The sequence below is a fragment of the Kryptolebias marmoratus genome, linkage group LG21 (assembly GCF_001649575.2).
Source record: "Kryptolebias marmoratus isolate JLee-2015 linkage group LG21, ASM164957v2, whole genome shotgun sequence".
Taxonomy (NCBI): Eukaryota; Metazoa; Chordata; class Actinopteri; order Cyprinodontiformes; family Rivulidae; genus Kryptolebias; species Kryptolebias marmoratus.
In genome coordinates, this window is record NC_051450.1 from 17,411,988 (window position 1) to 17,555,669 (window position 143,682).

General features: G+C 39.7%; 8 protein-coding genes, 1 long non-coding RNA gene and 3 other non-coding genes across 13 annotated transcripts in view; 2 read left to right on the plus strand and 10 right to left on the minus strand.

The window, feature by feature from the left end:
• Positions 1-1,698, minus strand: part of LOC108230284 (somatomedin-B and thrombospondin type-1 domain-containing protein) — a 4,085-nt gene extending 2,387 nt beyond the window's left edge. Inside the window, exons 1-3 of the mRNA XM_017406351.3 lie at positions 1,006-1,698; positions 148-342; positions 1-2 (exon numbers count right to left, since the gene is read on the minus strand). The exon at positions 1-2 is cut by the window's left edge and continues 77 nt beyond it. Coding sequence (XP_017261840.1) covers positions 1-2; positions 148-342; positions 1,006-1,228 — 420 coding nt within the window. The 5' untranslated portion in view covers positions 1,229-1,698. The remainder of the gene's footprint in view (positions 3-147; positions 343-1,005) is intronic.
• Positions 1,699-7,833: 6,135 nt separating this feature from the next.
• si:ch211-171b20.3 lies at positions 7,834-11,533 on the minus strand. The gene is made up of 7 exons (XM_017406804.3): positions 10,534-11,533; positions 10,414-10,459; positions 9,574-9,668; positions 9,269-9,401; positions 8,968-9,069; positions 8,820-8,875; positions 7,834-8,533 (listed from the first exon to the last, which is right to left on the minus strand). Exons 1-7 carry the CDS (start codon positions 10,625-10,627, stop codon positions 8,379-8,381), a joined length of 681 nt encoding a protein of 226 aa, XP_017262293.1. The 5' UTR covers positions 10,628-11,533; the 3' UTR covers positions 7,834-8,378.
• Positions 11,534-11,685: 152 nt separating this feature from the next.
• rpl7 (ribosomal protein L7) lies at positions 11,686-15,998 on the minus strand. Its single transcript, XM_017406803.3, has 7 exons — positions 15,922-15,998; positions 15,359-15,458; positions 15,087-15,253; positions 14,128-14,265; positions 12,698-12,807; positions 11,994-12,209; positions 11,686-11,733 (listed from the first exon to the last, which is right to left on the minus strand). Exons 1-6 carry the CDS (start codon positions 15,933-15,935, stop codon positions 12,001-12,003), a joined length of 738 nt encoding a protein of 245 aa, XP_017262292.1. The 5' UTR covers positions 15,936-15,998; the 3' UTR covers positions 11,686-11,733; positions 11,994-12,000.
• LOC112450217 lies at positions 11,860-11,952 on the minus strand. The gene has a single exon (XR_003038760.1). It is a non-coding gene; the product is annotated as a small nucleolar SNORD12/SNORD106 (small nucleolar RNA).
• Positions 12,433-12,521, minus strand: LOC112450218. The gene has a single exon (XR_003038761.1). It is a non-coding gene; the product is annotated as a small nucleolar SNORD12/SNORD106 (small nucleolar RNA).
• On the minus strand, positions 13,983-14,074 carry LOC112450216. Its single transcript, XR_003038759.1, has one exon. It is a non-coding gene; the product is annotated as a small nucleolar SNORD12/SNORD106 (small nucleolar RNA).
• Positions 15,999-17,498: 1,500 nt separating the features above from the next.
• rdh10a (retinol dehydrogenase 10a) lies at positions 17,499-31,035 on the plus strand. The gene is made up of 6 exons (XM_017406788.3): positions 17,499-18,051; positions 19,191-19,426; positions 26,734-26,832; positions 27,850-27,995; positions 28,498-28,629; positions 29,670-31,035. The coding sequence occupies exons 1-6, from the start codon at positions 17,766-17,768 to the stop codon at positions 29,791-29,793; spliced, it is 1,023 nt and encodes a 340-aa protein (XP_017262277.1). The 5' UTR covers positions 17,499-17,765; the 3' UTR covers positions 29,794-31,035.
• A 5,482-nt stretch (positions 31,036-36,517) lies between these two features.
• On the minus strand, positions 36,518-107,434 carry stau2 (staufen double-stranded RNA binding protein 2). 2 transcript variants are annotated; one of them, XM_017406686.3, is made up of 15 exons: positions 107,360-107,434; positions 104,520-104,727; positions 104,170-104,300; positions 103,841-104,000; positions 102,456-102,591; positions 93,062-93,221; positions 88,886-88,993; positions 83,637-83,849; positions 82,683-82,820; positions 79,972-80,100; positions 77,959-78,016; positions 71,250-71,614; positions 61,488-61,601; positions 38,393-38,458; positions 36,518-37,395 (listed from the first exon to the last, which is right to left on the minus strand). In XM_017406686.3, exons 2-15 carry the CDS (start codon positions 104,716-104,718, stop codon positions 37,360-37,362), a joined length of 2,013 nt encoding a protein of 670 aa, XP_017262175.1. In that variant the 5' UTR covers positions 104,719-104,727; positions 107,360-107,434; the 3' UTR covers positions 36,518-37,359. The 2 variants fall into 2 exon arrangements, with proteins under 2 accessions (XP_017262175.1, XP_024859610.1); XM_025003842.2 differs by having other exon boundaries at positions 104,520-104,745; positions 107,360-107,410.
• Positions 107,435-108,812: 1,378 nt separating this feature from the next.
• On the minus strand, positions 108,813-117,483 carry flj11011l (ubiquitin conjugating enzyme E2 W). Its single transcript, XM_017406326.3, has 6 exons — positions 117,400-117,483; positions 115,859-115,950; positions 112,743-112,845; positions 111,178-111,333; positions 111,018-111,093; positions 108,813-110,917 (listed from the first exon to the last, which is right to left on the minus strand). Exons 1-6 carry the CDS (start codon positions 117,466-117,468, stop codon positions 110,904-110,906), a joined length of 510 nt encoding a protein of 169 aa, XP_017261815.1. The 5' UTR covers positions 117,469-117,483; the 3' UTR covers positions 108,813-110,903.
• Positions 117,045-118,280, plus strand: LOC112450210. Its single transcript, XR_003038752.2, has 3 exons — positions 117,045-117,307; positions 117,956-118,023; positions 118,166-118,280. It is a non-coding gene; the product is annotated as an uncharacterized LOC112450210 (long non-coding RNA).
• Positions 118,260-120,380, minus strand: eloca (elongin C paralog a). Its single transcript, XM_017406401.3, has 4 exons — positions 120,260-120,380; positions 119,728-119,755; positions 119,374-119,517; positions 118,260-118,679 (listed from the first exon to the last, which is right to left on the minus strand). The coding sequence occupies exons 2-4, from the start codon at positions 119,729-119,731 to the stop codon at positions 118,489-118,491; spliced, it is 339 nt and encodes a 112-aa protein (XP_017261890.1). The 5' UTR covers positions 119,732-119,755; positions 120,260-120,380; the 3' UTR covers positions 118,260-118,488.
• A 6,206-nt stretch (positions 120,381-126,586) lies between these two features.
• The window catches only part of jph1a (junctophilin 1a), a 31,100-nt gene continuing 14,004 nt past the window's right edge, over positions 126,587-143,682 (minus strand). Inside the window, exons 3-6 of the mRNA XM_017406618.3 lie at positions 138,867-138,985; positions 130,672-131,405; positions 129,336-129,432; positions 126,587-129,151 (exon numbers count right to left, since the gene is read on the minus strand). Of these exons, the coding sequence (XP_017262107.1) occupies positions 129,352-129,432; positions 130,672-131,405; positions 138,867-138,985 (934 nt within the window). The 3' untranslated portion in view covers positions 126,587-129,151; positions 129,336-129,351. The remainder of the gene's footprint in view (positions 129,152-129,335; positions 129,433-130,671; positions 131,406-138,866; positions 138,986-143,682) is intronic.

The following is a 143,682-nucleotide window of genomic DNA, read 5'->3' on the forward strand; positions in this document are numbered from 1 at the left end:
GCCTTAAAAGAGAAGCCAAATCACTATTTATCCAGTTTAACCCATTGATGGATTAGAAAAAGGATGAGCCTGGGAGTTAAGGTGCATGCAATCTAGCAAAAGCACCTAGAGATGTAGAAGCAGCAAAGTATTGATGTGTTTACATACCTGAATCGTGTTGGCAGTGGCTGCCTCGGTGGTCTCTGTACTCCCTGCACCCAGCTCTTTCCTCCAGTCTGGGGCAGGGTTCTCCACTGTTTCCGGGCTGCTGCTCTATGCGACGGACCCGGACTCTCTCTGAAGGCTGGCAGGGCTTGGCACAGCCGCTCCAAAAGCTCCAGTTGCTCACGGCGCAGTCCTGAGCTAAACGTTGGGGAAGAAACATTACCCTCTGAGGTAGCAAACCAACTTAAAACGTTAAATTTTGATCTTTTCTTCTAGACTGTATAATCATGTTAATGTGAAATAATTTAATGGCGCTAAATATCCAGGAAATAACTTCAGATCAGTCAAGCGTTAACTATAACTTGTGCAACTAATGTTTTCTGCTCTATTTCAAGTGATTTGAGAGTTTGCCAGCTGAGCACCCCTTCAGTAACCAAATTCTCTGATTTCTCTTTTTTCTTCACAGTTGCACTCTGTGCTTAATGGCTGAGCTTTGAAGTGTTAGATGTGCCGATTTGGAGGCTATAACACTTATTAAGTACGCTCAGCTTGTTTGACTGGAGCTGTAATTGCTACAACTGATTGACATTCACATTCTTCAAATTTTTTGGACTAATTCCATTATGTGGGCCAGTCCTCTGAAGCTGGTGGAGGTATTTGTTGTACACTCACAGATTAAGATCAGTTCTTATGTTCTGGAGAATGTAGAATATAATCAGCTCTGACTAAATATTGGTGATATTTGTTTTCCCTGACAGGTTCATAGGATAATCAGTGTTTTTATCTTGAGCTCAGGTTATCTCAGTGGTGTTGCAAAGTTAAGCTCTACTGTGATTCATTTATCGTCCCTTCACCGCTCACCTGGACACTCTGTGAAGTAGTCGAAGCAGCAGTCCTTGGTTTTGATGCAGTCCTCATCACAGTAGCACTTCCCGTACACGCGGTCCATCCTCCAGTCGGTGATTGAACAGCTTAAATCTCTGCCCCGGCAGCACCTACCTGAACAACCACCAGCCACCAGGTGATTCTGTCCAAGAGAGGCAAACAGCAGCAACCAACAAGCAACCTCAGCACGGGACGGCATCACGAGGAGGGGATCGGACCACCAGTCCAAACGGAGAACTGAACACTCTTCTTCAGTCCTGGTCTTCCTCACTCATGCTTGTGATGGTGATGGAGTACGAGCTCGGAAAGACTGAACTCCACCACAGGAGCCCCTTGTGACCTGGAATTCCTGTCTCCTGTGTCCAGCTTTTTCCCCCTGCAAAGGCAGCCTACAGTTCAACCGATCAAATCAGATCAGACTTCCATGTCTCGTGTTGTGTGTCTCGCAGGAGTTGCCAGCTGAATACCTCCCTCCCAGACAATCACACTCTGAAAGAGGCAGTAAGACATTAAGGGAGGGGTGATCTGCTGGATTTCCTTTCTCTCCCATCTCCGGTCATTCCCTCTTCCCTCCTTCTCACCTGCCTTCTTATTCACTTGCTTTTTTTCCTCCACAATACCTGTGATCCTGATGCCACCGTAGCCCAGCTGCCACCTCAGATCTCTCAGTCCTAAAAGAAAGGGAGGAATGTGAGTAGCTGGCAAGTCTCCAGACAATTGTGCTGCGGGGCAGTGGGAGAACACTAAAGCCACCCTTTATTCCTCACATCTCTGCCGTTTAGTACAGTAAAAAAATAAGCAGGTATCAAGTTTTAGTTTGTTTCTATCAAATTTTGACATTTTTAGGTCTTTCAAAGAGGGGTTCAGAATATGCTGTAGATAGTGCTTTGAACAACCTCAGTTTAGAAAAATAGGGTGTTCAAAGAGCTATTTGCAACAGATTAAATGTTCATAACTTTTCTACAGAACCCCACTTTAAATGATCTGAACTGTCTCTTTAAGTCTGACGAAGGTCCTAATAAATCGAGTTCTGCCCATCTGAACGTCAGAAGCCCAATAATTAAATCTGTATAACTTGTGTTTCATATTCAACTATTAAAAATAAAGAAATAGTTTTATTCTGACCATAATTCAAGGCCTAGCATTCTTTGAAGAATGCATATCGCTCTCTGACTTTTAGACTAAGATCATTTTATGACAATAAGTGATGGAGTTATACTTTAGTGCTTTAAGTCAAACCTTGTAAATGACCTCATGTACGATCATCTGCAACCAGTTAGCACTCAAAGCACAGTCTCTGTTCACACCTCACCAAACTTTAGCTCTATATCTGTAAAACTGACCGAATCAAAGAAATCCTCGTGTCAAGGCTACTTAGCTGTGGCTGCCATCTTGAATGGGGTTGACTTCGAAAGTTAATCAGCTGTAGATGTGCATCCAGCGATTACTTTCTGCAAGTTTCATTCAACTTCCTCCATTGCTTTATGGGAGATTTTGGTAACACACAAGCAAAATCAGATTGCTTTTCAGTGTTGGGCGATAATTGTGACCAAAATGTAACAAAGAAAACAAAGAAAATACAACACATTCAGAAGTTGGAGGGCTGATTTTGAGATCAGCTCTTTTGTTCTCATAGACTTAAAAAATAATCCTCTCATTAAAAAAAAGGAAAGAATCATATTTCTCTAAATACCTGACTTCTATAAATTAATAAACTAGAGGGATCAAAGGTGTTTCTGATACTCTGAAAAGAGCTCACGCTAGAAATAGTTTGGACATTTTTCTAACCTGAAAATGAAGTTTGCAGGGAGCAGGTCTCTGTGTCATGGCTGTGGATGGATTGGAGGTAGCGGGTACATGTGGTGTGGTACAACCCAGTAAGATTATTAACAAAAATAATCACAAAAACTAACAGGAACAAGGAACAAAGCAGGCACGAATACTGAAAGGTAATCTGACAGGCAACAGTGAGAAACTAACACATCACACACACAAGCAGGGCTGATTGTGGAGCAACAACAGGTGAGTTAACGAGCAGTTGACCTATAGGTGTGTGTGTCGGTGTATACAGGGGAAGTGAGGTAAAGGGCTGAGAACATGAAAGTCCAAACACCTCACTGCCTGATTTAACTGGTAACAGAAAACTCTGAAAAAACAAGGAACCGAGAGAATCAAAGAGAGGCAAAAAAAATGACATAACTTACAATAACACACCACAGAACTCCCCGAAACTGTGATGCTCTGTGGATCCTTTGATCCGTCTTCCTGTGGAGTGGCTCAGTGGAACCCAAACTGACTTCAGAGACCACATAACTCTGATTTGGACATTTGAAATCACAAGAACTGGGTAAAGTTCATCCACACACTACACAGGAAGAGTTCAGTTAAGCTGCGGAGCTGACTCGATCTGTCCACTGATGCAAAACTTCAGCATGTTGGACTTGCACATCAAAGCATGTGTGTTTCGCATGTGACACACTCCCAGCCCCGGACCTCCTGCCCTCAAGGTGCATCTGTCAGAGACAATCAGCCTAACCATTAAAACACACCCTGCTTGGCGTCTTCATAGTGTATCTGAGTGGGGAGGGGAAGAAATTAGAGCTGAATTCACGTCTCCCAAATAGCTGCAGATTGTTTTGAAGTTGTCAGAGAGCCGTAGTGATAACACACACACACACACACACACCTGAGTGTGTGAGAAGAAACAAGAAGAGACATTGATTGGATTTAGTTAGGAGCAGTTGTGCCTCCTCTCCTCAGGCAGGATGTCAGCGCAATGACCCTTTGCTCCATCACACCTATGAGGGGAATGCAAACACCACCGGTCCCCATGGCAACACCTGTCCCCGGTTACTATAGTTTCAAAACAGTTGTTTAGGAGTTCAGCCCTTCGTCTCGACCTGTGGCTGGAAAGTTAAGCCGAGGATGTCAGCCCTGACAGGCCAACACGAAAATCTCTGTGTTTAACCTTATAAAATATCAAATGAAACCCTTAACCAGAGTACTGTTTGAGTTTGTGACTTCCTGACTGATTGTTTATTTTACTTTAAATGTGCAGCTCTACCTCCTCAAAGAATGCACAGATGCTGTACGCACAAGGTTTAGACTTTTGTCATGATTCTCACAGCTACAACAGAGTCTATTATGATAAAACATCTAGTACATCCTCATAATGATGCTTCATTTATTACAAGACGTTGCTGCTTATGGGTGATAACAAACTCTTTCAGGACTCAGGAGGACCGATGACACTCTGGCAGCAGCTCTGCCTGCCGGCGGGCCTTGGACCGATGCCACCTCAGTGACAACGGAGACAGTGATATTGATGAAAGTTTTCTCCCTCGCTCGTGCCCGACATCGCCACTGATAATTGTCCAACCATCTGTCACCTCCCTTGGCATACAGGCTCCATATGTATGGAAATCATTGCGGCAGGTGGATGGGGCAAGATGTGTGGGCGTGGAGCCGGACTGACCCCTGCTTCGGATGAGAGGAAGATGAAACTTCAGGTGATGACGGCGACTACAGAAGACAGGGGGGCATCCATCAAAGCAGCTTAAATAAATCTTGACAAAGAGCAGTGAAAAGGTTAAACCTCCCCTTGACTACTGGGTGTCTATTGCTCTGCCCAAAGGAAAATGTAAAAATACCCCACAAGGCAATTTCAAACTTCAAGGAAAACTTTTTAATAACAAATTAATGGTTAAAATTTTCATCACATAGTAGCTGCCTTGTTAAAAGTTATTTTGCTCTTTTTAAATGGACAATATAATTATTATTTGTGGCCTAACTTTAGCCAAGCATGTTTTAGCATCATCCTCTTTGACATTCTTTACAGAAATTTACTTTTAAATGTAGCAGGTAATTCATTTAATTAATGATTTTATGGCAAGCCCAAATCATGATCGCTTCTCCTCTGTGCTTAACACTTGAACAAGATTTTATTCTACACATTTTTTTTCTTCAAATATATCCTAATTATGACCATAAAATATACGTTCACACCAGTCTTTATCAAAAGACATATGATTTGTTTGTATGTTTATTTCTTAATTTCTAACTTAACCCATTGATGGACATTTTTATTACATTTTAATTTGGTTCTGAAAAAGCATTTCACTCTTCATCAAGTATTTTTTCTTATTTTCAGGTTGTGAGGCAGTTTCTCCAAAGAGCTCTTGTTGATTGGATCAGGGTTTAAGTTTACAGTGTAAAGCGTTTAAATTTCTCTCTTCTTTCATTGCATTGGCTGTAAATAAACTAAACCTTTTACAACTTTAAAGTGGCCTGAGATTCAACGGGTTTGGAATACATACATTTAGTGATAATCTTTTCATTTAAACTTTGCCTTTCCAGATAAATAATAATCTTAAATGCACTTATCTAATAAAAGTAACACGTTTTTTCCTCTTTTATTCTGTCAATGAGACACATGGGGTACTTTTAAGCAAACTTTATCCCATTAATTCATTTTTATGTGTTATTTATGTCCATATAAAACTACATGTTAGTGAGTAACTTTGTTGGATTTTTTTTTCTTCTGTTTTGCTGGCAACTTCTCAGATTAGTTACTGGTTTTACACTTCAGGTTTTAAGTTTTGCAGTCACAAAAGGAATACATTGGGGGTAATTATGTACTTAAAAGTGCTGGTAGACAGATTTTGGCAGACAAGAATCACATTTCATCCTCCCTGCAAGAAAGCTAATAAAGGTGTTATCTAAAATCCTTTAAATGCGCTGCAACAATGGTCCTCTTATAACTGAATATTCAGCTGCAATTTATTGATGCAAGCCTCTCTGCCCTGGCTCATCGAACAACACCTTATTGATGTTTTAATGGACGGCGCTCTGATTTATTTTTTTCTTCCTTTATTTCTTTTTTTTATCCCAGGACCAAAGGGGGCTCTTTTGCTCTCATGCTGACCCAAACATATTTCGGGCGCGTTTGATTTGAGGCTTTGGCAAACTTATAATTTGGCATTCGGGTCCACATTCTTTCATCCCCGCTGATGGAAACGACTGGCATAATGTCAAGTGTGGTGAAACAGTCACACACTCCGGCTTTTTCTTTACAGCAGTGGCAGAAGGGGGCCGCTGCAAATCCTGCAGTAAAAAAAACAGGAAGATCTGGCCAGTTCTTCTGCCACAGAGACATGCAGCTGGAATGGATGCAGTCTGTGGTTCAGCATCGTCTTGCTGAAATATGCAAGACCTTCCCTGAAAAAGATGTCAACTGAATGGGACCAAAATCTGTATATACTTTGGACAGATTCAGCCTCTCTAAAATGTTTTTTTTTTTTTTTACCCAGTCCTTACTTACTGACCTGTTGCAAAATACTCCTCCAGCTGATTTTTTATTCATACTTTTTACCTTTACAATTTTATTCCCCCTTTCCAACTTTTTTCAATATGTTGCTACCATCAAATTCAAAATTAACTTATTATTTCATAAAAATGGCACAATTTATTAGTATAAATATCTGATATGTTTACTATGTTCCACTGTAAACCAAATATGGGTTTACAGAATCTGCAAATCATTGCCTCTGTTTTTTTATTTACGTTTTACACAATGTCCCAGCTTCTTTGGAATCAGAGTTGTAGTTTTTTTTCCGTAAAGCAGCTCTATATTCATATAAAACCTGTCCTTTTAGCGGCAGCGGCTAAAGATTCCCGTAAAGCTACAGTGAAACGATAAACAACTTGTGTGCAGGCCCCAGCACAGCTCTTATTAAAGACCTCATTGTTGACTGTTTGTTACAGGTCATTTTGTTTCGCCACACTTGAAAGAGACGGTTAAAAAAAAGAAAAAAAACCTGGAAGAAGAGAGAAGCCCGTCCTCCATTTGAGCCTGAATACAGCCCCTTCACGTACCATGAGCGAGGGGGACGGCTCTGCCTTTCTAGGTCACTGTGTGTCCCTGAAATGAACACCTCTCTGCTCAGAGGGAGGGATGCATGCAAACAGAGCCTGATGTTTGACAACATCTCATTTGTATTTAATAAGGAGCTTCAGGACACTCCTTGAAATTAAACACAGTTGACAGTTGAGTTTCAAGCAGACGCACGGAGATCATCCTGACTAGATCACCCCTCTTTGCTCAGCCTCCTCTAATTTTCTTAATCAAACAACAACTGGCAAATGAGAGATAAAAAAAATTACCTTTTGCATAAAAGTTTTACTGATTGTTGAAAGTCTACAAACCTTGGCTGTGTTTTGACATATCTGTGCAAAAGTGTGTGAACCTTTAGGATAAAAAGCTTAATTTTTAAGTTAAATTGGGTGGTTTTGGTAAGCAGCTAAAGCTTTCTTCAACATTCACCAGTGTCAGTACTCATAAGAGACAACCACAATGGTTTGCACATTAGCACTTCACTATTAAAAGCACAAGTTTTGTATTTCTGTCCTTGTCAATAGTCAGAGCTACTTTCTTGGGAAATGATATGTCTGCAAGACAGCGAAGTCTCAGTCATGGTTTCTTTACTGATACAATTTGAATCAGTAATCCTTGAATTTTTTTTTTACTTAAAATGATAACTGGTGCAGCTGTTTTGAGAATTTTATAATAAATAGGGTGAAGGTTTTCTCGAAGTGTTGAAATATTAGTCTATATACTTCTTAGGCCTTCTCTGGTGGTGAGAATGAATAACCATGCCAGTGTTTTGACAATTATACTGATAAACAGTGACTGTAAATGTTGCTTTTTTTGCATTCTGACTGTTCAGTATGTAGTCATGCAAGAGAAGGATTAGAAGTCTCGTGTCATAGGCTTGTGTTGAAATATTTCTTAAAAAGTGCAATTCCTTAAAAATAACAAAAATAAATTTATTTTGTTTCAGGAAGACATCTAACAAGGCACAATAAGAGTTTTGCTGAACTATGTACATAAATAAATATTTCACGTAAACAAAGTTAAAATGTGTGTTTAAAACTGTTGTGTTTTCAAACTCAACCTGGACAAAATCAACAGCATTCTGGGCACAAAAAGAGAAACATGACAGCAATTAGAAAAATAAATAAAGCTTTTTTTTTCATGCAGATGCTGACAGAAAACTACAGACAAATGTGTGTCAGACTACAAGATATTTACTTAATAGCGTTTATTGTCTTGGCTAAAGCTGCTTTTTTACCAGAGTCCATATTATGTCATGACTAAAGGAGAGTCAGGAATCCCAAAATGTAAGAACCAGCCATGTTAAGCAGCCAAATAATATCACCGAGGACAAACAAGCAGTCAGAACAAGAAACTGGAATGAATACCGATCCCTAAATGTTTTATTTTCTTCAGGTTTTGGCACAGATTCTGATGTTTTGATCCTGAAGCTGTGTGACTTGGAAGGAGGTGATTGTCAGGAAGGAGGTTTTCTAGACTTTCGCATTTTCTTCAGCTTCTCTTGTCTCACCGTCTCACCCTGCAGAGAAGAGAGCTCGGATATCCGGTGGATGAAAGAGCGGGGAGCTCCAACCACTGGGTCTGGATAGGAAGGGGCTGCATGAAGATAAGCTTATAGAGGAAGAAAAAAAAGAGGGAAAAAGTGCCCTGAGAACTCATTCTTCTGCACTTTTTTTTAAAATAACAAACAGTATACACTGAACTGACAGTAATGATGTATGGGGACACTGTTTTTAGGTTAAAAAAGGAAACTATGCCTTTAAATCAACATCCTAAACACTAAATACAGGAGAGGTTTGGACTTTCTACACAAACCGTGTTCTGGCCTGATGTGTTGACACTCAAATATCTTGAAAAAGTCAAAACATTGAGGAGTCAAATCATTAACTGAACTCACTTTTCTGATTGTCTTTAACAGTCATCGGGTAGAAGGTCGGATAAGTCGCCTTAGGCCTGCGAAACAAAGGGATGGTAAAGGTGGTAACAGGCAGAAAAAAACTGGGAAGCTTTTAACTGTTTGGGTTAAAAAAATAAATTAAAAATACCTGCTGAGCTTGCAGCTCTCTACTGAGAACGAGTTCTTGCCATTAAGAACTAAAAGGGAGGGTAAAACTGAACTGGGGTTCACCTCGTATCTTTTAGTATAACTGAAAAACAAAAGTAAAAACATTGTGAACGTACTATATACAGCACAATGCTGCGACATTGCCAGCTGGGATAAACCCTCTATTGGCACTTTTCCATGTCTACTTTAATGTTAATCAAGATTTTTAGCAACACTTCATTAATCAGTAAAGCTGGATCTAAAATTATGCAAGTACTCTGATGTTAATCCGCTGGCTTCACCTCAGGGTAAAAGGTCGCCCTGCGTGGCTGTGGGAAAGCCCCTTAGAAAGGCTGAAGGGATGCAGGTTAGCAGATCTGTAGTAGTCACTCGGCAGCGGAGGAATCAGAGTTCTGGTCCTCTCCAACGTGGTACCTAAATCAAAGCAACAGTCAGTGTGATTAAAATGGGACCGGCTCCTATTACCTGAGATGACAACTCCACCTGGTGGCAGTGAGTTTACATTCCAGCTATAAGCCTTAAATTCAACACTATCATAAAAAATAAAAAAATCTCCGGAACATAATAATTAAAAGCAAATACTTACATGTCTTATCAAACAGGAAGTGCCTTCCTGATATGTCATTCTCCTGGTCAACGCTCTCTGATTCCAGCTTGTCATCTTTATCCAGGTTTAGTGTCCTACAGATTGAGAATATTTGAGCACTGATGCTTTTTTCTTTAGCTGATCACCAAATCGTAACAGAGTTATAGTTTCATGATGGATGACTATGGGTTCAGTGTTAAGACTCTTGGTTTAAGATTGTTATATCTAAAGTTGAGAGTGGATTTAATTGCTAGTGTTAACATGTACACCTTTAAAATAACTCAACTGAATCATACGCATCAGTATCAGTCCTTTATTATTTCTTCCTTGGTGCCACACACACACAGCTTATATTTCTGTCCTAATTAGGACATTTATTGACTAATACAATAACCCAAACTTCAGTCCTAAACCTAACACCATAACCTAAGAATGATGTTCCACTGTATTAGGACCAGGTCTCTGTGAGGACTACTGGTCTCCACAAAGTAGGTGATTATACTGGGAAAAGGCCTAAACAGATTAAAAAAACCAAAATAAAAACAGCTGTACACACACACTTTGAGATGTTATCCCCGTCTAATTTAAGTGTGTTGCACTTTAAGGCCCAACATTTTTATAACTGTAGCATTGTTTTTCAAATATCCAAATAAAATTGTTTAATTTATTTTCAAAATTCTAGTTTCAGTAAACAGTTCTTAGGCTCTGTGTTAAGTAAAATATCAGTAAACATATTTCTTAGGTCTTCAGTAGGGTTGCAAATCAGATCGTAGTTCCGCTTGTTTTAAATTAAATAATTTGCAATAAAAATGTTTTGTAATTGATATTCGTTTATCTTACCCTTTATTTATGAAGCTGCTGAACGAAGCCCTGTCGCTCCTGGGCTCTACAACAGATATGTTGACAGTTAAGCTAGCTGTCTCCATCTGATTTATATTAGGTGGTGAATTCATGTCTTACTGTTCAGGGGTTGCATTAAAGGAAATTTCCTCATCTGATTGTGCCCGAAGGTTGCTCGTCCTCCACCTGCTCCCATCCCGAAGCTCAGGCTCATGTATGATGCAGGGAACCCAGCGGGAGCATCAGGGCCGCAGCTAAAGCTTCCCTTTGATATTGAAGCCACGACGGAAGGTTACCGATGGCTTTCACCTGCTGAGAGTTGACCTGGTCCCGTTGGAGCTGCCGCACAGAGCCACTGCGAACATTACCTTACAGTAAGTACATGTCACCTGCCACGGTGTGAGCTTACTACAGTAACTCGAGCTATCCCTGAGCGGCAGTGCTAAGCTGCAGCTCACTATAGTAAAACGCTCAACCCGTCACCATGGAAACAGTGGTTTCATTTCATTCAAGTAGGATGGAGGACCTTCGGGATGTCCACCAAGTGCCTGTTTTTAATTCTAAAATTAACCCCAAACAGTGTTTGTTTCAACTTCAAGTTTAGTTTATGATCCTTTCAACAATATGGAAACTTTTTAACTCTACAAATTTATTACATACAACAGTTTCTGCTTTTTCTATTGTCAAGTTTTAATAAATTTTTTAATTTTCACTCGTTTCTAGGCCTTTAAAATCCCATTAAAATGTATGCTGTATTTTATGGAATGTTTTGTCAAGTATTTTCAAAGATTGCGTTTCTAAATAATGCTCATCTTTTGTTTATTCATAACATCCAGGTAACTTGTAAAAAAAAAAAAAAAAAAAGTTCTCAATTTATTACCTGAAACAGTGGTTTGGCTTTATATCTCTTAATTGTGAAAAACACTTTCAGCAATTTATCTGTAGAAAATCACAACCAGTTATAAACCTGAACTGAAATAGTCTGCACCTATTTATACCTGGGAAAAAACAACATATTCTACAATTTTGAGACTTAACCATGGCATATTTCATTTGTCTGCAATTCTAAGTTGTAAGTTTTGAAAATGTATCACACAGCCTACTGTTGTAAACTTTCATAAACAATTATTTTCTCAGGAAAGACAAAATCCTGAAGAAAAACAATCATTTCAATGACTTGGTTTAAGTCAGAAGAGGCAAATTTCTTACACTTAAGAACACTAAGAAAAAAATTGACAATTTGGTGCAGTCACACACATATGGGACCAAGACAGTTTTTGTCCATATTTTTTATTGTACATTTTGAGTCCTTTGAAAAACCTGAAAAAATTGGAGAAGATAAAAAAAAACAACATTAGAAAGATTATACTTTTGTTTACAAAACATAAGCAACAAACTTGATGAATAAAATCATCTGTTAGCTTTGTAAGGATCTCATAAAACAAAGATGTGGTTTCAGACACATTTGGCTTATTAACAGCTGGTTTTCAGCATTGTCGATAAGATGGGGAAAAAAGAATATACATCATTAACCACATTTCAGAAGGTAAGTTTATTTCTGTGATGTTTGTCCAGCTCACCTTGGATTTAGTTCATCCGTCGGATCAGTCTGTTGATCTGGTCCTCCCTGTTGCCAGCATCACCTCCCTCCACGAAGTGTGTGGTCTTCTTGTTCATCCCACCGCGGGGAGATGACAGCTTGAAAGGCCACAGGAAGTTGTTGGCGGGCTTAAAGTTCTTGCCAACTGTGAAGATCTCATGGATGAGGTCCTCGATGCAGATGATGCCAAACTTCCCTGCAGATTACAAAGTTAATGTGATGAAGCAGCTCTGTTGACCCATTTGTACATTTGTCATCTCAGACATGAGAAAACTTAAATTTTGAATGTTGACAGGGACCTCAGATTATTATCTGATCTTTAAGCATGTTTAGAGTACTAGACGAGAACAGCTCATTAATGTTTCAATAGCTCTGAACAAAAATTCAGCAAGTTCCTAAAAATGAATAAATGTTAGTGAAGAGTGGTTTCAGACACAACTGGCTATGGTCAGCGTTTTTCACCAAAGTCGATAAGACGGGGAAAAAAGTGTGCATCATTAACCACCAGGCCTAAATGTGAAACTGAGGTTGTGATTTCTTGTAAATTCAAAGAACTGACATGTTCATGAATTAGTACTTCTTGATGAACAAGTCTGATGCTGATGTCGATCAGTTCCTTCTAAATGACGCAAAAGGAGCATTATAGCTAAGAAAAGAAACAAACAAACAAAAAAAACTTCATACCAAGGGCCTTCTCAATCAGAGCATTGTCTGTGAGGGCAATACGTCGTTTCCTCATCCTGCCATGGCCACGTTTGTAGACGAGCTCACGCACAGACTTCAGGTTGGGGTATCTGAGGAAATCATAAAATGAGTTATAACAATAGTCTCATTAGGAAAACTTCCAGCAATACAGGAAGCCCTGTATGCAGCTTATTAGAGCATTATAAAAGGTACAAATACTGCACCGAGAGGGTTCAGATATGCTAAGGAAGAGTCACTTCACCAATAATGAGAAATTCTGCCTCCTCACTTTTATCTTCTCTTATTTCTAACTTTGAATCACATTACATTTAGTGTACATAGTGTAAATTATTCCCTTAAAACAAAATTAATTCACTGTGAAGCCTACAGCTTATGAAGCCTTTGTGTGACAGAGAAATTAAATGTGACTTGAGTATTTATCATCAAACTGATCAGTCTTCATAATGGGAGTGCTGCGTTAAACAACCTGGACCAGTTCCACAAATTACTTGTAATAATTGTGCTAACCAGATGAATTGTCAATAATCCACAGCCAAACTACAAACAAGAGTAATGTAACAGATTTGTACTGGTCTGGGCTCAGTTTGATGTGATTGCAAATGTAAAATGTCAGGCTGGGTACTGTAGATTATTTTCAAATGTTAGTATAGTTTGGGTCAATACAACCAGCTTTAAAAAGATATATCTCAAAGGAGAGAAGGAATAGTGCATCACTATATCTTATTTAATAGACTGCAAAGAAAAAGGCTCGAAATAAAAGCTAAGCAACGTCAACTTTAAATAGCTCAGATTACAATGCTCACCCAAATAAAAGATAATTACAGTCTGCAGGCCTACAACGCAAACTGAACATGTGTGGGACGGGATAATCTAACTAGGTAACATAAATATGGATTATTAAATTCTAAGTAATTTACTTCCTGTTCCAGCACTGAATATTCAGGCCTTTTTAAGGCTCTCATATATATAAAACCTAATTATTATCAAAGTGTGACTTCAAAACTGGGTTGATTTTGATGCAAACACGATCAAATATCTGAAGCCGTCTTAACAGCAAAAACAAAATTAGCCTCATTCAATACAATTGTTCTGGCTACTGTGACGTAAACACACAAATGTTTCAAATCTACAATAACTCATTTTTTTCCACAACCAGTTCAAACTAGATGCAATCACATACAAACTACAACAGAGAAAACTGCTCGATGCGCAACGCGATCTGTAAAAACAGAGGACGGTAATTGGAAAAACATTTGCGTCATGAAATGTGGTTTCAGACAAAACTGGCTTAGTATCAGCTAGTTTTCACCATGGTCGATATGATGGGGAAAAAAGTTCAGCATCATTAACCACATTTCAGACCAAGCTATATTATAATTATGTAAATATTCAACAGTGAAACCCCTTACCCCCAAGCAATGTAAGGCTCTGCAATCCTGAGCATGTTGATTGAAGCCTTGTTCAGCTTGACAAACACGCCGTTGAAGATCTGGCGAAGACGGAGCAGCTGCAGGACTTTGCGGACTTTTGGGGGCACACCGTTAATACTGGAGTGGGGTAAAAGTATTAGAATTAGTCCTCAGCTAATTGAAACCTGAAAAACAATATTACTGACAGTGGTTTCAGAAAATGTTGGCTTATGATACAAATTCGTATCATCATAGTCGATAAGTCGGGGAAAGAGCAAACATCATCAACCACTCCGTGTTGGATTAGGCATGTTGACATGGATTGCAAGCTTAAAGCAAAGTGTTATTCCTTAAAAAATAAAATACAAATACTGCATTGCACTGACTTTAACTAGTTGCAAAAATATCCCAAAGCTGGTTTCAAAAATATCCAGGTAAGAAAAGCAAATCAATTTAGAAGCAATGTTTCCTTAAAAACCCTCTATCATTTTTAACTATTTTAATTATCTTCTTCAGGTATGGATTAATGAAATTAACTTTTCATCTACCGACCTGAAACTGTGAATATAGAACTGTAGTGTCAGGCATTAAGTTATAAAAGTAAGACATTACAGGTTGTGGACTTGATTTAGTTGATCAAACACGGAAAACACCAAATCGACATTTATATTTCTGGATCTTTAAAATATCACAATACTGACAAGACTGAGCAAAGCACAATAAAACAAAAGTTTAACTACTGAGAACTCCATCTGATCTGTACAGGATGTTAAAATTAATATTAAGGTTTAGTATGCAGAGTTTGGGACTGAAGTAGAATAAATCTAATGCTTCATCTTGTCTATTTAGTCAATAATCTGAGAAGGAAATGACCACTTATCCACAGTTTTACACTAGAACTGCAGCAATCCATGAAAATCACACACCGACTACATCTAGTCTAACTGGGCACAACTCACCCTCTGATCCTGATGACAAAGGCCAGTTTGGGCTCAGGTGGCACATAGTAGTTCCCCACTTTACGAGCCATCCGGGCCAGGCGGATCTCACGCCTGTACATCTGCCTGTACTCCTTATGGTACTTCTCTGCCCTCTTGTAGATCAGTTTCCTGGTCACCTTTCGGACCTGATGAGAGCAAACACATACTCAGGGAGGTCACACACTTACAGGCAACATAAATAACTCCGTGACTGTGTTAGATCAAAACGGGCAGCAGAAAACGTCATTTACCTTCTTCTCCGCCAGCACCTTCTTGATGCGGATGGCCTTCATAGCAGCGAAGGCCTTTCGCCTTTTAAGAAGGCTCTCAGGGACCGCCGGAACCTTTTTTCTGCACAGAAAAATGCAAGAAATCAGGACAAAGGCGAACCACGTTGCCTAAACTTGTCAATGAATCAACTAGATTCCTAAACTGAAGCGACATGCTGCTGCTAAGTGCCGGCTAGCTTGCTAGCCTCTTCGTTTGCCGGCGACTATTTAGATTGATACACCTAAAATATATGATTATAAACAGTCTTACAGTAGGAAATTAAAAGCATTCATTTTACATTATTTAGAGACGCTGAAAAATACATAAAGCTCACAGAACCTGAATAGACAGCCATGTTGTTCGATGCTGCTAAGATATCGCTTAAAGTGGCCATAAAAACAGTAAAATAACTCGAGATTTTCAACAATACTACGATTATTAACCTATATAAGACTTAACCAACACGTAGATGTACAAAAATGTGTAAGCACTGCTCTTTTATGACTGGATGTGCATAGATTTTAATACAGAGTAAAACACTCACTCTGCGTCCGCCATTGCGATCACCGAGAAAGAGAAATTCTATTTTGCGCATGTGCGGGTTAAAGGATTTTAGGACCTTCGAGTGATTGTCCTCTCGGGTGCCTGATATAAAATTACAAATCACTGGTGGCGAGAAAAAAAAAAGTGACGCGAAAAGTTACCAATGAGTGTGATTAACAAAATACACTGATCTTGTTTTTTTTTACTGCGAGGTCACTAACCTTGCATAAAAATCTAAGCCTGTAGTCATCACCATAAAATTACACAGCATTATTTTAAACATGTATTCTAGCACAGAAATTAAGTAAATTACTTTTACTAGAACATGTTAAAATGTCATCTAAACCACTTTTTAAATAAATAAAATAGTAATTATGTTAAAGTTAGAGAAGTCTCCCTATTACCCTTCAATTTATAAAATCACAAAATTAAAGGTATTTTTTGTAATTGTTTACATTTGCAAACAAATCTAAACGGCTACATGTGATGCGTTTGTGTTGCCGGCAGAGGGCGCAAACACCTCACTCTGCAGAAGAGGATTTAAGAAGGAAGGAAAACTGAGCTGTTGGGCTTCCTCCCCAAAACACCCACTGCGATAAGACACAGTGTCATATAAAACACTGGGCAGCGTTTGGAAGGCATTTCCAAATATAGGCTGATTGGAGATAAGTTTTGTCTGTTTTTTTACAGGGGTTTCCCCCCTTCTACATCACATTAGACTCTTTTCTTCTTTTGCAAAATTACATTTAAATATTTTTTTGGACACATTTTCTCTTCATGTTTTTACGAGGCTAAAATCTTTGATATTAAGCTTAATAAATATTATTTTGTATCTTTATGGGTCCAAAAACAAGCACGATTGCCACAACGCCATCAGTCCAACGATCCTTTCCATTAATAATTTGCCTGAAAGACGTAGGATTCAGGCTCATATTTGAATTTTTGCTCTTTTCTTTAAGGAAACCTCACAGTTTTCAGTCGGCTGGATGGTTTAAATAACAGATCCTTTCAAGCTGGCAAAGGTTGCACAACATCAAATTGTAGGAAAACGGTGGGAAAAAAAGAGATTACTGCCAGAAAAACGGTTTATTTAATAAAAATGCTTTGTTCATTCAGAGAAAATTTGTCTTCAGGTTATTCATTTTTCTGTGTCTAAAATTGGAAACACTACATGCTGTGTTTTTGCCCATCATATTTCATTTTTCTTTGTGCGAAAAGACCCTTACTATTTAGGCTTTCAGCCCGGACTGCCTGGGACGATCACGTGGTTAATTAAAGGTTTTGGGTTCTGTTTCATTGAAAAAAAAAGAGAGTATGATTAGGATTTATTTTGCTTATAGTTGCCATATAGATCCGATATTAACAGCCAAACCGAAGTTTACATTTCAGCTCCAAGGGACAAAGAGCCAAAGAGCAGCTTTTAAATGATGAGGCGGTTTGTAGGTGTTATAACGCCGCGATTACATCATCACCCGCTGAGCTCACGGAGCTGGCGCTCCACTCCGTCAACCGCGCGCTCCCATTGGGTCCGCCGTCGGATGGGTGGATTGCATAAATAGCGCGTGAGATGCGGCTCAGGGCGACACGAGTGAGTGGCGGAGCAGCAGCAGCAGCAGCAGCAGCAGCAGCAGCAGCAGCAGCAGCAGAGACGACCCTCTGAAGGCACCGCTGAAACACAGAGGCTACAGAAGCCAGTTCGTCCCCAGAAACCGCGTCTCCGCGTGCGCTTTCCCACCGCTTCCCTGCCGCCGCCGGCGCTCCGCTCCGCTCCAAGTTCAACGGAAGCCTCCTCCTCGCCCCTCCGCCACCTGCGCGTCTTAGATTCGTTCCGAGTCGACGGCCAAGATGATGATAATAGTCGCGGAGTTCTTCGTGGTCCTCCTCAAGGTGCTCTGGGCTTTCCTCACCGCCGGCGCCAAGTGGGTCGTGCGGCCCAAGGAGAAGAGCGTGGCGGGACAGGTGTGCGTGATCACCGGCGCCGGCAGCGGCCTCGGCCGGCTGTTCGCCAAGGAGTTCGCCCGGAGACGAGCAATCCTGGTCCTGTGGGACATAAACAGCCAAAGCAACGAGGAGACGGCGGAGATGGTGCGGCAGATATACCACGAGCTGGACGCTCCCATCAGCAAAGACGGTAAGTCCACCTTTGGAAGCACAACAGGCTTTACGCACGAGGACAAACACCTTAAAACTCATTTAAGTGAACCTGTCAAAGTCAGAATGAACATCCACTGCCTCCGTCTCAGATTCTCAGGATTATTTTCCCCAAACTGAGCTGGAAAATCTCAGAAAATATATTATTTGCCACCAGTGTTTTTTGTCTCAGGGTGCCAAAGGTGAGGTTCCAGCATGGGGGCAAAACTTCTTGTAGTTTTTATCTGGTAATGAAATAGATACACTTTATTTGTCACCTGCTGCTTCAACACTGGAGCAGCAGTATCCAGTACTGATGGTTGAGGGGTCTTGAAAGCATCACCGCTGGTGAAATTTACAGGTATGATCGGCAGGTGAACCATTTTGATTTGAAAATCATTGAGTTAGGATTGATATTTACTACAGATCTCCTTCACTTTGTACAAACTGTATGAAAAAATGCGCTGGCAAAATGACTAACAGGAGAAAATGTTTCAATATTTACTTACTGTTTTCAAATTCTACGTCTCAAAAGCTTCAAACTGATCCGTAGTTTGTTGAAATTTGGCAATTTATCACCTGGAAACAAGCTAGTTTTATTTACAACAGTTCTGGTTTGAAAACCAGATTTTTATTGGTCTGAAATGCTGTCGTTGGGAATTCCAGTCCCATTTTTAAAAAGGGAGATCCTCACGCTTCACAATGACATTATATGAAGGGATTTCCACGGCGCCACAGCAGCCAGCAGAGAAAAATGATCAATTTCAAATAAAATTCAAAGAATTAGAATTAAATGGATTATTTCTGAAGACCTGCATGTTAGAAAACTTTGATTTAAAGGTAGATTAAGAAGCTTTTTTTGGTATTTTAGTTACCGGGCTCGCTGGATGGTGTCTTTATGAACTAATTTTTACAAAAATCAATATTTTCACAGTTTTTGCTTGTGCTCATTCTGACTCATTTTGTCAGCGCAGGTTGCAAATATTAACTAGTTTAGAAATAGGGTGGCCACATATATTTTCCAGTGGCAGCTGCCACCCCGTGCCACCCCCCTAACACCACCCCTGTTTGCCGCTCAGCCTTATTAATCACATTCGTCCCGATGCAAACCATTAAACTCTCCTGTGTTTCCATTCGCAGGGCCTGTCGGAGGGGTGGAGGAGGTCCCCACCTTCCAGCCTCAGGTCTACACCTACGTGTGTGACGTGGGAAAGCGCGAGAGCGTGTATTCCACGGCGGAGAAGGTGCGCCGGGAGGTGGGGGAGGTGGACATACTGATCAACAACGCCGGCGTGGTCTCGGGTCATCACCTGCTGGAGTGTCCCGATGAGCTGATCGAGCGCACCATGGTGGTGAACTGCCATGCACACTTCTGGGTGAGCTGACGTCGGAGCTCCTGTAAGACCCAGAATGCTTTGGGTCCTAGTAGGATAGCAAAACCAGGCGTGTTTGCTTTAAAAGCTACTCATTGTAAAGTATGAAATCCAACAAAAAAGAGGTCATCCTGAACTTTATCAAACGGTGCAGTCTGAAAACGTACACGCCAGCAGCTTCCCAGACACGCAGTTCTGAAATGCGGGTATGCGCTCAATGTAAACAAAACACTGCATACTTTATTCAACAAATCTGAGCATAAATAATGCAACAAAAATGTTAGATTTCTCCATCCCGTGGTCATTGTTGACATCTTTTCTGTAGGTAAACAAACACACATGGTAGTTGGCAGCTGGTCACAAATTTAAAGACAAATTCGATATGAGAACAAAATTGTGTGCATTTGGTTTCTTACTTTATCATTTTTTGTTTTTTTGTTTCATTTGTCTTCCTGACATTTTCACATCTCTTAATCTTATCTCCAAGCCAAACTGAAGAATCAAAGCCTTTCTGTGTGCGAGAAAGTGAAAGAATGCCCATAAACAGTCGTCTTGAATGCTCCCATTTCATCTCTCCTTCATTCCGCCAGAGGAAAGTCACTGGTTTGTCCTTTCTGACTCGTCTCCCCACTAAGCTTTGAGGTGCAGAAGCTGCTCCTTATCCTTGTGTGACAGAAGCAGGGCTCCGTGTCTGCGGGTTGGATAAGCCTCGGCTCAGATCAGCACATTTTGTTGGCAGGTGGTGATTTTGATGTGCGTCTGGATCAGATTCTTCTTTTGGCTCCTTTTGCCTTTGACTTTCTCGTGCCAGCTTATCTCCAAAGGTACAGTATGTGGGCTCGGATGCCTCACTTCAAACAAACACTAGCGGCAGGAGTTCCATCCTCCCACAGAGATAAGAAATTCATTAAGATAATGTTTTTTTTATCTGTGCGAACTAGTGGACATATTTTAATGAAACGCTCAGGAAGCAATCATTGTCCTCTCTGAGGCTGCAGTCTGTTTTTATAGATTTGAAGCTCCCTAATTGAGCCTGAAAATCTCAGACAGGTTGTGTTTTTCCTCCCTTCGTGTGCCTCTCTGCTGGCTACCTTCATGTTCTTTTTTTTATATATATCCAGCATTTGAAGTCAGGATCCAGCGGTTGGGTGGCAGAATTGGGATTCTTAATAGAGGACTGTGTTTGTGTTCTCCCGTATTCTATGGAGAGCGTGGATTCTTTAGGGAAGGGGTGGAGACAGGAGGGCAGATGAAAGAAGGCTCTAATGAATGGCGACAGCCAGGATAGAGGATGTGGTTCATTAACGACACAAGCCAGAAGAATGGAGCTCAGGCTAACACAGACCTGTCCACTTTTCTCTTACAATCACGGTTACTCACCGCCTGCAGGTGCTACCTTTTCAGCGCAATTTTAACGTTTTCCCTTTTAAAGCTGCTTTTCAAAGGGTTAACTTGTGGTTTATGACTCATCAGAAATGTGTAGGAGGGGCTTACTGAAACACATGCTTCTAACATTTATGTTTTGGAAACAGATTGCTTATAAGAGCTTTTATAGAAAAGCATTCACCTTCAAAAATGAATTTTAAACCAGCCATTTTAACTTAGAGAAACAGATTGAAGTAATAGTTCAGGTCTTTTGAAGGGGGCTTCTGTGTAAAGGTTACAAACAATCAATATCTCACCTGTTGTAGAAAGCTCTCTGAAAGGCCTCAGTTTGAAGAAATAGTTTAATTCTGACAAGCTAATGGCTAGTTGTAGTTCAATTACGTGCCTGTTTACATTGAATTCTTTGGTTATTTGCAGATGCAGACAGTGGCAGCAGCAGTTTATTATTATTGTTGCCCAAAAAATGATGCAATGCATAATGGAAAGTAATGTAAAGGTTTATAAAATAGCTTGAGCTGCATTTACATTTCTGAGAATGAAGTTGTTTTAAGATGGCAGCCTTGGCTACACTCAGACTAGCCATTAGCTCATCAATCTGATTAGAATAAAACAATTTCTCCAAACTGAAGTCATTCAAAGAGCTATCTACAACAGGTAACATATTAACAGAACATCACTTCAATATATCTTAAAGCTCCCTTTAACAAGTTTGCTTGTTTATTTTTCCAGCTTTTTTGGATTTTGATGTCAGGAATGTGAGTAGTCTGGGATTTATTTGTTTTATTTGCTGACAAAACCAGCATAAAAACTTCTGCTGTTGTGAGAAATGACCTCCAAAGATGGTTTTTCCAATCAAAGACAGTAAAACATGTTTTTTTTTTCAAAAGCAACACAGTTAGATTCAAAACCTCCATATTTATTTGAATAACTGGGTGTAAATCAAACCAAGAGAGGATCAGATTTGTGTTTTACGTTAGTTCTCATTTGTGAACATTGTTTTGGGAATAAGGCAGCGTTGGAGACCGGAGCAGGAAACGGATGGTAATCGTATTGTGATTGTCTGCCAAAAGTGCCCAAGCTCAGACCCCACACTTCTTCTCTTCCTCCTTCCACGGGCCCCTCTGACTCGTCCCAACCTGATTTAGAGGCAGTGGGCGCAGCTGGACGGGAGTCACCGAGGCCGGCTGTGTTCTTCCGGCTCTGCCACACACATACACAAACCCATGACTCATCCCTCTTTTCCCCTTTAGGTTTTTAACGAGGCAGGGTGGGTTTGTCTTGATGCTTTGATTAGTCCAGCTGGTCATTTGTGACTCTCGAGTCATGTCGGCACATGGGACGCATTTCGCAAGTGACAGCAGAGTTTGTGTTTGAGGATGAGTGGGTATCTAATGGAATGACATGAAAGGAAATCATCCCCAGCATCTTGAGCTGGTTATCCAACAGGTGGCTTGTTAACAATAAACACTCGCTCCCCTCCCTGCTCCCACTTCTCTTGCATTTGAGTGGCCGACGTGGCGGGAAAAGAGGAAGGAAGCCGGTGCCATCCCATCCACAGGCGAGGCGAGAGGGTAATGGTAAGCTGCTGCTGACCCACTTTATCTGACAATTGGTTTCTTGTCTGTGGATCAGCTTGACAAGATGCCAGGCGACAGGAGCCAAGTTCCGCAGGCCACATTCCTTCTGTAGGCAGAGAAAGGAGGCAACCAGGCAGAAGGGTCCTACTTGACTGGTTCTATAAAGGCCCCTCCTCAGACCTAATGCACCTGTAGTCCGCCGTGAGACGAGTCATCGCCCCTCCCAGTCTTCCACGTTCATCTCCCTATAAGTGTAGGAGCTGCAGTAACGATCGTTTTTGGATGAACTCAGTCATAAAATGTCTGATAATATTGGAAAATACTCAAGCCCAGAGGTTTCACTACTTAGGTGTGACTAATATTCCTAAAATTTAAAGTTTTGTCTCATTTATTTTATGCACAAAGCAACCCAATGTCCTTTCTGTTAAGAACTTAAAACATTGAAAAATTGTTTTTATACACTTTAATACAGACAGATCCACACACACACAATCATATAAGTGTCATAAAAGAAACAAAAGCAATAAAAACTTAACCAAACGCTTTTACAAAAAGAAAAGTTTTAACTTTATGACTGACTTGGAAAACCACGAGGTACCACACTAAAAAGAACTTTATTTATAAAGCCCTAATAAAACCGCAGCAAGGGCGACCAAAGGCCTGTGCAATAAAACAAACACACGACAAATGATGAAATACAAAAATCTACAGAAGTGAAAATAAGAAACAGTTAAAACGAATAGATAAATAAAAGCACAATAAAGTCAAAGTCATTTCCCACTGGGTCAAAGGCCAGAGAGTAAAAGGGTGTTGTTAAAAACAGAAAGTGGTAAACAGTGGCAAACAAGTATTACTAAGTTACTGCAGACATTACTGGTGAATAACTAGTTAACACGTCTTATATATTGAGATGCCATTTAATTGTTTACATACAAGTAACAGGATTTCAAAATTGATTCTAAAATCGACCTAACAGATTAAAAAAAAATGGAGCTAAGATTGAAAAAGACAAGTAAAGCTATAAACGTTTAAAAGAAGGTTAAAGCTTTCATTATAATACACAGCATATTAAAATTCAGTTTTAAACTGAGGATTAGGAATATATCTAAAATGATGAAACGTGTCAGAAAAAATAATAACCTAATAAAGAGGTGAAATATTACCCAGTTAAAAAAAGGTTCTTGGTACAATTTTATGCAATAGGTTTACACACCCAACAAAAAAGCTGAGATAAAATTCAGGATATTGACGGCTTTTGTGTCAGTCGATGCAGCTAGATTGTCCAAATCCATTGGAACTTTGGGTGCTGAGGGTGCTACAGCACCCCCATGTGGATGAGAAATAACATGTTCAAAAAAAAGGACAAAAAATGAATGAACAAATAAATTAAAAAACATCTACTAGCGTTATATAAGTTTATTATATTCTTATGATAATGACTTCTTAATCAGGGAAATGAAGTTCCTGTTTTCTCACTTTTACACGCTCCCATGGCCAAGATCGAGACGTACACTGGATGTTGGAATCCATGTTGTGTTTTAAAACCACTTCCTCCTCATCAGTGGAGCTGCCTCGTAGGTTAATTGGATCCTGGTTGTCCAACCAGTCGCAGAGTAGAGTTTTAGGTAGCTATAGCAACACGAACAACCTTCATCAATCATCCCCGACCACAGCTAGAATCAAGCCAGCCCGCTCAAGTCCCCCATCCTGCTTCGGTATCCGTCAAGCTCTTGCGCTCGGACGGTTTTTCTCTCCCTCTCCTTCATTCCCTCATTCAGGGAGAAGTCAGCCCAATTAAATGGCCATCTGGTCCGACGCGAAGGCCAATATTTTGTTCATATTCCTGTTGGTCAGGCGCTAGCACTAATGCAGCCTGACACCCCAGCTGCGAAAAGCTTTGTGTGGCTTAAATGCTCCTGGGGGCACGCACCAATTAGGGGGTGAAGTGAGCAGGGCACCCCCACTTGGGCCAAGGAGGCCCGGCTGTGTCAGCGGGTAATTTAGCGGAACAAGGGGGCGTTGAGACCCAATTATGGCCGCTCTGATGTAAGACACAAGACCTAGGTTGCCTTCACACATTTTGTGTCTGAGAGGTCAGCGGGGGTCATACCCGCATGCCAGAGCTGCCATGAGAAGCGGGACATCGCGGCCGGGTGGGGGAGAGGCGGGACTGGTTGACCACGCTCTTGCCCCGTCCGTGATACGAGGGAACGATCTTTCCTCTGTCAGTTCCAGGTAGTAAACCCCCCCCAGTAAACCCGTCGAGTTGAATGTGATTCCTGACTCTAACTGTAAACCGTTGTGCCAGATCAAGTCATTCCCTGCTGTCTAAAACCTGCTTTGGAAGCAGGAAAGTTTGGCTCAAATCAGGTACGGGCATATCTTAAGATAATGCTCCATTTGCACGGAACTCTCTCTCTCCCCCCCCCCCCCCCCCGTTCTCTCCACTGCTATTCTGGCTCATACAGTCCTTCCTCAGCGTTTGCCCAGCCCTCATGTTCTCCCTCTTTGGGCCCCATCATTTGATGAGTTGAATATTGCGCTGACCTTAAAATTTATGTCCTGGAAAACTGCAGATGTTTGGATCGGAGTCAGATCAGTTATACCTGGCTGAAGAATAAGCTCAAACAATGAGGTCATAATTTTTCCTCACAACAGCCTCTTTTCTAGGGTCTGCCTTTTACTTTCACTTTTATTTACCTCCCTAAATAAGAAGAAAGACATTTATAGACAGAAGATGTGCCTTAACTTAGTAAACTATAAGTCAGTAGGTCCAATACAGTTGATCTGTGGGTGTAGTTTTAATGAGTTTTTCCTCTCTTAACAGTAATTCTGTGGCTGGTACTACCTGGTACCAGGCTGTTTCTGGCTCTGTGCTTCCATTCCTGTTAATCTTTATGAAGGAACCTGGATCATTTCTCTGGCAAGGCTTAGGAACCGTACCAAATCATCAAATTTAATTTTATCACACGATAACTGAAAACAGAGATTGTTGAGTGTCAGCAGAAAGAACCTAAAGAGGTTTTTTGTGTAAACGATTATTACCTTACCTGTTGTGTGTGGGTCTTTGAATGCTCTGTTTGGAGATATAGACCGATGAGCAAGTGGCTAGTCTGAGCAGAGCCAAAACCAAAGTAGACTGTTGTCTTAAAACAACCCCAGTTTAAAAAAATCTTGCAGTTGTTCCAGCAGTAATGTGAGGTTATTCTGTAGCATTCTCTGTAAATAACTGTGTAATGCAAAACTGGCTGTAATAAAATAGTGATTGCTTAAATTGCTATGAAAATTTTGAAATTGAATGATTTTTTTTTTAAAGAAGGCAGCAGTCCGCTTTGGACTTATGCTAGCTTGGATTAGCTGTTAGGTCGTCACTCTGGTCAGAATTAAACGTTTTTCCAAATTGACGTCATTCAAACAGCTATTTATTGTTCATAACCTTTCCACAGAACCCCACTTCTAAAGATCTAAACTATTGCCTTAATAGAGCTTTTTATTTTGCTAAATAATAAGTAGAATCTTGATAGTCTTGCATTTTCCGTTGTAGGATTTAAACTGCAAATGATGCAGAATAAAATCAGGTTTTTGCCACAAAGGTGCCCCTGGTGTTTAGTTTGTGACCTCATATCTGGGACCTAAATTATCCAACTGAGCTACGAACAAAAAGCCTGCTGGTTCTTTGCAGAGCTCTGTGTTGGAGAGTGATTAGTCTTGTCACACCTGACAAGTGACTCATGGGTGGGGACTGGATTCATGTGACAATCAGCTGTAACCTCTGGTGCACTTCTCACCACATCACTGACTCTCCATTTGGTGGAACCGGTCACGTTCTCATGTGGCATTGGGCGGCTGCAAACCCTTTTATCCCGCAGCTCGCCCGGCTCGGCCCACGGATTGCTCCGCCGACTGTTTCCCAGGCGGGGAGCGAGGCTGTGAAGGTGGACGAGGGGCTGAATTGAAGTTTTTTTAGAAGTGCTGAGTGAGCGCCGTTGTCACCGACGCTTTGGTGCGAGGCTCAACGACAGGCACCAGATCTGTGTGGGAAAAGCATCCCTCACAGCACATGCTTCTTTAAATACTTGAGGTTACGCCTCCTCCTCTTCAATATCCGATTTGCAAAGCATAAAAGTTATGTTTTTAAACCTCCACCATACTCTGTCCTCACTCCCTCAGTTATGAATTCTCATTCAGACGCGTCTTTCTGCATCACCATGGAGTTGAGAGAGAAACTGAGAGGGGGGAAGGCAGAGACGATCAAAGAGCTTTGGCACAGTCGAGCTGCACAAGTGAACTAACCTTCCTCTGTTTTCTCTTCCCCTTGCCCTTCTGTCTCCTCTGTCCTTCCCCCAGACCACCAAGGCGTTTCTCCCCAAGATGCTGGAGCTGAATCACGGCCACATTGTAACTGTTGCCAGCTCTCTGGGTTTATTCAGCACAGCTGGAGTGGAGGTTAGTATCATACACAGCGACGCATACACATCCCATCGTTCCCACCATCTGAAACCAGCGCCTTTTCTCGCCAGAGTGCCAGCTAGCACACTGAGACCGAGGAGGTCAGGCCCCCTTTCTCTGGTTGTCTCCCCACCCGTTAAATTAAGGAACACAGATGAGCATTGGGAGACTCGTATAGATTCTTCTATCTGCAGCAGCGGGGGTGTGGGGGCCCCCGGTGGGCGCTGGCCCTGAGGCCAGAATGAGCTGACAGCCCCCCAAGGGACAGAGACATCTTCATCACTGCTTTGTGAAAAACTTGGTCCTCACTCAGTATTCAGCTCATAGACGAGTTCAGTTGATATGGTTTTCCTTTTTAATTCTCTTTTTTCCCCCCATTCTAATGCATGATAAAATATTTAGTGGGAGGGTTATGTGTTCTCATAGCCTTCGAAGGAGTAAAACAGGAGCTCCCACTCCCCGGTGAAGGCTTTATTTTGTGTTTTAGTTCTTTTAATGTACGTAAAACAGTGCCTCATCTATTCCTTTAGCTGGAAGTAACAAATCTGACAGTCTGCACGGACAGCTATTCCACTGATCTGTCTTTAAGCTGCACATTTGCTTTTGTTTGAGCATTAACCTGTCACAATGTTGCCTTTCATAGACATGAAATTCAGTTTTCTGTGCCTCGCACGTCATGTGGGCACAGTCTCTGTTTGCATTTATTGACACGCATCTTTGTTTGCCTAAGCTTCCTCTTTTATTTAGTTTAGTTAGTTTTTTTTTAATAGTTCCACGGTGGACCACATCAAAACCTTCCCGCCTCGCGGAGCAGCCTCCTAATGCACTGGAGAAGAATGCTAATGAAACTGTAGAAAAGCTGTTAGGCTCCCTCAGGTTTTTGTGGCTGTATCATTAACAGCAAAGGAGAAACCCCTGAGCCCAGGGGCCATGTTTGATAATGTTTTCCTGGTCCCTGTAGGTACGGCCGAGGGTTTTACAGGGCTAATCTGTCCCTCTCTTTATTCCCTTTAGGATTACTGTGCCAGTAAGTTCGGTGCCATTGGGTTTCACGAGTCCCTGAGCCACGAGATTAAAGCTTCGGAGAAGGACGGCATCAACATGACTCTGGTGTGTCCTTACCTGGTCGACACGGGAATGTTCAAAGGTTGCAGGATAAGGTGAGCATCGACACAAACCAGCAAGTGGAACGGTTTCTACGTGTGTGTGTGTGTGTGTGTTTGCACCTGGGATGAGTTAGTTGTTTGTGATCTTCACTTAAGAAAATCGCCTCAAAAACACAACCTGAATTTCAAAGCGGCAGCACATGGATTGTTGTTACATTCCTATAAAGTGAGTTCTGTTCCATAAGTCAACACTCCGCCTAAACAAAGAGGGCTCCTTTTCTTTTCCAGGGGAAAACCTCAAGAACAGGTGCACCTGGTGTACACCCCCACCCCTTTTCTACAAGCTGCTGCTGTATTAGTCCTCACTTTGTTTGATAGTTGTATTCTGCAGGTGGCTTTACTGCCCACCCCCCCTCCAATTGGGAACAAAGGATTTGACAATATAATCTCACTCCAGTCCCTAAGAGACTCCAGTCATAGCTGGATTTTCTAACACATTTAACTCTATTGCTAATATGTTGGGGATTTGATGAGGATTGTTTCTCTTCCCATTCAGGAAGGAGATTGAGGCCTTTCTGCCTCCCCTAAAGCCAGAGTTCTGTGTGAAACAAGCCATGAGGGCCATCCTCACAGACCAGCCGATGGTCTGCACACCTCGCATCGTCTACATGGTGAACTTTATGAAAAGGTGAGCTAGCACCCATTCTTCCACCCACTGAAACAGAAATACACTGAAATGACAGCGACAGGCAAGATTCTTGGCCACCATCTTGCTAGGTGCTACACCTATCACTTCGCTGTTTACACATCGAAGCCACACACTGTTAACCCTCTGGGGTCTAGGATCTATTTTAAATTTGCTTCATATTTCACACTAAAAGTGGTTAAACCTGCCGTGTTTGGAGTCATTTTTTTCAGCGCAACCTCCCAAGTGGGAATTTCAAGTAATATTTTACTTTTGACCTACTGTATTAACACAACAGACCTAAAATCACACAAAAAACATAAAATCCGAGTGGAAAATTCTTAGTTTTTTTTACTGTAAAAACCACAAACATACTTAATGAAATGTTTTTTACCACTTAGAATGCAAATATAATCAGTAGTATTCATAAACACATGAACAAATTGAGCAAACAACAAAGTTATATACACTTTCTCCATTAAAATGCCATAATCTGTAAAACGCGTAGAGATAGTCGGATTTTACATCATGCGTATTGTGAAAACAGGGGAAAAAGAGAACGCTGTAATGAGCCTCTCACTAAGCATGGTCAAGCGTTGCAAGCAGCAAAACGCCACCCACTGTGATAAAATCACCAGTGCTGTAATCATTGTGCTCAGACCAGTACATAACTGCACTTTAGGTAATTAAGTACTTTACATGTGTACTTTGTCTAACCAGAGCTCTGCACTTAGATTAGTAATTTAAACTTATATAATGTAGTGTTTTTCTCATAATTCTGGAAATATTTAGCCTTATATAGCAGGTACTTTATGTAGACATGGGTGCTAAGTCTTTGTCTAGCCTATACACTAATTCACTCATATTTAGCATATATATTGTACCCATAAAATCGATCAAACAGGACTTTACGTAGCACCAGCAAAGATGGCGGCACAGCTTCTCACCTTGTTAGCATACTCTGCGCTGTGGTTTGCCGTTCCAGTGTATTTTTATTCCAGTGCCCACACCCCACTAATTCTATCCCTGTCTTGTCTCTGCAGCATCCTGCCCTTCGAGGCCATCGTCTGCATGTATCGGTTCTTAGGCGCTGACAAGTGCATGTACCCTTTCCTAGCTCAGAGGAAGGAGGCGATGAACAACAACGAGGCGAAGAACGGGATCTAAGGCGGGGGGCGCTGTTTACAACAGGGGGGTGGGGGGCATTTAAAACTGCAAGCACGAGGAAACAACCACTGAGGATGGGAATGGGGAAAGGCGAACAGAAGAGAAAGACTGACTCTAGACTGGTGCACTTGCATTGAGCAAATGCAAAGGTTTACCATATTGTTCCTCTGGAACAAAAAAAGCTGCGTACTACACAAAGGATTTATTTTTGTTTGTTTGTTTTCAAGAAACCAACATCTATATAAGGTCACTAGTTTGTAAATCATACAGAAAAGGTATCCAGTAATTAACTATTTACATAATGTAGTCACCAGCCGTATTTAGTGTCATTGTGGAAATATACAGTATGTTACTGTACAAACAGTAATCTTTTTTCACTTATTTTTTATTTTTGTAGACATGCACTGTAATTTCTAATTTTTTTAATGTAAATTCTGTTTTTTTGTTTTTTTTTTCCAAACGCTGCCAGCGTTCTTTGCGTAGATTTAACACAAAGTTTCAAACTTCCCATCACCCCCCCCCCCAGCTCCAACTGAGGCTTGTGTGTCGTTTAAACAAATACTCCACAGGTTTACCATATTTTATTTTTGTTAAGTATGTGATTTAGAGACTTATAGCATAGTTTGATGTTGTTTATCCATTCCAAATGGGACGTTTAATGGCCAGACTCCGGTGCCCTGCTCTGTTTTGGTAAATTTCTCGTCCCGGGTTTAATTAACACATTGCTGAATGTATCACTTGAGAAGAAACGTTCGTGTTTTTCTCATTTGTGTCGTTTTGGTGTGTTGTTCAAATTGTAAATTTTATATTTTGTGGGCGAAACCGCTGCCATGACAGTGTGGTTGGAGAGAAAATAGTATAAAATTTGTGTTCAAACTCATTTTGGGACCCTGGAGTGTTAACATTTAAACACATACGTTTCACTTTTAACTGGTCAGAAAGAGTGTTCCCACCACATTTGATGTCTGAATCTTTTTATATGCATTTTATTTTGGAATAATAAGTTTGTTTTGAATTTTAACTACAGTACATTCCAGTAGGCATCATTTCCTCAGTCACAGTGATGAGCCTAAATTCTCTACCTCTTAATTTTTGCCTTCTCTTTCTTTTTTGTTTTTTTTGACAGTATAACATAAGTCTCTTTTTGTAATATCCTAAAGACTGCTACATCGCAGAGCAAATGTGGTTCTAATGTTTAGTGTCTCTCTCTAACTTAAATTAATAAAGTGATTTAGATTATTACCTGGTGTGTTGTAATGCTTTGTGCGACGGTAGGGACCGTTTCTTATCCGATGGTTTCACACCCACATGCTTTTGTTCAAGGGTGATCTAAAGAAATTAGTCATCATTATGCTGAAACGAAACAGTTATTCAGCAGAAAGCACGTTTGTTGCATGGCCACTGGCTATTCTGTGAATCAGCGGGCTGAGTGACAGGAAAGGGGATCTTCCTCCTCCACACTGAAACTGCTTTGGATAGTTTTCATTGTTAGGATGACATCCGCCCAGCCCTTTTCTTCTCCACTCTACAACTCCTGGCGAGCAGTATCAGTGTCCCTGTCCTCACACATTGTGCCGCACAGTGAGTCAGACACTCTTTAGATATGGGTGTTAGCTAAAAGGGACAGTTCAGATTTTATTGAAGTGGGATAATATGCAGGACCTGCAGCGAAGTGTTTGGAGAATCAGGGAGAAATCTGCTTCTAAGAAAAGGGCCCATTTAAGTGTAAACTTCTGCCTTTAAAATGTCTCTCCTAAAACCCTTTAAAATAATTAAAATGAAGGCGAAGTTGTGGGTTTTAAACAGATAGTTACATCAATTAGGCATGCTCAGGATGGTTTCACCCAAACATGTTGCAACAAACTGGACTGAGTCCAACACGGCCTGCTTTCAGACAAAATATCCATAGATGCAAAAGTGACAGCAAAGCATGTACTTAAAAATGTTAAGAAAATCTTGAATCAATTATACCCTTTTACAGTTTAATCAGAACATACAAATTACGTTTAAAGTAAGGTAAACAGATGTAGTAAATAAGCCTAATTTGTAAAATCACTTTTAGCAGCAACATAAAGTAATCATTTGTTGTGTGGTTATCTGCCGTCAGGTCTTTGTGGCTCTACTTTAGTACTGAGATTTGCAAACATTTGTTCATGGACAGCTCCATCCCGGTATCGCCACAAGATTTCAGTGATTTTTGGAGAGCCAATTTTAACTGGACCTGATTTTCATTGTTCTGCTGCATGATTACAAACTGGGCAAAAATGTCAAACAGGCGGCGCCACCTTCGACTGGAGAATATTTTGGTTTTCAGGAATTGCGCAAGCTCACATCATCAGCCCCCCACCACCGTGCTCCACATTTGTTATGAACTGTTTGTGCTGATAGGCTGTTTAGTTTTTGCCAAACATATCCATACCAGTATTTATTTTCTTTATTATTGCCTACTTTAACACAGCATCCTAAAATCGAAAAATAGCATACTTATCTTTTTTTCCTGTGACTGGAAAGTGGTATATTATGACATAAAAAGGCAAATAAAAGAAGCTGCTCTGTTGTGACTTACAAAGGGCTGGCCACAGTTAATAACTTGATACAGAAAATGAATGAGTGCTCTGGGTTTCCTAATAGCGAGCAAAAAACACCCATCGATGCCATTATGCCTGTGAGAATATGTCTCTGTTCGCCTTGATGAGCCATCTGGGAACAGAACAATAAAATTCCAACCATTTCTACCGCAGCTGTTATGTAGCTGACCTTTTACTTTCCCAGAGGAAAACAAGGAGAAAGACTAATTTCCTAATTGGTGTCAGCAAAGATGCCATGAGCTGGATTTTAACCCGCATGCTGTCTGTGCCGGGCTTGAGCTGCCTTTCATGTCACAATGTGCTTTGTTTTCCCTAAATTTTAGTGGCTAATATCATTTAAAAATAAAATCTGCTCCTGAAAGTCACACATGGTTGTTGTTATGCTTTGAAATAAATGTGTTAAACCTGAAAACAAGATCATTATTTATTCCCGTTCAGAATAAAAACAAGACGATTTGATTTCTTCCATCTGAACTGAACTTGGTTGCAGAGGATGTTTCTGGATCTTGTCTTTTACTTCTTTGCATTGTTGAGTTTTAACTTGTATTTATGGGTGCAGATCAAACTGTGATGACTGAAAAAATATTTGAAGATGTCCTTGAACCTACTGTGTTATTTTTTTTATACAGTTCTACCTGAAAGTTAAAGATCTGGGCTTTTTAATTATTTGGTCTAAATCTTCTCTGCAGGATTTCTTCAGCTCCTCATGTGCTTATGCCCTATAAATGTCAAAATTCAATACTCTTTTTGCAGTTTTGGGCTGTTGTGGTTGTCTTTTCTTTTTTTTTTATTACTATTAATTCATGCTGTCATTCACAAAGTCACAGACTACCTTTTGCTTAAGTCCTTGTTATGCTCAAAATCGTGTCACTGACATGTTCACGTTTTCAAACTTAGTACCAGAATCAGGTTCAAAGTGAGCGCATATAAACTGTATCTAAAAGGGTAAAATCACATTTTTTACTCTTTGAAATGCATTGAAATGGTTTGCAACTCATACCCTGTTTCTGTTAAAACTTTAGATGGTGTTAAACTTTTCTGAACACAAGGTTGTACTGATTTGTTCAAAAATGTCTTTCTGGGTGTGTAAGATCCTTAAAATTTGGTTGACTCAGCAAATTTCCCAAGCTTGATCTTTGGCCTGCAGGTGCATCTTTATAGTTTTAGACACATATCACGGCCTATCATATGTGTGTAAATGTATAAACTTGAAATTGAACTATGTTTTTAAAGTCTTAAACTGTATTTCCCTGCAGTGATTACCTTCTAGTCACAGAACAGGTGCTGCCACTATTGTTTATAGCTGCTAAAGCCACAAATTAATTTCTAAATACTGTGTTTTGAGTTGAACTAAAATATAAACTGTCTAAGAAGAATTAGGCTGTCAGATTAGAATAAGGAGAGCTGTTTTAACCATTCTGTGAACGAGACACTTCGAGCTACTGTTAGAGTCTAATGTAGCCTAAAAAGTAAGAATTCACTCATCTGATGAAAATCAAGATTTGGCTTGAATTATCTGGATATTCGTCAGCATTTATAGCAAAACCTTTTATCTTCCTCTAATTAAGAGGAGCTGAAGGGCACTTAATTCAGAAGGAAAAAATCAATGAAGCTGGCATTTGCTTTTGCATGGCACAGACGAGCTCCACCGCCCAATTGATTTTCTTCTATTTTGGGCACTAAGATCCACATTCCACATCGGCTGGTCAGAGACGAGCAATCCGTCTTGAGGTCTAACGAGGCCTCAAGCTGGTCCTCTACAACCTGAACAAGCTTCTGGAATAGAGATCTGCTGCTAATGCACGTGAACAGCTTTTGGTGCTTCTCAATGGCAAGCAGATGTAGCTGCCAACAGAGTCCATTAGTCAGCGCGGCTGAATTAGACCGCCGCTGTCCCATTCACTCATCCATCTCGCTAATGGGGGAGAGCGGAGAGGGTCCGGAGATGCACAGGCGGTTAGGGTTAGGGACGGCACATGTGGAGGAGCTGTGTGTGGGAACCATGTAGACAAGACGGAGAACGGTGATAAAAGGTTGCATTATGAAGTTACATGTCTTCACCTGCAGAACAGAGCCGAGTTCTCCTCAGGACAAGTTTTTTTAGCTGCCGATATTAACCAGATGTCATGACATTACACATGTTTTAGTCACGTATTTGTAAGGCTGGATCACCATGGAGCGCAAGTGAAGGAACACCAGGAAACATATGCTGACCATAAAAAAATAATCTCGAGTTCAAATTTTCTTTTTTTTAATTTTTGACCCGTTTTTGAATCAGTGCTCACCTGCCGTGGAGCGCCGTCCTCAACGTATCTGAGAAGTTTCGAACTTCAGGATTCCTTCAGCTGCTTCTGTCTTATAAACACTAGTAACCCTGTGTTGCCAAAAAGCCACACATGTCACACTACTTCGATAAATTTTAAACACCATCTTCTTGACATGAGCCTGACATAAAGTCTTGTTGAAACGTCTGCATTCGGTCTAACGGTCCTCTCTTTATGGTTGATTTGATAAAGATCCTATCTACCTTCTGCAGAGTGTTCTTGTTTTTCCTAAGATTGGAAAACGACACTGCTATCATCTCTTATTGGCATATCCTATGTTTCTGGAGTCTCCAGAACAGCCTATAGATGGCCTGTTTTAGGGTTCACAGCAACAAGTTCCAAATGGAAACGACATGGATTCAGAGTTTAACCTTTTAAAGAACTTAAAGTAGAAAAAAGGGAACAGAAGTCCACTGGAAGTGGAGCGTGAGTCAGCTGTCACAAGTTACATCTAAGCCTCTGATAAAGACAAAAGAGTTGAAGTTTCTACACAAAAGTAAGTAACATCTTTTGTTCCTAATATAATAGTAATATCATAATATTTTACTTAGTTAAATAATTTGAAGGGCCACTCATTGAACTGAAACATAAGTAATGTATAATACATAATATCACCTATCATACATGAAATCATATCTTTCAAGAATACAGTCTTGCTCTGTTTTGCTTATGACTTTTTGGTAAAAAAAACAAAACATTTAGAGTCATAGGTTTTGCCAGTACAACAAACCACCTTAGGTAGTAAACAAGAGTTCAGGGTTATTTTAGTCTAAAACATGGACACCAATCGTTTTTAGAAACAGCATAAAGTTAGTTTTCTTGCTCCAAGGTTATTAAAAAAGTCTTTCGGTTACATTGTTTTAGTTTTATCTAAAGAGCCAGATCAAGAATGTCCAACACCTGCTTTTGGCCTCCAGGCCAAGTTTTGCCCATCTGAGATTTAACATTTCCCAAACTGAACAAATTTAAAGTATTATTATTAATATTTCCAGGATTTAAGTGTAAAAGACGATGCATCTTGGAGATGTAATGTTAGCATTCTCTCCAACACTATCAGTAACAGCAAATCTGATTAACATTTCTCATTAGTTCTCTAAGACAGACGTGAAACACATGTTTGAAGTAAAAATCAATGTGCTGATCACAGCTGTGGTGAGATATTGTCTAAGCCTGTTAGAAGAAAGGAAGAAAAGACAAAAAACAGGCTTTTTCCACATGAACTGGGGTGATTTTACTGCATTTCAGTAACAAGCAGCCTTATTACACATTGCACTCACAGCGAAGAAGACGACACATCCTCAATGTCAGTGGACAAAGTGATCCAAAGTGGCGTTTTAGCGGCGGGAGTCTGCAGTTCGGTTACAGGCTCTCTCCAATCCAAAGGTGCACTTCAGAACTGCAGGCATTAAAAGCACCCAGTTGATGCCTTGGCAAGTCAATATAACAACACACAATGGGTGTAGATGTGATCGACAAAACTGCTGGAGGGGTAGAAAGGGGGGGGGGGATGATCCACTGACACAAAATCACCGGAATGATGAGAACATCTCTATCACTGGAGAACATGCAGTCTGTGCTTAACTCTCTGACTCTACAGAAAAACGCTTACTGGCATTAGGGGATGTGCACAAACGTCGAGTCGCTGTCAATTCGAAACTGGCCTCTTTGTAGGTAAAAAGAACAACTGTGGTGGCCCCCCTTTGCCTTCGCTGTTGTTCAGGCAATGCTCCAGTGATGATCTGCCAGTGTGAGGTCATGTTAAAATGGGACGGGTAGACCCCCGAATGAAGGAAAGGTTGGTCTAACCGTCCCTTCTGGGTGGGCAACACTTCTAATAATTAATGCTAACACCAGTTTTGTCCTTTTTGTTCACATAAAAAAATTTTAGTGTTTTTTTTTTTATATATATTCTTGCAAAGTTGTACACATCCATATAGATAGATGAACTGTTTTCTCTTTTTTTTGTCAGCATACAAGGTAAGCTGGGTGACTATATATGAAGACAACAACTACAACTTTCACAGCACTGGCATTGGTTAATTTTAAATACAGTACTCAAGCATTGTTAGATTAATAAAATAACAACAAAAAAAAGGTAACATAATACCTTGGGGGGGAAAAAAAAAAGCTACGGTACGTAAGTTGGTTTCTCCCCTTAAAGGTTTCTTTTGTAATTCAATGGCATGACGTACAGATTTGTTTTAACCATACCAACATTTTTCCAAAGGGAAAACTGTCTTACATAGTGAATCGCTTTGGACTTCCCTTGATTTCAAACATTACCATGCAATCATCTCCTGTGTTTGTATTTTGCGTATTCATTTTGTCTAAATTTTGACTGAAATGATCAATAAACGTGTTAAGATAGCGTTGTCTTCACATAGACTCAGGTAAGGGTGTTTTAGTCGGTCATTTCTTGGTGCACATCCACCCTATTGCATGTTTACAGGTTTTGCAGGATACAGTGGCAATCGTGGGGTAAGGGTAAGGTTGGGGATAGGAGGGGGGGAGGGTTTGGCTGGTTTGGGATATTTTGGGTTGTAGGATATGAGGGAGTTGGGTCAGTTTCGTTGAAGGGGTCTGGGGTTGTCAGCTCCTTGACGACAGCCTTTGAATCCTTGCAGACCTGAGTGGTGGTGCCTGAGTTAGTCTGTTTAATGTCCGTCCTCCCTCCCACATGGTTCAGCGGTCTGAAAAGACAAATAAAGCAGAGTAAGGTGTGGAGCGGGGGGGGTGAGCAATGTTGCAAATAATCCCTCCCTTGGTGGGTACGGTAATTTGTTTTGTGTTCCTTGAGAAGTTACTGGGATTCACTCAGGCTTCAGTGATTGATTCCTGCAAACGGAAAAACTTCCAGAGAAACTACAAGAGCTGAAACTATGACTCAAGACACTTAGCATGCTCTTGACCTTAATCTGCTTCACAGTAACTGATAAGTTGCTTTGTGTTTTATAAGAAACAACTGAAATGACAGAATCGTGTGAGATGGGATGAGAAGGAGAGTCTCTACGTTTGGAGTTTTATTTTATTCTAAAAATGGTCTGGTTTCTTGTCTGTTTGAATCTGAATTCAAACAATCAAGTATGATATGGGTAATTAATGGGCTTTAAGACTATAAAGAAAAGACCGGAGTGAAAAATCAATGATTCAAGTAAAAGTGGAATTGTCCCCTTGTTTTTGTTCAGAACATAAATGAAGCTTACAGTTTTCCTCTTTGAGGCATCTTTCTAGGCCACTTGACAACTTCCTCCCTGGTTTAACAGCCCTCAAACACACACACACATTAGTCAGACTTTCCTACTGTATTCATCACTGTCGTCTCTCCTACTTCCTTCCTGGGAGACAGGGGACCAGCTTATTAAGAAAACCCTTGTCTGCTAAGACTGAGCCTCAGCAGAGACAACAATCACGTAAATTGTGCACCACTGACAGGAGCACAGTGTTGAAGTGTATGTATGTGTATATGCCCACTGTTGCTTTCCCATTAAGAAAAACGTCAAGCGGAAGTGATGGATTTGCATGTGGGCGGGAAGGAAGTTGATGATAGACCGGCCTGAAACGCTGAGGATTTGCGCTCTGCTAGATTGACACAAACGCATATCTTTACTCCTCAGTCGCATCCATCCTCCCTCACTGGCTCAACTACGAGTGATCGTGGAGTTTGGCGCCGTCATCGTCTTACTGTACCTTAATGGGGCCATCTACTGGGTCCAGTCCCTGCTCCGACAGCTGTTTCAAGGCACTTAGAGCAGCCTGAAACAGAAAAAGAGCGAACAACAGATGGTCATGTGAGCGAGGAGGGAGGGAAAGTGCGAAACTGGGTGGGAGGAGAGTGAGTGTCACCCTTCAGCTGCTTTTCAAATAACACTTACTCTGGGAAACCTGATGCCAGCAGGACACTTTCCCTTCACTCTCTGTTGTCTTTGGCTTCACTCCTCCGACTGTTTATCTAGCGTTATTGGGTTAACATTTCCACTTTATGTTTTGGCTGCTCCACATTTTCCTGAGTGACATCTGTGTTCAGGGTGACCACAGCGAAACTCAAAGCAGCAGGCCTGAAATACTTTCAAACACACGACTTATACCCAACCACGCAGCCCCCCCCAAAAACCCCACGTTAAATAACTTTGAGGATAAACATGTGCGCATGTAACATTTGTGTTGTTAATTGTATAATGACTTAATTATGCTCAATTTGTGGTAAAAAAGGGGAAACTTTTAGCGTAAAATTACATTTCTCAACCTCACATATTGAAGGAAATTTAGCGTAGAATTTGTTACGTCTTACATATTTAGGACATAATTGCTACCAGCAACGCTCATTACTCCATTGTTTTGCCATTAAAACCTACAAGCTATATGTTCAAGCCATGATGTCATTTTCTTTCAACTTAGTCCCTGATTGTTTGTGCAAAACAGAGGAGCTGTTGGTGACATTAGAAGGGTCAATTCTGCTTTCATAATATAGTAAACCGAGACATGCGAAGGAAGTTTAGCGTAAACATAGGTAAATATTAAAGGGAATTCAGGAAGACAATAACAGTAACAAACTTGGCAAAAACAAGCCATTGCAAAAGTTCTTATTACCATTTGTACAGAGAGATTAAATCTTAGAAGAACTCAATGTTCCCGTGAACCACAGTGCAGAAAAAAATCACGAACAAACACTTAAAAGTGGAGTTTTAAGTTTGCCAAGCGGAGCTGTTCTGTTATCCTAATCTCTTTGCTTTTTCAATCATAACACACTTCCACTCCAAAGATTTTTTCCAGATGTATATGACGTCTGCGTAAATGTGGGCAGATGGCGTAACGGCGATCTTCAACCACTAGATCTTGCTCTGCGTAGATAACCTGTGCAGCGAGTTAAAACATGAAAGAAAAGCAGCGTTATCAGCTGCGTTTAACGCTGCTGATAGACCAACATACAGTCTCACAGGGTGTGTTTACTAAACACGAATTATCATGGAATTATCACAGTAGAAAACTTGGAGCTTTTGCATTATATTTTACTTGATATACTATTCAATCACAACTGTATTCCATAGGAATGCTGACATAAAAATTGTTTTTGTCTAAATGAGGATGTGCTGTCACTTTAAAAGACAATAAATATGTAAATGTAATGTTACCTACAAGGTCTGAAAAAGCTCAAAGGTAAATGGGTTTTAGTCTTCCAATCAATTAACTAACTAGTCTTCCAATCAATTAACTTCACTCACATGGTTAGAAGCCTGCTCAGAGGAAGTCCCCATTAGTATCCTGGTTAACAAATCTAGTTATTCAAAACAAAAACAACTGTTGTTGCTATTAGAGTCTTTTTAAAACGTAAAAAAAAACAACAAACCTGGTTGGTTTTCAGTAAGAAGTAATCGATGGGAATGAAAACAGCTTGTTTGTTTTTGTTAAAAACAACTACATTATGCAATAATCATTATGTGATCCACCAGTATGGTGTGAATTACAGTGAACTTGAATAGGATATTGATTTTAAAACAAACAAACAAACAAAATATTTGTTGTAATTAGTTATTTGCTGCATAAAAAAGCACCAGGTTTGTGTGAGGGAGTGGACAGGACTTTCAGCCTCACGTCCTGAGTGCGCAGACTTTGGCTCCAAAGTGAAAACATGGCAGCGCCCATAAACCGGACAGTTTGGCTTCAATTTCAAACAACAAAAAGGAGGCAGGGAAGTTCTATCCAGCTTTTTTTTAATCTTAAAGTGGTAAATATGACATTATTGTTGTTGAGAATTTTAAAGCACAAACAAAAAGTGAGCATGCACAGAGTAGGCTTTTATCCTATAACCGTTTATTTACTTAAATCTCCTTTTTAAAAATCTCGGCTTTTCTCACCAAAAACATCATAAGAATGTGGATAAGAGGTGTATATGTAGCAGAAAATGTTTGTTTTGCAAAATATCTGTGTTAGTGTGGACAGGGATGTAATCAACAAAATTTTAGACAAATATTTTTACTTACTGCTTGAACAAAAGCAGAACCCCCCCCCCCAGAAATTTAAAATTATATAGACATCTGGTGTAAATGATACTAGCCAGGATCCATTACATTTCATTACTGGTTAATTAGTTTTGAGATAAGCTACAAGTGGCTCTGCTCCGTCAGTAAGTGAGAAGTGACGACCGGACGAGTTGATTTCATTATAAAACTCACCAACAACCTTCTGTACTTTATTCTTGTTAGTTACACACTATAAGTTACCACGACCCAGATAAATGAACTGTATTCCTGACAAAGGTGTCAGACAGGGAGACGTTTTGTCTGACACACAGAGATGTCTCCATGAATACTTTTTATTATTTAAGCCACACACCTGCGTAAAGATATATTCCACTACACGCCGCGTTAATGTCTATATGGAATGCGATATGTGCCGGAGAATGTTAAAATCTATTATCAGGAAAAATAGAAACCAGGAATCAGAATATATGACCGACAGATGCAAGGGTCAAAACCTGGTTTGTATCCATCAAATGAAGAAAAAGTTAAAAAAAAAAGCTGATACTTAAAGGTACTGAAAACATCTACAACAATATTAGCTGGGCTGATCTGAAAAACTGATACTGTCAGGGTACTACTTAAGGCCTTTCTCCAGAGGCCAAGAAATCAAATGAAGCCCCACTAAGACTAACATACGATTTATGGTGCAATGTGTGAGTTTCTGTGAAGCTTTGACACTGCTGAGATTTACAGGCTGAATATACTAGAAGAGATTTAAGGCGACAACCCTGCAGAACATGACAGATGAAGGAATGTTTCCACAATTACATGTTAATAATCATAAATCAAATGCCTGGACTCTTGATGTAACAGCTGATTTTTTAAAACAATGTATGCTAAAGCAGGTCATGGTTGCTCATACATATGAAAGCAGTTTAAACTGCAGCATTTAATTAACATCACACTCAATAAACAACAAAGGCAGACTTACAGTTTTTTTCCCGTAACAAATACATTGAAGTCACAAACACCTTTCCCCATAAACTTTTTGTTTGTTGTATTTATTCAATCAGTTTGAAAGTTTTTTTCTCCCTGAGTAAATAGCCAGAGACCATCTGTTGGAGTTAGGGGGGGAAAGAGGTGGTGGGTTAGGGGCTGCAGATAAACAGCCATAAATCAGGGACTTGACAGTGGCAGCGCTGCTGATATACGACAGGCAGGCAGGTATAAGGGCCCAGCAGCTCTGTGAAGGATGCAGAACCTACACAAACACTGGGCCTATCTGTAGGAAATCTGTGAAATCCTTATTTTACTAACATGATATAGAGGTTACCACTACATTGATGCATCTATGCTGTTGTGAGCATTTAGGCAGCACGACGGCTTAGTGGTTAGCACTGTTGCCTCACAGCAAGAAGGTCCTGGGTTGGACCTGGGGTCTTTCTGTGTGGAGTTTGCATGTTCTCCTTGTGTTTGTGTGGGTTTTCTCCAAGCACTTAGATTTCCTCTTACAGTCTAAAAACATGCATGTTAGGCTTTTTTTGCCTGGTTAAATAAAGGATAATAGTTTGAGGGCAGGATCAGCAAGGTGGAGGTGCTCCATCTTTGCCATTGACACTGTTGGAATTTCAAACCTAAAACAGAAAAAGTGATTTTTTTCCCCATTAAATGGTTTTATTAACCTCTTAGGGATTAATTATTCTAGAGAATAATAAATGACAAAGGTGCTATAGAGGTAAGTCAAAATGTTCGTACCACATCTTGGTCAATAGTTGCTGGTAGTTTAGATGCTAAGTTGTTGCTTCACCTGTTATAATGCCAAAAAGTGCAGAATAGAGGGGATTTCTGAAGCTCTGCAGTCATCTGACCAGGATGTCTGATAGTGACACAACAATTTCTTGATCTTGAGGCCGGTGTGATGTCAGTTTTTTCTTATCTGCACCGAACTGGAATGATTCTCCAGGTCTCTTTGTGGCTGACGGCATACTGCCCAGAATTCTGTGACCAAGTGAACTGAGCGCACCACTTACACATGAAATGTGATAAAACTAACCTAAAAACAACCTAGATCGCTCAATGATGACAACGACACCCAAGTGCTGCATAGTTTCTGGTGAGATATCATGTAAAATTCTTGATTTTTGAAAGCACATCTGACAAACAGCTTGTCAGCATATTAGCTTCATTTATCGGACTGAAGTGTGAAGTTGTAGATTGATCACTCAAACGCTGACAAAGACAGGCTCAGCTCCTCTTCAGGTGTATTCACTCAAAGTTTTTTAACTGTCCTTCAAAAGTTTATGGCAATTGTCACTCTTCTTAGAAGTGGATCTTCTTGCAAAGTCACATTCAAGTCAGACCTTGAAACACTTAGAGAAAATACAAAAAACCCCAACGAGCTATAACTTAGCCTCTACAGGCTTCATTTCACATGCTTACTATTGAAGTTCACTGTTGTGTAATAAAAAAACACTGAAAAAGTATGGCTAGCTGCATCTAAAAAAACACAAGACTAAGACCAAAGTGCCAATATTTGTAGCCATAAACTCATTTGTATGATAAAGCACTCAAGAGTCAAATGCGATTCCATTTGTTCAACAGCTGTAGCTTGGACAGGACAAAAATCCCAAACACAACAGCAAATCTACTACAGAATGGAGAAGATAAAACATGGTGTTTGAAAAATGCTTTTACAGTTGCTTGAGGTGTTCATTTGTCTGCTGAGAGAGTGTATGCCAACTAACATTAAAGTTAAAAATGAAAAAAATTGTTGCAATGTACAAAATAATAACAGTATTAACAAGTGGTTTAGTTTGTCTTCTCATTTAGGTTTTGTTTCTGATTAGCTCCTTCTACACTGTCTTTGACTACTGATTCATTATGCAAGCACTGCCTCAGTCACAATAATTTTGTCCTCTTGTTGGCACCTCTGGTACCATACCCCAACCAGCAAAGCCCTAATTGCTTTTTGTTCACCTAACCCCTTTCAATGTCCCTACATCAGATAACAATTCAACACTTACCATTAATCTAAGGCTCATATCAAACCTCATACACGAGCTCTTCCATCTATCCATTTGGTTGTCCATAGTTCAAAGGCTTGGATAAACGGTGGTCAACTGTGACAGGTCTTAGAGTGATCTGCAACTAAGGCTGAGCTCCCATGTGGAGTGACAAGCTTGGCTCATTTTTCTGGGCCTGCTGTGCTCCTAATGGTTTCCTTGACAAAGGCTTCACTTCCATCAGCAGCAAATCCAAACAAAGACCCAGTCCCACAGGAGTCTGTAGCTTCGGCCTGACAGATATGATGGATCATTGGATCACATTGACCCTGACAAATCAGACCTCTCTATCAGCTCTCACTGCTGGACTACTGGGTTCTGGGGAAGCCAAGAGAACATGTTGGGGAACAATGCAAGAATGACACCATGCAAACATTTAGTCCTTCGATCTTTGATGCTTTATGTTCTGACTAGGAAAGTTTCAAGGAGATCACTACCATGTCACTTATTCTTTCTTACTTGAAACCAGCTCTTTTCATGTACTATGCAGGAAGGTTTATGTGTTTGTTTTTTTAATTTATCACCAAAGATCTTGAACCTGCACAGTTTGGAACCAGATCAAACTATTGATGGCTTTTTAGATCCCACCTATTGTATTCAATAAGACAAATACACAGTTGTAGTTTAGTCTTCATTGAGCAGCTCTAGATTGCTAGAGCCATTTTCTGGCTCTGAGCAGTCCAGGGAGAATTATCAAAACCTTTCCCAATCTTAAATCCAGGCCAAGAACATCAGTGGTAGCCTCCCATCTGTGCTTTGATCCTACGTCATAGTTTGAGTCATGTGTTTGGATGTCACATCATCCAAGGGAGTAAGACTTAAGTGAAAGGGAATACTTTGGTTCTTAAAGTTTATTCTAGTAATTTCTGGCAATTTGATTAGAACTCGAGAGCTGCACAGAGAATGCACTAATGCAATAAAGTGGGCACATGTGCAAAAATTAATAAAAAAGTTCAAGTTGTGTGTGGTGTTATGACTCAAGTTTCACTGTTGCTAAATTAACAGAGATATGGTATGGTCCATATTATAGCTGCCACATATACAAGTTCATATAAAACTTATTTTTTGTGTAAAATCCATCTTTAGTGTGGCTTTACAGTGGGGCACTCATCATTTCCATAAACAGAAACAGTTCACTAATTCCAATTACAACTTCAGTACTTAGAATACAAAATCTTTCAAAAACATTTCCAGTAAGAAGCTGAATGAACAAATACTCAAAATGCTTGCTTGTGATTGTTCAGTTGTATTTCTTGCCTAAAAACGCTCATCATCAGATTTTAGTGGTGTTAAAAAGATTTTGATTAATGTTGAGATGCCTGGTTCTGAACTGCTGGGAATCAGGAACATGAAGGGGATGCAGCACAGCTGCTGATGAGGATGATCTAAGGACATTCACCAGACTAAACAATGACCAGCGTGGATTTCAAACAGGGCGTTTATTGGGCTGAACTTGGGAAATTGGAAAAATGAGCACCTTGTTGTTGGAGAAGTTCTGAGGCTGGATATATTATTCTGGAAAGGGCTTGTCCTGTTATCAAAAGGCCACATGATCCCTTGACAGAACTCTCTCTTTAGTGCTTACTCCTCAAAGCTGAACGTAATATGAGATACCAGGGAAGAGAAAATCCCAGCCATTTTTTTGTGCAGTGTTAACCCTGTTACTACCATGCCATAAACTTTTTCTTTTATTTTCTTTTCAGAAATGTACTGCAGATTTTCCCTTCTTTTATACCATCTGCCAGTCAGTGATCTTTTCTCATCACTTGGCTTTCGTTTCCTCTAAATTCTTTCCTTTCCCCTCTGCCCACATCAAAACCCTGGACCGGGATCACTGGAACATTCCCGGACAGCTTGTGGAGAACACCTGTGTGTGCATGAGTACAGGCAGTGTATGCATCCATTTGTTAATGCGGTGTGATATGTACATGGATTCTTGGGTAACTACAGAGAAAATGTATTCAGATCCTCACACCAAATCGTTCTTCACTTTCTCTCAAGATTTCACATCCTCTTCCACATCAGAGGCATGGATAAAGAGGCAGTGTGTGCTTGGCAGAGGCCGAGCTGTAGCCTGACATGACGTTAATTCCTCTGAAGTAGCACTTGATCTTTGCCGGGATGTCTCTTGTGCAAGAGTGTGGCAGTTCCAAAAGTTATAGCAGCTAAATAAACCATGAGGAATTCAGTTAGATTCCTTTGTAAATCTCTGTCACGTGTGCATGACTTAGAACCATCCATCTATCCATCCATCCTCTTTACCCTACTTCTTTTCCGGGTTGCGGGGAACCTGGTGCCGATCTCCAGCAGTTATTGTGAAACAGGCGAGGTACAGCCTGGGCAGGTCTCAGGTCCATCTCAGGCCCACATAGGGACAAACAAGACAAACAACCATTTACACCTAGGGACAATTTAGACTGACCAGTTAATTTAATATGCGTGGACAGGGAGAACATGTAAACTCTCCACAGAAAGGTCAGCAAGCGAACCTGCATTGTTCTTGAAGTGAGGCGACAGAGCTAACCACTGCTCTGCCGTGCTGCCTGCCTCAACACTATGATGATCATAATTTCTACAATGTTAAGTGTCTTTTTGTTTGTGTGTCTCTAAGGCATGATTTGAGCACTGAAGACTTTAGTTAGAGGGGTAACGGCTGTGGGGCTCGCCCAAGGGAGCAAGTCTTTGTTGACATGGGAAGCCATAAATAAGGGCCCGGGGCGCAATGCCATGTCATGCGTCATTTGGACCGACGAGGAGTGTTTTATCCCCTCCCACCACTGAGCTGCTGAGCATGGCACCTCCTAGGGTGTAATACAAAACACATGGGCAGAGGGCGAGGGGCAAAAGCACCTCAGCGTACCATACTTCTGCCTTGTCAGCAATAGATCTCAGAGAATAAGCAGATACAGACAGCCTCTGTGGTAATATTGTACAGCACTTTGGCTCAATAGAACTTTGTTGGGAAACCCAGTAACTGGGCTTGGTTAGTTTTTATGTGATAACGTCACATCCTGATCACAGAAAATCAAATATAAAGTAAAGTATTGATCACTGGGCAGTTATAAGCAGTAATTAGCAATGAGTACACATTTACATTCCATTAATATCTGGCTTTAAGTTTAAATAAATCCATCAGAAGTGATAGTTAGTGCATTTGTTTGGAAATATAAATTTCCCTACATAAACTGTTCATGCTAAAAGGCATTAAATAACATTTTAAGAGTAGATTTGTTGCCTTAGGGTAGTATCTCACTGGGCTGTGACTGTTAGAGATTAGTTGGTGAGTTAAAATTACAATTTTGTGAGCCATGTGCTCAGATTGCAAAACTGTATCCTAGAGCTGCGCATATTATTTTGTTGCCAACCTCAGCCCACATACTCCAATGTAGATTTTGATCAGTATTTTAATTCTTTCTTTATTTTTTCTTATCATCATTGTGGCCTTTAAACCTAGACATTCAGGGCTGCAGTCTCAGATGTTTGCTGTCACAGAAGAGCTCCCATGAAGGTGTCAAAATACAGCTGTAGAGCTCTAAAACTTAAGGAAGCTGAAACGAGAAAGCTTCAACAGGGCTTAAAGACCCCTGCTGCAACTCTGTGACTATTTTGAGAGAAACTTTGCTGCTGTCATATAAGTACTTTCCCTTCACGCAATTAAGTAATCGAGGTCAAGAGTGACTCAACACTTAAGATGACACATTCTTTGACCAAGAAGAGAAAGTACACTTGCATTTTCCATCAAGGACAGAGGCAATGACTTCCTTTAAGATTATAAAAAATGCTTTTCTGGTTTTACTTAACCAGTTTGAATATGTGTGTGTGTACAGCACTTTAGTTGATTCTGGTTGTTTTAAATGTGCTTTACATTAAAAATAAAGGTAGACCAATTTTATTGAGGGGAAAAAAAACAGGAAGTAAGAGGGAGAAGTAGCTATGAGTAAGTAACTATTTTCCATATTGCCAACTTATTCCATGACAGATGACGAAAAAGTGCCTGAGATGAGATAAAGTGCATGAGGAATGCATTAGTGACGGGGCTAGAGCCTGAGATGATACCGGGTGAGAGGAGAACAGCTTCACTGTCAGTGAATCACCAACTTGACCAATATCTGAAGTGAAATACTTCCCAAAAATGACTGTTTGAATTTTCACGGACAAACCTCCCATCGTACAGACACAACATTTGAGACGAAATAGTCAGGGTGGAATACTTTGTTATGATTCATACCATTATCTAAAAAAAGACACAAGTAGCCAATAATGTTGTTTCACCGACTTCATCATTTCATCATCATAAGTGTTTCATGATTACCAAACTTTGAGAGGTTCTTTTCATGTTGCTGATGTAGATTCTCAGTCATCCAGGACATAAATCCAAAAAAGGTTAAAAACAAAATCAACTGGACTTCTATTCTGTAGCTGAAGACGTTTGGCTTCTCATCTGAGGAGCTTTCACACTTTATTCTGCATTATGCCCGTTTCCTCCAGGTTTCCCCAGTGGTTTCTACAGCAATGCCACCAAACCTCACACCCACCTGAAGAGACCAACCTTTCAATGCCAGGGGGAAGAAGCCTCTATAATCCTGAACAATTGGACTCAAATTGCCCTGGGGGAGGCAGAAAAAGCGGTGGAAAGAGAAGCCGGCCTTCAGGCACTCGCTCTCTTATCAGCACAGAGATATTGATCGGCCCCAGGGGGTGTCCCATTTCTCCTTTCTGCTCAACCAATCTCATTCTGATTTCTATTTTTCTGGTTTTGTCAAAGATCAAGCGCATGATTATTCTGCATGCTCTTTTCCCGACTATTTTTCCTGTGTTGAATTTATAATGACAAAGTCTGTCTGCTCAGTGCTAAAAGCGTGCAGCCTGCTTAAAGGACAGTGGTTTGTGGGGATGCAAATGTGAGGAATGAGTTTGTTGTCTACGACCAAATGAAAACAACTTTTTTCTGAGTGCAGCTTGGAAGCCAAGACCTAAATCTCTTCTGTTAATTTGCACAGATTAAAAACCTTGGAGGAGATTCTGCAGTGAAGCAAATCATTCTTGAATGAGAATGTCAATCTGACTGTCAAATATTGTTACTAGATTTTTCTTTATTGTTGGCCAAGTGAAATAAACTTTAATATGCATCAACAACATTTTGGATAAATGAACAGATATATCAGCTGAGCCATCAGTAGTAATTCTTCCTCACATGAATTATAAAACCATTTATTATAAGGATGACTGCTTGTTTCCTTCAGGTCAGATTTTTGGTGTAAATTCTCCCCCAAAAAGGTTTGAGATGATACTTGTCATGTGCTCAAAAGATTTTTTAAACTTTAGATTAAAAAAGCTAGATAAAAATGAGTAAATTTCACAAATAAAAAGATGAATTTTGGAATAAAAAGAAACATTTTGGCCTTGCATAAAAACATTACCTGATGTGACAAACATTGATGTGTAAATAATCAAGTCTTTTGGCTTTTAGGGAAGTGTGGTGTATATTCTCTGACATGAAAAAAAAAACCTCAAAACATGTCAACTGAAAACCAAAATCCTAATAATATTTGCTTAATTTTCTCTCACATATCACCAAGACAACTTCTTTCCTAAATGTTTTGTTTTTTTCTCAACTTTTACTTCTTCTACCCCATTTTTATTGCCACAATGTAGCCAAACTCGTAAAAGAATTTTGCATTTAGTTTATTTGCTCTGAAAACATTATTTGGAAAGAGCATTTGACAACCCTGTCAAATATTTTGAGAACCTATTTACAGCACTCTGACTCTTAAAGATTAACAATCTAGGGTGAGAAGGTTTGCAGAACTTACAGCTGTCAAAAGACAATTAAAAACAACTGAGGAAAGCTGAATTTGAAAGGGTTAAGAGCATTAAAGTGAGGCTAAGCTTACAGTGACAGCTACCAGCTGCATGCAATAATCTCATGACCCGTTCATATTTTTTGGTGTCAGACACATCCGCGTGCTCAAGACTGGGTGTCTGAAGGACGAGAACATCCGGTAAGAAAAGAGGAGGCCCAGTCAGACAGCATTTTACACCTTGTAGCTCCCTTAGCTCCTTTTTGCTATTTAATCACTTAGCACACACAAGGGACATGCCTGTAAAACATTTTGCGCTGTTATAATTTGCAATGAATTCTCACAAAACCAGCAAGTGTTTTTCATTAACCAGCATGCTCCTTGAGTCTATAAGATGTGGACAGACACAAATAGGCTTGCAACTCACTGTCAGATGGGAGACTGAAGTCCACCGACTTAGCCCCTGAAGTGTTATGAAAACCCAACATTGCTTCCTGATAGTGCAGAGACAGACTTTGTTTAAAATATGTTTACTGAAAACAATAAATTCCAGTATGCCTATATCAAAAAGATAATGTCGGTGGCTAAAACTCCTTAGAGCAGCCTTGTTTTTAATAATCAAATCTCAGATTGAGAAATACTAGAACATAAATCTTATTAGAGACAGAAAACGTCTTTCAAAAATCTTCGCATTATGCCACTTTCAAGTTGTCTTGAAGCAAACGGGCTTGTAACCAAGTGTTCAGAAACAACAGGAAACCTTTTCTGTGGAAGAAAAAGCCATATTATGGATTCTGTCAGCAAACACCGATGCGAGCCAAGGCCAGACAGAGAGTGGCTGACGTGATAAGAAAACACAGATCAACAGTGACTGGGTGAGCCTAAAACAGAGAATAAAAGCAGCATGACATGATCTACTTCTGGGGAAAGAGATGGTTTGGAAAGGGAATAAAGTAAGTTCTGCAAAATGACAAATAATGTGATTAAGAGCTCTTGAAATGAGATATTTAGATGTTAGAAAGTTTGCCTGTGTTTTAGCTTTCCTGCAGTTGCACAGCACCAAAGCTGTAATCCACTATTTGCCAGTGAAGCTTTTATCCTCTAACTGAGTGAGCAGTTAATTATCTATGGACAAGTCTTTACGAGCAACCTCACACATTTTTACAGCATTGCAAACAGAGAATAAACAGCAGGACAGCCCTGTGCTCTAACATGGGATTAAGGCCCGGCTAATTAGATAGCAGACAGTAAAACAGTGAGGAGAATTGTAAAAGTGGGAGCAGAGGCTGGCCCGAGTGAGGGATCAGGTACAACCAAACAGACGTTTGAGTCCAACACAGCATGTGACTGACAAATGACTGAGGGAGGGTTTCTCATTTCTGCTGCCTTTTTGTGGTGTAAATGCAAAAAACAGACTTTCAAAGACAAAAAGACCCCCTTACGTCCATCCATCCATCCATTCATTCCTCTCCCCGTCTACTCCGGCTGCACCTATGTTGTGGTTGGTTCCATGAAACAGGGGTCAAGGTACTAATGAAGGACCTTATGGCCTTGTTTGCCTCTAGAAACCACCCCCGCCACACACCACCACTCCCTGTTCTCTTATAAATCAAGCAGGCTTCTTTGAAAGCATTAGAGCCCTCTGATGTCCCGACCATGTCTCATTTCAAAGTCCTTCTGAAGCTCACATGGTTCCACGTTTACTCAGTGAACACAAGGAAGAGGTTTGTGTAGGGGGGAATGGACAACAAAAGCACAGAGAAAAGAGGATATGGGTTTTGCTTTTATGGGAAAAATGGAGGATAATTGGAAAATATAGACGATGTTTCTTTGGGGAAAAAATGGGGCCTCTACAACAAAATGTTTAGTCAGTTTCTATGCTGCAAAACCTTTTTATTGAAAGCATCTCCACTAAATCACATCACTTAACTAAAACACTTGAGTGCATTCAGTTTAGATTAAAACAAACTTTTCCTCTCTTCAGTCTTCATGATAAACTAAGTTTTAAAATCAACAAAAGTGTATAGATCCCACTCAACATTTTAGTGGAAAAGACAAGTAAATGATATTTAAGAAGTCCATAGACATCTGTCAAAACTGGAATGAATTTGGTATAAAAGAGAAACTTTAATACGCATCTAAGGTCACATTTAGATGTTGATTGATGGATAAAAGACTACAAACTTATGTTGTGCTGTTCAAATTAGAATTTTTAAATTCTGTTTTGAAATTAAAACGAGTTCAAATCGGTCTTTAACGACATCCCACAGGTATCTTTTTTTCAGCGCAGACTAAATTATGTTTGATGTAGAATTACTGTTGGGAAACCAATTCTGTGGTTTCTTATAGTAAAATTAGTTTTCAGAAGGTGAAGAAGAGAAGAGTTGCATGTGGCTTTAAAATGCTAATTTTCTCGACCCCAATCTGACATTACCTGGATTACCCATGCCAGTCGAGTTCAGCAAAATGTATCTGAAGAACATTTCCTATTTAGTGAGATTTCACAAGCTTAAGTGAACAGTGTCTTCAATATTTTTGTACAAAGTTTAACTAACAGGCTAAGATCAATAGTCAGTAATTAGTTACTAATTCACCTCTTTTCCTTGTTTTTATGACATCATACAGGAAATGTTTGTGTATCTCTAGACTGTGTTCAAGTAACTGAGTGTCCCTACTATTTTACTTTTCTGTCACATTTATGTTTGACAGTGTGGTTTGTTTTATCTACTCTTATCTTATTTAAATGCAAAGGACCAGGCTCAATTTGCGTATAAAACAGAAGGCAAGCTGCCACTTGTGACTTTCTTTAGAGGATTATGAAGATACTGTTTGACGCGGGCAGACAGAGTGTTAACTTTAACTGCAGGGGTATGTGACACTTTAGTCGTAACTCGTGTTAACCCACGACGTGACTGATGTTTTGAGGGTTTCAAACTGTCTGCCGTTTGAGGTCTGAGAATGCGTTCACGTCCAGATGAGAGGGAGATGCTTGTGGTTGTTGGGGCTGAGACAGACAGAAAAACATTCCCCGATCGCTACGGTCATTGTTTTAACTCCGTATGAAGCCTGGGAGGACGGGTCCTGATGTTTAACGACACACAACTTACCTGCTCCTGAATAGTTAGGGTCACTTAAGGCACAAATCACAAGAGGCTCGACAGAATGCTGTTTTTTCTGCCTGACAGTCGCAGATAAGTTTAAACCGATCACTTGCAGTATTTTTGTTTCAGCTAGGAGGAATCTGAATGTGAACAGAAATGGACCTGCAACCAGATTCCAAATTATTGTTTCTAATATGCTGCATATAATAGAAATCAAAAACAACTTTTACAAACAAACAATCCACGGATTCTAACCATCTTACCTCAGGAAAGCAATACAGGAGTGTATTTGAAATCTGTTCATTGTGCAGATTGGTAGTTGTATTTAACATACACCTGTGATTGATTTTATGCCCCTGAACTAAACACATTTTTCTGCAATTACTATCATAGAATAATTTGTTTTTGGAGCACTTTTGTGATGATTAGTTTTTATTAATTTTTAACTACAAGACATACATCACATATTAAGTTGATGGGTTTTTTTATTTTTGTTTAAAATCCAGGAAAAAATGCCAAGTTTGTAGAACAAAGTGGAACAAGACTGACAGAGTCAGCGTTGCTTTGTTGCAATCCAGTTTTTCTTCTTTGTTACAAACTGGCTTGAAGAGTAGGGTATTTGGCAGATTCACACAAATTTCTGCCAGATTTTGATACTAGACAGATTATTTTCAAGAGGCTCAAATTGTGGAATATTAATGGCTGCTGACTTTGGAGCCTTTGAAGTAAAAGTCAAAGCTCTAATGATATCAATGTAACATATTGCAGTGGAGTCGAACGGGACTATGAAACAAGAGACAGCAAAATAAGTTGCAAAATGAAACAAAGTCTGATTATTAACCTTTGCAGAGCAATAACCAAACCGGGCACCAGAAAAAGGGTTATCTTCACAGGTGACACATCTCACACATTTTCACCGGGAGACGGTAAGGCAGAGGGAAAGATCTCATTTAAATACGTGGTCCTTATCTCGGAGACCTTTTCAGCAAAGCGGACCATCCCTCAGTATCAAATGGCATTAAGTTAATGAGCCTGTGACACTACAAAGAGCGGTAAGTAGCAGGCTGGCTGGCCCATGCCTCCCACGGAGGTGATGAGTTAAGAAAGGTGTGATAACTTTATCCACACCAAATCTGTATGTGTGTGGGAAATCACACATGGAGCTTAATGGCACTGAGAGCTGCAAGGCCACTGCCAAACATCTTGTTCCTCTTAGCATGAATGTGATAATGAATCCATCACCTTCGGCGTCCTTTAAACAATCACAAAGGCCTGGCAGGCTTATAAACAAAAAGAAAAAGGAAGAATTCAGTGCGACAATTATAGACAAAAACTAGTTCAAATAAATCTCTGCCATCTGAACAACAGAAGATCATTTTATAAAATTAACATTACAAAGTGAAAGTGCTGAAAGAAAATTCCAAACTGCATGTTTTTGATCATATTTCTATCAAGAGGAACTACAAATATTGCACTTCAAAGTTCAAATTTTTTCCAAATATATATAAAAAAATGATTAAAAACTGTCCATATTTTTGTGGAGATTACCTTTCTTTAATAAATAATTTTTTAAATCATAGTTTTCACTGATTTTAGCTCAAAAAAACCCACACAAATTTAAATAAAACAATAAATCCAATACTGATTAAACAATACGGATTAAATAAAGAAGAAGGCTGAAATCAAAAATGAAGGTTGTCTCAAACTTTGACACAATTCTTTGTTTTGTGCAGCTACCTACTATAATGCTAAATGTGAAAAATAATTGCAGTTTTGTAACTTGTATGAATTATTCTTTCACTTCTATGCAGAAATAATTTTCTGTACTAATCTATCAGACGTAATTTGAATTTAATCAGGTTTATGATTATAGGTTAGGTGTGATCTTTGAGATAATTTGCAGGCTGCAGATACACGTCATGTTCTTCTTGTTTTTACCTTTCATAATATAATAAATATAGCTTGTCAAATACAACTGTATACATGTATGACCATGTCTGTGTATTAAGTTACACATAATGTCTGCCTTTTACAGACCTACTAATGTTCCAAGGGGCCACTTAAAGCAATCGACACGTCCTTTAATGGCCAAGTTCATGTTTATTTTCCCCCCATGGGTCATCTCTTCCTCTTGTGAGCAAAAAAAAATAAAAATAGCAAAAAAAGACAGTCATTTCTGTCTCCCATCTTCTCACTCCTTGTCCTCATCAATCTTTTGTGTGCCCACTTAATCAGTTTTGCCCCAGTCTCTCCCTTTCTCGTCATCCCTCTCCAGTCGTTTACCCCTTCTCTTTCCTCCTCCATCATTCTTTCAGTACTCCTCTCCTCTCCAGTCATACTCTAATCTCCTGGCCTGAAAGGTGTTTCCTGAGGAGGGCATGCGGGCAGACAGGCAGGAGTGATGGATCACTTTGTGGATGCTTCACTTTGTCCTCACTCCAGGGCGGGAACAGGGTGGTGATGGGACGATGAAGTCCAGGACTTGTTAAGCATTTATGGAAAGAAAAACCTCGAGACGAAACTGAAATTGACAATCTGCAGTGACTACTCGCAGTGATGTCTTGTAAACAGCATTTATGCCCGAGGAGTTCACAGACTAGCTCTGCAAATAGAAGCAACAGATGAGAACTCCTGCAAGTCAAATTCTTGGATCATTACACTCAGCTGCGGTTTGATAACAAGAAAATATGTAGCCTGTCTTTTCAAACTTTTGACATGTTCTGTTCTGGTTTATACTTCTGCACCATAATGGGATTCAAAAGCCTGGAGTGAGAAAATCACCTTTATGTGTTCTAATTTTTTTTACAGCTGTGTACATGTCTATAATACTTACAGTATTATGCATCATATTGTCATAAACAGTTTTTTGCTACTTAATAAAAAATGATTGTTTAAAACTGGATGTAGACAAAAATGCTCTTTCTATAATTCTATGACTCATTAAGGTTTTGTAGATGCAAAGTCCTGTTTGTGCCAAGTCCGATGATTTAGGATCCCTCCAGGTGTTGAGTTTGGTTACACAACACTGGCACATAAAGACGAGACAGACAAGATAGATAAGCAGGGAGGAGAAGCCGTCTGACAGCTGCCAGCTCAGTTGGGTAACACTCCGGCAGGACCCCCTGTGAGGAGCCCAGCCTGGGGTAACGTCTGCACTCCAGTCGGGAAGGAAGACTTCAAACACAAGGCATGTACAACCTCTGCCCTCTGCAGCTCCCTCTCCTGCTGTTCTCCTGAGCTCCAAGGGGGATCTCTGAAGACCTAGCCAGCAGTGGTTTCTTCCATCGAACTCTGTAGCTCTCTTCAGAGATATGTACTATCGTTGGCTTTATCAACCGGTTGAACTGATAGGAGTGTTTCATTAGGACCAATTAATTTTACATCAATGTTTCTCACAGCTCAACTCTGATACACTCAGGAGACAGTGACACAAGGAAGAAAGGAGGTTTCATTAATGCATGAAGTCAAAAGGCTTTTTACAAACTAGTTCAGCAATATGGCTGCTATGACGAGCCCCTCTTTAAGCTGCCTCTAGCCAACCATAAACGCATCAATTGAGCCGGTCCTGTTTTCTGACATTGAAGCTGGCATCACGGAGGTGTGGAATATAACTCAGAACTGTTGATATAGAGCACTGAACATTAATTGTGTGTTGGACATGTCCTCTTCTAAATCCTGTGGTCAGCTGGTCATACACACTGTCATTACTACATGACACTCTTGAGCCACAATGACAGCTTACACACATATCAACCATTCTGGCTCTGTGACTCCTTCACTCAGCAGCAGGTTGACTTCAACTCCCTGTGCCGCCTCAGCCCTTTCATAAACCAAAAAGATGAGCAGATGGCGTTGTGCCTGGCTTGAAAGTGTTTTGTGAAAGCAATTAGTTGTTTTTTATTTTAGAATGTCAGGTCATGGGAAATTCATCACAATTGTTTTATTGTATTTATGGTATGAAGCATGACTGTTGCCTCACTGCCTCACTGCTAAGGTTAAGCCATAAGTCAAAACTAAAACAAAACAAAACATTCATTCAAGCAGATGATTGGATATAGCATTTGCTAACTGTAAAGTGCCAATTTTCACCAATCAACAAAGTATTAGGATCTATCATCAAATAGTAACTGCTAGCAATTTAACTTAAAAAGACACTGATTGATCCAAACCTTTGAGTATTTGCTGTCATCGGACAGCTTTGAAGAATGCAGTTGCAATGAAAGATAATGGAAAACCCTCATTACAAGCTAAATAAAGATAATACCAGGAGAGGACGAAACAAAACAAGGACTTGATGTACATCTTGGTGAAATACAGTAGTGGTCATAATCCAACAATCATTTAAATACTTGTTTTTTTTTTGTTTGGATCCCAGGTGATGTGTTGCATCCTGACAGATTAATGAGAGAAACACACAACTAAAAGAAACTTAGCTTTTCTTACTTTCTGTCCTCACTTAAACAAAAGCAGTTTTATCACTTATTCATTATTGGCAAACCTAAAACATGTCTGACTGAATGAGACTTTCTATCTTTTTGTTTTGTGATGTTTTACACAACTAAGAAAATTCATCACCTCGATGTAAATTAGGTGTTGCCTTAAGCCTCGTGATGTCATCCTTATCCCTCTGAGGCAACCATCATACTAGTTTTCAACACATTTACAGCCAAAACAACTAACTGTGTGTATGCTGTAAATTAATGCATGTCTTCCCAGCAGTCCTCATTATCGACTCCCTACAGATCTGTCCCTTCCTTCTTTATTTAAACATCACTACTCTGCAGAAATCCACATACCAACACAAGGTCAGATGCCCAATTAATTTTAACAGAACTGACATTTTGTTTCTTTAGAGAGGTTTGCATAACCTCAGGGCACAATTATCTGTATGCGGTGTAGTTGGGAATAAAAATGATCAAGGAAGCAAGCATGTGACCAAGGCCTTGTGAAAGTGATTTCTTAAGTTTACAAAACTGTTCAGTAATAAAAAGAGAGTGTTTATGAGTAAATTATTAAAAATATAAATAAGCAGCTTGATGATAAACTACATGAGAATATTAGGAAGATCCGGGGAAACCATGTACAAATTACAAGAAAGAAATCCAAAGAAAAAATTCCTCTAAAATCTGTCCCTCATTACCTGAAAGCATGTCTACAACACATTTTAATCCTGATGCACTAAGGTCAACATATCATATCCAATCAGTCAAAAAATGCTTTTGCTGCAGAAAACCTAAGCAATCACAGATGACGATCTGGGAGACGTGGTCTCTGAGACCAGGGGTGTCTCAGCTGAGGACATTACTGCACGCAAAGCAGCCTCACACACATATCCAGATACACACAGATACACACAAGATCTGGTGGCAGACAACAGTCGCCCTGTCATCTTCGATTGCGGACCACTCATGTTGGACCAGCGACACCTCACACAAAGCTCAGTGGGCCTCGGCCCCCCTGGTGTCCTACTGCCGCCACGGAGGGACTGCCAGAGAGTTACTTCAGCTCTACAGAACAAACACAGAAATCAGTCTGTCTAAAAGGCTTGTAGTCATGTCAAAATAACGCTGAAATATATCCGAGGCGTGTAATCTAAAATGTACAACTACCTGACAGAACAAAAATTATACGACTTCGAGAGTGGTGTAAAAAAAAAAAAAAATCTGTTTCATCTGAAATGGAAAGCGTGCGGACAGAAGTTTTTAACTCTACTACTTCGAGCACCCCAAGGTCTCGTATGTTTGGCAGATGGCAGAGAGAAGATGGCACACATGTTACTCAGCTGCATATCTATCACACACACAGACCCTCCAAATTGTCTACACAACGTGAAGTATTACAGCACCTTAGCAAAGTGGGGTCTTCTTATGTGTCGGCCAGTTTGTTTATGCACATTTGATCATTTAATCCTTGTTGATAAAATGCAGACAACACCACATACAGAACATCTCTGTTCTTTGTCATTAAAGCTGCTTGTGTATAAAATTCCAACTCTGTACCGTTTACAAGGATTTAATGTTCTTTTTTTACATTCAGACTCCACCCACATTATAAATACACTCCTATTATGTTCAAAATAATTGTCACTGATAAACAAATATAAAACAGTGCTTTAGCTTCTAACCTAAACCACCTATGCATAATGACATCACTTGATTGGTTTGATGTGTGTGTGTGTGTGTGTGTGAGAGAGAGAGAGATGAGAGTTTTGCAAACAGAAATGTTCAACACTAAATCAGCACTGTGTAAAAGTCTTGAGTCAACCCTCAGTTTTATATATATTATTTCAAAGCAGACAGACTTTCTTGTAACTTTTTAAAGAAGAGTTGATCCTTTGTCCCCCACTTGTCAGCTTTGCTCATTTTTTAAGCACACACTGCAGAAGATACTGCCATGATCAGGTACCAGGACTGGACAGAAAATAAGTGAAAAGTCATCAAAAATATATGTTAAAAAATAGGGGAATTCTAACTTTTGCACAGCATTATATACTTACAATATAAGAAAAAGAACTAAGAAATTCAACAACAGAGGTTGGCAAGTAAACTTATAACATTGTGAGGTTTATTATATGAAAATTCTATTTTATTAGTATATTGTAAATTAAAATTTTCATAAAAAGAATGTGTTTGCCAAGCTAGCTACAGCTCTTGACCCCACACTGGCTTTCTCCAGATACATGATTAGCATGAAGTGTACAAAGTAATTCAGTACTAAATATCTGGTGTGAGAGCTGGCCTTTGAGCTTTAAACCAATGTGGTGGTTTGGACATCTGGGAAACCAATATGGACATAAAAATACATTTAATCAATGTAACCAATAAGGAAAAAATGAATAAACTTTCATTTGAATTCAATTGCACTGATTTGCCGACGGGCCACACAAAGCACACATTTTTAGCTTAAAGTACTTCAACTATTTTTGTAAACTTATTGTAAACTATAGTTCATATCGTGATCCCATTTTCTTTAGATATCATGTTAATAGGTAAGCTGAAGATTTCCTTTGGCAAATGATCTTTATCAGTTATTTTTGTCTGCATGAAACAAACTGTTCCAGAGGCACAGATAATGCTGCAGGAAACTCCCTGATAGACATGGTTCAACACTGACTGAGCTGCAGCCAGTGACTGTGCCCGTGAGAGCTGGTGGTGAGGCCTACAGGTGTTGTAGAAAACACGTGGAACTCTGTCAAACTGAAGATTAACATCTGAGAAACACAACACACCAGCATAAACTGTGCAAAGAGATCCTCAACATCCACCAGCAGATTAGGAAACCTAATATGCCAACTTTAAGGGCCTTAGTATGCATGCCCGTTATCTGTGCCACTATCCACGCACCATCGTGAACAGCCAACAAAATTAGCGACGCCTTAAGGTCTGTTCATATGTTGGGATTTGAAGGGCTGCCGACGTTGACCCCTTATTGTTAGGTGCTCCCTTTGTGGCCAAACTCTTCACTGTACTGAGAAGAGGGAAAGAAAGGCCTTCTCTAACAGTCGGTCATGCCCCAGTGCTCCTGGCAACAACAGGTCCCAAGGACGCAGACCTGCCTGCCCTATATTGGCTTGGCTCTCCATTAGCAGTGGCGACACTAGCCCCCCGTCAGCTGTCCCATTCGGGGCCGAGCCGGCCCTTTATTAAAGCTTTGAAGACTGCTGAACAAAGGGGCGTCCTATGTTTAGATGGTAGAATGTAAGCAACTGGTTTTCTGCTTGGGCAACACAAGACAAAGAGCCTCCTTCAGAATACAGGGAGTACGCATAAGAGAATGAGTGAGAAAACTAGAGAGGGAGGAAGGAAAAAAAAATGAGGGGTTCATACCAAGTTGGAAAGATACTCCATCAGATGTCTGCAGTGGGACGGATTAAAAAACTAGAAGCCTTATTATTACAGGTGGCTCGGATCCGCTGAGATTAAAAATCAAATACACAGAGCCAAAGCTGTCCTTGTTAATAAAAGAATGAGAATCTTTGTCAAAGCCTCATCACAGAATTGCCAAATGCTGCACACTAAACTGTTACTGGGTTTCTGGGTGAGTGTAGTAATCACTGGGCTTTTCATGCTGACCCCCCCTTCAAAAAAAAACTGCAAACTTCTACAATACAAGTTAAGATGTTATCTAAAAGGATATTAGCTTAAACTGATAGATGTAATAAATTCAAATGTAAAATATTTAACATTTAAAATCCTCTTTCAACTTGCGTCTTCTATTTTTAGGGGGAAAATGTCCCTGTTTAGATATATAATCGTTACAAATATCTGTTTTACATAAATGTTAGAGATGTTCTAAAGAGATTTCTTTTCTGAATTTACCTTATTTACATGGTAAAATACACATATTCTTTCAGGTCCACACTATAAACCATGTCTTGATTTTACAACAAAAATAATCACAAATATTTACAAGTATAAAAAGTAATATCAGTATCTAATAATATCAATACTAATATCAATATGCAAAATAGACGTGCTAACGGTTTTATATTGAAATTTGTTTTTACATTAGTGTAATAAGAACAGATTGACTCATAAATACAGTCAGTGTAGTGCAAAGATTCTTATTTATTGTCTATAGGAAGTGTTTGAACAGAGCAAAGTATTTTTGTCTACAAGATAATGGTGAAAAGACTGAAACCTCTTATTTATGAAACTTGTTTTAAAGTGTTGGCCCTACATCTCCTGAGAACTTCTATAATCGCCTGTGTGGATGCACAATTCCAAACCAACTGCGTGCAACAATCCGTTATTTTTTTTTTTCTAGTAATATACTGAAGTTCTTCATCAAGAAACGGGAAATAAAAAAATGGGAGTAAATGTTTTTTTTTCACGGTCCTCAATGTTTGCATGCTGACGTACCTGGTCGTGGCTGGCTTGGAGGGTGCTCCCGGTGCCGTGGAAAGTCATTTGCACTGGGGATAAGGTCAGGTAGGTCACAAACTCCTTCCCGTTCTGCGCATCACTGTACTGCACCTGTGGGAGAAAAGGGGAGGAAAAAAAACACTCAAACACATGACCCAGAAAGGAACTGAAACATTTCAGGTGTCCAGTGAGATACAGTCTTGTGATTTTAAAATGCGGTTGGCTTCAGATCTAATCTTGCATGTCTAACTGTCATGGCAGAGTATTTGTGGCTAATCATCCCACAGCCCAGAAATGGAAGGCTAGAAGTCTAACTTTGTGTGGTTTGTGAGGGGGCGTCTGAGGTAGAGATCACATTGCATGTGACCCCTCAGAAATGAGAGGTTAACTCTGCAGGCATTCCTAAATGCTGCGCAATCAGGACCATTATGACATGATGCTCCTCTGAGACGGTTTACTCCTGGGATGTAAGGGCATTTACAAACACTGTCTGCTTGTCTGCCCTACTTCTCTCTGGCTCTGTCCCAAAGTTCGTCTGTGCACGTACATGGGTTTGCATGTGGCCTACTTATTCCCAAGACCGCTGAAGGCATCTTAATAAACAGCCCAAAGAAGGGAAAAGTCTGTCTAATTCAAAGAGACAAAAACACAGAAGGAATGGGGGAGATTTTAAACTTGGCTTTGGAGTACAATGAGAATAAGGAAAATGTAATCTTTAAAGTATAGAATATATTAATATGAAGGCTTCCAATTTCTACTTTAAAAACAGAATGAACTTCAAATGAAACTGTAAAAGCTATATGTTTATTTCATGACAATTAAAATAGTATAAAATTAATGTTATCATTGAGGTCACTGACTAATTGGTCTGAGACAATTAAGAAGCAATTAGTAACACTGTCATCACACATGATACAACACTCCTTTATGACAGGGGTGCTTGGTTTTGGTAAAAGAACGTTAGAATATTGTGCTATTACTGTTCTTTTATTTTGTTCTCAAAATCACAGTTATGGGCCAACAACAAGTAAACATGCAAAATCAGCCTATATATTGATAATCAATAGTCCTGATTTCTAAAAATTGGTTTTGAAAAATTGCCAGCGAGAAGTCCATATCAGTCGACCTATTTTTTATCATGCAACAGAATGTTTTACATCCTTTTTAATCTTAAAATATGACTATAGAGGGATGTAGAAAAAATGTTAATGTCATAGAAGATAAGGGAGACAAGACCACGCTTGTTGACTTTTATCCATTTATAACAACAACAGAAAGAAAAATCCCAGGGCAGAAAGGTTTAAGAAAGTTCCAAGGGACAGAATATGTCGAACCTAAGACTTTCAGACAATGGCTTTTAAAACAAAGCTTATCAGAAGAAAGAACAAGGCCACCAGCAGTCTTGTCTGGACTGGGAGGCTGATTCAGTTGCAGGGCAGCAACCTTACCCGACATTTTCTACGTGGTATGTACTGCTGAAGACATATTAGAGAACCTTATTTTAAATAAAAGTAATCAGTTTTCCAATTTTCTTTGCAATGAATATTATGGCTTCTCTGAACATTTGTTTTGGCAGAGAATTTTTAATATTATCACAGAAAACGTGTTGTAAACACAAGACTGCGCATGCATCTGTGTGTTTATTTTGTCTGTGTCTGTACACCTACTCTCCTCACTAGATCAAAAATTTTATCCTGTGCTGAACTTGTGTGTACGCACATGTACGCACACACCTTTTGGCTGTATACGACCTGTGACTGAAAGCTTCCAGAGTTTGTGTGTGTGTGTGTGGGTGTGTGTGGTTTCTTTCAGAATAATTTATGATCAGCCAGCCAGACACATGGAAGTCTGGCTGGCTGATCGTAATTCACACGCAAACACTGCGAGATATGAATATTTGCCCATGAAAGCATGAACAACCACGCGATGCATACGTCCAACACATGCTGGCATGCATGGGCGCCGTGATGAGACGGGCTCGCGGTGATAAATTGTGAAATGCTATCTGTTATGAGGATGAATGATGAATGTAGTAAAGTGAGCCATGGAAAAAGCCTTCCCAGACAGGTTAATCTCTAATAAATTCTCCAGACTTTAACGTAAAAAAAAAAAAGAAAGAAAAAAGACAGAAAAAAGGGAGCGCAGTTTCATTGTAAAAATACAATAATTCGGTTACACAAGACCCATGCTGGAAAGTCTGGAAACAGTATATAAATGAGCTGTGTGTTTTTAAATGTGTCTCGTGTGTTTTTTCACATCTTTGTTTAAGGGCCTGTGATGTATGATTTAATCATTCTGGTCAGTGGGCACTCTGCTCGGTTCATCCAGCTGAACTGGAGCCCCTAGTGATGGCGCTGGAAGAACTATCTGCTGTCTTAAAGCCTTTTATTGCAAGGAGATATATACTTTTATTTCATAAAATTAAACTCCGAAGTACAACATGAAGTAATTTTAAGTTGCCAGAGATCTGTAGGTTCTGGCTACAAGCTTGTGTAAACAAACAGCAATATTAGTTTCCTATGGTTTGTGGCAGCATTAATAAAACTATATAACTGTTCTGTTGTTTTGCAGGTTCTCAGGTCTAAACCAGTTCTCTGCTCAGTGCTCAGTGTCAGTGTTTTATAGATATTATGATGGTTTGCTCAAAGTGTATAAAGATTATGCAAATTTTTCTAATTTGGTTGTTTGAAATTTGCTTAATAAAAATTAATAAAAGTAAATGTGCAAGTAGGGCATTCCAGAATTACTTTTACTTTTTTTTTCCATGATCTTGTTTTAATATTGCCAGTTGCATTTATGTCATCATTTGTTGCCCATCACATCAAAACTAATCAACAAGAGAGGCATTCCTTTTCATTTGGTTCACTTGTAAAGATATTACGATGAAGTTTAATTTCATTAACACTTTCAAATTCAAGAAAGATTACCACAAAATTACCCCAAACTATCAAATTAAATTCTGCAGTCCACTCTGTAATGAGCTGTAGACTTGTTTTTTGTCTGTTCATATGCTGTGAAGCTCTTATTTTCTCTTTTCTATTCCTCTCAGGGATCTCTAAAGCTGGACACATTGTTGCTTTAACACTGTATGTAATATTGGACTACATATGTAAACATGATGTGCTTCAAAAGGCAGCCAAATTCTGCTAACAACAGCAAAATTGGCAGGTCACCAAACATCACCCGGAGGTTTTATTCTTTCTTGGTGGGTTTTTTGATAAAATAGTCAAAGTGCCTGATTACTCCGAGGTTTTACCAGCCTCTCAGATCGGCAGGCTGGAAAGAAAACTGACTGACCTGGCAGCATCAAAGAACACCACGGGATCATCTCATTTGCGATGATTTTAGCGGAAACTAAAATAACGAGCATCTTAAAAACAAAACGTCTATTCTCGAATCCAGCTCGTCTGTTCTGAGCGCATATTTGCATGCATCTGTGAGTGCATACATTCTAAACAAGCCCAACTAATCATCCCTGGTCTCATCACAAAACACAGCCTCTAATCCACTTCCTTCTGAGACAAAGAAGCAGGAGAGTTATGCAAGACCTGCAATTGATCGGCGGCACTAATGTGGAGCGACCTCTGACATCTGGCTTCTAAAGCAGGATGGTTCCTCTTCCAATTCCAACAGCCTCCTTCATTTGAACAAATGCAAACATGCACAAAACCAAAGCAGCAATCAAACTCAGCATTCATGAAAGCCTGCTAAAATCTGTCAAACAAACAAACATGTGGGTCAACACCTAAAATAAGGCATCTGCACTGAAATGAATACACCATAAAAATATACAAAAAGGCTGTTATTACATCGGAAACAAACAGTAGGAAAGATATCGGACCAAATAACTCCAACCTGAGAGCAGGCTGATTATCAAAGAACATGGAAAGCTGTGAAAATGTCAGCTGTGAAAAGCTGACATTGTTGGTGAAAAGCAATTAGGCTCCACAAAAAGCCAGTTCAATGGGGTCAAGAGTATTTAAGAACACTGTTGATCTTCCTTCCACTTCTAGTAATAGCAGGATATTGACGACAACAAAGGTTCTACTTCGAAAATGCACTCGACATTTCAGTCCTAACAAGACGTGACAAAGCAAGCTTTACTGAGATCAGTCTGTTAATGAGAAGCCGGTTTCTCAGGAGTGTGTTAAAAATAGCTGACCAAAAAACAGACACTGCATTCTTATGAAGTAAGTCATTGAAAAAGTCATTAAACTTCCAATGAGGAAAGTTTTCGGCATCAATTACACTGGCAAAAAGGCTGTTGTTTTGGCTTTACTGAATAAATTAGATTTGTTTTTGGGCAAAAGCTCAAGGCACAGAAACAAGGACTGGTGTTATGAAAGTACAACAACTCAAATTCTGACTAACTAAAGTAAAACATAGGCAACTAAAGTGCTAAACTGAGGGCAAAACATCTAATAAGTAAAGTAGTTTGTCCATGTGCTTTTCAATTTTCTTTACATAAATGAAAAAATTGTTTTTCTTCCAAAAGATGGGTGGTACTTTTTAGTAATCATTTCCTAAAATATTAGAAATACGTAAAACATCTACAACCTTGGGACAAATTAAAGTTCTCCTAGTTTTCTACTGCATTGCCAAAATAAAATAAAGACAAACATGGACCAGACGTAGAGACTTTCAGATTTTTTTCTTTCTTTTCAGAAAAATACATGTTGTGACAAGCTAAGGTAGCCTAGTTGCCACAGCTTCAGTTTAGCATCCTTTAAAGTGACAGAATCTCAGTTTCTTTCAAAAGTAACCAAGCAAACAGGCTCTGAAAATTTGAAATGAGAGACTAATGATCGTGAAATCAGGTGCATCAAATTGTAAGACAGAAATAAATTTATCCATCCTACATACATGATAAAAGTTTATGTAAAATTATTACTATAATAAGAGTTTAGTTAAAAAAAACATGGGAGTGGTTTCAGAAATGGATGAGACTCTACAGAGTTATTATGGACTTATTTATGGACTGAGCAGTTATAAAGATGTTCTCCATATTTATTTTAACACTGAGAGAAATAAATCCATTTCAGTTTAATGTCTTCATATTTTATCACGTTGTGGCAGCAGTATTATAGTAATAAAAAATTTAGACTGTAAACTTGCAAAACATTTTAATTATCAACATGGACAAATGTAGTTTTGACGACTCTAGAAAACAAAATCATTGATTTTACCACTCTGTTGTTTTCTGGTGTTGTTTTGCCCGCATAAACCAAACATCTTGAGATTTTCATGCAAAGACGACGCCACAAATTTGTGTTTTTTGAACATTTTTTACCCCCTTAGTGAGCTGTCATGAGAACACTTGGGAGTTTGTCTTGTGAAAGAGCTCCCTGAGTACAGGCGGACTTAAAGCCTGGTGGAAGAATGTAGGCCCGAGCATTTCTGAGAAGAGCAATTGCGTGAGGATAATGCAGAGTATTGTTTAAAATTCCAAACAAAGTGCCAGGGTTAACACACCCTGCATCTCCTCACGCTGAGACTCCGCTGGCACACGACCACCAACACTGCACAGCGTCCAGAATTCAGTGAAATATGATGAATACTATCAAAATACAAGAACAGAACAAAGGCAAGTAAAAACTGATTATGCTGCACATTCAAATGTGCAATATGCTGTGGTGGCATTCCATGGTATTTGATTTAAAGCCCTGCAAATGGGCTTGATTGCAGTGTAAAAACATCATCACTCAGTCTTCCAAAAAGACACACAGACGCAGGCGTGCACATCACCACGCGTGCAGACTGCCACCATTTAAGCAGCGACTGCGCGCCGAGCCAGCACAGCACTGGCGGTCTGATTTATACCGCCGACAAAACTTGTTTTCGAAGATCGCTCTTCACACAAATATGCCGCAGACTGCAGCTGGAAGCCATCACCGTGCCGCAGAAATAAAACGTGGCGGGATTAGTCGACCCAAGATGTATTTTCTAAAGCAAATCCCTGAGTAAACAGAGAGTGGAGGAATGAGACGATGACAAGAAGGTTGGAAACAAACTGTTAGTCTTTGAACGTTTGCACCGGATCACACGTTTGATCTTGATACAGAGAGATGAGCAAAGAGGATCAGGGGAGGAGGTGGAAAGAAAAAGGGTGTGTTTGCGTATGCGTAGAAACCACCAGGCAGGGTGCTAGGTGTAGTCGGCACCGCTTGAAGTGGGATTTTTTTTTTTTTTTTTGACACGGCCGATGAAGGAAGTGGGGAGAGAGAAGAACAAACAATGTGAAAGTGTGAGAAATCCTGGGAACTGCAGTGAGTGGATATCAACACCAGCCTCCCGCCAAGGAGACTGTTTTCATTAACATGGGATTTCCAACGCAAAAGTTTGGATTTCAGCACAGTGAAGAGCACATCCCTCCCCTTTCTCTAAATTAATCTTCCCAGTTAAACCTGTTGTGGCTTAAAAAGAAACAGCTGATTTTGTAAAACAAGGGTTGTCTATCAATTAAAGGGGAACTGTTCTGAATGAACAAAAGGGATAAATAAACAACCTGAAACATTAATGTAGTGGTACAATACATGATATAACCTTTATTCACCACATTTAAAGAACAATGCATATAATGGTTTTAATCCTCGATCAATTAAATGTAATATTTAATTCTCACTGAAGTGTAAAGAATCTGCCTTTTTGTACTTTGACTCAAGTAGTACACAAGAGAAATAATAAGTCATTTATTACGTTAGGCTTAATGTAGGCCAACAAAACACTACAGGCTGGATAAAGTCAACAGTACAATAGACAAAGAGCCTCTGTCATATTTTCCATTACAAGAAAAGAACCCAAATTTAGGCGGTTCGTGTTTTGATCCAGATTAAAAAGGTGTTACATTCATTCTGCCTGCCAGTTATTCAGGAATATGTCTTATACTAATAGAGCTGCTCTGTCCTGTTGTTTTTAATGTTAACTTGTTTAAAACACATTTTTACAGTATATGTAGATGACATAAAAACCAAACGTAATTCATATTTCTATGATATTTAATGTAAATTATTACCATTAGGTTGCTAAACAGTTAAGAAGGACCTGTTTAAAAGGTTTCTTTAAGAATACATTTTGCAAAATGACATTTTTATAGGAGTAGAAATACTAGGAAAGAATCAGCAAGATGTTAAGTGATGAATGTATAATAGTAGTAGAATGGAGACAGCAGTATACTACTATAAACAATATTAGAATTGTAAATATTCATAGAAAATACAAATATTTGTTCCCATCCCATCTGAAAATGGTTGCACTGTTAAACTCTAACTTAGGGTTTCTGCTTTACACTTTTTAATAAAGTGAACTGACGTCAGATGGGATGACAATTAAGCGAAGATTACAGAGTAAAAAAGGACAACCAGACACTGCAAGACTTGGACCAAACCTGTCAGGATGTTCAAACAGTGAGAACAAATATTGAAGGGAAGTAAATTTGGGGTCATATAAAAAAAAAACAATCATGACAAAAGAATTTTCAAATTCTTGAAATGTTTTGATGGTATTATGCAATGCAGATGATGGGACATCCATTGTCTTTAGAATTTTCCACTAAAGAACATTATTCTGATATTTTTCCTCCTTTTTTAGACGTAGATTTTCACAGACTGCTGAACCTCTGCCCATCTTTACTTCTGAGAGGTTCAGCCTCTCTAAAATGTTCTTTTTTTACCCAGTCTTCTACTGACCTGTTGCCAACTAACCTACTTAGCTGTAAAATGCTCCTTCAGCTGTTTTCTATTTGTACCACTTACTGTTACAGCTTTTTTGAGGTGTGCTGCTGCCATAAAAATCAAAATGACCTTGTTTTCCCCAAAAATGGTCCAATTTCCTTGTTTCAACATTTAATCCGTTTACTATGTTCCATTGTGAATCAAACGTGGATTTATGTGATTCAGTTTTTATTTATATTCTTACAACATTCAAACCTTTTCAGAATTGGGGTTGTACTTCATCCTTGTTCCATGTGTTATCTATTACTTTTTGCTTTTTTTTTGTTATTGTTATTGCCCTACTTCCATCTGTGCCAACACCACCCCTGGCAAATTAATAGCAAACCAGACACACATACACATCCAAACAGATGGGAAAGGGGTGCCAGAGTCCTTGCTTTAGGTTGGCACGAGTACAGGATACTGTTGCTACCACCAGAGGGTATTTTCAAATCAAATCAAAAGAGGGGCTTAGAAGGTAAGCTTGAGCCAGTCTCTGAGAATGCCTGAAGTGCTTCCTTAAGTTTCATCAAAATGATATTACACATTTTCTAACCAGAACAAGAGATCATTATCAAATTTTTTAAAATAAGCTTCAGTAGACTAAAACACTTGCTAGCGGATGAGCGTTATAAAGAAAAGAACAGTAAATGATGAGTGGAAAATAAGGCACCTTCTGGTAAAGCATAAAAATCTGCTTGTCCTGAAAATATACTTAAGAATACATAAACCCCTAAAAAATTTGGTGAACATGACTGTTCTCATTATCAACCCACATGATATGAAACATCCTCTCAGTGGTGCACACATTGTCTGCATGTCTCAATTACAGCCTGAATTCTTTACTTCAGAAACACACACACACACACTTACCCACTCACTCAAACACACAAACCAGTGAGTACAGAGTGATGCTTGCCTGGATATTTACTCACAGAAAAGTCTGTAAGCAATCACATCCAAAAATATGGTTAAAACCATGTAAAACGACTTATACCCAATAACTTTAGGAAACTGTAAGAAGACCAACTTTACAGACAAGTTTTGCCCAACTCATCCATTTCCACTAAACAGAACCTGCTGTGCATGTGTGTGTGTGTGTGTGTGTGTGTGTGTGTGTGTGTGTGTGTGTGTGTGCTTGGAGAGGCAGCAGAGCTCTCTCAGGTTACATACACACAGGAAGGCTCAGAGCAATAACAAAGGCCTTTCAAAGAAACCCTCAGCAGGTTAAGATAAAATGTTTTCGCTCAAACTGATAAAAAGCATCTGTAGCCTAAATGAGCAGGCGCTGGTATCAGTGCAGTGGTGCATGCAGCAGATCGGACTCCACAGATTAAAACGGACACCAGGGTGTCTCCCTCGTGGAAGCAAGCGCAGATTGAATGCACGAGCGTGACTGGACCGGTATCGACAAAAACACCTGTGACGTTCCAGCGCCATATATCCATGTCTGCCAGTAATGTCCACAGTGAGAACCAGGAAACCGATAGCGTGTTATCAAACTGTTCCAAACGCTAGACTCTCCATGAGTCCACTTCAGCTGCTGGAGAAACACTCTAAATCTTACTTTTTTTTTCTTTTCACAATTCTCCACTGCATGCACGCAACACTGTAGGACTCCTATAACTGAACTAGAAACTATTTTCGAACTTCAAAAGAAAGACAGAGTCGGTAGATGACAAGTGAAATTAATTAAAACTTCTACAATTCAAATTAGAGGTTAACGTGTCGTGTGTGTGCCAAACAAAGACCTCTAAAAAGTTGTGAAACATAATACATCACCAACAGAAAGTTGCATTTTTAAATCAAGATCTGTAAGTCAAATGTGTACAACTTTGGGTAAATTTCAAACCAATAAAGAAGAAAAAAGAGGGGAGTTTTTAATGGATAGTTTTTCACAATCTGGTGAGTGCAGTGTATTTATGAGAAATAGGAATAATTGGAAAACTACAAAACAAGTACTTGAGTTAGATTATACCAAAATGTCTATATTAAAATATGAACTTTAGACTTTTTGTAGATCTACAGAGATCAAATCTTTGCATCTTACCTGGAAGCCCTGGATGTGAGCCAGGTAATCCAGCTGTTGTGCTGGCTGCACTGACACTCCACAGGCCATGTTCTTCCCTTTCATGGGCAGTGATGCGTCGGCTGTGGGGGACTGAGGTGACTGACCGTTAAGCAGCAGCTCTCTGGCCATAGTAGCAGTTGGGCTGGGCGATGTGGGTGAGCCGCTGTAATATGGAGAGTGTCCTGGGGGTACTGGGGCAGGGCAGGGCCCCATGTCTTTGGATGTCATATAGTTGATGGATCCTCCACTGCTGCCACCAGAGCCCGGTGAACTGCCACTCTGCTTTCTGCTGGCTTCCATCTCCTGGTAGACGTCGGGGCTGAGGTGGAGGAGACCCTTCTGGGCTGGAGGGGGGGGTCACAGAAGAGTGGAAGGGGATTGGATAAAGCGCAGGAAAAAGGGTTAAAAATAAAGACGTATGATTGAATAAACTGATAAAAGTGAAAAGAATAACAGCGTTAAAGTACAAAACCATGAATAAAAAAAAAAAAAAGGGATGCACCAATCGATTGACTGGTGATCAGAATTGAGCAACTTTTAGCTTGACGGGGTGACTTTTAATGTGTCTTCATTTTATCATCTGCTATCCTCAATACCAGAATGTCTGAAGTGTAGTGTCGTGAGAAGAAATGCTAATAAAAAATAAAAAAAGGGTTGAAATGTGTGAATGAATGCATATTACCAAATAAAATGACACTGGTGAGACAAAATCCTACATATTTTAGGTTCATACTGTGTACAGTCTCTTAATAGTCAAACTGAACAACAACAAAAAAAGAATCAACAGTTTGACATTTGCATTTACATAACATACATTTTTTCCTCATTGTGACCTACAGAAAAAAATCTGGTTCTTATCTCGAGTAAAAATCATGTGTAGACAGATTTCCTGGTCAATCATTTTGAGACAATGCAAACTGTCTCTGTGTGCCCCTAACTGTGCTCATCGGCTTCCCATACTGACAATATACGGTCAAGTTTGAGTCTGATTAAAATCAAATGTTTGAAAGAGTCTGCTGGAAATCACACAGCCTCTTTCTTTCGCCTCTCGAACTCAAACGCAGAAATACAAACGGAGCATCCACCAATATCAACAGAGTGTCTATGACTTCATTGTTGATGGGAAACAGCGGCATCAGCTAACCAGCATCCTGTTCCACTTACGACGACTTTTAAAATACAACAGAACCCGGAAGTGGGTCGGTTCTTTAGAGACTATTTCAGTGTCTAAAGGGAACCTGGATAGACACTTTATTTGAAAAAGCTGAAGCAACATTATTGTCTAAACTGCTTGTCTAAAATAGCAACTTAGTCCAAACATGCAGGAGTTTTCACCAGCTGAGCACTCCAACATTATGTCCTGTTTCACACAATTTGGAGACTATTTTGGACTTCGACATCATTAATGTAGCTGAAATAGACCAAGGAAGAAGACAACAATGAGCTTAATACTTTTATCAAAGCTGAGTTTGAAAAAATAAAGACGCTAAGTGTGCCAGAAAAGGAAAAAACCTGCAGAAATCTGAAGGGCAAGGAAACGTTAAAGACAAGAATGAGCTGTGAGCCGGTTACAATGGAAGAGGATGTGAGGATGAGTGGATACCAAACCCATGAGGAACCTCCAGGCCCAGCCAAGGTCACCAGAGACAGGAAGGCCAGCTGTCTGTGTGTCTGTGCGTATGTCTGAGGGCTTGTTTGTGCGTGCATACGGACTAACAGCTGGGAGAAAGTGGTGTGGAGTGAGCACATGAATGACAGTCCACTTCCTGTTTCAGTTAACATTTACCATCACACACAAAGTCGGAGAGATTTGCACACTTGTAGCTACCTCTAGTCAAAAATTCCTGGAAACCTGCTGACAGCATTTCCCTTTATAAAAAAAAAAAAAAGAAGCTTGTGCTTTTTCCAAAAGAAAAGAAAAGCTGAAGGAAACAGCAATGAAATCCTAGGCTTATTACTCATTCTACAACAAACTCCCCACTGCCAACAGTGACACAACCAGGAGGATTTTTTTTCCAACCTTTCCAATGATGACAACTGCAATTTCAATTTACACAAATAAAACTTGCAGGCCTGCGCATTTTGAATGTTGCACCGTAAAAGTGAAAGGTGCAATCCAACATGACATCAGCAGTGGACGAAAACTACTAAAGCGGGAGGCAGTCGGCGTGCATGCGAGGATGTTTGCATCTGATTGAGTGCTTGAGTGTCGGACGGTGAGCGTGAGAAGAAGCAAGCGCGAGCGAGACAAAGAAGGGGAGCCAGAGAGAGTGAATAAGCAAAAGTGACTGAGTGTATTTCTCTATGATGTTGAGACAGTGGTTGTGAAATTGTGTACATGACGCGAAAGGGGGGAGTGGGAGAGAAGCAAAGTGAGGCTGAGAAGAGGGGATAAATTTAAAAAAAAAAAAGCAATGGAGAGCTGTGTTTGTGGTGCTGGTTCCAGGCAGTTGCTGAGGGGTCCCACCCAGACTCGGTGTCCGGTGGGCCAGGGGAGCACTGGAGGGAAGCCAGAGCCAAGCATGAGACTGATCGAAAACAGATAGGGCCGGAGCCCACCGCTATAAATCACCAGTGTGGAGCAAGACCTTTACATAGTTCACACATGCACACAATGCACAGACACACACACACACATATATATGAGCAGCAGGAAATGAATTGTGGCAACTCAAGTGAAAAGCCCTGCTGCAATCCCCATGGGAATAAAAGGGAGAAAAATCACTCTTCTAACTTCTTTTTTCTTCTTTCTTTTTACGCTCCCTTCCTGTCTCTAAGCCACCCTGTTTGTTGTAGCAGCGTCTTCCACTGCTTACACAGAGCAAAGAACACACACACACAAAGTTTGGAATGAAGGCTGTGGGTGACTAAGATATGTGTGTGTGTTTTGTTTGCAAAAGAAAGAACTGAAGATACAGCAATAAATGAACAGCCCTTGACACATTCACCCACTTTTTCCCACTAATGCAAAAATGCTCTGCACTATAGAAAAGAGGAGTGGGTAAATTACAGAAACGTAGATGTTAAAAATAATTTTTCCAGGGCAAGAGAATGGTATAGCGATAGAGATATAAAATTCAGATAACCTTAAATGTCAATAAACAGAATCTGTTAAAGCAACAACAACAAAAAAACTAGTACAGAGGTTTTATTATACCAATCCTAAAACAAGAACATTGATTTTATTTTACACATTTGTTGGTAGGATTTGTTGCAGCCTTATTACTGCTAGGCTTGTGAGTGTTTTCATACCCCATTGTTACATTTTTACAGAGTTAATCAGCCATAAAATTGTCATTTAAAAGCAGGTAATGTTGAAAAAAGTGACATATTTCAATGTTTTAACTGCAAAAATGAACAAGAAAAAAAGGCTGTAAAGGAAGTGCTTCAATCACGGATAATGAGCTCATTAAGTAATTGTAAAAAAACAAAAATAACCATATCCAGGTACTACAGGAATGTTGGAAATCTGGTCTGTTCCCTATTTGTAAGTTGGCTGGTACCAAAATTACAGAAAAGTTAAGTTTCAAAGAGCAGCCAATCACAGATATCGTTAAAGGCCTGAATAAATACAGGTACTACCTTTTATTAACCTAAGGAACACAGCCTTTTAGCAATGCTACACAAAATGTAACATTTATTTAACTTTGACTTGATGTGACTAATAAAAAAAGCAATGACAAAACAAAATAAATTATACCCTTCAGGAGATAACAAACCAAATTCACTAAAAGTCAGTATAGAAGATGAAAAGATAATTTTGTTTTCTGTAATACTGACTCAATCGGCACTTCAGGAGATAATAGATGATAAAGAAGGTAACAAACTGATTTGATTTTTAAAAGGCTACAAAAGTAACAACAGTGTGAAAATATGATATATTCCTTAATATTTAATTTTAAAATCCAGATTAATCTTAAAAACTAACAGCTTTATACTGATTATCACCACATTTTTAAATAGTTTTGACAGTCATTGTAGAAGGTTTCATGACATTCAAACTCTTGATATCATTAGACCGATCTTATAGGGCATTCAAGCAACAAGAACGAGCGGGGTTAAACAGAAGGTACAATTGTTTATCATCTCCATGTAAATAAACTCTTATGTTACATTAAAAGAACAGTGTGTATTCAGAAAAGAAAGGCCTGCAATAACCCACTGAAACACACCTTGAGGACATTTTGCAGATAAGGGACTTGAGTTACAAGAAATGCCTTTCAGAAAGTAAATCTGAACCTCTGCAAGGCCAAGCCTCCAAGTTTATATAACTAATTACTTCAAAAGAAACGTGACAAAGATTTGTGTGAATGTAGTAACACACCAAAAGCACAAATAAGAAGCCTGCACTGCACTGTAAACTGTGCCGTTTCTTTACAGCTAGTACTTTGGTGATTTTTACTTCCTATAGCCAATTAGAACCAAGCAGAAATCAGGAACATCTTCCATTCACCAAATGCAGAAACACGGAGAAAACCAAAACCAGCTGTGTTTGTTTGAATGAGTTGTAAATGGTGTTTATGCAAAAACATTATTTAGACATTAGTGTTGTGTGATTGTGTGTATTTTAAAGAACTATACAGTGGATAGGTAAAGCTTTGTGCTGAGTGTGAGATAAGTGAGAATGGCACCACACCAGAGGTTCATTTGAAGCAAAAATTAGAAAAAACCACCAAATAAGGAAGACTTGTTCCCCCAAAGGGTTCTACTCTGGAGGTCTTGGGCAAACGCTGGAGCTGGAGCGACCACAGAAGCCACAAACACCAAAACAGTCCATCCCAGAGAATAATCATTTTTTTATAAACATAATTTAGATGATGTATATTTCAGAACATTTGACGTGAAAGCTGAATAAATTGTGTCTGAGGCCATGTTCTCATCTGGACTCTTTATATCAAATCGAAAGCAGCAACACATTTGCAGGGTTGCTCATTCAAATGCAATCTGCAAAAGATGAAACCTCACATCTCTTCTGCTCCCCGGGGTGAGGCTGGATACCCTTAGTACTTCCAAAGATCTCCGTTAAACCAGAGCAGACAGCACATTTGAATCTAACAAGGTTATCTGCTTGTTTTCCACATCACTCAACAGATCACTGTTCATCTGTCCACAGAAATGTTGCTTCTCAACCTACATGCATTTACTTGCAGCCATTTCAGTTGAAACTACTAAAGGAATGACATTTTTTATCACTTTGGGACATCACAGCAGTGTATGTCATTCTGCTGCATTGAGACCTTTAGAAGAAATTCTTTGCACAACACTTTGGAGAGCAAAACAGCATGTAAAATACAATGTGAAGGCTTTCACTAGCTGCTGAACAAAGTAAAAATGACTTTTTTAATGTTTTCATTTTGCTTTCTGATAAGTCAGCCAACTTGACAACAAACCGCCGAGGAAAACCAGCTGTTTCTACGAATTTGCATCCTTGCACTTTTCTGGGATGATTCCTTGGAGTCCTACTCCCCTCTATAAATAAAAGTTTATTTAGGGTCATCCCATTTCCATGTATAATGCAACATAAATCTCATCATGGAATTTTTGTGTACTTGTCTTTGCGCAAATTTTATTTTCCAACGTCTACTTCAGAACTCCCCTTTTTCTGTTTCTCGCTTGCACACAAATGTTTCAGCTAAATGTTAAAGTGATTTTAAAAATGAGAATGTTTTTAATGTTTTGGCCTTGTGTCCACATCGAAGCAACTTTTTAGGAGCCTCAAAATGGTATTTTTTGTAAAAAGGTTCCTGAGTAAAAAAAATCTTGAAACAACCCACTGTGTTTTTGAGTAGACCAGTGGTGTCCAATCCTGCTCCTGCAGGGCCACTATCCTGCATGTTTTAGATGTTTCTTCAATGAATGAGGGATTAACAGGCTTCTGCAAAACTTGAAGATCGGCTGAAGAGCAGGGAAACAACAAAAACATGCAGGATAGTGGGCCTTGAGGACCAGGATTGGACGCCACTGGTGTACACAGATAAAACACAACCTTTTGAAAACAGTGATGTCATGTCCCCACCTTGAAATTGACCTACAACCCGAGAGGGCATCTTCCAAACGTCATGCCAGCCAACAGCTGTTACCAACCATGTTGCAGATTAGATGACTAGAAGAGCTCAAACCACTTTAAAAAGATAAAAACAGTCACAAGAGGAGGTGTAAAATAATGATAGAACAAGGCTCTAACACTGAATGATGAAAGATGACGGATTAATATGAGTTTGAGGAGGTTCTAGTACTTACCACAATGAGGACTTAATCAAAAACTAATTTTCACTTTCATTAATAAAAAAAAATCTTGTTTCATATTAACATCTACTGAATATCTGTAGAATGAATGTGTGAGTGTGTTTGTACATGTCTACATTTCAGAGTGTTGTGTGTTAATCCTGAGTGAAAAGCTCTGTTTTTTTGTTTTTTTTGCTAAGGAAGGTAGCAGGGGGAGTCCCCAGAGGGCCTCTGTGTGGTGGCCCTGTAAGCCCGTGTGAATAAGCCTGAATTCGCAGGCTCCCCACGAGGACGCACGGCCAATTAAGCTGACAGTCAGAAGCCCATTGACCAGTCACAGAGATTAAACGCCGGGCCATCTCGGTGGCTAAAACCACCTGCAGGATGGAGGGAGTGATGGAAAGCAAGAGAGGAGGAGGAGGAGGAAATGGTAATAGACACAGAGAGACGTGCCGATACTCACTGTTACTTGTTGCTTCGGTAAAAGGCGCCTTTTGTCCATTCCAGCCTTTGTTGTCCATCTGTAGTAATGCAAAGGGAGGGAGAGAAGAGGGAGGTAAGAGAGATGTCGATTCTTGAGCAGACAGCTTCTTCACGCATGTCAGACAGGTTCCTTCCTACTGTTTGGTAGACAAGCACTCACAAGATGGGATGCATAAGAAGACTACCACCTCTCTAAGCCAGCTACTCATTTAGAGGCTGTTGTCAGTGTTTAGTAGCCTAAAAAGATTGTTTTCAATGTGTTAATTCCTCTATGATTCACATTTCACACGGATCAAAAAAACTTGTGTGTGAAACAGAAGCAAACCAGATGTACGTGTCAGCTAAAGACATGATATGGCTGTAAACAAATGCATCCCAGTCTCTAAACATCCTTTTCGGATCTTAAGTGGGAATGCGCCATAAATTAACTTGTGGGAGAAAAAAAAAAAAAAAGAGGAGGAAGGACAGATGTAGTGTGATGGAAAGTGATCCTTAAAGAGACAAATTCTTCCACAACAGCTCTGGAGATCTGCGGGTTAAATGAAAAGTGGGGCACCCAAAATGTTCTTTAGATGACGTTTTACAGACATAAAGCCATTTATCAGCCACTAATTCAATTTAGTCTAAATATTCTGCCTAAAATTCATAAACAGATCACTAGAAACAAATGTAAATGTTGTTAGGACTGTTTAAATTGGAGATCAAAGCAAAGGGAATCCCTGACTAAACTGGACTGAGGTTTTTTTTAGAATAGATAATCAGCCTTAACATTATGACCATCATCCTAATATGGAATTTGACCCTTTTCGAACCAATAAGCACAGGTCTCTGAAGGTCTGACACCAATTCACCAGCAACAGATCCTTTGTCTTTAAATCTCCAATTAATGAACTGGTTTTATAGGTCCCCAACTGAATTTATTTCTGAAGATTTTTGGGGTCATGTTGTTGTTCCTGAAAGGATTCTTGAACCATATTTGGAGCGCTGGACACATTAGCCTGCTGAAACGGGCCACTGCAATCAGGGAATATAATTTTCTTGCACACCTATACTTGGTTTGTGAAAACATTTGAGCAAGAATCAAGGTGGAGTGCATTGAGGTACGTACAACTTATTTAAGAGGTGAGTACATGGATAGAGGGACCATGAATTACCACATTGCCCAAACGTCCCACTGCACCTGCCAGCTTACCTTCTTTTAAATTTAAACCTTCATGCAAACCACTTAAACTAAAACCTGACTACTACAAACACCGAGCAAGAACTGCAGATGTAACATAGCTGCTTCGAAACCAGAATTTGGCTCTAGTCATAGTTTCCCAAATCTTAATCCATCAGATTATTACCAGGTCTGCTGATAGTGATGTTGACTGGTTGCCCAAATATAAATATAGCATCATGAGTAATTAATGGGCTGTCTGAAGAATAATTGATATTCAGCAAAAAGCTTTGGTTACGTAACACAATCTCTTTCTGATTCTGCTCTGTTCCAATGAGGTGAATAAAGATGATGGCGATCAATGGTTGCTTGCGAAACCCACTCAGTTCAGAGGAGCTGAAAGTGTTATATAACAGGTCAGGAGCACTGAGACCCGTGATAAATCTGGGAGGAAACTCACTGTTAGTATGTCTGCACACGGCTGGAGAGTTAAGCCTTTAAAATACGTTGATAAAAGCAAATTACAAGAAATAGTTATTCTTTATTTATAGGCATTTCATTTTGGTTAAAAATATAATTTTATGTAAATAAATTTGCTAATTGGAGTTCATGAGAAGACTCCAAATAGCCTTGCATCAATGTTTATTGTAAGCCTGTGATGATTGAATAACAAAAATCTGAAACTGCAAACTTTAGCTCTTTTCTCAGCAAAACAATGACAGTTTTCAGCTTCTTAGAAGTGAAATAGTTACATATAATAACAGATTGGGTGATTTGTATATAAACCGAATATACAAGTTGGCATAAGCAATGGTTTGAAAGCATGACTTGTACCTCTGAGGGGGTCTGAGGGACTGTGGACGCCTTGTATCCTAGCTGTAGCAGCATCGCCTCAGCAGCGTTCCGCTTGGCCACCTTCTTGTTGGGTCCTGTTCCCGTGGCAACCTCGTTATTCACCTTCACCTGCACCAGCAAGCACAGAGAGACACAAAATCAGAATATTAGGGCTGCGTGGTTACGTTCTGTTCAGGTGTTAGTGACTTTCTCCTAGCTTTTATGCTTCCATTCACTTTTAGCCGAGTGCAATCACTCTCTGAGCCAAGTCAGCCTCGCAACGTGAAGTGTTTGTTTTTCAGTAATCCCAAAGCATTAAATCTGTCTATCCAGAATGTAAGCAGAAATTTCCAAGAGAATATCAGACGTCGTTGTGTTATGCAAACAGACAATTACACTGTACAAATAACATTCTGGGAGCCAAAGCCTGTGAATGGACAGCCTCAGCGCACTTATTCAAAGTGGCCTGACAAGCTCAAGTACTGCTCTGAATGCATAAAGTGGGCAACGCCACATAGCGAGGATAAACAACTAAATGAGTAACCACATCGCTAAACAGAATCACTCTTTTATTAGGCATTAAAAATTAATCAGCTCCTCAAAGGTTTTTGATAAAAGGTGGAGTTTTTTCTTTCTCAAACTAGTGATGGGTTTAAAGAAAAGATGTGAAAACAGAGGCTCATTTGAGCTCTGCTGCCTACCAAGGGAAACAATGTGGAAATTTTAGAAGAGTGAGTGGACTGCACAAAAGAACACACACACTCACAGGGCCTAATGTGTGTATCAAAGAGGCATGGAGAATAGGTTTGAGGCTGAATTACTGCCTGATGCTGAGAGAAGCTCTGTTCTTCATTTGAAAGAGGAGGATTACGGAAGAAAAGACAAAGAAGGGAGAGTTTGACTGAGAGACGGAGAGGGGGATGAATGGGAGCAAGGATAGTTATGCAGTTGAAACGTCATGGGTTAATAAAAATGGACAAATCTCATTCAGGCAACCGAGCTAAGACACAAGCTTCTCAATAAAGATGTCTTGTGTAGATACACACTCAGCAGCAGCAGCTTTATTAAAACATTCGACTCATGTGCAAACAGCAGGTAAACTGAGAAGACATCCTGCATACACTTAGCACCCTTAAAACTGGATGCATTATCCAGGTCCAACTAATTAACTTGCATCCCTTCAACCAATTAAAAAGTAACATCGTATTTACAACTTGACACTAATATTTCAAATATAAAGACCATTAATAACTTGCAACACTTTTCTCTGAAAAAAAAAAGCTGTAATTACAAATATTAGATTTAACTATGCATTATTAGGCCTATTTGCAATAACTTGCAAACACAGCATGCTTTTTGCCATTTTTATATAATAATAAGTATGACCTGAAATAAGATGAACAGTTCAGAATAATCCAACTCCTCCTACAAAGAACTACTAGATGAATAAGAACCAGCAAACGTGTAACTTAAAGGGTAAATGTTGCTGCTGCAGGAGCAGTGCGTTTCATTTTCTTATGAGTAATGGCTCCTTACAACACAGCCATATTCTTGTATTTTCCAGTGGTGCAGAAAACACACCATGTGCTGCCTTTGCTAGCACCAACAGACGAACTGAAATATAATAGTATAAAACAGTTGGCTGATACACTGAGGAAAAACAGGGCCGTAAAGATAAATGTTCATCTGTCCCAAGGTTTAACTGTGGCAATAAAAATACATAATAAACAGAACTTTTTAAAAGAGCCTGTGGAAAAAGAGAAGATAAGGGATTAGTTAAAGAGAAAGAAGAGTCAGCTATGAAGAGAAGAATGATCGGGAAATATTTTTTTTTAAATCCACGTACGGCGTGCGTCATGAGATATTTGTGGATTTTTTTGTGACAAGCTCACTTTTCACAACGATTATTGAGATTGTAGAAAGTGGTGACTGAAATAATACAGGTCTCCTAAAAACAAAACAAACCAAAAAAGTAAAAATGCATCTGAATGCTGTTTTGTGCAATGTAAAAATAATAAATACTAATTAAAGCAAGATTCAGCTGATTGTACTTTTTTTCTGTTTAACTCCACCTTTCATTGTTATATCATATGTACACTCAATTAACAAATAAGACACAAAAAAGAAAAAAAACAAAACAAAAAGCAAGTACATACATAAACTTACATTCTGCAAACAAATTATGTTGCCAAGTTCTCAAAAGAAAAAGCAAAACAGGCTCCTCTTTCCAATAGTTGAATTTCAGGGGATATAGAGAATAAGTAGGCGAAAGTTCATGGCGTCTGCAGTCAAACTGACCCTAACCTATTATCACTGGACCGGGACAGCCTGGCCATCTGGATAAGATGTACCAATGAGCAATGTAAACACTGAAGGGCGTCTAGACACTGAGACCATGAGACTCATCAGCTGTGCTTTAAAATGCACATTTTGATGAGCAGACTGACATATAACACTTTGTCAAGTTGCACACATTCTTAATTTGATCTATTTTTGCTTTTATAAGTAAATACTTTGTTTAATAAAGTTTGTAAACCACACAAGCCTTATTTGCAAAAGTCGTTTTCATTGAACTGCTGCCAAAGAGTGCCTATTGGTGCATCTCTGCAGCTACAGGAGGCTTCTGTCAAAAACTTCTTAGACGATCTTTAGCTTGTTCATAGAGTCTGAATTAGGAATCGAAGGGAAAGCGAAACAAAGCCACTGTTCACCTGCATGACGAACTCCCGGCGTCGGGGCATTCCTCTCTCAGAAAGCAGCTGGTACTCGGGCTCCTTCTCCTTCTTGGCCTGCTGGATCTGGGCCAGACGGCTGATGGGATTCATGCCTTGACCGTAGTCCGGCGCTGTCTGGAAGGAAAAGAGGACAAACGTGATCAGTTCCATTCCTCATCCTCTTATTGTGTGAATGCTGAGTCAACATTAACACCACTGGTTTTCTCTTCAGTTTCTTCAGAAACCTTGTTGTCTTTTAAATCTGTTTCAGAATACTTGCTCTGTTTTTTGTCTTCTTATGCTACCTTTAGCTTTCAGCTACCATTCTGCTTCTTTTAACTCTTAGCTACAACTCACTATAGCTTTTCTATTTGTTTAGCTATTTTAGCTACTGTTCTGTTCATTTCAGCCTCTGTTTTGCTCATTTTAGTCTCTTTCCACTCATTTTAGCCTCTGTTTGCTTGTTTTACCTTTATAAATAATAAAGAACGAATAAGTTAGCTGTCCTTCAACACTCAATATTCACACAGCATTTTTACAAAAATTGCAATGTCTCTAGCTTCATTAAAACACTTTTTCATCTCCTATTTTTTTCTTTTTTATGTTGAACTACTAATGTGTATTTCTGTTCTCCTGTAGAGACATGATCAGCTCTAAAGATCGTATTCATACATCATTTGTTTCACATAATCCAAAGTACACTAAGCTCTGTTGAGTTTAGTCCTAATACATGGATAAATGGAAATCCACCCAAACTTATCAACAAGGACAGTAGTGATCAGAAAAACAAGTAAAAGGATTAGCAAGGAAATAAATCTTACTCTAATTTGGTTGTTGTGAGTTTTTTTCACATTTTTTTACATTTCTTGTCTAAATACTCGATTACATAACAGTTTTAATCCACATCATTATCAATCAGAGCATGCTTTTCCTCTCAGACTGCTACGGCACCTTGAGGATAGTCTTGGTGCGTTTCTTGTAGTGGGTCTTGGGTTTCTCTACAGTGGGTATGAAGGGCAGCTTCTTCAGGTCCTGCAGGATGGACAGAGCGGCACGCTTCTTGGACAGCTTCTTACTGTTGCCTTCGCCCTCGGCAGAAAACTCTCCAACAGAGACGCGGGTTAGGAAGCTCTTCATGTGCGGGGGGCCACTCTCCTTCAGCACCTGGGAAAGTTATTCAATGAAGAGAATTAAAAAAAAAAAAAACACACAAAAGAATCCATGTGCATGTGCCAGTGTTTCGTCATTATGTGCGAGCAGCTACACCAGGTGGTCCAAAACATCTGCTGTTCGTGATCATACAAAAATCTATCCACCCATATTCACACACAAGCACTGAAAAATACAGGCACACACACACACACATGAAGATTAACATGTTCCTAAATGACAGTCTCTGGTGATGAAGGCTCGGTTTCCTTCCTCCAGCCTCTGGTCACCTGGGAGACCTAAAACAAACACCGGCTGGCGTTAGGTCATGCTTCTGCAATCACATCTACTTCCTATGAAGTTTGAGAACAATGTGTGTGTAGCAGGTGGGGTTCTCTCTAACCTTACATAGGAAAGTGTACTGGAGAAGAATTGGGTTTCACACACTTATGACTCCAGATTTATATGTGCAATTATCTGACATGTATCTTTTCCAGTGCCTGTGTTTAAACGGTGCCTCAGGCCTTCATGGTTTCCCTCCTGCACCCTCTCACTATAGTTGCTGTATGCTTTTCTTTTAAATCCCCCCCCTCGACTCTCTCCCTCCAGCTTTTCTCTACTCGAGCTTAAGCTCCGGTGCAGACAGCACAAATTGTAGCAATCAGCCGCAATCTAGAAACAGCTAATTTAAACCCAATGGCCGATAAAAGTGATTCAACTGATAAGCAGAACCTCGAGAATTCCTGAGATGCTTTGCACATCAACACAGACAAATACCAGACCCTTAAAGAAACAGATGATAATGTGCACATTTCCCCTTCTCACTGTCCACACAAAAGAATTTAATTAGCAAGTGACATATTAGGTCTAAAGTGTGGAAGCAAAACTAAGAACATTTGTTTCAGCTTCATTACTGAATGTTTAGAAACTAACAGGAAAAAAAATCACAAAATATGATCTTACATTGTGGATTTTGAAGTTAAAGATGTTAATTTTACTAAAAACGTATTCAATTATAGGCATTTCAGGCCACCTTTTTAAACTAAGATCATCTTATGATGAGAAGGGTTGGAGTGATTAGTGTCGAGTTAGTCATTTCTGTTTTAGTTAATACTGATTAGCTGTGGCAACCATTTTGAATTAGGGTGAGGCAAAAATTATCCCAGTAGTAGATATACACTTAATAATTACTTTCTGGGCATTTCAATAAAATTTGCCCAGTGGTTAATCAGATATTTTGCTAAGACGAAAGACAAATGTACGAACACAGAAACCTTTCACGGTAGCAGGTCAGAGAAATGATTAGACTTATCATATTAACTATTGTCCAAACAATTTTCAGCTAATTCCTTTCAATGATTATAGGAGATTCCAAACCCTTCACTTACTGAGGATGTTACCTCCTTGTTCCTCAGTATTTCTGCACAGTGAGCTCAAGTTCGTGGTATGTAAAAGATGTGTTTCAGGGAAGCCTTGAAGAAGTTGCTAAACTCCCTCCGGCCCCTGGGATCTACTCTGGTCTTGCTCATCCCAACAAAAGGCAAAGTAACATGTCAGCTTTCTGTACAACATAATCTAGTGAGTGGGATTGGACACAATCACTTTTTTAAATTTATCATACCAACAGGTGACGACAACTCTGATCATTGATCATTTCTCAAACAGAATTATGTCATTTGGTGGAATCAGATATGAGTTAAGAACAAAAAGTAGATAGTTTTTTGTAAGTCTCAGATGCTGTTGTGGAGTTGTTTTTAGCTGTTCAGATGTGGGCTTGCATCTCTGTCCACTTGCTCGGGCTTTCTCTCCCTGCTTGTCCATCAGAAAGAACATGTGTAAGTGCTCAGCTTGAGGGCGAGCAAGACAGAAACCAACACAAACATGGCTGCATCCCTGATTGGACTTGAACAAAAGCTCATTTTTCCACAGAAAAACACAAAGTCATTTCAAGATAAACACTTTCCTCCAGCCTTAGTAAAATTAAGCATCCCAGCGAGTGACTGGCCGAGGCACGGTTTGATTTTGTTACATGTCATTGTTTAGTTGTCAGGCAACAAGTCGAGACTCCAGGAAGTTACGGGTCCTGGCCAAGAAATACTTTGGCACACAGATCCCCCCATAAACGGCAAATTGTTGAGTTACCACAGTGGTGATTTTATTTTTTAAACTAACAAAGTGTTATGTTAATTGTTTCATGAGATTTGTAGTTTGAAGGTGAAAGATTTCAGATTTTTGGACAAGACAGACCAGACATAATTCTGTTATTTAGTTGTGTCCAGCTTAGTAGCCTAATGCTAAAGTTACATATCAATACACTGACAGTTTCAGAATAAACTTGTATCTCTTTATAAAAAGAACTATGTTCAGAATATAAATTTGAGCACACATATTTGTTATTTGCACCAGAATTTAAAAGCAAAATATAATATTTTTTTTATGTACAAACAAAACCAATGCACTAATAAATAAGGCAAGTTCCAGTTAATAAAATGTTCATAGTATTTTTTTTTTGTTTGTTTTGCTATATTGGTATAAATATTGCAAATTTCCTTGAGCTATTGTGATAAAATGTTTTTAGGCTGTATCGCTTACCTCAAGCTGTGACGTTACATATTTAAAAATTTGACAGGAAGTGTATGCCTGCGCTACTTGTCCACTAACTTTAGCCCAGGATGGACAAGCTGCCTTCAGTCTTTCGGCAGACGACGCAAAATCTGCACCTCACTGATGGGATTTCACGATCCCACCCACCTCCAAGCACAGCCGCGTACACATACATGCAAACAAACACACTAACACAACTGTCTACCACTTGACGACAGGGAGATCAGGTTGAACACAGGAAACCTGTAATTCAATGTTGATTTTTTTTTTTTTTTTTTCGGTCCTCTTTTCCTAATCTGTTCTTATTTAAACATGGGAGGCCTTCTCTTTGGCTTCCCGTTGAAACATTAATACCCTGAGCGTCTGAGGAACTGTAAATCTAAGAACTCAGGTACTCCAGAGATGGAGGCTATGCGAGCAGGGGAGGACAATGGTGAGGACTAGCAGAGGGAAGAAAGGCCCTTTTGTGATGAGAGGTGGATGGACATGTCCTGAGGGGAAACTGCTCCTTGTAAGATGGGTGGTTCTTGGCTGGGACCCTCTTCTCTTATGTCCTCCTCACTAAGACAGCCCCCAATCCAACACACGAGCTGTGATTTATAGATTGGTTCCTCTTTGATGCTGACATCTGTTTGATATTGCCTGACAGGGGGATTAAATGAGCCAACTGGTTCTTGGGGTGGTGGCGACCCTCATCGTAGCAGAGGGATGGGAAAGCAGACGGTCCACTCATGGGTAACTGCGAACCTCGGTGAGGGGAGGGATGAAGAGATGTAAAAACATGGCTGATGATGAAGGCATGTGCATGAAAGAGAATGGTTACGGTTTTGCGTAGGATGAACGGATGTGTGTCAGCAAGAGTATTTGACTGGGGGTTAGCGAGTGTACAATAATTTCTTCTCTCCTTCTTCTGAATTGGATTTATGACTTTAATTTTCTTTCTAATGACCCTGAGATGACTTTTGTTGTGGACTGGTGCTATATAAATAAACTGAAGGGAGCTGAATTGATGGAGGATGAAGGTAACTCTGGTGGAGTAATAGGAAGTGGGGACAGAATGTGTCTTATGGCAAGAGAGAGGAAAATTAAGTTCATAATCCTTTTTTGTCTTTAGTTACAATAGTGTAGGACGTTTGCTGTACTGCTTTAAGATGGATTGACAGGATCAGCAGGAAGACAAAATTATTTCCAATTAGTTATTCTTGTTAGACTCAGACTTCTCTTTTTGTTTTTATCCTACTGAAAGTTTTCCTACTTTCGTTTCAACACTGTATTGTTTATTTTGTACATATTTGCTCTTAATCACATAATTGTTGACTGAGTTGATGAAAGATAACAAAGAGGCAAAGGCTAAAGAAAAAACACACTGGGAAAGTTACTGATTTACTTGTCAGACAACAAGGAATGAACAGGTAAACTCCAGACGGACTGAGCAGAACAATGACTGTTCCACTTTCAGTTTCCAAATGTGACAGACCGAAAATGAAAGTGCTGTAATTACTGATAGTGGGAGAGACATAACAGATGATGAATCACCTTAATCCAGGTTCAGCTGGCTGAAAAATTAATGAGTTCCAGGAAGGACTGACATGCCCGGCTCTGATGAGCAAACATGTTTTTGAGCAAAGAAAGAAAAAGGGTGTAAAGGGGAGGACGAAACAGATTTTCAGTGTAAATTCTTATTACCCAGAAGTCTGCATCAGTAAAAAATGTGTTACCTCTGCACCCTGTCTGCCTTTCCTCCACACACAACTGCCCCATATGTGATTTTTGGGAGTGATGGAGGTGGAAGGGAGAGGTCTGGGGAGGAAGGGAGGAGGGGGGGACACAATGTAAACTGAGCTCCACTTGGTTTTGGAACCTTGCTGAGCACAAGAAGAAGAAGAGGGGGTGGTGGCTGAGAGAGAGAGAGAATACTACATGAGTCAGCTACGATATGGTAAAAGCCAAAAAGTACAGCAGCGGGTCATATAAGGACACGAAGGTTGGAGAATTAGAAACAAAGAAAATGAACAAGCTGATAAAAAATAAGAATATTGTAAAAGCTCAGGAATGACGACTTTGTGAATCAGCATTAATTAAGCTCATTCTGATGCAGCTCATCAAGCCAAAAAGACATTCTCACAAGTTACACCCTTTTAAAAAGGTTGCACACATCAACAGACAACATATACTGGAGTATAATATATGGCAAATGACTATTTTAGCTTTCTTTCTGTTTTATGTCCATGCAACCATAGCAGTGTTTAGTTTTAGCAGGACTTTTCACATTTATGCTGGGAGAACATGACAACTTTTGGAATTTCTAAATAAATGAAATTAATCTCTTCCCACATTCCTTCTGAGCTACATTTCACTTTAATTCCAGTAATAATGACATCACCAGGCCTAACAATGTTCATTTTTCCACTGTGCCACGTCTGACGAATCTGTCCTGCTGTACTTGCCTCAAAATTAACAGATAAGTTCCTCTTGAGGGCGATTTCATAAACTAGGCTGATCTCAGATTTGCTTGCATCAGCTCCCTCCTGAGTCTCCCCTTTTTCCTCTGGGCTCTGGAAAAAAAAAGATTCAGAAAAATATATTAAGAAATTCACTTAAGAACATTTGAAAAGATTTTCTAACAGACAGTCACAAGAACAGATCAAGAAGTCTGGCTAATTTTTTAAATTCAGCTGTTCACTGAAGTACATGATAAAGTTTAGCCCTAATTTAAACTATAATTCAAAATTATGATTTTCAACAAGTAATATTTTGCAACATCCTATAGGTAAGATAACTCGTATTAATTAAATCAAAAAGGCAATGTTACAACAAGCTTCAAAATGATTTAAATCCCTGTTTAAAGTTTACATGCAACTAAACAAACTAAATTAGTGCAATACAAGTGTCAGATAAGTTATCTTTGTAAAATACCAGATTGCATCTGGAAGCAGCTACAATCTTTTTCATAAATAATAAGAAACTGCTCCCGTTTTAATTGAAATTGTATTATAATACAGCAAACCGTGACTCCAAAACAGTGGCTAACATTAGACAATTCTGAATTAAAAAAATAAAATAAATGAAGTCAACCAAACTTTCAAAAGGTGAAACATGTCTGTTTTCGTCAGCAGTTCTCTAGAAATCTAAAACTTATCATTTACACAATTTCCCAATAAAAGACCTGTGACAACCTTAAAACAAAGTAACAATTTCAAAAATACAGATTATTACAACTATCCAAGCAATGATCGCATGCTTTTAGGTCAAAGCAGAACTCAAAAAGGTTTCTGTATGAAGTTCAACAAAGTCTGTCTTAATCACAAAACCTTTTGGCTTATTTATCTCAAATGCAACTTCAAACTAACCACCAATGACTCCAGTATGAGTTGTCAGTGATTTGTAAAATGATTGGACTAATTAGATCAATGGTTTTGTAACGATCAGGAATTTTCAAACCGGTTATCAGGTTGCAGTCACTTTAGCTAATAATAAAACCAAGTTCACACCAGTGAGATCATATCGTGAGTCGTTCAACAAGGGGCTTTTTGCTGCCAGTTGTCTCTGGGAATGCAGAGGTATGTCCCGATCTTTATCTTTTCATGTCCAGCTCTTTGTCTGATTAAGTCTGAAAGGCTGCAAAGTCTTTCCCCCCTGGGCTCCTTCCTCCTCTCCCCTGCTTCATTGTGTGACCTGATATGGCACGATTATTACTCTGAGATGAGATTTCTTGGATTTCACAGGAAGCTGTCGCATTGTGCCTACTGTACTGTACAGAGCCAAAAGTTAATCCTGGTGAGACATACATGTATTTTGTTATGACACATGAAGTACTGTGGAAAAGTTTGGGACAATTTAGATGTTTAGATTATCGTTCATTATGCAGAACTATTAAGCCAGGGTCTGAGAAGTCCCTAAATGTTTCTGTAGTACAGAAACAGAAAGACTTGAGGTCCTGCAACAGAAAAATCTGTAGAATTTAGACCATTTGGGGTTTGTCAATGGCCAGTACAAATGCTGAATTTTAGAAATCAGGGCAGCCAATCATCAATTTATGAAGCTGTTTTTTGTCCCATTATTATTAAAGATTAAACAAACATGAAAGAGAGGGGAAGGAAAACAGCAATTTAAGAACTTTGGGCCAATGCTTACAGTCTAGTGTGTGATACTGAATGGTATGAAAGCATAAGGCTAAGAGCCAATCAGTTAAAACCACTTTGATTTTGAGGGATTAAAAAGCAAAATTTGTTTTGTTAGTCAGCCAGCTGCTCATGTCTGCAGTGCTTAACAGACAGGTCTCTAGTGATGATGTCTTTGACACTAATTCGAACCCACAGACAGCTTTAGGATCTGCCTGTGTTGTGCCAAAATAAGCCCTCCTGTCATGAAAGGTTTCCTTCTTGCAGGGAACACATTGACATTAGGGTTTAGTGACAAATGTACCAACACTTCTGAGCATATATACTCTTACCACTTAATCAGATCAGAATATATTTTTAAAAAATAGCAAAAATCAGCCTAGTTCATTTATTAACCAATCGTCTGGTCTATCTCTAGTGTTTACGCAAAAATAATCTGTTTTCCACAATGTTTCCAAAGTAGTCTAAAAGCTACAATATTCTGCTTCATCTATCATCCTCCAGTGAGTGACTCAGTCCAGTTTTCCTCTATTATTATTTGAATTTCAAAATAAATTTCATGCTGTTCAAGGCTGCATTTTCTTCTTTCACTATGAATACTTAATGTGTGACTGACAGTGTAGAAATTCATTTCCAAGGTTGTCTTGCAAAACCGCTCGAAGTTGAATGTCTGAAAGTGTCAGCGAGTGTGAAAATAAGAACACACCAAACCGACCAAGCAGATCAGCACCATCCCTGTGACAAAGACTAACAGAAATTAGAAATAAGTAGCCTCGAAAGTTTCTCATTTCTAATTTACTGAATCATTTCTTTTTTTAACCCGTGCTTGAATGATGTTTTTGTGATTCTTGGTTCTACATGTAGTTGTCCTTCCCACAAGTACACACTATAATTACAATATCAGTGATAATCTGTACTGTTCCTTTAAATAAATATTGTGTCACACTTTTCATTGTCTTGTCAAAAGGATTTGACACGGTCGATCATAGCCTACTAACAAATACTTTACATCACACTGGTTTATTGAAACATGCAGTTTCCTGGTTTGCAAACTATTTAAGCAACAGAACACAATGTGGCACTTCTTCCATTCTGGATGTTGCCCAAGGGGTGTCCCAAGGTACCGTCTTCGTACCACTTCTATTTTCAACTTACATCAATGATCTGTGGAATAATTTGTCAAATGCTACCAGTCATTTTAATGCAGACATCATTATTTTTTACTGCTCATCCTCCCCTAGTCAGGCTTTTGAGTTTTTACAGGATGTTGTTAACACAGTCTTGTCTGCAAAAACGTAAACTGATTTTAAATGCAGACAAAACCAAGCTCATTGTATTTTCTAATAAAAGAGAGCTACATGGAAATAACTTCACAAGGAGAACATATAGAGCTTGTTTGGGGATTTTGTCTTGATTGTGAGCTTTCATTTAGGGCTCACATTGCTAATTTGGTAGCCAATTTCAACCTGAAGCACTTTAACTTAAAACCATTTAGGCGTTTAAAATAATTGTCTGTTTTATCCTATATTACTTGTTTTTGATCAATATTTTATGACGTGTGCTGCTGGCCTCTCTTGGTCCGGTCACCCTTGAAAAAGAGATCTGGATCCTAAAGAGTTTTTTTTTTTTATCTGGTTGAATGAAGGTAATGAAGAAAAGGTTGAAAATCCTAAAATGAAAAGAAACACTTCTAGCCACAGGGTGTCCACACACCTAGACACGTAGAAACACACACTGCTGTGCAGAGACAGAATGACAAGCTTATACTACACAATGTGGCTCAATTTGTAAATCAAGACTCAGCAGGAACAAACAAAGAACTCACTGATGATGGCCGACGCCACAAGACAGCAAGGCAGGCAAGTGAGGGGGGGTGCCAAAGCGTTTTGAATAACCATCAATGATGCCAGGCAATGAGGATACGGGGTAATTTGGTTTCCAGCAGGAGACGATAAACCGTTAACGGCTACAAGTGTAAGAAACTTTGGAAACGAACGGTGACATTGGGAAAAAGGGAGGCACAAAACGGTAAAAGAAAAAAAAACTGAAATAAAACCTAGTCAGGTGCAAACCAGATTGCAGGGATTAAATGGTACATTAGAGTAATTAGAGCTGAGGTGGATTTAAATTCAAACTGATCAAAGTTAGATAAGTACTCATTTTAGTAACTGAACAAAAAATACACAGCACTCCTGAGCCACTCCAGAGAGAAGAAAAACAGACCAGCAGCAAAGAATCTTTTTAGTTTAATGAAAGAAAATGGTTTCAGCTTGAAAGAGTTGATTTAGACCTAGGGGTGAAAGCAGTCATGAAGATACAAATGCACCAAAGGAATGAGGTTACAATAAAACAGTATGAGCAAAAGAAAAGGGTGGCTTGATGTTTAATAAAGCTCAAGTATGTGCAGACAGCACAATGTCTACATTACAAATAATATTAGAGAACCTGCAACAACTGTATGAAAGGCTTCAGCTGATTTTCCTGTTACGTGTTGGTTTTTACCTGTGGTGGCCGTTCAGGGATGGGTTCATTGCACAGGGCTTGAAGGGCTTTCATGGCAGCGTTGTGTCGTGCAGCTTGGCGGGTTCGACCCTCCCCAATAAACTCACGACTCCCCACCGAGAGCTGCACGTAGAAGATCTTAGGAACAGGATAATGGTACCTGGAAAAAAAAAAAAATTTGATTTTTGTGAGAATAAAAGCCAATCACAGGAACAATAATGGAGTCGGGAGTAAAATTAAATAATTTGTTTACTCTGAATTCTAACTAAATCTTTATATAAGACTTAAAAGAAATTTTCAAAAAAGGAAAAAGCAGCTCTAACCCAGTTAACAATTCACCCAGTTTACACCATTTCCAAATTAAAGGCCCACCACTTCATCAGGGTCAATTACTACACAATAGTCTGTTGGCCAACCACTTGAGTAATGTGTCGCTATTGAATCTCAGCTCATGGATGCAAAACAAAGCACAGGAACATATATCCTCTCCTCTTTCTTCTCGCCCTGAACATAGATTACACTCTCTTTCACTGAGCCTTGACACAGTGGGGCTGAACTGTCACCGAGCAGATTTAAAGGTCTGCATGTGTGATACCCCCTCCCCTCCCTTACCCCCCCCAGGGTCAGGAAGAGAGGAGCTGAAGACAAGGACTGTGGTCAAGGAAAGAGAAATAGTGGGAAAACTAATAAGAGAAGCAAGAAAAACAAAGACTTTAATATCCCTCTCCCTGTCAGCTTTAATCTCTGCAAACACACACCGATGTTCACAGGGATATACACACACCATATGTGGTCGACACAAGCTGGGATTTACAGAAATATGTCTCGATTAGAGTCCAGTTCCCGGACTGTATTCAGTGTTTTCATGTCGGTTTTTGATGAGAAGAAAAATCTTTAAGGGGGGAATATAAGAGAGCTTATTTCACCTGAAGAAAAAACATATAAACTTTATAGATAGACAGTTATCGATTAACTGTGAAAACAGTTCACAACGCCCTGTGTGGCACTCAGTGTGAAGCTTGATGAAAAGTGTGCAAAAAGTACTTTTAGATATAAACAAAACCCTTTTGGAAAAGTACAAAACTTCACATAAGTAAAGCTTTTTAACAACAGCGATGAAGAGATAAGATGGCTGCATGGGGCATGGAAGTTAGCTACACTTTATATTCATCCATTTTTGATGACAATCAGTATCTGATTGTTTACTAAATGTATATCAGTCATTTTAACAAATGCCAGTTGTATTTGTGAGCTTTTGTCAGAGTGTAATTAGTGAGAGTTGTAATTTAGGGTCAATGTGTAAAAGCACAACATGCCAGGCTTTTAAACACTCAGTTTTAAATATAGATTTTACATTAAACCAAAATAATTAGCTGATCAACAAATTAAAAAGCATTTATTTTACTATTTCACGACCTGCTACATGAAGGCTGCACTATACTGTAACAGAAAAACTTGCAATGTGTGATATTATTGTGATAAACCCACATTTTCCTCAGTCTTTGCTTTCTCTTCTGTCATCACCATCATTGAAACCACATCTGGGCATTAAGGCCTTTAGCTTAAAATGATTTTTTTATCAAGTAGATGTAAACTTTTCCTCACATATGATTTAAAAACCCTTTTTAAATTATGTTTTGCTTTTCTCCGTCCGCTCACTTCTTGTGACTTTCCTTCGTGCCTGACTCGGCCAAACTAAAATGAGTCAGCATATTCCTGCAGGTCTTTCTGCAGGCCACAGCCCTCCTCGTCCGCCTGCTCTTAACTCATGGCCACGGGAGCCTTCCCTGGGCGGGGGCACGCCCGGCCCTCGCACATCAAGTGTGGCCCCAGGTTCTCAGAGGACATGCCAAGTGCAACAAGGGCTCCGGCCAACGGCGCTGAGCCGGGATGAGAGCAGCTGGGGCCGCGGAGCTGAGTACAGGTGCAGAACGGAGGAGAGAGGCATACGCGAAAGAGGAGGACATAAAGGAGACAGGAAAAATGGGGGGAAAGAAAGAGGGAACGGGAGGCGGAGAGGGGCCTGTGGGAGACCCGGCTCCACAACGTGGGAAAGTAGTGGCTTACACACAAGCCAGGAAGTCAATAACATAGGCCAGCACACATACACATCAAAATCATGTAGAGAAAAAAAGGCAAGAGAAATCTTGATTAATGCTCTGTGACCAGGCCTGTGTGGACAATTAATATTTATGTTATTACCACAGAGAGAATATTGGACCAGGACACCTGTAGAGAGGATGTGGAGCCTTCAAAAGGGAAGATAATTACACAAAACCAGAGTGGCATCTGTTCCAAGCGTGTGCTTGCATATTTTTGTCTGAGTCAAAGAAGACAACAACAGCCAGCAGAACTCAATCAAATGATAACTCATCAGCGTTTAAGAGTGAGTCATGAAATTCACTTTAAAGGCAGAACCTTCCCTGCAGCTCTCCTTCCTGTGGGTCCTGATGGTGAAGGTTACCATTTCACCTTCATCTTTCAGAGTCATGAATGAACACACAAAGAGACAGGCACATCCAAACATCCTTCTAGTTTGAGGCCCACACACAGACCTATTGGGAAATGGAAGTTGCGCTTCTGCAATTACTACTATAAATGACATTTCAGCTGGAAACCATTTGCTTTAGTGGCACAAACAACTGCTTTGCTTTCTAAACGCATGTGCAGGAAAAAGTAACAACTCATTCTCCATTACCACATGTTACATTTTTATCCAAACTGCTTATGTTTCATTCACTTTCTTGATGTTTATATAACCTTAGATTAATTAAAAGCTATTTTTGTATGTTTTATTTATTCCATAAGACATGGCATCGAGCTTCCATGGTCTGAAAAAGTTGTTTTAGCAGGCTACTGAACCTCAGTCTGTTCAGCAAGTCGACTGAATAACGAGTGGTACTGACAAAAACAAGGAGTATTATTAATGTGATCAACACAGGCAAAAAGAACAAATGAGGGGAAAAAAGTAATTCACCAAGCTGCGTCAATCTGTGGCAGTGGCTTGCAAAGTTGCAAACGGTGACAGTGTCACCAAATCAAGACAGTTGAAGATTAGATAAAGCTGGCCTGATCTGCTGAATCCCGAGGCTTCAGATGGTCGGATCAGGTTTTGGGGTCCACACCTAGACCTAACAGACCTAACCTGCAGTGCTTCTACGCTTCAGGCTGGTGGTCGTGGGTGTCAAAGCGTGAGAAATGTTTTCCTGGCAAATGCTGGGCCCCTTAAAACCAATCAATCAGGGACTGAATGCCAAAGCTTAGTAGTATTGTTGCAGGACATATGCCTTCCTTTATGGTCACAATTTTCCCATCATCTGAAGGATACATCCACAAACATAACGCACAGTCTCACAAAAGCAAGCGTTTTAAGCTTAGCCAGCTGTTTTAAACACATAAGCATCTTATTCTGCTTTAGGAAACCTCAAGAAACCTGGATATAAAATCTTTTATGGAAAAATTCGAACCAAAAATAACATCCAAACCTGAAAAGCCAGGAAATAATATTCACCAGTTTACTCAGTTACGTTTATTTAACTCTCTTTTTGGGTTGCTCTTGTGCTTAGGATTAAAAGTTAGGCTTTAGCAGAGCAAAGACAACACACGGGAGAAAGCAGGCCAACCAAACAGAGACAAAAAGCAGGACATGTCTACTTGTCTTCCAGCATCCTTGAGCTTCATAATGACATCTATTGGTCAAACTGGCAAATATAAATATCATAGCTGTAATATACACAACCACAAATCCTTGTAAAGTGGATGGGACTGCACTTGGGTGACAAGATCTGGAGAAAAAAATATATACAAAAACTTGGACAGGCTTCCCCCTCCACCAGCTGCACTTTCCTCCAATCTCCTGCCAGATTTCTTTTTTCTTCTTCCTCCCAACTTCCATATTTCATTCCCTGGATCTATCTTGGACGGCTCTCTTTCCCTTCGGCGTCACGCGATCGCTCTCGTAGAAAATACATTCTGGTGTGAGAAAACAGCCCGTGTAGACAAGTAAACACAGTGTGTGGGACTTGGGGGTTGTCTGGGCCCCGTTTGAAACCCTTAGACCACATTGGAGGAAAAAGGATCAATGGAAGTAAAAGCAAGACAAAAAGAAACACGATGGTTGTGTCAACCCAAAATCTCAATATCTTTACGCATTAAAAATAATATACATGAAACATTATTGTCATTTAAATGGCTTCTTTTTCATTAATGTATCTAAAAGAGTTCTGTGATGTAAATTCGATCCTTTCAGCTCAACTGTTAGAAGTCTTGGCAACACTAAGCCCCTGAGGATTTTCTCATTTTGTTGCCTTAAAAGACCATGACACTCATGTCACTGGCTTGTGGAAACACAAAGAACCTCAGCAGTGTCAAACAATATGACAGCAGTTTACACACTCGGACAGAATCGTGACAAGCATGCTGTATGCAAGGTTTCATAGACTATATAAATGTAAACTAAAAAAACTAAAATTTAGGTCGTGTTTTTGAGAGAGCTAAGTTTGTATTATGAGGATTCTGGTTTTCAGCATTTTACAAATAGGACAGAAAGCATAAAGGGGTGTTCAAAACACATATCCAAACAACGAGGAGTTTCCTGTATCAAATCGTTTACCATTTTAATAATATTTTAACATTTTGCGATCCAGAGCTTTTCAAGATCAATGCCTAACCTATTAGAATCACTGATACGTTATGTACTATCATCAATAATCAACTCTTAAACTCAGTACAAATCAGACGTCCTGATTTGTGGAGAATAATATTTTTGATACAAAAGAGGCTATCAGCTTAGTTAGAGGTTACAGTCATTTGACTTGACTTCTTTACTTTTTTTAAATTTCCTCACACAGATGAGAATGAAGAGATTACAAACCTTTTGTTGATTTAACCTGCTTGGTTTGCTGCTGAAACATTAACTATTAAATACAAACTTCAAGGTAAGGCCGAACAAACACAGAACTTCACTCAGATGAGACGAGATGAATGGAGGAAGTAGACTTCTGTATCACCGAGTCTGTTGGACACAAATCATTCCAGCATTTGTTGATGTTGGAGCTGTATCCCACTCCTCCAGCTCAGTCAATAAAACACTGCTTTATGACAATTGGGACACATTATCCTTTCCAATGGCATGTCAAGAAAGGTAATTTATATACTATCTTAGTAAATTTATCTGATTTAGTGATTTAGTGATTTGCACAGATGTGTGTTAATTCAATATAATGTTATTTCTTTTGAAGTCTCTGCCTTGTGGGCTCCGAGTTCTTTTCTTTTTTCTTTGGGGGTGGCAGATGTGATGATAGGAAAGAAGAGGGAAAAAAAAAAAAACAAATCCGAGGAATTTCTGAGTGGACAAAAAGTACAGAGTGTCCCGACTGTCCCAAAAGACAAAGCAGCAATATATATTAAAAAAAAAACAGATTAGGAGAGAGGGAGTGAGAGAAAAAAAAGAGATGAGTGCATGTGTTAAAAGGGCCTTAGAGGATATCTGATACATGTACATAGGAAGAGATGAGAGGAAACGTTGACTATAGAAAAGCGCTCGTGGCCAGATCAGCCTTTTCAGTCAGCCTGGTTGGCCCAATTAAAGATGTAGGTGACAAAGCACACCTGAGTTTTTGTGTGCGCTTTGTATCTCTGCTGATATCTGATATCCTGATGCCATGAGATCCATTTTTCAGGGAGCTTTCCATTGCAACTGTCTCTTCAGTTTCTTCCTATAATCCACATTTGACCTCATTTAAGGTGTTAATAAGGACGCCATTGATTTAACAAGAACTCCGCTGTTCAGCTATGAGACAAGGCTGGAACATGTTCACAGTTTGTATGGTCAATCCTAATACAAGTTACCTATTTACAAATACACAAACCACAGAATCGGCAACCTGGTTTGTAATTTATTCCCAGGATAGTAGTTTCCTGTGAAAACCTATGAAAGTTTTTCCCACTTAAAACAGCCGTCTCCTGCAGCTGGAAGCAAGGTCAACTACAGGAGCGGCCAAGGCTCCAGCCATGCCCGTTTCACCCAAATCAGCCCGGTTGTTCCTGCGCAATGCCGCTCACAGGCAGGCAAGTAAACAAACGTTACTGAACCTCTGCCTTGGCCTTTGTCTTGAAAAAAAAAAACAAGACAAAATAAAAGCAAGGACACCAAAAGCAGAAAAGTAGCAACAGCTCACATCGAAACAGAGCCACCAGAAAAGCCCTGCAGAGCAGAAATTGCTAAACTTAGCTGTATTTCTCACAGGTATGCTAGGCTAACTAGCTGTTAGTAGATCTGTTGTAGGTCTCTTAAAATTTAAGGAGCTCTGGCAACATTTTGTAAAACCATTTAATAGATTTTGACCAATTAGGCCAATGTTGTTGCTTACTTTCAGTCATCAGGACAGCCAATAGCCAATTTAGGAAACTGGTTTGTTTGGTTTTGGCCTATAAATATATTCTAATCTACTAGATTTTGAAAATAAAATGAAAAAAAAAAAAATTCTCACTTGTCACAAATGCAGTTCCAAGTTTATATCTTAACAATAAATATGTAAAGCTCTGAAGATCAGAATTAGGGACTTACCATTTTTCCAACTATGTTGTTCTTTTAAAAGTTAGAATAATCTTCTAGTAAAACTTCTTTTTAGGCCTGCTAGTGTACTAAGAAAAAGCACCCCTGCTGTGAATAAAATCCCAGCTGCAGGAAACGCATTAACCAAAGGGAGTACCGTCAAATATTTCCACAGATGTGCCTTTTAATCAGCTAATATTCTCAAGATAGAATTCACCAGCAAATAAATAATTCTATATAAACAAACCATTTAGAAAAACTGAAGGGTTAACTTGTCACAATTAACACCGATTCCCCCCCAAAAAGAGAGAAAGAAATAGAAATACAGCTTTAATTATCCTCAAACGAAGGGAATTTCAGACAGGCCTACACAACACAACATTCTGTGGGTAAGGAACTCATTGCTACATAGGTGATTCAGTCTTCCTTTCCATTTCCGACAGAGAAAGCACGAACGAAATGCTCAGTATCTCAACATCATCACAGGAGGAAATGTCAGAGAGCAAAGCACCCCCAGTCATTCAACCTACTGATCCTCCAGCTGACATTCCGGTGCCGTCATAACCAAATGAAGGAGGAGGTGGGTCAGCTTTGTTTTAGCCGGGAAAGTCCGATCCAGCTTCTAACGCTGATAAAATGCAGGCGCCCCCGCCCCCCCAGAGATCGGAGCAGCGGGAGGAAGGCTGGGAGCGCCGCGGCTAAACCGGAGGAGCCCTGCGTGACTCATAGGAATCAGGTGCTCCAACGATAACACGAGAGTTGGGGAATGTCGATGAAAACGGTTGATGCAATCAGATTTCTTGATAACACGAATATACTTCTGATTTGGGGATGGATTTTGCTCGTGGTTTGGGTTGAGTTTCCGCTTGTCTCATAGCCACCCTGTAAGTGACTGAGAACACCATTGTTCACTAAGGATGAACAGGAAGACGGTCTCTTCTGCACGATAACAGAGATGAATCGCTGATTTAAACATGGACGTGAGTGGCAAAGAATTATGCTCTGGTCCTTCACCATAAATAAGATTCATTAAGACGCTGATAAATGCCCAATTCATATTATAGCAGTATTTCCTCTACAGGGCACTTTCTGAATGAATCAATACTGGTCTTGGTGGTCATTAGAGCACTGATGGATCAGAGCCAGGCTGCCCTTTTAATGGTAGGATTTTCCATCAACATGACTCTGGATCACTCTTATTCATCATAATAGGTAAGGACATGGGTATGTGGAAACCTTCGTTTCCCTGCAGCATCGTTTAGGTGACGGATTGGGAATATGGCCTGTCACTCCTCTACACAGTCAGTCATCTGTTTAAGAGAATTCATACTCTGAAGGTCCCCCTTTCATTAATCCAGCACTCATCCGCACTCGAAGAAGGAGGCCTCGTGAAAACATAAAGTGACCTTGGATTAATAGATGTCTTTTTTGTTTGAGGCACACACACATCCTCCAGTCCTTTCTCTCTGGCTCCCTAACAAAGTGAAAAAAAAGAGAAAACCGACCACGAGGGATAAATATTGCCTGCCTCTTCTTAAAAACTTATCACTCTGACATATGACACTGACAGATAGACATTGGCAGACAGATTTTCTCCTCTACCCCAAAAGACATTTATCTTTCTCTCCATTTGTTCCTGCGTGGATCAGATAGTAAAAAGATGTGAGCCAGATGCTAGACTGCCTGTTGACAGCACTGAGTTACACTGCCACTGAGTCACACACGTTTTCTGGCAACACGTTGGATATTATAATAAATCTCACACATTTGGCTTCACAGAACCTCAGTGGAGAAACTTAAGGAGCCAAAGTTAATGAAAACAGCGAAAGCAGACATACAGATATGCTTTTCTGTTAGAAGCTGGTGAGTTTAGCTTCCTAATAACAAAAACTGCTGAAAAAATTGTTTTTTTCAAAACAGAAAATAATTAATAGACGTGTTCACATAAAAAAAATCTTTCTTTAAATGAGAGCTCAATCAGTTTTTCGAAGGTAGAGAAAGAGGGGACTTAAAAATGAAAAAATACTGCCATCTGGAGGAACTGGCAGGTCTTCAAAACGAACTCAAACAAGTCAGCCGTTTCAAAATAACTGAGTTCTCTTGAGATTCATAACTCTGTTAGATTTCAAGCATGATATGCTTCATTTTGGTTTATTATCTTATAAGAAACAAATATGTAGAACACATATAATACCATAAAATACTGAGACAAACTATAATTTTTATTATGCTAACATTTCAGTGTTCCTTTCAATCATTTGGATAAAATCTGTTTATAGAAACCACTGTTTCATGTCTTGTGCATTTTGGTGATTTATATCAGATTTTTTTCTAGTCTCTATCTTATTTTATATACTTTACAGTTTCGAAGGTTTACCTGGATCACATCATTTCTTAACTAAAGTGATTACGAGCTGCTCAGAGTTTTTTATGGAGTTAATCCAGCCAACAGAACGGAGTGTGAGGAGAACCCACGAGGGGAACACGTTCATTAAGTTACAACACACCTGAGCCACAGGGATCAAGGAAACAATGCTGCTCAAGTTAATTCAGTTTATCACATTCACAAAGACAATTTACTCCAAGTATAACTCCTTCGCTACCTGCATTTGTCTCCGCTTTCAAAAGGGAAGATGTCTGATAGTTGGGTGCAGGACTTACTTTCATCACTCAAGTCACCAAAGAATCCTGACTTTCATTAGGAATGTTTTTTTCCCTTCTTAAAATGATTATAAATCACACTATGGCTAGCAAATTACTCTGGACTAACCACATAGTTTTTAAACCGAAATGAAGAACAAAAGAAGCAGCTGGATAAATTCAGTTACAGGTGCTCACCTTTGGTTAATCATCCCTCTGAAGTTATAATTAGCTCTGTAGTTGGGCATGGGTTTGGGATCCAAAGGCCTGTATATCGCTGGTTCCCCTCTCTTCATGGCCAGACCGTTCAGCTCCACTGTAGGTGTTATACTGCCTGTGTGAGTGAAGGTGCAAAAGACACAATTAAAATCAACAATCTTTGATTAAAACCTGCTTTAAGAAGAACCTGTATATACTACTTCGGAAGAAGTCAAAGAAAAAACTAAAACAAGAAGCCAAATTGACTGAGATCCGTTCCAGAACTTGCACAAAGTTATGGCAGATTGTAAACACTGTAAAACCAGGAAAGCCTGCTAAAAAATAACAATCTTTCTCATTGGTTTTTTGTAAGCCTAACTGTAATTGTGGAAAAAAAGTATAAAATAATAATTTTTCTTAAAAAAAAGTCATGGTGTCAAAAAATGTGACTTTGTTGTGGTGACATTTTGTCTCTGGATTGCTATTTGGAGTGTTTTTGCTTTTGTTTTTCCTAAAATAAAGAACAAATAAAAACTGCCCTTTAATAGAATTATAAAAACAGGCTGCTCAAACTGCCTCTGATTAATCAAATATAGATATGTGTTTTTATAAAAGTGCAAATGTGCCTTTTAGTACCATAACAATAAAGATCAATCTGTGCACAAAAACTCAACAAATATAAATATATAGAAGCTGAATATTATAACAGTATACAGAGTAAAGGAACAACTTCAATCTGATCCAAAATCAAAAGTTGGAGCAAGTATTCGGCAGAAGTGTTGAATCTCTTTATTAATGAGGGTTGATTTTATTTTATTAAAGGTCTAATGTTTGGTTCTTCACTTGTGCTGCTTCTGAAAGTCATTTTTCTGCTTTGGGATAATCTTTCGGAAAAATTCAAGTGACTAACATGTCTGAGTGTAACGTTTCAGCAAGTAGTATTATTTTTATTAAATTATACTGTCAAAGTTTTCAGACACGCAAGTTGGTTTTTTTTTGTTAATCTCCTATCATTCTCTGAAAATCCAACTGCACAACGTCTTCCATCTGTTCTTAGATGTGAAGCTGCCTTTTTTCTTTTCCTTCCATTTCATCTCCGTTCACACACTGGCGAACATCGTGAGTAAACAGATTCGGAACAACATTCGGCATATCAGCCGGCCCATATGCTGAATGTCACTAAAATGGACCTCTATCATCTTGAAATTTTTCAATCAGAAATAAAACGCATCCTCGTGACAAACAACCATGTTTGTTTAGCCACTTTAGCCTGCTTCAATAATGTAACCTTTTTATGAGGAAAAAAAAAATCTTACTTCAGAGAGAAAAGGGTCTAAAATAAATGTTTATAGGGCTATATTAAGATCTGGTGGTGGTCGCAGTACCTGGGTTGCTGTTGACGTCTGCTTTGGGGGAGCGGGGTGCCGGCCTGGGAAGGATGCTCTCGGCCAGAGCTTTGGCAGCAGTGGAGTGTTGGGCCTTTTTAATGCTGGTCCCCTCTGCCTCCCACACCTGCTCCCCAAGAGTCAGCTGCACTGTGAAGATCTGAAACAGTGACACACAGAGGGCAAGACATCACCCGGAGGCAATAACATCTCATGGGAAGCCATAAGGCAGGAGTTGTACATGCTGGACATTGCAAGAAATGAGCTAAAACCTGATATTTGCTGCTCATCGTGTCATGTTTATAACTGAGACAACCCTAAGTCTGTACCTTAGCATGTGCAGGACCTCTCTCTTTGAGGAGCTTGTATTGTGGTTGGATCCTGTTGAAACGGGCTAACTCATTCACCAAGCACATTGGAGTTTTCTCTTTAGGGTTTGCCATGTTCTCCTGGGGCGAGCCTTGGACAGAGTAAAGCAGAATACAAAATACTGAGAAATAGGCAGAACTTTGGGTACAAAACTGCCTCATGTTCTAATAACAAAGCATAACCGGACAGACTTTATGTTAGTGTTTTATTCACGAAGTGTCATTTTATGAGGGACGCAAATCTTAGAAAACTCATTGCATTTGTGACGTTACGTTGACTTTATCAGGGTGTGTGTGAAACAGCGCTCTACCTGGCAGCGAGGCAGACACAGGGTCGTCCCCATATCCGACTGCAGGAGCGGGGCAGGCGGGTGTGGGGGCCGGGCCTGTGCCGTTGATGGTGGACTGCAGACCCAGGGATCCTGAGCTGGCCATGGCCGCCGGGGGAACTCCAGGGGTGAGGCCAGGACCAGCCAGGGGCGCTGCGGTCTGTACTTTCACTTGAGCCATGCTCTATTCCTGCAAACAACCAACCATCTTTAGGTTTGTTAGAAAAACACTGTGTGCAGCAGTAACCGACCACCACATGAATGCATATTTCGACACAAACATATATGTAAATCTTAACCTATTTTAACACAACTTAAAACATTCCTAACAGACTCTGTGCTGTAAGCCCGGAGACTCCGGAGTGAGCAGCTCCAGGCCTATCTTACATTCTGAGCCACTGGCAGTTACTACACCCAAACAATGGAGCTTTATTTGAAGGAGCTTTACTCATGTTACTGCTGCCAAACACCCTGGAAAAGAGGAGGTAGCCTGTGAATGTGCCCTGGACAAGACAATAGCCATTTCTTGATATTTTATTTCTGATTAACAGAGGCACACGGAACAACTTTAGGATGGCAGGGGTCGGCGTTATCAACAGATCTGTCACAGTTTGTCTTGATTCAACTCTAAAAAAATGGATGAAACCAACAGGAACGTCATACTTCCATCGATTTGACTAACACAAGACGAATGCAGCGTAACACATTTTATATCTTCTCCTTGTGTTAATATTTAGAAGGGCTACAGGGTACATGAGCTGTAAATTAGCAGCAGACTTAAACTGTAATATAATACTAATGGACAAACAATCAAACTGTTTGTTTAAATTATTTGTAAAACAAACTATTGTCAAATAAAATTCCATAATCATGACCATCTTAAGTGGGCCCAGCAATCTAATGAAGGATGAAGCAGCAGAAATTTAATTTAAATTAACTTTTTTACAGAATGCAGCAGTTTGTTGGATGCTATTACATATCTTATACTCTGTGGCCTCTAATATATGTAACGTAACAAACTATTACGTCCTTTTTAAATCAAAAAAGCGTAAAGAGCGAGTAAAAGAAATGCGTGATGCCTAATTTAAAAAAAAAACAACACAAAAAGCGTTTCCCTGCATCTGGTACAAAAAATGGTTCCATTTTTAGTTCACAGTAATGTGTAAACAGCTTAAGTATTTTGGAAATTTTGTTTTCCAACCCCGGGGCTCAGAGCAAGGAAAGTAAAATGATCTGATGTGTTTTTTCATCAGATCATTGCTTTGAACCTGGCTCCTTTAGGTCAGCTGACCCCTGTGATGAGCTGTAAAACACCAAGCATGGGGTCTTGAGATCCTCTGCAGCGATTTATGAAATTTTTGGAATAACCGTTACATCAAATCGAAAGGGTTGTCACAAGTAAACAATTATATGATGGTTGTTGGAGCATTGCCTTTCGACTCGGCTCTTTCTTCATCACGACAGACCGGAGCAATCCCTCTGGAGGTTTTTCAGGATACGTCCCACTGGGAGGAGACCCTGAGGCAGACCCAGAACTCACTGGAGGGCTTACGTATCCTCTCTGGTCTGGGAAAGCTTCGGGATCTGCCAGAGAGGAGCTGGAAAGTGTCCCTGGGGAGCGGGACGCCTGGGTTTCCCCTCCTGGACATGCCGCCTCTGCAACTCAACCACGGATAAGTTTCAGAAAGTAGATGGATGAGTGGCTGTTGGAGCTCTTTGTGGTCGTCATCCCTCATTTCATTTTCTTATCAGCAGCTTCAGAGAGTCGATGTCTGAGGCTGAAACGCTTTGGAACCACTGGTTGAGGTCAGTGGTTCCCAGAATTGGGGTTGGAACCATGAAACACCAAGTGGGGGTCTTGAAATTATCTTTGAAAACTAATATATAGTTACAAGCTGCAAAAAAAACATCAGCCAACTGGATTAAAATAGCATAATGGCTGTTGAGGCCGCTTGTTTTCTCATTCTGCCATCATTCAATTGGCTTATTAGATATGAATACAAAAGTAGGACTGAAAGGTTTGGGAGCTACTGAGCTAGTTGACAGGGAATATTTCCAAAAAAATCTGTTTGCTTCCTTTAGTTTAATTGTTGAACAGAGCAACACAGGCCAGTGGGAGCAGCTTTCACATTGATGTTTCCAGATGTCAACTCAGTTCTGCTGCTGTGTCTTTAGCTCATGATAGCAGGTGTCACCAGTCCTTGCAGTTCGTGACCATACTGGTGTTAAAAACAGTGCATTTCACTTCAGGTAAAAAGGGCAGATTCTGACCCTGCAAACGCACCTCTTAACTACCTGAACCACATCACCCCAGTTCACCTCCTACCTGCCTGTGGGGTGACACCACCACGCTGCAGGCTCACAAACAGTACACTGGGACCCGCTGCTCTGTGGTCACAACAAGTTCAGGAGAGAAATGAAAAGGTGAGCAACGCCGGGGGCAGCCCCTCAAAACTACATCATAGCTCCGACTGCTGTGTCCAGCTTTTAGCAAGAAGCTAACGGTACCACCACGTCCGCCGAATGTCAGCCCCTGAAAACAGAACCAACGCACGCACCAGCCCGTATGTTGTCATGACTGTGTCACTGTGCATTCTCGGCTGAATATATTTCTGTAGTGCCACCGTCGGTTGCGGTTGTTTAGCCGGTTGAGGCTCATCATGGCTGAACGGCCGTTAGAGAACCCCTCGGTCCTGCTTTAGCATCTCCACACCGAGCCGTTTTCAACAAAAGCTCCGGGCTAATTCAGTCCATCCTGGTTTAATATATGGGCTGGTGAGCATCCTACTACAACAGGACAAACATTTAAATGTATTTTTTACCTTTGTCCAGGGCCAGACCCCAGTTACACCTCCAACATTGGCAAACACTAAAGAGAACTGGATGGAGAAGGGAACGTACCATGTTATTGGTCCCGTAAAATTTACTTAATACGTTCAGTCAGAAACAAATCATCCAGGATACTGATATCTATGAGTAAACTATAAGTTTTGTTTGTTTTGTCAATGTAAATATTGCAAAAACTGATTTTACTACAAAAAAGGAAGAATGAATGAATGACCCGGCCCCCCCGCCACGGTGGAAATGGTTCAGTCCGTGTAGGCTTCCTTAGAGCTCCAAGTTAACTTTTGATTAAAAACCTTGTTCAACCTTTCATAATATATGGAGGTTCATTTCCGCCACTTTCAAAAAAACAAAGCCATAATCACGAAATACTATCTCATATATATGATTTAATATCTCAAAATTAAGACTTAGTGTCTCAAAATTGACATAGCATCTCATACATATGATGTGACTGAGCTGCTAAGTCAGTTCTGAGATGCAGTCATAATTATGAGACGCAATGTTGACATCTCATTATTATGAGACACTATATCAAAATTATGAAATATAGTCTCATTAGCATCTCATACTAAGTCATAACTACAAGACTATGTCTTAGCATCTCATTATTTTAAGATACTATCTTTTGTTTATGACTTAGTAGCTCATAATTATGATTTCATATTTGGAAATTATGATTTAGCACCTTATCATTATGACATACTATCTCAGAATTATCACGTAGTGCCTCAAAATTTGAAATATATTGCAAAATTATAACTTTGCATCACAAAATCAAGACTTAGAATCCCATTTTTATGATATAATATCTCAAAACCATGACTTGGTGTCTCATAATTACGACTTTTGTTGTATTAATTATGACATACCACTTAACTTTATGCATTTTGGCACTACTAAATCCTAAAGTTTTTGTAGGTATTATGGTTTTACTTGCCAACATTCACAGAAAAGCTTCTCTGTACTGTGTATGTATGTTCAACAGTGACAAGTTTTGAAAATAATTTGTTTATCCATTAGTAACAATAAAAAAAGTGTTGTTGTTGCAGAAGAAACCTTACAGGTGTTGCTCAGGAACCATGTAGATTCCAGGTAGTAGTTGGGCAAGTGTTTACACCTTTTTTTATTTAACTAAATAAAATGTGGCCTTACAACTTCATCTTTTCTGATGTTTGACAGTACTACCAAGACCTGGCCAATAGAGGGCGCCAGTGGACCACTTTTTTCACGTGTTACTGTTCTACACAAACAGGACTGCTTTTCTTTACTGAAATATTTTGTATTTTTGTGCTTTGTCCATTTGAAGCAGGGGTAGTTCTAATCTATAGTAGTAAAAATGTAAATAAATAAATATAAAAGGATCCTACGAGTGACCAAAGATAAATGAGAGGACACTTTCACATATATATTGTCCAAACAGAAGTTAAATAATAGTGAAATTATGCTTTTATTGATTATGAAAATGAACAGGCACCTATTACATGGAGCTTGCACATCCCAGAATAAAAATTTCAAATATAAATAACACACCCTCATTAGTGTTGATCACTCTCACGACAACCTGCAAGCTAAAAGTTCAAACCACACTGAAAAAAAAAAAAAAAATACAAACGCAACCAAAAAAAACTGAAAGTAAAACTAACTTATTCACTCAAAAGTTTTTGTACCTTCTCTGATCTGCCGTCCACTGGATGAAGGCCTTTCTTTCTGCACACGCGGTTATGACTGCATTTACAATAACTGAACCACCTTTTGCTTCTGGAACAGCAGCCTGATGGGACCCACAGCAATGAAAAGGGGAGATTATTGGTAAAATAGTCCTCTTTAAGTTAGGTTTGGAGATGGATGTGGCAATTTCCTCTACATCATCACGATCACTCAATTTCATTCAAAACTCTGGAGAAAAATAACTACAAGCAAACCAAGTTGGAAACTTCAAGTATCTTTGAGTGGATATACATATTTGTTTAGGAATGGAGAGATTACAGCCTGGATGAGCAGGCTCCAGAGGTGAGCTTTGGGATTCAAAAAACTAAGTTATGGAAAGACTTGACGTAGGGTTTAAGACTGCATGCGTCCCTACTGTAAAACTACAGATTGTTCTCATAACCAAATTCTGTTTGTTTTTGACTGTACACGTCCTAATTAGCAGACTTGACTTCCTCTTTTTTAACCCGTTCAGATGGAAACCTAAATGCATTCCCTGTTAAGTTCCATCGTTTCAAACACTTATATACACAAGTTTCAGACAAGCGTTCAACATAACAGTCTCTTCTGGTGAAAATATAGCTAAATTCAAAATATTTAATAGTTTTTTTTTTTTTTATTAGAGGTGATCTCTTTATTGAAAAAAGTACCTGAGCCAAAACTCTGACATGTTGGGGGAAATCACAAAAGCGTTATCTTTATGACTTCTACACAGACTCCTTTTTGTCATTCACTGCTGCTCTGGAGCTCAATCGAGGTTTTAAATTAAATAACAAATACAAAGGAAAAAAAATATACTGACTCATCAAAGTAACCCTCCTTTCAACGTATCAGCTAGTCAAAAAAAAAAAAAAGTACAAAAACAGACATTTAAAATCAAACATTTCAGAGGAAAGACAATTAAAGCATGTTAATTTAAAAAATATACATCGTACATATAAAAACAAATCAAATGTTCTTACAGACATTCTTTAAATGGAAGAGAGGCTGCTGCACATCCTAACAGGCTGGACCGACTGGGCCCAACCTCAGGGGGAAGATGCATACCGAGGTCATCGGGTGACCGCAAACCTCTGTCGCTTTCTCCGCTTTCTCCCCATTTGTACCGACATTCTGTCCAACAGCAGGAAGAACCGCAACCGGGCCTCGAGCTGGAAGATGGAGAAAGCTGCGTGCAACCGGCAATTACAAACAAAAACCTGATAAGTAGATGGAGGACTGCTTACAGTACATCTGCAAGTTGTGGATAACGTACAAATAGATCCTTTCCAAACTAGATACTCTTACAGTGCATTTAATAATAATATTAATAATAATAATAATGAAGAAAAACAAAAACTGATGACGCATTTCTCGGGGTTCAATGGTCCGATCCCTTCTAGAAGATGATTACTTTTGGATGTCTCTTTGTAGGCCCCAGCATGCATCCATCAGTCATTATTGCACAACACAAAGACCTTAAAGCACCCACACAAAAACAAAAAAATAACAATAATAATAATAATTGTAACACAGGAAATTTAATTGTCTGACTATAATTCTGCCCTTTCTCGCTCGCCCCATAACGAACCCTTAGCCAAAAACCGATACATCTTGTGTACTTGTAGATGTCCGTTTATTTTCGTTTTCTATGTTACAACCAACTAAATCATGCAGCCGACTGCCTCCTTCGGGAAATGCAGTCAAGAGCCTCCAGCGCTTGATTTCCATAGTTCCAGTCAGAGGTCAGAGTTCAAAGACTGAATGATTAAAAAGTGCTTTATGTAGGTCAGTAGGACTTCTTTCTTCTACGATTATTACAAAGTTTGTTCATTAGCATGTATCATCTGTGAAAAAGAGGGGGGAAGAAAAAAAAAAAAACAGGTTTTCAAATATCTGTCTCCTCCAAAGCGAAACAAAAAGTGTTCGGTTACAGAAAATACTCACCGTGATACCACCATTTTGTTTTCTTTGGGTTTTTGTTACACGTTCTTACATAAAACGAGTTATCAGGCGGTCGTCGCTGCAGAGAAGGAAAAAAAAAGGAGGTTTATTGTTTAGCAAGTGCAGAAATTTCCCAAACTATCGCACTCGACGGCGTACGTACTTTTTCTTTGCAGCTAGACAACATGCTGATAATGCTAAGACAAACTGATTGCACTGAGAGGGCTGGTGACCAATCTTCCGTCAGAATAGATAAACAGATGTGACCGTTGCTATACACGTGTGGGTGGACAGGTATATTCTCTCCTGTGAACATTACCTGCACAAGCAGAGAGGAGAAAAAACAAGTGGTTATTAGGGTAAGGTACTGCATATGTAAGAAAAAACGTCTCTACACTGACACTAAATTGGGGGCATTGTTATGATAAATAAACCTCCTTGGGTAAAAGTTAAGTTTCTTCCATTAACGACAGAAAAACTGCTGGATGAACTCAGGTTTAGCTCTTTGAGGCTACATGATGCTCTGGGATTAGGACCCTGGGGCCAGGACGGGGTGAGAGGCTTGGAGGCAGAATATGGGCCAGCGGGCTAAAAGAGGAGGCCCGAAACGCAGCGGACGTAATCTATAAAAAGAAGTGGGACGTATTAGCTATTAAAATAGTGCAAGAGTGAGCGCGAAATGGAAAATTACTGGAAAGGAGCTCAAGCCTGAAGTGCAACAGCTGAGAGGAGGGTGGGGTAAAGAGTGGAACAATGAGTTGAGGCAGACTGGCACCGTACGGGCTTACAGGAGAGTCACAGATATTAACAGAGAGCACAGATAACCAGCGCTACATCGAAAATATCAAGACAAACAAGTTCTTTGCTTTTAAATCCTCGAAATATTTGCTTCAACACCTTGATGAACAAAATGCTGGGACAGAAATGCAACCTGCAGGTTCTGACCTAATATTGAAATTCATCCACATTAGTTCATTTTGTCTTTAAGGTCTCTCAACTGATAACTTTCTGTTCAATATTTGCTCATATTGTTTTATATCACTGAACAGAGAGTCCTTTAGCTTAGGAATGTTGGTCAGATTACCTAAAATGTTACTTTGCCCTCAATAGCTTTAAACAGACTAAGTTAAGTTCCTGAATAATAATTAGTCAATCTGTGCCCATCTAAAATAGACGAGGTCACATGAGGACAGCTTTTGTGTTTTTCTACCTTAAAAATTGTTGCATGTCTACCTAAACGGTCTCAGAAACGTCTACAATCATGGATTTTAGGTCAAATATGATTAATTGTTGGTATAAAATAAAAATTTAAACAATGAGGATCTGAAGTTGAAGGAACTCAGTTAATGAAGCATTTATCTGCTGTGTTGTTGGAGGCTGATGGTCCAACTTATCAGGACAATAATGGCTTCCAGTTTGCTGCACAAGTGTTTTCTGAACTTCTACTTGGTGCAACACGTTACCAACAATGCACTGCAGCAGGGAGCTGCACTGTTTTGACAATCTGGCCTTCATGTTTGAGACGTTAGCGGTTAAAGTCGCTCAGCTGGTGATACCCAATCATGCAGCAGGGAGAGAAAACGCTACGCTCTTAAAAAACAAAACAGGATGTGAAATGATTTTGCACGTTTCTCGCCAAGTGCTTCAAACTGCCTTGAATGATTTCACAGGTTGCACACACACACAAACACACCCACACACACACACGGTGATGGGGTCTGCTCTTACCTGAGGTGAATCAAAAGGATATCGACTACTAAATTTGAAAAGCAGCTGAAATTTCTCTCCTTCATACAGTGTGCCAGGTGCTCCTTCCATATCTACGATCCACCTAAACAGAGAGGCAAAACAAAAAAAACTACTTTTAAACTCTTAATTTTAAAAGATAATATATCATTCTTTCACTCAGCAAGAGATAAATACAGGTAGGTCAGCATAAAGTAAAACATTTAACTGGAACTGCTACAAATCTTAGTGAAATCAGTTTTTTTTAGCTGCTGGTATTTAGTTATATAAATATTTTGTTTTTTAACTTTATAATTCTTAAATCACCAAAGAAACCAGCAATTTATAAAGACTGTACAGTAAAATATAAGTGGATAAAACATCATTAAGCCACTTAAATTTCATTTATTCATGAGTTTAAACAGAATATTGAATAAATTTGTTACAAAATACTAAGATTTCAGGGGTGGGCTGGAGGTGTAACAGAACAACAAGGATTAAATAGACTTTTAGGCTCAAATATCTAATTCTGTGCTGATTTGATTTACGGGAAGGATGCTTCATTATGTTTGCTCACTGACACAACCTGAAGCTTTACGGTTTCGTACATCGCACGCTGGCAGTGTGCGAACTCACTGTGAGTTAGAGACCCAAAGTTCACATTTGTTCCTGAATTACTTGTTAATTGTTTACAGAGAGTCAACACAAAAAGCCCACCTTTTTCCCTGAAGCGCAAAGTGCATCACACCTGCTTTAACCCATCCACAAGCTGGCTTAGATTAGAATTATAAACAAACTGATTTAAGGTGTACAACAAACAATAAGCTGCAGATGAAAACTCAGGGATGCTTCGCTGGTGACGAGCTTGGAAAATACATTTTGATTAATTTTCTGCTGTTTCTTTTGTACCAGCACCTCTGTCCAGTAACACAAAGCGCCTTACTTTTAAATGAAGTAAAATATAAATTGCACGACTCAAACTCTTAAACGAAATAACTAGAAATGAGCAGGTCCGACTTTTTAACAGGAACCAGAAAAACTCTGATTTGGCTAAAAAGGTTGCAGTTGTTGAATCTTCCAATAAATGTTAATTCATCAAAACGTTCACCTTGACAAGATATGATTCGCCGGGGACTGAACAGATTACAGAGCAAAAAAACCTCAAGCTTTCTTTCCGTCTTTTACATATCAGTGTATATCTTAAAAAATTCAAAACGGAGACATTTACAGTTCAAGCTACGTTTTATTGTTTGTAAATCAAAAACTAACGGTCTGCTCGACCAGAGAAAAGTAGGGATTTCTTGTTATTCTAAAAATGAAATAAAAACCAGACAAAGTGAGCTTCCAACTGCAACAACTAGAACCCAAAGCTTCCCGTCTGACTCCAGTGACATTCGATATTCAGCTGGGTTTTGACAGCGGTTTGGTAATAATGTGATACTCCATTGATTTGGTGGATAAAATCTATTTTTGCTTCAGTCGCTCAGCTACGGCTGTGTGCTGGTAGCAATTCAGTCCTGATGGAACGACTGCAAATACAAAAAGGCACACAGTATTACCTGCGACTATTCTGGGTTCTTCTAACACAAAAAGGTTAAATGCAGTTTAAAGTGAAACAAACCAGAAACCTGGAGACTAAAAGGGGTCAGAGACGACAAAAATCACAACCTACGACCAAAATGTTTCTTATTTTCAGGCGATACAGACAGTACAACAATAGGCTTGTGTCTTTAGAGAAACATGACAATATAAACCTACATATGGTTTAAATGTCACTCTTCAATGACTCATCGTGTCAGAAAGGCGCCTGTTCTTCCTTAAAATGTCGACTGTAGATAAAGCACGATCACAGTACATGAGTCCTGATCAAATCTATTCAGAAAACAGTCCAGGACAAGATGTTCAAAATGTTCAATGTCCTCCAAAACCTGCTGATTATACAAACTCAGGCGACAGAGCCAACAGTAAGTCATTTAGGGAAACAAAAATGAGGTCAAATTGTGTAAACATGCTATATGAGAGACACAACAGTCATTTAAAGCAGCAATTTGCTTGTTTGCAAGGTTGGCTTATTATCAAACTGGAGCCCAATCAAGAAAAGAAAAACTATCTAATGAGCAGCAGAGTCAGGCTGTACTATAAACAAAGCTATCAAACTGACAACACATTGTCATCTTAGCATTGCCACATGGCAGAGTCACCAGTGACTCGTTCTGTTTTCTGTCAGCGTGTTCAGATAAGGTCATATTCACTGTAAAGCAGAAAAAAATATTAAAAACTGAGGACTGAAGGGCAAATCCCTACTGCTGTCAATCACCATAGCTGGAATCCAACTCTGAGCGAAACCTTCGGAGGTGAGTGAAAAAAGGCACACCCAAACATACTATCTAAAACCTGATCACAGAAGCCAGCTGAACTGGTTAGGAGACTCGTCAGTCATGCACAGCAGCTGCTCCATTTGTTGCCCCGGTGACTGTTTTTTTGCAACGAGGAAGACGGAGAAGTATTTAATCGCTCCTCCAAATCAGATCTGCTTTAATTACCAGGTAATACGCCGCCTTTCTGGCGACAGAACCGGAGCACAGCAGTGATGCCGGACAACACAAGGTCACAACTTTCAGAGCTTAGAAAGAGAGAGAGAGAGAGAGAGAGAGAGAGAGGAAAAAAAACATCCCAAATGAGAACCGGAAAATCTCATCCAATCCGTTAACAACTAAGTTTGTTTGCAGTGCTTGAATTTGCACACAAAAACCCTGATGTGGCTTTAAGGGAGGCAGAAATGTCAGTAAAGCAGTCTGTGTTCCTTGTTACTTAAGCTCAACTCCAGTATGCCAGGCTGTAAATATTTTATAAGGCTGAATAGTGACACTGTGCATTAGAGACGCTCTTCTGAGGGGCCAGAACTGCCAGTCACTGGAATGACCCCAATTCTTCCTCGCTACAGGGGCTTTGTCCAACCTCCAAGTGAAACTGTAGCACTGCAACCTTCAATACATGCTCCAAACACACCATTACACACAGGTGCTTGTGTTTTTTTTTGTTTTTTTTTCATAGAAGCCATCTTTTGTCAGTGATCACTTCAGATCTGAGTGATGCTCCGATGAAACAGAGGTACTTACTGCGTGATGGTGTTCTGTACACTTTTCTCATTGAGCGTCATTCCTGGGGGCGGATCATTTTGCAGGGCTAACAATTCCTTTTGTAGCCGTTTCTGTAGGAGAGAGAGCGTCTTTTATTCGTGTCCGCACAGCTGTCAAGCACGCTTAAAACACGGTACAACAACACATCGCAGAGGGAAAATTGCCAACTTATTCCATCATTTCATTCAAAAGACCCTTAATGAAAGCAAATCAAAATGAAAAATGCAATGAAATAGCATAAACTAAAAAAGAAGTAAACAAATATTAGCATTTGCTCCTGACTATAAAAATCATATAATTAGAACATTAAATGGGCGGTAATTATAATCTGAGCAGGTAAATGAGTGACAAAGCAACACCTTCCCTGAACTCTCAGGTAGGGTTTTCCACCATAGCTGAAAATAGGTTGTTTTGTTTTGACACCCAGCAGCAAAGGACCTGCTAGTATGTGGGTTTATGTAAAGCAGCAGGAAATCTCTGATGCCGTTTCTTTTCCCTGAGTGATTCATAGCTTTATAAAGCAGGAAAGGGAACATTTAACAAATCAAAAAGACAAAAACTGGGATGTCTTGTTTTCAGGTTAGGGGCCTGGTTTCTGCTTGAAACTTGCCTTTTAAATGTGGGGAATCGCAGGGCAATAAGATAAACGCAAGCTGGCTTAATCCCTTCTTTTATCTGAGACATAAATCATATTTATTGGCGTTTGCTTTAATATTATTTATGTAGTTTTTCCTCGTTTACTTATGTTTGAATTTGCCTTCATGCCTTTATTTACTGCCACCAGCCAAACAGCACATAATTAGTGTTTTGAAAACATAATTTATCAGATTTATAACACTGATTATGGTCAGAACTATAAACTATTTGAAACAGAAAAGGTAACAAACCTACATGTTTTATATTTATTTTAATGGGTACAGTTAAGGACATTAAAGTCGTTGTGGTCTCAGGGACTTTTTGGGGAACCCTGTCTCGGTTATGGTTTTGACGCAGCTTTGTTTTATTTTTATTTTTTAAATAAAAACACCTGTTCAGGTCAGCAGGAAACCGCAGCTGCTCGCGAATCTGCGCAGCGTCTCGTTAGCTGGATGCGGTGAACGTCGAGCACAAACGGCAGCACCAGCCTCTCAGTCGGACATTTTTAATGACTTTTACATCACGGCACCACGTCCCTTCAACTACCATCCCCGTCCTCTGCCGAAATAAATAAATAAATTAAATTAAAGCTCCACACGAAGCTAGCTCTGGGAAGCTAGCTCTCTCTCTCTCTAGCGTCTGTTCGCCGTTGATGATGATGATGATGATGATGATGATGATGGGGCTAGTTGTGTTGCTCGGGTGAGATCAACCGCTAAAACCCGAGCGGTTTAACGTAATGTCACGGCTCTTGCCTCCACATCATGGCCGCCTTTCAACGAATACGTACAGGTGAGCGAAAATGGCTCGTATACGGCGCGAAGAGACCAAAGCAAATATCCGGTAAATGATAAATATGTGCTCGCTGTCAATTGTATGCTTACCTGCATCGACGCCATGTTGGAAACCCCCCTCCCTCCTGCATCAGCGCAGAGAGGAGGACGCGACGTCATGGGGTCACGTGACCAGTGAGGTTGTTTTGACAGAAAAAAATATTTCACAACAGATATAGCGACAGGGCAACACCCAGGTCACTTAATAGTGATTTTATGTATTTAATAAACAAAACATGGACTGTGATTAAAGATTATCAGAGATTTGATGTTGTACCTGTTTGAAAGCAGCCATACTTTAATCACAAATGATCCACTTAGCTCATTTCATCCACATGCCTGACTGTAATCCACTGAAACTAACTTTATAAATGTGGCTATTTTAGAAGAAATACATAACCTCGGATTAAACTTGATTCCAACCACAAGGGACTTCCCCTTGTGTGCAAAGCTTACTATAAAAACTCACCTGCCTCACACCCTCCAAGTCAAACGGTTGTTTATAATTTTGACTTTTCTGATTAACACAATTAGCATGTCCTAGTTGTTACAGTTTTTATGTACGTTTTGAAAAATCTATCATTTCTCATTTTTTCTCTCTCAACAGCTCAGTTCAATAACCATAAAGGAACTTTGCACAAAAGCATCTACTTATGTCCAGGGTGTCCAATCCTGGTGAGTTACGATTCTGCATGTTTTAGTTGGCAAAATGTCCACATCCAATAAACTTTAAGTAGTCTGAATAATGATGTAAAAAGTACTAATTAATGTATTTTATACTTACACCAACTAACTGTTTGTTGTTATTTTTCAACAGAAGAAAATATGTAGAAAGTATTCAGCATGTTTGATGGAAATGTGTCTTAAGATGCCTGGATTTCATCGGGAGCAACAGACAATAAAAAACAAAGTGCTCACCAAATAGGTTTTTATTAGGATGAAGAGGTGAGGTTTTTAGTGGAGTTGCAGCTATCTCCATCCTTTACTCGCCTTTTTAAAATGGCATTTTTTTGTAATACTAAGTCAATTTTGACAAATCGAAGAAGCAAAAAGAAGAAAGTGTCACATGAAATACATGGCAAAACAACAGTTAAATACTCAAAAAACAGTTTTACATTTTCACACATTTGTTTTGAAACTTTAGCAATCCAAGAAGTTTGCAGCCATGAGCAGTTCCAGTGCGATCTCGGGGGCAATGGGGAACTCTGGTATTTCTGTGGAGCTGTTGGTGTAACGGACCTTGTAGGTGAAATACATGCACACCTTGGACAGAACGTGAGATGGTATCTCCCTGAAGTTCACTTCGTTGGTTTCGTTCTCAGCAAATTGTCCTGCAGGTAAAACAAATGTCAGGGATTTTCATGGTTTCTTGTTTGCTAAACTAAATCTGTTCTGCGCTTTATCTGTTTAATATTATTATTACAAACAAATAAAAAACATTGGTCCACTACAGAGCACCTGTTTTATTCACAATCTTATTCAGGAATAGTGTATCGATACATAAACTTACAAAGGAATAAATACTGAAATTAAGTTATTTAGCACTTCTGTGGTTAACAAAAAACATGGGAAAGGGCATCACAAGAGAAGCTTTTAGCCAGCCTTTTGCTACTTTTAGTTTTCAGCTTCTCCAGCAAATTTTAGCAATCTTTCAAACATTTTCAGCTAAAACATCGACTCCTCAAATTCAACTCACACGGACAGCTCATGCATTAAAGTATTTTAGCCCAGTTTCACTAAAATTATTCAGCATTTCTGGAGGAAATGTAATTCATCTAATTTGTGTTGTCCTCTTTAGAGAACAGACATAACTGATCAGATCAGATCAGATCAAAAAGCAACAAATTGCTGCTAGATGTGACAAAGTACAATAGATACTCTGAAAACAAATAACCAGTATTTTTTCTAAATCTAACATGTAAATCTCTTAATCAACTACCACAATGAGGTAGTTGTATCATCCTTTTTTTGAATTAAGAGCCCAACAAACACTCCACGTTGAGGTATTTTTTTCTGAATCCTCACCTGGCCCGCTTAACATGGCTTTGATGGTTCCAGATGTCAAGGCATGTTCTCTTTTCACAATGAATTCATGACCATCTGAGGAGATCAACTTCACATACATGGCATCTGGCCCTTCACAGCCACCGTAGGTCCGCTCCTCACCATCTGTCAATCACAAAAAAAAAAACCCCAAAATACTATTTAAATGCCACACAAATGCGAAGAAATATCAAGAAAGTTTGTGTGCCTTAGGACAACAGTTTTTACATTACTCTCTGAAGAACTGACTTGGCTGCATATCAGCTAACTGGTTTTATACAGTTAGTAAATAAAGACATAGAAAGATACGGTTAAATGTAAAATTAAATCTCTCACCCATCCTGTTCCGGGATTTCTGTCTATCCTGGAGGTGAAAATGAAAACATAACATCATTTGGACGAGCAGATACATATTTGGTTAAAACACAGACCTAAGAACATAAAACAGACTCAATTTGGGTTGACATATATGTGAAGCTGTTACACTCGGCTCATTTTAAGTCACGGTTAGCCTGGCCTTCCCTTTGTTTAGTTCATTTTTGACAGTCACTACGTCACGTAAACTTCAGATGAGATCAAATGGTTGACTAAAATCCATACAAAGTAAAAAATAAACCTTTGTATTATTAACAACGACTTCACTGCGCTATCACCGTGTTTATATCAACTGTGACGCCTTTATTTTAAGATGTAAATGCTTTGAAATGAGTTCGCATTAGCTTCGCTAGCTAAAGGAGCTAACGCATTTTCAAAAAGTTAAAATATCTTTCTCTTGATTGCTCGCTGTATAAAAGTAACACCGAGCTTTTAGTTAAAGACGTGACAGCACTTAATGCCATGTAAACAAAATAAAATTAACGTTTCTTACCACTGTTTAGCTGAATGTGTGACGAAGACTAGCTAGTCACCAAAACCCGGAACTAGTTTGTGTTTACTCTGGTCCGCAGTAAATGTGTTCCGTGGAGTTTCACTAACAGAAAGAAAGTGTCCTACCTATCATTAGACCCCGAGTTTATGTGTTGGTTATTAGCGTGAGGGGTATTTTAAACAAATACTTTGTAGTGTCACAATTCTTAATAATCATAAGAATATATATTGTTTACCATAATATAAAGAGTGATCACATACTACAATAAGTAAATAAACATTTGGACTAATGAAATAAAAGCAATACAAAGTCAAGTTTTTCTAGTAGTTTTTTTTAAATTATATTTTTAAATAATAAATAGACAACATGGTGACTGCACTAATTTACAGGCAATTGCACCGTTCATCCTAAAGAGGGCGCCTGTGTTTAAGGTGAACCTGTCTGAGCCTCCTCCTCCTGTGATAAGTGAGAGCAGGTGCTTATGGGACATGACAGATACATTTTGTTGGGCCATAAATCTGAATTCGCTAGAGAGGGCATGTTCCCTGCACCCTTATACGTTCTCCAAGATCCACTCAGTAAAAATCGACTGGTTCAGCCCGTTGTTTATTGTTGTGATGATAACGAGTGCAGCTCTGGGCAGTAGACTGTACTATAGCACTGAGCTTTAAATTCTAACATATGGCCACATAAAGACACCCATCTTTAAATATGACTGTTTAGTTAGTTTGTTTTATCGATAGACTGCTGCAGAACTCAAGGTTCCTTAAAACAAGGGAATGAGGTGTCTGTAACAGATAAGAAAGAGGCGCAGTGGGCCCATACTGCGTTCATAGTCAGGTTCAGAATGTGACTTTGCCCTTATCCTGCCTGCAGTTCGTTCAGGAGGAAAAGTGATGACTGTTGACATCTGAGGCTTTAAAATGAACACAGAGTTATCTGAGCTGTAACACTCAGAGCAGAATACTGAGCGTGACTGTAAATTGTGCTGTTTGACCCAGAGGAGCGTTGTGATTCAGTGTAATGCTCTCCACGCACACAGATGATTGACTTTGTTAATGTTTCCAGTTATATTTTTTTTATATTCAAATAGTTATATTCTCGGACTTTTCTGGCCAGATTTCTTTTATTGCTTCGACTCATTGCTGCCACAGATGTCAGTGGAGAAATACTCAGAGGTGACATCCGACCTGGTGTTTGTCTTACATTAAAGCCAGGTTTAGCTATCCTGTCTGTTTGTACCCCAGAAGGTTCTAGTAAACCCTGTGACTGGCTGTGTTGCTTGTGAACTCTCACACACACTTATACACAACAGAAAACAATCACTGACCTTCCAGTCCCCCATTACACCATTAGTACTTGATCATGAGCAGGCGGGTGGCAGCAGCCCCTTTGATGTCTCTCTGATATGACCCACCCAGTGCAGCTGCTCTCAGCTCTATTTCGGGGAGGCTGCTGTGGGCCCTCATAACAGGGCTTCCTTAACGCGCACATACGAACACAACACTCGCCAACATGTTGATATATCAACAGTGCCTTTAACAGCCCAGCTCTATGCTTCCTCAGATCACACTATTTTGGACATGGAGCTTAACTTAACAGAAAAGGCAGTTTTATTAATTTTTTTCTTAAGTGTCTGTGTTACAGCCAGGAAATTTAAATGTGCCACAATGAACACGTTTTACATTTTTTATAAGATAGCAAATGTGAAAATAAGTCCAGGAAACCAGAGGTGGCACATGGTTTGATGGGGCACCTGAATAGAATTTGATTTTGGGCCCCTACTCCCAGTAAAGCCTACTGTCCACCACTCAACTCAGTCCCACTAATGTCTTTTTTTCTCTTGTTCATGCTTTATTGTTTGTGCATTGTGCATCTAATACCACAAGTATCATAGTTTATTTTAAAATCTGGAAAGTAAGGGAAAAGATATATAAAAAATGCAGACTATGTTCCATAAATCAACCAGCTGACAGACTGCAACTGGCAACAAGTTGTTTTACTCTGAATAAATTGTTTACAGTCTGACTAGCAAGGTCCTGGTACTCTTGGGGGCCCGCTGTTGGTGCGGAGGCCCCAAGCAGCCACTTAGCTGGCTTCTTTCACCCACCAGTTTATTACCATCAACTCATTCACTGAATCTTTCCTGAACAGCATTTTGATTAAGAAGCCTTGAATAAAACCAGGTCAAAGTTTAAGTGATGATGTGGAACAATGGGGAGGAGAGAGGAATGTCTTTGGGCGTTTCTCCCAAGAAAAAAGAGAGAAAGGCTTGCCACATACAATTTGAGGTTACTGTTTCTTTTGCCTGCAGCCATTCGCCGTGCCCTGCAGTTTTCAAGTAGGTCTTAATTCAACGAAGCTCTAATAAGGAAAACTACAAGAAAAAAACGCGTTTCACAAAAAGTAGTCTTGTCTGAGTCATAAAATCACAATGTTTGGACTTTTTCTTGAAAATATTGTTTGTATTTTGCACCTTTTAGACTGGCTTTTCTTTTGTATTGAAAAAGGTTTTGAAAATTACAGTTTTCAATCTAAAAGGCCAACAAATTACAGGTATTATATTAGTGTTGTAATTATTAGCAGTACTCCTTGCAACACGGGGATGATTCAGAAAGCCGTGCAGCCAAGAAGACAGAATCATTTGCTCGTTGCCTGCTCTAAAACACAGAAAGAAAAAAAAGCCCAAATCATGGGAGAAGCCCATTCTTATGAGAATCCAACCTCCACTCCACTCACAATGAAAGCTTTGATAGGCAGATAAGTGGATGTGACAACCATTTATTCCTAATAGCTCAAGGCTAATGCATTATGTTGAGGCTCTACTTGTTTGAACTGTAATGACTCACTATGAAAAGCCTTATAAAAATAATAATAATAATAATAATAAAAACCATTCACCATTATTCACATGTCGTCCAACAAAGAAGACGTGGAAAACATTGTGCTAAAATGGCACCCATTTGGATTGGGTTGTGCTTTTACAAAAACAGCACGTGGGGGCAAGTTCATCACTGAACATGACAAGACAATGTTCCCGTTTGAATGAGACCCAGAATCCAGTTTGCTTTAGATGACAAAGTGACAGGTTTATAGCTTTAAAGCAGCTATTTGTTTCTGTTTGTGTAACAGATGAGGTGATGCTAAGCAAGGCTAACTATGCACGGCACGGAAAGGGGATCTGCTCAGATCTGCTCAGTTTTGAAAAACGATGGCCACTGATATATCTCCTCACTGCTTACAGGCTTTAATCCAATTTTAGAAACACAACTAAGTCGCATTTTACTCCAAAAGTGGAAGCTTGAGCTCAAAAAGTGTGGTTAAATCTGAATTTGTTTTAGTGTGCAGGGCAGCTCTAAAATGTCTGCATATTTAAACCAGTTTTAAAACAGCAGAATCATTTAAATGCTAACTAGAAAACTGTAAATGAAATTTACATTATCCTTTGACATTATGGTCCCCCCGGTGGTTTATGTTTCTAAATTTTACATGCTATAATAACCAGTAAATTATTTAGTTTGACTGAATTTTGTCAGTGTTATAAAACATTTAACCTTTTATTACATTTATAAAAAAAACTGTATTGTAAATATTTACCCAGTTCCAAATCCAAACTGCCTAGATTTTAGTACAGCATAAAAAATAAAAGAAGTATTACAAATTAATCACAAACTGCTTGAAAAACAATCCTTAATTTGATACTTTGCTTAAGTGTAACATAATTATTAGCTACTATATTTGGCATTTATTCATCTGCATTATCTGGAGAATTTTACCTTTTGTCGCTGTGGCAGCTTTGAGAGTTTGCAAATGTGAAGTTTTAAACCAAAATAAAATAGTCAAAGACATGTCAGCATGCCAGGGTTAGGATTTTTGATGTGGTTCTGTTGATGGTTGGTTCAATCACTCTTTACCTGAATATGAACAGTATTATTACAGGATATATCCCTACAGCTTTAAATTGTAGCTGTCACTTCTAAGACTTAAAAGGATCTGATTTATATTTGTCCAAGGCGGCTGGTGCAACCAAATCTTGCCCAGCTAGCTGTGCCATATTAGAATAGTAACAGAGATATTCTATACTATCTCTGACAGCTTCACATAGAGGTTTTAGCTGCTCTCTGGAATATTCCTTTGAGGGCCAGTCTGATCTGCCAAATGGGAAATCTATCACGTTGTGCATCTTTTTGGTAGTATTAACACCACAACATTATCTAAAATTAGCAAACTCTCTGAAGGTTTTGTGGTGTCTCCCAGAGTCGGGACAGAGAGCACAGCAAGTACACGACATGGCGTTACTCATTCCGGGCACTTGCCATTGCTGGTGTAACAGAACACTAATCCAAGGCCGACCAGTGGTGGAAACAGGACGATCTCACTTGAGACACGCTGCCCTGCACTCGCACGACTAATGCGAGACCCCGTCTGAGATGTTCTGCTTCCACGCCTGGGCTTTTCCCACTGGACCTCATTATAAGAAAGGTTAATATATAGAAGTGAACATAAGAGTGGAATCTAAAACACAAGTGGAATTTTAGACTCCCCCCCTCGCCCCAAAAATCTGACTTCTTGAATAACTTTTACCGAGGTTTCATTTTGTAATTGGTTTGTCAATTCATGCTGTTGAAAGAGTATTAAAATACCAGAAAAAAAGCACCATTTTGTTTAACAAGGCATAATATCTTTATTTTATACACATAACTTCATCTCCAAAGACTTTGCACAAATCAGTGGGGTATCATGAACTGTAACATATCAAAAGTCTCCCATAATTCCTTGTTGTTTCCTAAAATCCTCAAACGAGTACATCTGCCTTTCACATCCCCAAATGGTACGAACAATATGACCAATTGAAAATAATTATCTTATTTTTTTTTTCCACTGTCAAACATGATTATATGTGTATTACATTACCAATTACAAACAAAGTAATCTTCATTGTCAAAATACAGGTGTGCAAATTGTTAGAAAAATACCAACTCATACCAGATTCTGGATTGTGCTCTGTAAAAATCCTTACAAATAGTATATAATAATAATAATCTATATATAAATGTCTCCAACATGCAATGTTGTATTTCAAAAATATCCCACAAACAGGCTGCTCTGTTACACCTTCTAGTCTTCACAATATTTTCAGTAAATGTCAGTAGTAAGTTTTCCAGTCGTTCTGTGAACAGTTTGCGAACATCAAACAAAATTGTTACAATTAGAGAGAAAATTCACACCCTCCTCCCTGCTATTGCCACTGGTTTATTATCAAATGAAGCAGCTTTAGAAGTGTCACTAGAACCTGATGCATGTTTGGACTGGTTTCGTCCCGTTGAGCTCTCTGAGTTATCAAAAATAGTAGCTTCATTCGAACCATCAACCTATCAGCTGGATCCCATCCCGACCAGACTGTTCGAAGAGGTGTTTCCTTTAATTAACATCCCCATTTAGGATCTGATTAATCGGTCTTTAGTGAATGGATATGTTCCGCAGGCCTTTAGGGTGGTTGTACTGTAATTAAACCCTTACTGAGGAAATCGGATCTATATTTGGGAGCTCTAGCTATAGACCCGCATCCAACCTCTCCTTCCCCTCAAAAACTCTTGAGAAAATAGTTGCAAATCAATCGTGTGGACATGTGAACAGAAATAATCTGTCAGGAGTTTCAGTCAGGGTTTAGAGCTCATCATAGCACAGAAACAGCACCAGTGATAGTTACTAATGATATTCTTCTGGACTGAGACAGTGGACTTGTGTCCATACTTGTCCTCTTAGATCTCAGTGCTGCATTCAATACAACTGATGGCAATATTCTGTTACAGCTCTAAGATGCTTTAAATCATATTTATCTGATAGATTCCAGTTTGCTCTCGTCAATAATGAATCTTCTTCATACACCAGTGTTAGTCATGGAGTTCCTCAGGGTTCAGATCTTGGACCAATACTTTTTACTTTATATAAACTTCCAGGTAAAATTATGACAGCGTGGGATAAGTTTACATTGCTATGCTGATGATACTCCATTTTATTTATCAATCCTGATTAACCCAATCAGTTACATAGACTACAAACATGTCTTAGAGACATAAAAACCTGAATGACTCTTAAATTTCTGCTTATAAATTCAGACAAGATAGAGGTTGTGGTCTTTGGAACAAAATTTGCAGCCTCTCGCTTCCTCTGAATGGGCTCCAGTTCAAATGTAAAGAAGCTTGGTGTGATTTTTGACGGGGCCATGTCGCTTAACTCCCAGAATGTTACCTGGACCGTCTCCTTCCACCTGCACAATATAACTAAAAAAACAAGAAACATCCTGAAAACTGGTCCATGCATTTATCACTTCTAAGCTGGACTGTTTTTTTTTTTTTATATTTCAGGATGTCAAAACAAACAAACGAACAAAAAATCCAAAAAGTTCTCAGTTGATCCAAAATAATGCTGCTGGAGTTGTGATGAAAGTTACAAGCAGAGATCGTATTTCTCAAGTTTTAGCTTCTCTCCATTGGCTCCCTGTAAAAACCAGAATAGAATTAAAATATAATTTTTTTGATAAATCCTATAGCCTGGGTTATCCTGAATCATCCCTTTAGTTTTGCTGCTGAAGGACAACCTGACCACATTTCTTCACTCTGCTGTCTCTACTCTCCATGTTTGTATTTGCAGTTATTGCTGTCGTTAACCCTGAAACCAGGTCTGGCCCGATGATTCTGGGTTTGTCTGTTTCTTTCCTGTCCTCTCCACTCCCAGTTGGTCGGGGCAAATGACCGCCCATCCCGAGCCTGGTTCTGACGGAGGCTTTTGTCCTGTTAAAAAAGGAGCCGTTTCTTTCCACTGTCACCTCCCTGCTTGCTCAGGATGGGGGACTGCGACAAAGTGAAGATTCGACGCAATCTGTTGGCTTCTTTAGAGTGGTAACTTTTTTTTTTTTTTTTTTACTAATTGGCTTTTTGTAATGTAACTAGATTTGACTGGACTATTTACTTCTTTGTCTAGTGCCCTGAGATGACTCTTGTTGTGAACTGGCACTAAATAAATAAACCGAACTGAAATAAATCAGACTGGATGAAGAATCCTCCAATGTGCTGCTCGTTTTAGAACTGACAATACAATCAAGCCCATCTCCAAAAACAGAACTGCAGCAAACAAAAAAACCTAGATATAATTTTAAGCCCTTTTTCATGATGACCAGTGTTCACAAACACATCAGCTGTACGATAAATAAATAACTAATCTTGGTAGAGGTGACAGTAAACGCCCACCATATAAATAACCACTTTGGAAATCAAAGAAATTCATGCCATACCTGCAAGAAAGACTACAAGCAGCTAGGGTTAAAACCATGAGATTCAGGTGATGACAGCAGATTTAATATCTCCCCCCTCCCCTCTTATAGTAGAGTTAAGACAAGGATGGCATCTTTCCCCTCCCTTCCCTCCCTTCCTCATCTCTTTGAGGTAAACAGCAGCACTGTTAAAGACTTCTAAAGGCAAATCTTCTTCCTGGCGCCCCATTCCACATAGTCTCAACCTGAATAAACCTCCACTGTCCACAAATATCAGTCTATACACATGCAAGCACTGCTGGGCCTACTCAAGCAGCTCTCAACTGCAGTTTTGCATCTTAGTGTCGTTGTGAAAGCAAATCATTGGACTGACAAAATTAAAGCGAAAGGGTCTAAGCATGTACAATAAAATATGTTTTCTTTTCATTTCATAAATAAAATAAGACATTTGTTACCTCACTCTCACAGAGCTGTTTTTTTTTTCATCTTTTTTTCAAAAATAAATCAAGTTCCTCACCACGATTTCTGCTTTATCTCAAATATTCAAATCACTTGTGTCTGAGACGAAGAAAAGACCAAAAAAAAAAAAAATTTTTTTTTTTTTTTTTTTTTAAATAGTAGAACACCATCTCTGGCAAAATATATTATAAGCCTTTGACAAACAAAAATAAAAATAAAAGTATTGCACTTTCAGTAACATGGACGTGTAATGTCAAATTACAGCTCAGTTGTTAGAAATTAGCAGAATTCAAAAAAAAAGGGAAAACAAATTTATTTACCCATTCTATGAAGAGATTTCCACAAGCGTAAGAATGCAGATAACCGACATTCAGAGAACAACTGTGAACGAAAAAGCTACATAAAAACAACAAACAAAAACAAAATGTTAAAACTGTACCATGCACGGGTAGTGTTTCAGAGCAGAGTATCCTGGATTACAATGGGCGGAGCTTGGGAAAGCTGCAGGGATGTTTGGGTTAACAGAGTAAGACTGGCTAGTGACCGTGCAAGCACTGACTGCTGGCAACGGCCGTGCACGGTTTGCTCTTGCAAGATTGGCTTGAACCTCAGAAAAACCCCTCCAAACACCTGAGCCCCCCCTTCTCCGCACTCCCCCGGCCGCCCAGGGGCTGGGCTCACATCTCCCCATCAAAACGTCAGATGGCAAAATAGAAAGGCAGCTGTTTGCTCCCGTCATCTAAAAGTGCATCTCCACACTCCTCCAGCAAGGTCCGTCAGCCCACTGCTATCTCTGCCAAGGCAGCGGAGGTGGGCTACAGAGACCTGAGCTTGGGTCAGCACACATGTAGGTTTCATAACTTCATTTGTCATATGTTTGGTTGCATTTTTTTTATTTATTTTTTTAAAACTTTTTTTTATTTTTAAATCTCACTAGACATGACATTTTACTTCTGCGTACACAGAAGCCAAAGGAGTGCTAATTGACAGGGCTGGCCCTCAAGAAGGTCAAAGACAGGTTGGTAGTAGTGATGCCTTCCTCCCAATTCTCTTCGGTGTCATGCTGATTCCTAAACACCTCCGGCCGCCCCCGTCTCTCACTGGCGCCATTTTCACTTTCCAAGGCCGGCAATGCAACTGTGCCAGTTGCCATGGTTTCACTGCGACGTAGAACAGTTAGGATTTAATTGGCCCCTTGTCACGTTTCAGATGTACATTGTGACACAGCAGGCACACAAACACAAGCAAAAAATAAAATAAAATCAAGTGCAGATCATTGAGTTTGGTTGACAAGTGGTTATGCACCTATAACAAGATTATATACGAGTGTATAAATAAACTTACCAAAGAAACAGCATCATCATGTCAGAAAATGGACAAATATAATTGCAAGGCCAATATTCAACAGCATTACCATAGCAACAAGGATTGAGTTAGGACCCTGCAAAACAAAAAGCAAAGTCATTTTTTGGCATCAGGCAAAATAGAAAACATTTACAAACAAGGTTTGGCTACAGTTAGCAGCTGGTTAAGTTAGCATAATGCAAAGACTAACAACAGAAACCAGGAAGTTCATGGTTAAGAAATAGTTTGGTACACAGAGCAACATCATGTAGAAATGGCCTTATTTTTTCACATTACGGTTAGGAATATTTTTTTCCAGTGTCATGTTTTTGTGCTAATCTAAACTAATAAATGGGTGGTTTGCTGATCCAATAGCTAGTTAGATCAACAAGGGTGATATATAAGAAAAACATCTTTAAGTTTTTTGGGGTGAATCCCTTTTTCACCCCTTGACTCCACCACTTAACCTCACTCCTACATTTCGTTCCTTCATGCAAAGGGTAAGGATGTCCCAATTCATTTAGTAATTTAGGGAAAGCAAATCAATTCAGCTATCTGGTCCTTAAAATAAAGACTTTTCAGGGGCACACTTAGAATAAAAGGTTACGATCTGCGCAACCAAAAAAATCTTACAAATTTGAGTTTTTTCTCTGATACAGCCCTTAACATTTGAAGAGTTTGATGTATTCTGATGTACTGCATCACATTTAATAACATTGCTGATCTTCATTCACAAGGATAAAAAATAGCAAAAATACTATTGTACTTCTAAGTTCAAAACATTTTTTACACACAACTAGTCTTCATGATATTTTGAAACTTCAGCAAAAATACATCACAGCTGTAAAAGCAGCAGTATATTGGCTTTCTGTAGGGGTGTCCTATTTTGTGTTGGAATATTTTAACTACTACAGCTTATGGCTTGAAATTAAGGGCCAATGGGATGCTGAAGAAAATATCGGGGACCTTCAAGTGACATCTACTTTGATTGGTTGTATATCTGGACTGGTATTAAAGGGATAGAGCATCATCAGAATGATGCTGATGGGGCAGAGTGTTGCCTAACATGCTGGTGCAAAAAGGTGTTTAATTAAATTGGGATCATTTTAATTTTCCCTGAACCAGAAAGGACCCCTTGTTCAATAGCTGGAGGCTGTTGGATAACTGAACTCAAACCACAGTATCTAATAAAGCCTAACAGACCGACCAGATACCCTCACTATATGAGTCAATGGGTGAGAGAGAGTTTCCCTTTTTCTTGTCTTGTCATGTTTTTATAGGCTTAAATTAACCATGCTCACATTATAACTATCAGTAACAGTTAACTGAACCTTACTGTTTCTTCCGTGCCTTCTGCAATCTCCAAGCTCCCTTTCTTTGTGTCTGCAAGGCTCTTTGGCTTTAGGGAATCTTGCTTCCTGAGTTTTGGCTCGCTCTTGTTGTCCCGAAGAGAGGGTGGCTTAGGAGTAGGGGTGGGGGTGCTGAAGGACCTAGGTTGTGGGGGCAAACGTGCCAGAGCCAGAGCACTGGGCTCTTCTTCTACTTCCTCAGGTTCTGGAGGCGGAGGACCCCTCGCGGGGGCCTTGACGTAGTAACTGTGGTACTCAGAGTGGAGCTGGCCATTGACTGGAACCGTAGGAGGCTGTGAGGGAGCTGCAGGAGCTGTGGTGGGCTGGTGAACTTTAGAGGGTTTAGGTGGAGCCTCGATGTGCGCTTGGGAACTCTTGGGGCCATCGGTGACAGACACCCTCTCTTCTTTACTCAACTTCCTACTAGAACGCTCTTCCTTGCTGGGCTTAAAACTTGACTTCTCGTCTTTGCTTATTTTACGGGACGGTTTTTCTTCTTTGATCGGTTTGTGGCTGATGCTGTTGCCGATCTGGCCCACCTTCTTGCTCGTCTCAGGCGACGGGGGAGGGGTGGCGGAGGGACTGGCCACGGGAGAGTGGTGCGGCGTGGTGCCTTTACGGTAAAAGTGGGGAGAATCGTGCGGGGAGTCGTTTTTCTTTTCAACAGGAACCTCTTTAATTTCCACCGGCTCTTTCAGCTGTTGTTTAATATAGTCGGGTCCTGAAGAAATGAAGAAAAAAAAACACAAATTAGCACGGCAAATAATAACAGATGAACAAAAAACAACAAAATAAAAGCCAAACACTTGCCTCTTTCTCTCCTATTTGGAAACTAAATTGATCAGATCAATGTGTGCAGTTTTTACAGATAAAATATTTTACCCAACATTGTGCCATGTACTTGTACTTTATCACATGTATCAGTTACCCATGTCAAGTGTAGAACTTGATCCTGCTTTGCCATAAAAGGTATTAAAGTTAGCATATATTTGTTCAGAAAGGTAAATAAATATTTGCTTACTGAAACAATTATGCAATTATTTAAATCTAAGCAGGCAAAGTATGTCCACTCATATATCGGTATAAACAGTCCTATTGTGGAATCTTTGGGGCCTTCAGTACTCATAAGCCTAAAGTACTTTTCAGCTTCATGGCATTCGTAATTTGTTTCTGAACCACCACAACCAATAAGACCCACTACAAGAGAAAGGGGGATATGTAAACATCTGTGGGGTTTAACATATCTGCCGAGCTTAATTTCACACCATAGCTCTCGGTAAGAGTTAGGGACTGTGTAATTTCACTCTGTTTGGGGACAGATTCCTGCGAGGGGTTCCAGGCATTTTCTAAATTGTTCCCGGCACTTAAATGATCCCTAGCCTCAAACTCCTGCAGGGCTGAAACGCTGGCAGTCATAAAAAATAAAAACAAAACAAAACAAAAAAAGAAAAACCACCTCACGTCCATTTCACTTCTGCAGCCCTGTTGGATTCCACGGTAATGAAGAATGACGAACTTGCACACACAAAACACATTAGAATAAGGATCGTGTGTTGGTTTTATAGGTATCTGATCGTGTGTAGATCCTCCTGATGAGTGAAAGATTTATTGGACGCACTCAACCAACAAATCCTGCCAAGTGAAATGGAACATGTACTGGTACTCAGATACCCAAACGGCTGTGGTGTTTCTTTCATCTGAACATAAACTGGGCTGAGTCTGCAGCCTTCTAAAGTAGGCCACGCTAATCTCGACCAAGGCATAAATGCGAGAAGCAAAGAAAATGAATAAAAAGATGAGTTTCAGCAGCTTGTAAATTGCTTGTGTCGTTTACGATATATGGCAAAAAAAATAATTTTTTCCACACTTCAGTTGTAATATGTTTCTTCTAACATCCCTGTAGCCTCTTTGAGGTTATTAGAATACAGACTTTTGTTACGGCTGCAGCAGTTTGCCAGTTCTGCTTATGTTAATCCACAGCACATTTTCTGCTCCAGTGCACTCTCAGAAAAACACAAGCTCTCTTCTTCTTTATTTTTTTTAAGCCACACACACATGCAGACAATCATGCAGCCATACAAAAGGCAACAGATCGGCTGTTTATGACTTAGCCTGACTCCACCTGACCTTAATACGAGATGAACAGCCATAACAATAGAGAAGCTTTTTTTAAACCTTTGTATATAATTCTGTATGTTTGTGTGTGTGTAGGAAGACGTGTTGTTAATACATCTGCTGCCACTGGGTGCTAGATGAGCTGAGCACTCATAGAAGGCATTGGCTTAATATTATGTGTTATAAAGGGAAAATTTGGACAAACAATTTTTTTTTTTAATGACTTGATTCTTGTTTCTCTTTGAAGAACTGACAATCAAACACTCAACCAAGACTGTTTTTACTTCCTGAATGATGACAAGTCTCACATGCTGCTTTGGCAGACTAAAAAAACTGCAAGAAAATAGAGAAGCACATATTTCTGTAGGCTAACTGTTGGTTTACCTTGTTGCTGGGACTACATGTCAAGCAAAACAACACATTTCAGTTGGTAATAAAATGCATCTACAGTGTCCAAGTTTATCTTTAACTGTCCTTTAATGATTAATTTTTTTTTGACAGGGAGCTGTTCTAAATGAGACTAAGTCTGTCTGCCTGTTAGCAAGAATTCTATGAAACCCAGTAAAAAGGTGTCACTTTAGGAAAAGGACGATTCCTAAAATCGTAGTTTGGATATTTTGTGGTGTTCTGTGGAAAAGCTACGAAGCACGTTGTGCTTGTTGTGGATAACACTTTGAATGACTTTCCTTTGGAGAAATAGAGTTAAACTCTGAGCAGACTGATGAGCTAACAGCTAGTCTGAGCAGAACCAAGACCACGGTGGATCTCTGCTGTTTAAAAACGACTCTGTGGAACACCATTTTACAACCTTTTTCACTGCTGTCAATTTAGCATCGCAGAGTTATTCTGAGAAAAATGTTACGATACTGTTTCATAAGATACCCCAGGCTGCACAAGAAGTGCTACAGCTAGCTGCTGCTGCCTCTATTTACACTTGCAAACAACCACAGAATTATATGTGTATATGACTAACCATGTAATGTGAAACTGATGACAGTGTAGAGGTTTATAAAATAGCATATATATGAACTGTAATAAAGTTGTTTTCAGATGTTAGCAGTCCACTAGCCCTGCTCGGACTAGCCATTAGCTCGTCAATCAAAAGAGTGAACAATCCCTTGTTGCATTTTGCAGAACAAATAGTGAAAACTGATTCAAATGAATCAGTTTGTGCTGTAATACCATGCAAACAAATGTGAATGTTGTTAGCTAGCATGGCACTAATTACTTCAATGTATTAATGACTAATTTTGTTATCAACACTGATCAACTGGTAGGGCCAGGCAGCCCTACCACCTAGCACTTCCCCTACACCTCAAAAAGAAGTGGGGCACCCCTCGCCCTTGGCATAAACATGCAAAAGCTTAAAGATGGGGATAAGTAGTAGGAGTAAGTGGTGAAAATAGGATTCACCCAAAAATGTTGATATAATATCTGTGTGTAAAGATATTACTCCTATCTAATAACATACTCCTAAAAGAGGAGAAAAAAATCACCTTAAGACTTGTTTCTAAACATTTCTGTAAAGTTGGACATGTTAACGTAGGGACTGTGGCGATTCAAAAATCTGCAGTTTGTTTCTTTCATGCTAGCTTCATTTATTAGTCTCTGAGGTGACTGTCTGGTACTGTGCTGTATCGTATATTGATTATTCTGTTGTGGGGCTAGTGTTATAATTAGGACTTATGACTCAATTTGTAGCTTTTAAAATGTTCTTTTTCATCCTCCTACTCACAGTGACAGATGGGCAGGAAGAGCTGATATTGTCTAATCAGACTATATTCCCTCTTCTTGCATCTCTCTAGTCCCACATGAACATACGTAGAAACAGAACACTGGGACTGACATGTAAATGAATAAATATTCACTGTCTGTGCTTACTGGTTGCCTGTAATCATTGTCTTCCTTTTAGATTTTTAGCTATAATCGTACTCAACTCTAATTAGAGGCTTAGTATGCATATCGCCCCACATGATTTTAAACTAAAATCATCTTATAGTAAGGAAGGACCAAGTTAGAGCCATTTTGGTCAACCTTGTAAAAGACAATATGCACAATCTCACGCAAGATCTTGCAAGATGTGTTAGCTCTTGGAGTATGTGATGAGGATGACTCTCAGCTACCGCTGCACCAAGTTTAGGCTCAATATCTGCAAAACTGACAAAGTTAAAGCCATTTCAACAAGTGTGACAGATGGAAAATGTTTCTCCAGCCTGAAAAAGGATTGGGTGAGCAGCCCATAGTCTCTATTCTAGAAAGTCATTAGAAGTTTCTGCATCACTGAGGCCGAAGAAAACCTTGGGCGTGAAAACCTACTCCCCACCTGCTGCTATGAATACACAGCAACACCTGCTCACGTCTGACGCTTCAGCCCCGACAGCTCCTGGCTTTTATGGCTCCACCTGGTTCAAGCGCACCTTGACTGGGTCAAACAGGTCAGAGCACGATCCCTGCTGTCACCCCTCCCGTCCCCTCCCCTCACCTCCCCACCCCTTCAGCAAGCGGCTGAAGGAAGGAACAGCTGCTCTGCGAGTGCGGGAGCGAGTTCCTCTCAGTGCATAAGGATTTCAGCTATGTCTCCATTAGACCCCTGTGAGCACACATCGGCACCAAAGATAGCCCCAATTAACGTCACGCTGCAGGCCACGCCCAGCGGACCCTCTCTGCTGCCCCTCCAGGGTGCTGTGTGTGAATCGATCGTAAAGGTCAGGGTCCTGTTCACCATGACCCTCTCTTCCCTTTTGAAGCACACAATCCCAATCTCGGTGATAAGCTGCGATGAGTCTGAAATGCTAATTACAAACAACAAGGGGTTTAGACCCCCCCCGGTTCGAACCCTGCAGGAGTTTATTAGAAGCTGAAGGAGGGAAAGATGGACATTTAGGAAGCAAAGCCGATTGGTTTGGGAACGTTATAGAAGTTTGTCTCAACATCACTTACATCAGACAGCTAAGGTGATCACACATCAAAGCTTTGCTTACAGGTAACAAAACCTAAAGTAAGACATCATTTCACCCAAACGAAGTAGCATAAATAGGAGAAACTGTCGACATAAGAGCATCTCCCAAACATAAACCATGAACTGATCCCAAATCTATAAAATCAGACTGACTGTAAAGATCATATAAAATTAAAGGCTTAGTATTTCATGAAGGAATGCATATCACCCACCGCTTGACAGAGTAGTAGTATGCGCTCTCATACAATATCACAAGATGTCACCCTCTGAGTATCTGCTGTAAATGACTCTCAGCTACTATCACACCAAATCGTAGCTCAATATCTGTAAAACTGATCGAATTACAGCCATTTTTGTTTTGGCTAATGTTGATTAGCTGTGATAGCTATGTTGAATTGAGTTGACTCCAAAAGCTTGTCAGCTGTAGTCGTACATCCAATGATTTTTTTTTTCTGAAAGTTTCATTTAATTACGTTCAGAGGTTCAGGAGATAATTTGCTCAACAGACAGACAGACACACACATTTGCAAAAACATTATGGGCCTTTGCCTATTCAGCAGAGGGCGAAAAAAAGAAATAAATTAACATTTGTCAAATAAGTTTGTCTATTTGCAGGTGCCTGTTGGACTTAACGGACGAGCTTACGTAACCAAACATTTCAAATGTTCCGGCTCAGATATCTCCCTGTGCTGCACATTATTATGACATCGGCCACTCTCTCATTCATGATCTGACTTATAAGGCAAGGACACTCTCGGCACACACATGTGAACCTGGAGAACACTCAGCCTGCCAGGCATGACCACGGTTTTCCACAACACAAACAAGCCGCGGGACGTCTCTGGCCCTGGCTGGCCATTTCTGTGGCTTAGTGAGCGTCATGCTTGACTGGATCCCATTGTCAATCTGTTTGTCACCTACTATTTTCTAGTTGCTTTTGGCACGAGCCCAAAGTTGCCTGCACACAGGCCTAAATATATTACAGCAAATGGAAGAGACATGGATAGCACAGATCTTACACTGTAAATAAAAATAAACAAAAAAAAAAGGGGTGACATAGCTTCAAGCCTTGTTCAAACAAAACTGGTTTAATTGCCGGTTAAACCGCCAGCCAGAGGAAAGATGAGAAACCTGCTGTCGTATTTTTGGTGAGTTTAGCAAGTATTTCCATTACAACAGGCCTTTGATAGCAATGAAAAGGCTTCCATTCATAATACAGTGGACTTTGTATAAACACCAACACAGTCCTCCATTGTGGCATTACAAATCATCCTCAGTATCTCCATTGATCAATCACAGAACCGGAACACTAATCTCTCCATGTTTGCACATAAAAAAACAAGCTCATTAATAACCCAAATATCAGTGTGAACAACTCGAGTTTGCAAATAATTCAAACACATCACCCAAACTCCCACTTGTTACCCAATTGCCTCAAACACGGTGTTGCTTCAAACATGCCTTAAACAGGAATCCTATCCGGAAGATGGGGGTCTATGGGCTGGATGAAAATATACATGTGAGGCATGAATCACTCATGTAAAGAAAAAAAAAAACAAACAATTTAAGCAATTCTAACAATCCTGCTGGATTAGCCATGTCTGAACTGAGTGAAAACCTCGTCTAAAACCATTTGTGCCTGCACTGCTAGGCATATGCCGGGACAAAATTAGCTACAAGAAAAAGTATTGCATTTCAGCGAAAGCACTGACCTCCCTAACCTCTCAGTGCACCTGCAGTTTGGAGCCATAGCTCAGATCTGCTAAAGTCTGGTTCTAAACAATCAGTTTTTTTGTTGTTGTTGTAGATAGCTCTTCAAACAACCTCATTTTGGAGAAATAAAGACAAGCATTTGTTATTTATAAGCCCAATTATTAGCAGCTAAATATGCTTGGCTGGGGTCACTTCCTGCAGGAGTATCATAATGTTTTTGCAGGATAAGGATGTAAAGTGAAATTGATTATAATGCCAAAGGTTATAAAGCGATTCCACCTTGATCTCAACCTCACAGTGTCTGTTTAAACTGATACCCAATTTGATTAAAATACCACTTTGGGGTTTTCAAAACAGTTTTTGTGTGGACGCAAGGCTGAAATTATGAAAAACCTTTTGTGTACCGACAAAATGCCTTTCCCGTGTGGACTGATCCTTAAATTCCTTCATTTTCACCAGTCTATTGGATCAGTTTGGAAGGGAATGCACATATTTTTTTAGCAGTAAAGCTGAGCTCACCCATGACCTTATTCTTCCCTTTATAATCCTTTCAAAATTAATGATAGCAGAAACAGGTGAGCAGTAGGTGTGTCAAAAAAGGCACACTTACTAGAAAAGCACCATCACTACTACTGGGTGCTGGTAGTGACAAGGAAAAAGTTAATAGTGACGGTCAATTTTTTTTTTAAATTTTCCCATTTTAACTAAACTTTTAATATCCACAGTTAAAGTATGAATTGTTGAGACATTTCCGCAGAATCCCATCTGGCTACATGGATCCTGCGTCAACTAGACCTTGTTAATACTCACATGGCTTTATTCATGCTTAGTCTAAAACACAAAACTGGTCATTAACTTCCATTGTCCAAAACTAAGGCCAAAATGTCAAGCGCTGCCTTGTTGTATTTTTGGAGCCAGAGTTTGCAAACTCAAAAGTCCCGCTCACATGCCCTCCCAACTCGCTAATAGGCTGGTACATTGTCAGCCACGTTGTGACATGCTACTTTCTTTAAGCCTCAAGTAGCTACTTGAAGAAATGTGTATTTGAACAGACAGCAGCAAGGTTAAACCTGCACAAATCAACAAAAGTCAACACCTGAAAAGAAAAATTCTAAATAAATTTTCAATTTTTAGTCAGGAAAGTCAGCCACAAGGGGGCACTTGTTCTTTGTGGCTTCAGCTTCTAAATTTGATCCCACTTTAGAAGTGTGGTTAACAGCAAATATTCATGTTTTTCTTTTGCTTGTTGCCTGACTGGTCGACGGAATTGAGGCGTGTCTCTGATGGGCATGTTATAAGTGTTTAACCTGAAGGTGGACAATCACAGGGAAGCATTATATACAGTATCATAAACAAGCAGGTGCAGTGTGTGAAGGCTTGGTTTGAAAGGGTTACCTGGTTGGTAGAAGTTGGGGGAGAGCTCCCTGGCAACTGCCCTGGCCATTTCAGACTCATGTATGGCAGAGATGGCAGCCTGTTCTGCCGCCTCGCTTTTTGTCCGGGCATGGGCCGTTCTGGGGACAAAACAATGAAGAACGATGTCAGAAACCAGAAACCATAGGAGACAGAAATAAGATGCACATTTCGCCCCATTTCCTTCAATACAAAGTACCACATGACAATCACGTTGCACGCTACAGTGTCATTTATGACACTTTCCCATCATTAGGATTGACACAATGGCTTCCCTCTATAATCTTTTTCTTGCTCCTCTTCCATCACTCATCACTCATCCCTGAGCTGCATCCCCTTATGAATAACAACACTTCCTCTTGTGTTTCTATCTCTACTTTAAATCCTGATTTTCCAAATGAAGCGCAGCTTTATGCCTTCTGGACTAATGCACTTTCACTGGACCACCAGGAATGCTGCCTAAAACACACACAGGTTGTTTATAAGGGAGGTTTGCTCAGTGAAAAATGTGGGAAATGAATAAAACCAAACACATAACGGGTTTTTTAAGGGCTATAGTGAAAAAAAAGTGCAACAGAGTCTCCATCAGTTTTATGATTTTTGTCAAAACACCTTCAGAAAAATGCTCAGCATTAAAAAGGACAAAAACCGTTGGTGTAAACGTGAACGTAGCGTTGGTGCTGGTGGAGTATCGTGGTAAGACGACGAGGAGTAGGAGAAACCCGCTAAACAAATCCTTTGAAAACTCCAATAAGAGATAATCAAACATGCAAACACACAAAATACAGAAAATCTTTTTAAACACCTAATCCTTTAAGAAATACATAAAAATCTAACAATATAAAACAAAACAGGAGTTAACTACAAACAGAAATGTTAAAGCAGTGAATGCATGTGCAGAAAGGCCTGAAAGGATCCAGATGCAAAGTTCAAGCATCACTGTAAGTATTGACAGCTGCTGCCCTGATTAACCCCGCTCATCCCTCTTCCTCTCCCTCGTCCCTTCCTCTTTACTCCTTTCTTTCAATCAATGCTCTTGTTTCCTTTTTCAATCCTCCTTCGTCTCAGTGGTGACTCCTGCCCTCATCTGTCTGCATCCCTTCTCCTCCCCTCCCGCAGTGTGACCTCAGACACACAGATGTCTCTATTCCAAAATGCTCCTCTGTCCTTGGAGTCTGTGCTGTCCTGTTTTGTTGACGAGCGGGACAGGAAAATATTAAAATGCATGAGGAGCACGAGGAGCCGCAGACCCCAAAAATAAGTCTGTGGATCACCCACCCCGGCGAAGGGCACACCGAGCATGCGTGTTGGCGGCAGCTGCAGAGGAAAAACTTCGGTTTTATGAATTTATAACATCCATGAATCACAGGAATTTCACTGGCGGCCTCAAAGCGGACACAACATAAAGCTTCACGGCATTCCAGTTGCATCACACAATCAACATGCCCGCCGCTGACTCGCCACACATGCAGCCAAGAGGAACATATAGGCGTCTATTTCTGAAATGTGCGAAATGTGTTGCCAAGTGGAAGGAGGCATGACTGTATGCAGCAATGCCCACGGCACAGCCGCGGGATTTTTTAGCCGAGTAAAGTCACGGGCAGACTGACGAAGTGATGCAGCCTGTTCCCAGACAGGATGTGTGGTGGTGGGAGGTGACAGGCAGAAAACGATGGGCGTAGAGGTGTGATGGAGCACTGGGACAGAGAGGAGGGCGAAATGGGAGGTGAGAAAACACAGGCATGTGGAAGGAAGGCATGAAAGGGACGCTTGGTTTTGCTACATACTGTATATGTGCACAGTTTGGAGAAAGCTTGCGTCATCTTCCTTTAGAGCACAAACTGCTGTGGCTTGCTCAGATGTGTCAAAAAAAATGTTGCATGTGTAAAAAAAAAAAACAATACAAAGAACTGAAAAATAAAAAAAAATGCTTCAAAGGGAGGATAACAAGTCTCTGTGGCTTTCATTTCATCATCTTAAGTATAGAGCATATCACTTTACCAGCTGGTATAATTCAGATGCTTCAGAGGGTCGAGGCATGCGAGAAATTAAAGGCTTAACATTCTTTGAAGGAATGCATATTACCCACTGACTTCCAGAGATTCAAACTAAGATCATTTCATGTTGAGAGAAGATAGAGGAATAGCCATTTGGGTCAAACACAGAAACTAATGTTATGGACAGTGATATTACAAGAGCTCGGGCAATCTGTTTGAGTCACGTTAGTTATGTGCTGTGGAGGACTCTCAGCTATGACCACGGCAAATTTTAGCTCGATATTTGTAAAAGTGATGTACGTTCAGAGAGTTTCAATAAACTCTGACAAGATCCAAACACACACAGGCAGAGCCATAATCCTCTGCCTTTTTATTTTGCAGTTGGCAGGCAATAAAAACACATATTTTTAGGACAAATGAAGTTACAGTGACAAAACGCAAGCTCACTGTTGACCTTTGCCAAAAGTTTCAGATTCTGTAAGTCGTCAAACGGACAGCTGCCTCCCGGGCACAACTCCTCTGCTTATGAATATAAAGCAACACCTGTTCACTTCGAGCTTCGAATCGTGTAAGGAAACTTTGTTGTGGGGATGAGTCTGAGTAAAGGCAGGTGTTTAAACCTGCTCACGTGACTGCAGGGGGACACACAAACTGGACCGAGGGTCTGCAGCCATTACAATCAAAAGAGCCTTTTCTTCTCTAAGGAAATAAAACTTGTCCAGAGTTGCAAAAACCTACTCACACCTACCTACAACTGATTAACATTTGAGCTCAATCCAACTCAAGATGGCTGCCACAGCCTACTCACCTTAGACAACACAAAAATGGCTACAACACAGGCAATTTTAAGATATTGAGGTAAACTTTGGTGTGCTTGTAGCTGAGAATTGTTCTCAGCACATACTTTGCTCAAAACCTTGCCATTAGCAGTGCAAACTTGCTAATTTTATTCATGCAGTATTGCATGAAAGTGGACAAAAAACTGTTTAAACTAGCCTTTCCTATTGTAGTTATAATATAATTATTAATCATCTCCGTGTGAATTTCGTCAAATTTAAAAAGGAGCCACAGCAGAGGGTCCAAAAAGCCAAATGTGGCCTCAGAGCCACAGGTTGCAGACCCCTGGTTTAGACAGTCACCGAGCTTTGAAGCAACACATTTAGGGGTCGATCTTAAACTGAGAGACAATGCTGATATATTTTGTATGCGACCCAGCGCTGTTTGGTCGCTGAGCGAAATGACTGCGTGAAGACAGTTGGGCCACTTTGGCGGCGAGTGTGGCGGACGCACTTTTCTCCCTGAAACGTGCGTCTAAGCGTGTTTCAGACAGAGGTGGGAAGGGAAAAGGGAAAGTCCAGAAAGAAGCAGAAAAGAAAAGAAGAATGATAGAACTCGAGAAGGGGGGGGAGAGAACGACCGAGACAGATTGCCTCTCTTGGACATTTAGAACAGCTGAGGTATGCATCTCAGCCTCTCTAATTTTACTGTAGGCTTAAATTTCAAACCCCGGTTCCCATGCAGCAGGACGCATCCTGCTTTAAGGTTCGTCGGCCTCCAAGGGAAAAGAGCACGCATGCATCTGTACTGTGCATGTTTGGTTTTCTGATCTTTGTGTGCAGATTTTACAGAGTGAAGCTTCGTTCTGTCACTCCCCACGCTGAGGCCTATTTCGAGGAGAATCTTTCACACGTGTTAAAACTGTTCTGAAACTCACTTTGCTTTTTCGTCTCTTTCTACCCCTTCCTCCCTCTTGGTTCCAGCTTGGTAACTGGACCCCTCAATGGTCAATGTACTGCTAATAAGCTAAAAGACGAGTCTTGACCTTGTCCATTGTAGACAACTCTACAACAACCCCCACGTTTAGGCTTCAACACTTTCTGTCATTGAGTAAACAAGAAAACAATTCAGGTGCAGTATAAAGTAGATTTGATTTCTCAAAAAAAAATGCTCCTCGTCTTATCCAAGAAAACCTTTTTCTTTTCTTTTTTTAAATGACCTTTTTGTCTATATCTTGCCAAAGCAAAGCCCCCAGCAGCACAGACAGTCAGCGCAAATTAACACTTAGTTTATACACTAATGTAGGCCTGCTATCGAATTCCTGACTGCTGCTAATTCAGGATTACTCAAGCATGACTAATACCATTTAAAAAATTGGCTCTGAAATTTATTTTGGAATTACTCCTGACCCACGCCACAGGCTTACATTACCGGGGCGGTGCAGGTGGGGGACTAAAGGTACAGCAAATTAGGTGTGAAATGGGAGACAGAGTGGCTGGTGTTAGGAGATAACAAAAGTTTATGGAGACGCAAAAGCTCCTGGGCTGTATGATGGAAATATGCATGGTCGTGTCTAATAGACTAAATATTACTTAAGAGTTTTATTTACCAAGACATACGTTGGGTTCTGTGTTCAACCTGTTTTTTTTCTGATCCTGATTCTCTTTTCAAGTTATGTTAGAGCCCTGTTGAGCACTTTTATAATTTCTCATAAAGACATGTGAGATCATAGCACTCAAAGCAAAAAGCTACAAAAAAAGTGATAAGCTTAGTAAGATTTTCTTGGGTTTTAAGAAAACAAACCGTCAGTTTTAACACCAAATAAAATGCTAACTATTGGCGTAATAACAGAGACGTTTAGGAGAGAAAACAGACAAACTAAACAAACTGTGTCAGAAAAAAAGTGTAGAGGGTTTAATGCAGCATTCTTTCACTTTCTTTGACATCTTGCTGTTTTGCATGAAACTACAACTCCGTCATTTCTCAACATAAAATGACTTTGGTGAAAAACTCTTTTTGGAAAG

Excerpts from the sequence above, each read along its gene's own strand:
- flj11011l (XM_017406326.3), bottom strand. The coding sequence starts at position 117,468 with ATGACGTCGCGTCCTCCTCTCTGCGCTGATGCAGGAGGGAGGGGGGTT. Across the intron at positions 112,846-115,858 it reads GTACAGAACACCATCACGCA|GTGGATCGTAGATATGGAAG; the intron begins GTAAGTACCTCT and ends CTCTCTGTTTAG. Across the intron at positions 111,334-112,742 it reads ATCCTTTTGATTCACCTCAG|GTAATGTTCACAGGAGAGAA; the intron begins GTAAGAGCAGAC and ends CTGCTTGTGCAG.
- rpl7 (XM_017406803.3), bottom strand. Across the intron at positions 15,254-15,358 it reads AGGTGCTGGCGGAGAAGAAG|GTCCGAAAGGTGACCAGGAA; the intron begins GTAAATGACGTT and ends TGCTCTCATCAG. Across the intron at positions 12,808-14,127 it reads GAGCCTTACATTGCTTGGGG|ATACCCCAACCTGAAGTCTG; the intron begins GTAAGGGGTTTC and ends TGATTTCCTCAG.
- eloca (XM_017406401.3), bottom strand. Across the intron at positions 118,680-119,373 it reads AGCCATGTTAAGCGGGCCAG|GACAATTTGCTGAGAACGAA; the intron begins GTGAGGATTCAG and ends TTTTACCTGCAG.
- stau2 (XM_017406686.3), bottom strand. The coding sequence starts at position 104,718 with ATGGCTCAAGTGAAAGTACAGACCGCAGCGCCCCTGGCTGGTCCTGGC. Across the intron at positions 82,821-83,636 it reads GCACCAAGACTATCCTCAAG|ACAGCGCCGGACTACGGTCA; the intron begins GTGCCGTAGCAG and ends TTTTCCTTCCAG. Across the intron at positions 71,615-77,958 it reads TACCGAAGCAACAAGTAACA|CCCAGAAGGGTCTCCTCCAC; the intron begins GTGAGTATCGGC and ends CCCCCCCTCCAG.
- si:ch211-171b20.3 (XM_017406804.3), bottom strand. The coding sequence starts at position 10,627 with ATGAGCCTGAGCTTCGGGATGGGAGCAGGTGGAGGACGAGCAACCTTC. Across the intron at positions 9,669-10,413 it reads AGCAGCTTCATAAATAAAGG|GACACTAAACCTGGATAAAG; the intron begins GTAAGATAAACG and ends CTCAATCTGTAG. Across the intron at positions 9,402-9,573 it reads CTTCCTGTTTGATAAGACAT|GTACCACGTTGGAGAGGACC; the intron begins GTAAGTATTTGC and ends GCTTTGATTTAG.
- rdh10a (XM_017406788.3), top strand. The coding sequence starts at position 17,766 with ATGATGATAATAGTCGCGGAGTTCTTCGTGGTCCTCCTCAAGGTGCTC. Across the intron at positions 26,833-27,849 it reads TCAGCACAGCTGGAGTGGAG|GATTACTGTGCCAGTAAGTT; the intron begins GTTAGTATCATA and ends TATTCCCTTTAG. Across the intron at positions 28,630-29,669 it reads ATGGTGAACTTTATGAAAAG|CATCCTGCCCTTCGAGGCCA; the intron begins GTGAGCTAGCAC and ends TTGTCTCTGCAG.